Genomic DNA, 144,179 nt, shown 5'->3' with positions numbered 1-144,179 from the left:
CAGTCGGGAGGAGAGAGCGATGACCGTTTGAGTATGTGAATGTGTTCTACTACATGCGCGCATCACCTCCGCAAAGTGTGGTATGAAGTTTGAACATTGACTAATTATTAATACTCTTGCTATGTTCAGTGCCATGGGGTGTTACAATAGTGTTTTGGCGCTGACTTCAAGAGACAGGGGCGTAGTAACAGTTAAGTAATGTTTGACCAACATTTTCCTCTCATCTTTGTTGTTTTGTTTTGACGGTTGGCTGGTTGGGTTGTTGTTTAATGCCGCACTCAGCGAAATTCCAAGTGCTTAAACACTTAAAAATAATGTTTTGACTTGTTAAATGCATATTCCAAAGAGCTGCACGTATACAGATCTACACAGCTAATCCATCAACACCCTAATAGTCAATAATAGTGTTTGTTTGAGGTTAAACTCCGCACCCAGCAATATCTCAGCTATACGATGGCGGTCTGTAAATAATCGAGTCTGGACCAGACAATCAGTGATTGACAACATGAGCATCGATATGCATAATTGGGATATAATGACACACATCAACCAAGTCAACGAACCTGACTACCCGTTCCCGTTAGACGCCTCGCATGGGTTACTACAAATATGGGTTGCCGAAGGCCAATTTTAACCCCGAATCTTCATGGGACTTCCTTGATGTAAGGGTAATCATGTTTCAATAAGTGGCTTTTGAACTGCCCAGCGAATGTTCTTCGTCTAGTTTGCATTCCAATGCCCGTGGCAAACAATACTGACGAGAGGAGTAGGTGAGGAGTAAAATTACCTTCAATTTCCAAATTGCCTGTCAAGAATAAATTTGCAGGCACTCGAGACATAACTGTCCCTTGACTCAGACAATCAGTTTGCCATTTTTGTGTAACAGACTGAGTCATACGAAGGGCACTATTAATGAACGAGGTCATACTCATTTTGATACATTGTTCAAAATGCAATTGTTCCGTAAATGAACGAATAAGTATCAGCAGAGAATCATGAAAGAGTTACTGAAATGACGTCTTGTCCATTGTTCATTGACGTTGGGAATCAATGGTAAAGGCTGGACTCCCTTCAGTGAAATGCCAAGTTGGGTCTTGATTAAGAAATGTGATCAATTCCCTTGTGAAACTTATAAGGTGGAGTGGAGTGGACGACGTTGGCTGGGACAGTTGTGGGGATTAGCAGTTGTGGGTTAGTAGGGCTTGGCAGGGGTGGGGATTGGTAGTGGTAGGATAGTCGAGATTACTAGAGGTGGAGTGGTGGTGATTGTGGAGGTATGGTGGTGGGGATTGGCGATGGTGGATATTGTAGAGGTGAGGTGGTGGTGATTGTGGAGGTAGGATGGTTGTGATTGTGGAGGTATGGTGGTGGGGACTGGCGATGGTGGTGATTGTGGAGGTATGATGGGGGGGATTGGCGATGGTGGATATTGTAGAGGTGAGGTGGTGGTGATTGTGGAGGTAGGATGGTGGTGTTTGTGGAGGTATGGTGGTGGGGATTGGTGATGGTGGATATTGTAGAGGTGAGGTGGTGGTAATTGGCGATGGTGGTGATTATGTAGGTATGGTGGAGGGGATTGGCGATGGTGGATATTGTAGAGGTGAGGTAGTGGGGATTGGCGATGGTGGTGATTATGTAGGTATGGTGGAGGGGATTGGCGATGGTGGATATTGTAGAGGTGAGGTAGTGGGGATTGGCGATGGTGGTGATTATGTAGGTATGGTGGAGGGGATTGGCGATGGTGGATATTGTAGAGGTGAGGTAGTGGGGATTGGCGATGGTGGTGATTATGTAGGTATGGTGGAGGGGATTGGCGATGGTGGATATTGTAGAGGTGAGGTAGTGGGGATTGGCGATGGTGGTGATTATGTAGGTATGGTGGAGGGGATTGGCGATGGTGGATATTGTAGATGTGAGGTAGTGGGGATTGGCGATGGTGGTGATTATGTAGGTATGGTGGAGGGGATTGGCGATGGTGGATATTGTAGATGTGAGGTAGTGGGGATTGGCGATGGTGGTGATTATGTAGGTATGGTGGAGGGGATTGGCGATGGTGGATATTGTAGAGGTGAGGTGTTGGTGATTGTGGAGGTAGGGTGGTGGTGATTGTGGAGGTATGATGGTGGGGTTTGGCGATGGTGGTGATTGTGGAGGTATGGTGGGGGGGATTAGCAATGGTGGATATTGTAGAGGTGAGGTGGTGGTGATTGTGGAGGTGAGGTGTTGGTGATTGTGGAGGTAGGGTTGTGGTGATTGTGGAGGTATGATGGTGGGGATTGGCGATGGTGGTGATTGTGGAGGTATGGTTGAGGGGATTGGCGATTGTGGATATTGTAGAGGTGAGGTTGTGAGATTGTAGAGGTAGGGTGGTGGGGATTTTTAGAGGTGGACTGGTGGGGATTGGTATTGGTAGGGTAGTTGGGATGGGTATTATTTCACCTGTGGTCAGAAGTGACCAGGATATCTGAGAAGCGCTGAGTCCTATAGAGAGTTGTTTCCTATATAAATGATCGTTGGTTCCAATCCCATATTCGCACTGATCACGTTTCTTGATTTTGTAAGCACCAAACACGTGCTCGTGATTTTAACAAAAATGATAAACGTTTTAAGGGCTTCATTACTTAGAGTTTTCCTTCCACATCAAGCTGACACGCCGTGATAGAACTGAAATATTGTTCGAATATGTGATGATAAAAGCATTATTTTTTTCCAAATATCACAGTTGGCGTCTCATCCGTTTCCATTACGTCCAGGAGAGCTCATCATCCTTTTTTGTGGATTCAGCGATTAGAAAGAGAATGGCCCATTATCATCGGGAAATTAATGTAAAAGTTGATTTTTACAACTGATGATGAAAAATGATCTTCATTCTACCTTGAGCAAAATAGGCCAAGTTTCTTTTGAATGTGCTCTCACGAGGTATTACGATAAGACCAGAAGCAATCTCAGAGACCCCAGATAAATGCACGTTGTCATCGCCACACTTGAAACTCTGGCAAGCAGCGTCCACAAATCCGGAATACGGGAAATACTATTTTACGAATTCAGAGAAAATCGATACAAGGGGTTTCTTTATAAAGTTGAGTTCGGGACACGCTGTGTGTTATCGTTCTCTTTATGTTGACATTTTTTAAACGTGTGTACAATATATATTTTTCTACGTTAAAGGAGCATTATGTAGCGATCCATTTGAATGATCACCTCTGGAATGAGAACACGTGGAATACACTGCCTTGGTATTTGAATAACAACTTTGTACTGAACAAAGTCAAGGGTTCCTTGCACTCGCTCCACTGAAATATGTGATGTATTTTTTTACTTTCGCGATATGCAAATGTCGGGGATACTGTTCAGATACTTATTTCATCATACATAATTTTATGCTTTTAGATTATTAGTTTATTTGGTATAATGTAATGAAAAGTCTTGCGCTCTTGTTTATTTTATTTATTGTTATGTCATTCTTTCCTTGATATCAAAGGCAAAACGACTTTTATGATTCTCGACTCTCTTTAAGTTTTTGTTTTATTTGATGTAGATATTCCGGTACCATTACAATGATGTGATTGTTTTCTGCTCATAGCCGCAAAAAGTTGGTCCTAGTGCTAGATGCTCTGCAAGTCACCCCGTACAAGTCACTTACGTGTCATGTCACAATCTACCCTGATCGCACTTTAAGTCACCATACAGAGAGTCTGTTGGCGATCACCAGATAGATCCAATTGCTAAGCACAAACATTTACCAGAAAAACGAGTCACTGTTACTTAGGAACTCGTTTGATAAGTTACGATCTGGTAGTGTTCAAGATCATTCTGCTCTTAAAACCCCGTACACCATAGTGACACATGCACATCATTATACCACCACCCGACCAAACAAGTCATCACATGCATTTCCAGGAACAAAACCCTACAGGTGTAAAGTATAGCTCTGTGGTTAATTTTGTGTAAAAGTGAATTGGTTCAATGAAGACCGTAGTAAGAAATTTGCAACCGTGACCCCTACCATATTTGAAATGTTGTAAACTGGTGCCGAAAAAAGCAAACATGTCTATCATACCCATCAGCAGTTGTGCTTTATGCCCAGAAAAGTTTAAAAAATTTAATCAAATTAAAGTTTAAAATGAAGAAGTGTTCTTTGAGTGATGACTTAGCGTCGGTATAGTTCATTTCTTTATATATAATATCGCTAATATAAACATACGATAAAATCTACTATAGGAGGTATAGTTTCTTTTGCTCGTCAGCTTATGTAAAAAAGAAGGTAATTTGCAGTTAATAAAAAGGCGCTCAAAACATGAATCATCGTTCTTGAGCACAAATGTCATGTTTAATAACAAAAGCTATGTTTTGAACCCGGTAACCTTCATCGTTTCATTGGGTGTTAAAACAAGCTGTCAGCGGAGTAACACAGAGATAACTGATTCGACTTGACGGAAGCTAAATTGAATGTTTGAAAAGTTGTTTCTCAAGAGCAAGTTATTTGTCGTACATTTTTTAACGCTGAATAACTAACACCATTGCCAGTAACAAATAGCTTAGCCTTTTTTTAAATAAAATTCAGAACATGAACTGAATATATCTGTTTCCTCACGTATGGTAATGTATGTAAATTTCCTCTTGGGATCTTTTTATTACGGTACTAGAACACGTCACAATACCCTTGCAAAACGTGTTATAAACAAGATGTGTTTAAGACTCAGCCAAACGTTATTTTCAGTATGTGTTTACGCATTTTTACTTTGGATTAACTCGCCCCCGGGTTGTAACATTGAGAAATATATTCTACATTGCCCGGGAAGTCCGCCTGGAATGCACGATGTCCGGCTTAACGAGGAGTTCCTGTACCCTAATATATTATTCTGCTACAAATCCGCGGCTACATCAAATGCTCCCTTTTGTAGGACCATCATGGCCTTTCTATTAGTGATTCATACATAGTGACTGGGAAAAAACTCGCATTGGTTTATAGCGATACTCTGCTTGAGGTAATTGCTCGTCAACAGATTCATGATACACTTTGGGACTGCGAGAGACTAGTGTAACTTTCGATCATGTAAGAATTGTATGGATGAAACACGTAAGCTTATAGCAAAACAACCTCTGAAATTGTCTCCTCCGCTTAATATTGTTAACATCACGGCTATTATTTCATTGTACAGTTCGTGAATCGAGTGCATTGTATATGAGAAGATGTAGTAAAGCAGTCGGGACGTTGGAATCTTTCAACACACCGTCAGTACGTCATATCCGTCTGTGTTGACCATGTTCTTCTGAACAGTTACATGATGAAAGTGAGTTTCTACATAGTGGAAGATGCAGTGTTGCTGCTATAGGTTACCGATTGATTGTAGGCCCTATGACTGCCCTGAATTCATCAACTATGCAGGATTCAGAAATGTTTGTTCAGAAGGGTGTGAAGTTGAAATCAATCATGACAGACTGTTGAAACAAACACTACGAGATAACTGATAGATTTGGTAACATTGTTGTGCTGATAGATTAGTTGATACACTTTTAAAATGTATTATTTACCTCATCATTTATTATTATTATTATTATTATTTACAGATTAAAATAAAAAATGCAGCAAAGAGGGTTTGGGTGATCCTGGCACAGCCAGGCTGGTCAGGTTTATCACCAGCTCAGGGCCCTTGGCCCCTCTAGTCCAGACAGCGAATGGGACCCAAGAAGCGCTGCCTAGTCAAACCCACCCAGAACTTTTCGGAGAATGTGAAGACTCCTCAACACTGCAGCCTTCTGCATTACCCAGATTATCAGAAGGGCTGTATTCCTGGTAGAAAACCCGGGTACTATCCCAATGTCAGTCAACAGATTGGGAGGTACCAAACCTAAGGCACCGAGAACAATAGGGAGTCGGACAACTTGGCACTTGGGATGCAAGCGTATGTCGAAGACGGTAATAAAATGATCGAGCTACACAATACACTATACAAGTACTGTGTTTGTGCCAAAGCTAGGCATCCACTGACAATGTGTTGGACAGTCTCATTAAATTCATTACATAATCTACATTTCATATTTACATTTTGATGCAAAATCACACACTGACGCTTTCGAGTGGGTAGTGACTTGTCCTGAGCAGCGAATGTTATTATTATTATTATTATTATTATTATTATTATTATTATTATTATTATTATTAATATTATTTACAGATTAAAATATAAAATGCCGCAAAGAGGGTTTGGGTGATCCTGGCACAGTCAGGCTGGTTTGGCTAATCATCAGCTCAGGGTCCTTGCCCCCTCTACACGCAGCCCATACAGCGAATCCCAGCGAATATTGAGGCTATGAACTCCAGATTAATTCTTAATTTGTACTCTGGTGAAGTGATAGAGTGAGGGCCAAACTGTATGATCGTCGGAGCTTGCGACGACGTTAATACAATGTTTGGCCCTCACTCTATGAAAGTTCTTTCACTTATGAAGGTCCATTCATACTCCAATGAACTCACACAAAGTGAAAGTCAATTCTTCTAATATTTTATCACAATTTCAAACCTCAAGAATGCAGGCCTAGATCTATACACAATTTTATTTAGTACATGTGACTTCATGTTTACACTGACAGCCATACAGGAACCAGCTGTATCGCAGCATAAAATAGTGCCTCAAAGAGTGAAGTGACATAGGCGTATGTATACACAAGTTGCTCTTCAGAGACATCTGACACAACACATTTTGTAAATAATATCACCATTAGATGAGAAAGGTCCTTTAACCCTCTGGATGCCGAGTTTTTTTTCTGACGCACATTTTCCTAAGATCGGAAAAGTGAAGGTTGTGCGAGAATTGCGCTTACGCGGCACTGGATCTACCTCTGGCTATAAAATTACGCAGAGGTGGAGAATATTAAATTTCCTATTTGATGGTGTTAAGTTAACTGCAAATATTAAACCGGTTTTAAAGAAATACGCTTCTAAGTGTTGTCCGAGAATTTATTCTGCGTTGAAAAACAATAAATTTCTCCGCTTTTTATCGTACATCGATAAAAGTACTGTGCGACGATTTTTTTTATTTCGAAGCTTTACGGAAACTGTCAGCGAACAAAATACTGCCTCATATCTGAACGACATAACTATATATCAAATGGAGTTATATGCGTATGTGTAACGACATACATTCAATGCCAAAAACAGCATGCCGTAAATGACGAAAACTGATTTTTCTCTATGACGTCAAAAGGCGACCGAGAGGTTACACGCGTACAAAGAAAAGGGGGCATAACTCCGCTATGCTTAGCACTAGGTTATTGTAACTCAGGTCAATTGGTGAGAATTAGCTGTGGGTAAGGACAATGTATTTTCGTTGTGTTTCGTTCACGAGGAACCAAACTATTCCAACACAAATATCGATATTGAAACTGTATACGTTTCTTATAAATAAAACCCACAAGAAATGATGAAATCGTACTTCATAAAAAAGAGGTAATAGAGAAATGGATGGCCCTATCTTACCTATGACTTAGTCCTTATATTCCAACATTCTCCTGAGTGTGTAAGTGTAATTTGACTTATGTTGCACCATTATTAATGGAGCACTAGCTTTATCATCAAATGTAATGAAATACCCCAAAAATAACACCATTCCTTTTGACGTCATGGCTGGTTATATGTCTTTGATAACGTCTGAGAAAGACGAGACTGGTATTTATATTAATATACATCTCCCATAATTTTCGTTTATGATTTGGAAAATCTCGATGTGTAAAACGGAATTTGACGCTTTTTCGACACAACATAAAATTACTGCTTTCACCAAGTCAATAATGTCTTGAATCTGTAAACAATTAGATAGTTTATCGTGTATCTTAATTGGACAGGGCACGCACCTGTTTGGCATCAATTTACGTTATGAAATACACAAAAGAATATTTCAAAACAACCAAAATTATATTCAGTATTTGACATATATTTGTTCATTATTATGTTAGTATTTCTCTTCATCTCGTCTCAGAATTACACAATAAAAGATGCGAAGAAAGCACTATCATATTGGTATAGAATTATCAGGATAATCGTATAGTTGAACCAACGGCCCCGGGGTACCTGGCATTGATTTTATTTTATACATTTTAAAATTCCTGGAGAAATTAAGTAAACAGTTTAATATCCCGTGATCACAATATTGAAAAAAGAATGAACCCATTGATTATATAATGCAAAACGAGAGGAATAATTCGTAAAATGTGTGTGACTAACGTACGCGCACCTGGCGAATCGTTAGATATCACTGCTCTGTGTATCAAACGACATCAAAAACAGTTCCAAGACCAAGACAGTTCTTTCAGAAATGTGTGCATATATTTTACCGATTTTTTTGTGTAAAAGTAATATATTCAGTTTTAGTTACAAAAAAAAATGAAACGGCTATTCATGGACATTGCTAATATGAACTTATAATATTGACTATTGCACATCCCAAGAAATGCGTACATGCTGCAGTTACATTTACACTTCTTGTAACACTTGTCCAAAGGAAAGAAATATCGTATGCGACACTAAAAACCTATCAATTGTTATGTAAACAATGTTCAAACTAACGGAGATTATCAAGGTTCCTTCATACATGTTGTGGCCGATATTTACGTATGATATCATTTTGAACATTGACAAATGTCCAAAGTGAAATTAGAATCTAATTGTGTGAAAAAATGTATAAAAGATGTGCAAAATCTGCATCATAACTGAAACTGTAAACAGCATGGTACAGTGATCATGTGCACTCTCATTCAAAGACCTTCACCTCAAAGAAATTACCAAATATGTACAACAATGTTGACGTATGACATCACTACCTGTGACCGACTTTTACAAAATGGCGTTTTCACTGTCAACAGTACGCGGGATTTTACGAGGGGACTTTCGTTGATTCAGGGATCGTATTTACATAAATGTGACATGTAAGTAATCAGAAACATTCTGACAATCTATGTACTGTTATTTGTTGTTATAATTTTCATTGAAACAAACCGAAATAGTCAGAAATTCCGATAAATACCGTTGTCGTTGTGCGCGATTTTGCGTCAGTCATGGCGTCACACAGGACGGTAACTTTGCAATGATTTGATATTTTCAACAGAAGTTGTCAATGTATCTATTTTAAATTCCCTATTTCTTCCTACGATTCTCTTCCCATGACTATTCTGCAAATGTTGAGCCAATATTTTGAACGAATAGACGAATGGAAAGCTCAAAATAGGAGAAAATGCTACAGTGTGTAAAATCTGTATTTTGCTTTGTTTACACTTCAAAAAAGTGCAGTGTTTCGAGCACAGCGTTCGTTTTCACACCTGACTTATATTGCTTGATTTCATCCAGCCACTTCGTACTGGTGACAAAGACCATTGTTCATTCGATTCTAAAATGTATGAGGAATTCAAGGATGTGTGTATCGCATCAAAGTTTGGAATATACGGGATGTTACAGGCGCCTCATAACCGGTGTACCTGAAACGTGATTTTGTAAACACTATCCAATATGGCGGAAAGGTCACTTCGGCGTTCGTGTTTGCGTATTTTCCAAAACATTCTAAACGATTCTAGGGTTATCGGAGACGTTTTTGAATGATCATTGGTGATTTCATAAAGGACAGATACCCGTGATCACTAATATGCTATTTTTGAAATTCATTTCTCGACGTAAATATCCGAAATTTAGATTCCAGAACATGCAGTAAATAACGCGGCGAGTGGTGATTTAGTAATGTGTAAAACCTGGCGACATTTACGAAGTACCTAATTTTCAGAGGTCATTTTTTGTACTTTTGCTTGGCCTAAAAAGCCAATGAATAATATCACAGAACAGGGAATCTCCCACCTTATTCAAAACTGTGATGTGTATTAGTGTGCATGATGTATGTTTAATTTTATTCGACTTCAAAGTGAGGGTTGTAGAGGAAGGACATATATGTCCCTCTCGCATCCAGGGGGTTACCTCAGTAAGTCGTAATACATTTACGTCAAGTACAAGACGTCAAAATGGCCGACACGAAAAACGTGAAGGGAGAGATTTCGGAAGGTATTAATGAACCTGTGGCGCGTACATGTTTAAGTCTCTATTGATTAATTGGCCGATCATTGAAAGGTGATTGAAGATATGTCAAGTAGACACTAAGGTTAATTCATTGATTGCTGAAGACTGTCACTGTCATCCTAGACACGGATCGAATCGATAATACGATAGTTTGGAACTGAATTACTTCGTTTTGTTTACAAGGTTGGGTTGTAGTGAGGATATTCGTGAACGATCTGGCAGTCAAACTCTCTGACGTTTCTCAATGTATACAAAAACGCTGAGTTCAAGATTAAAGGGTCTAAATGATGAGAAAGAACGCTTCTGAATGCATTAGTGTAGCAGGGCGTGGAGTTTCATCCCACATCCTTACCTTGTCAGCTTGCTGACGGGGTTAACCTCTTTGGTCATGTTGACAAGTGCAGTAGTTCCACTTCCAGTAGGAATGTGGAGTAGTCTCATGAAAAACGTACGAACGTCAAATTGTGTCATGTTACCTGTCTCTCGTCCAAAGGAAAAGCCGCATATCGTGTAAATTTTAAATTATAAATATATATAACATTGCACACCAGTATTAAAACAACGCTTATTAGAATAAATTCAAACTTGCTGTCTTTTTTGGCATTCGTCACGAACAACATAATGTGAAGTTGACATCTTCTACAGATAACAAATTAACCTTCTAATCAATATCCAGGCCCAATACCTCAGCGCGATACAATAATATTGGAAATAATTTGCTATCAAAACATAACCTTGAAAGAACACCATACAGCATTGGTTTAAGTACTCATAAACTTCTTAAAATGTCAAATAATGCCCTTTTGGGTAGCAAAATACCACTATCAAAGTGCCAATCCTAGAAATATATTCTTGAGAAGGGTATACCTAAATATTTATGAGAATTAACACATTTTCCTGAAATACCACTTTTACATTTTTAAAGGACTCCTACATTTTTATAAACAACACTCTTACTTGTGTCTAATATATTAACATTAAGATTATGTTTTATACAATTTATAAATGCGTCTTTGTAGACATGTGACTTTATTATTAATTAGAACCACATCATCTGCAAATAAGAAAAGAAAATGATGAATGAAATTAGGATGCAACTGAATACCTGGATAACAAGAATATTCTATTTTGTCGGCCAACTCATTTATTAATACGGAAAACAGGAAGGGACTCAAAACACAGCCCTGACGAACGCCAACATTGCATTCAAACATATCGGACTATCAATCTTTACACATGATTTAACTGATTTATAAACAGACTTTAGACAACCTAACCGGTTTGGGGTAAACACCTTTGTGTTCTCAGACAAACCCTTAGTATTAACCATATCAGGGTTTTCTTCCATATTGTACCATAGGGCAACATTCCGGCAAAATATCAAACTTAAATATTAATATCAAGCCAATATCTGACAAATTGCAAACAACATTGTATCGAAAATGTTTCTTGATTTTTATAACAATAGGCAGCTCCAGTTTCAATATACTTAATAAGGAACTACATAACGTTAACTACACTTATGTCTGAATACTTGGCTATCATTTCAGGTGTAGTCGTGCTACTTGAGACCCACCTTCTAAAACACTTCTCAGTGATTAGGTCTTTTTTTTTAGGAAATTAAATAAGTGGAGTAAGATTGTACACAGTTTTAATTGGCTAGCGCTTTCAACTCGTACCACGTACGAGTCTCATCAGGCCATAACTGAATAACGGACATGAAGTAGCAACATATAGTTACGTGACGTCATAACATTTAGGAGAACTATGACGTCACAATACCAAGGTGACAATGGACAAATAACTTACGCCATTACATTTAACTTAGGCGCGTATTTATGAATGAAATGTTGCTCTTTTTTAAACAATGTAGGTTCATGATAAAAATTCAGGTTATATAGCGGGAAAACTAAAAGATTGCCGCTTCCACATGTATCTAAATGTTCACTGAGTGGAATCATGCGATTGTGTGGCTGCTTTATTTGTGAACGGTGTAGATTCATTCTTCTTTTTAATTAAGTTTTGTCTTTCCTACATGTATATACTTTTCATTGCATCCACTACAAACAATCAAGTAAATAACATTTCTAGTATCACAAGTCATATTTTGTTTTACAATAAATTTAGTGTCCTTTGTAATTTGGACTGAACAGTCTTCAATTATATTGCTGCAAGTAAGGCAACGTTTGTCACCGCACTTGGAAACCTGTGGAGTGATGACAACAGAATCAAATTTGGAACTTGTCAAAATCTTTCTAAGATATATATATACAATGCTAATACCCATAACATAGGAGGCAATAATATTTGAAGACATTATTTTTATACAACATGATTATATTCATACAGAAATAATCACCAGATGCATTCCTGTTATTATGTGTCATCTATATATTTTGTCGCATGAAGATTGTTAGTTATAACAGTTACTGTACACTCTCTAATATTACTTTCTGCTTCCGAGATAGCCTAAGCTCCTAATCCTTATTAGTTTCAAGATCCAATATCAAAAGTGGGCACAGTGGGAGCGAACCGTACACTTTCTGTGATCTATTTCGGCTACTAATCTTCAGCTTCTCACAGCAGGGGAAAAACAAAGTACTCGACTTGACAACAAAACTGCGCCGATCAAAATCCAACATGATTTGTCTACTTACTGTATGTGCAATGTGTCAGTATTCCTCATATCGCGTTAGACCCGTCAACATCCGCGTAGAGAATAGGTCTTCAGTAACCCATGCTTGCCGTTAAAAGGCGACTATGCTTGTCGTAAGAGCGACTATCGCTGACTTGGTATTCCAGTTGCGTTGATCGATGCTCATGAAGCCAATCACTGGATTGTCTGGTCCATATTGGATTATTTACAGACCGCCGTCATATAGCTGGAATATTGCGGCGTTAAACAACTAACATACGAAACAAACATATGGAGTAGTCCAGAGTTGCATCCCGGAGTGCTAAAGGTGTGAAACCCAATGTAGACCTGGTAGTGATCCTTGGTGCATGTATTTCAATAGAATCCCGACGCTAAGGACTTCCACCTAAGTTGGAAACTTCCACGTTACGTGTTGTGTCACTTTGGGCTTTGTTCTACCTTCCTTCTGGTCGCCGTTATATGAAATTCCCTTTATATCGACGTCAACCCAACAAATGTGTCTATCCCTCACTCATGGCTTATCAAATAGCTAGTGAGTGGATTTCATTTTACGCCGCCTTGAACATTATTTCAGATATATAACGGCGTGTCTGCTTAATGTGGAATAAAAGCCGACGTTATGAAAGTCGCAGGCGTAACCCCCTGGATGCCAGAGGGACATATATGTCCCTCCTCTACAACCCTCACTTTGAAGTCTAATAAAATTAAAAATACATCACCCACACAACTACACTTTACAGTTTTGAATAAGGTGGGAAATTCCCCGTTCTGTGGTATCATCCACTGGCATTTTAGGCCAAGCAAAAGTACTGAACATGACCTCTGAAAATTAGGCACATCGTAAATGTCGCCATTTTTTACACATTACTAAATCACCACTCACGGCGTTATTTACAGCATGTTTTGAAATCTAAATTTCGGATATTTACTCGGAGAAATGAATTTCAAAAATAGCATATTAGTGATCACGGGTATCTGTCTTTTATGAAATCATCAATGATCATTCCAAAACGTCTCCGATAACCCTAGAATCGTTTAGAATGTTTTGGAAAAAACGAAAACACGAACGCCGAAGTGAACTTTCCGCCATATTGGATAGTGTTTACAAAATCACGTTTCAGGTACACCGGTTATGAGACGCCTGTAACATCGCGTACATTTCAAACTTATCTACGATACCTTCATCCTTGAATTCCTCATACATTTTAGAATCAAATGACCAGAGGTCTTTGTCACCAATACAAAGTGGCTAGATGAAATTAAGCAAAATAAGTTTGGTGTGAAAACGAACGCTGTGCTCGAAAAACTGCACATGGTTGAAATGTAAACAAATCAAAATTCAGATTTTACACAGTGTAGCATATTCTCCTATTTTGAGCTATCCATTCTCCTATTCTTTCAATATATTGGCTCAACATTTTCAGAATATGCATGGGAAGAGAATCGTAGGAAGAAGTACGGAATTTCAAATAGATACATTGCAATGATTTGATATTTTCAACAGAAGTTGTCAAAGTTACCATTCTGGTTGACGCTATGACTGACGCAAAATCACGCACAACGACAACGGTATTTATCGGAATTTCTGACTATTTCCGTTTGTTTCCATGAAAATTATGACAACAAATAACAGTACATAGATTGTCAGAATGTTTCTGATTACTTACATGTCACATTTATGTTTATACGATCCCTGAATCAACGAAAGTCCCCTCGTACAATCCCGCGTACTGTTGAAAGTGTACACGCCATTTTGTAAAAGTGGGTCACAGGTAGTGATGTCATACGTCAACATTGTTGTACATATTTGGTAATTTCTTTGAGGTGAAGGTCCTTGAATGAGAGTGCACACGATCACTGTATCATGCTGTTAACAGTTTCAATTATGGTGTATATTCTGCATGTATTTTATACATTTTTTCACACAATTAATTTCACTTTGGATATTTGTCGATGTTCAACATGAAATCATACGTACATATAGGCCACAACATGTATGGACGAACCTTTGATAATCTCCTGTTTGTTTGAACATTGTTTACATAACAATATGTGATAGATTTATAGTGTCGACTACGATATTTCTTTCCTTCGGACCAGTGTTACAAGATGAAGTGTAAATGTAACTGCAGCATGTACGTATTTCTTGGGATGTGTAATAAGTCAATATTATAAGTTCATATAACCAATGTCCATGAATAGCCGTTTCATTTTATTTTATAACTAAAACTGAATATATTACTTTTACAAAATGGATAATTTTTTTCGGTAAAATATATGCACACATTTCTGAAATGTCTTGCTCTTGGATTTGTCTTTTATGTCGTTGGATACAGAGAACAGTGATATCTAACGATTTACCAGGTGCGCGTTAGTCACAAACAATTTACGAATTATTCCTCTCGTTTTGCATTATATAATCAATGGTTACATTATTGTTTCAATATTGTGATCACAGGATAGTAAACAGTTTACTTTATTTCTCCAGGAATTGTAAAATGTATAAAAATAAAACCCATGCCAGGTACCCCGTTGGTACAAACGTATACGATTATCCTGATAATTCTATACCAATAGAGCTTTCTTTGCATCTTTTATTGTGTAAGAAAAAATAGCATAATCATGAACAAATAAATGTCCAATATTGAATATAATTTTGGTTGTTTTGAAATATTCTTTTGGGTATTTCATTACGTAAATGATGCCAAACAGGTGCGTGTCTTGTCCAATTAAGATACATGATAAACTATCAAATTGTTTACATATTGAAGACATTATTTACTTGGTGAGAGCAGTCATTTTATGTTGTGTCGAAAAAGCGTCAAATTCCGTTCCATGAACGAAAATTAGGGGAGATATATATTAATCAAAATACCAGTGTCGTCTTTTTCCGACGTTATCAAAGATATAAAACCAGTCATGACGTCAAAAGGTATCGTGTTATTTTTAGGGTATTTCATTACATTTGATGATAAGGCTTGTGCTCCATTAATACTGATGCAACATTAGTCAAATTACACTTACACAATCAGGAGAATGTTGGAATCTAAGGACTAAGTTATAGGTTAGATAAGGCCATCCATTTCTCTATTACCTCCTTTTTAGGAAGTACGATTTCATCATTTCTGATGGGTATATTTTATAACTAAACGTGTACAGTTTCAATATCGATATTTGTGTTGGAATAGTTTGGTTCCTCCTGAACAAAACACCACGAAAATATATTGTCCTTACCCACAGCAAATTCTCACCAAGTGACCTGAGTTACAACAAACAAGAGCTAAGCATAGCGGAGTTATGCCCCCTTTTCTTTGTACGTGTGTAACCTCTCTGTCACCTTTTGACGTCATAGAGAAAAATCAGTTTCCGTCATTTACGGCATGCTATTTTTGGAATTGAATGTATGTCGTTATACATACGCAAATAACTCCATTTGGTATGTTGTTATGTCGTTCAGATATTAGGCAGTATTTTGTTCGCTCACAGTTTCCGTAAAGCTTCTTAATAAACAAAATTGTCGCACAGTACTTTTATGGGTGTACGATAAAAAGCGGAGAAATTTACTGTTTTTCAACGCAGAATAAATTATCGGACAACACTTAGGAGTGTCTTTTTTAAAAACCGGTTTGATATTGACAGTTAAATTTACACTTTTAAATAAAAAAATTCATATTCTCCAACTCTGTGTAATTTTATAGCCAGAGGTAGATCCAGTGCCGCGTGAGCGCAATTCTCGCACAACCTTCACTTTTCCGATCTTAGGAAAATGTGCGTCAGAAAAAAAACTCGGCATCCAGAGGGTTAACACTTTGGTGAAATCCACGAGCACGTGCATGAAACACAATCAGGGCGAACCTGGATTCGAACCCACGATCATACGTTTCTGGCACCACTGGGGCATGCTATAACATAATATCGGTAACAAAGGCAACTAATTTCTCTGATTCAATAAAGCACCGTAAAAAGCGACAAAACCCTTTCATTAATCATAGTCCATTATCATTTGATTTCTAAATAAATTATTTGTTTGTTTGAAGACTTGATTTGTTTGTTTGTGTGTTTGTTTGTTGTTTAACGCCGCACTTAGCAATATTCCAGCTATATGACGGCGGTCTGTAAATAACCGAGTCTGGACTAGACAATCCAGCGATTGACGTCACGCACATCGATCCACGCATCAACCAAGTCAGCGAGCCTGGCCACCCGATCCCGTTAGTCGCCTTTTAGGACAAGCATAGTCGCCTTTTACGGAAAGTATGGGTTGCTGAAGACCTATTCTACCCCGGATCTTCACGGGTCTTGAATACTTGAAATTGGTATGTTCTTACTACATGGAATGACCACATGATATGAACTTGAAATTGTAAATCTTTGTACGCTGTGTTGGGCCAGATTTGGAAAATAATAATTCATTTGGACGAAGATACGGTATCATATTGAAAGCACCATAAGCATTAATAAAGAAAATTGACAAAATCTTTTCATAATCATAACAATTATCTCCTGAAAGCAGAGTCGATTTACGATCCCAACTGTACGTATTGTGTTTATAAATCAATATCAAATAAGTAGTGATCGCGAAAAGGTGAGCGTGTCCACCGGAGGCACCTGGCACAAACACATGCAAAGGTAAGTCAATTGTTCACCTCAAGAAAACACGCGGATCAAGTGGCAAAATAAGGAATTGCATGGGACATCATTTTTGTTATTGATGGGTAAACTTTAGAAATCTTTAATAAGGCCTTGAATGTTTTAACCCCGAAATAGGCGTAAGAAACTTTTGACAAAATAATTTCCTTCGTAAGCAAATATGTCCTAGAAGAACAAAAGCATATTTATTCATGAATCACCAATACTTTCATACATCACCAGATCGTTTGTTTTCAGTGCCGTGACAATGACTGTAAACGACTTGAAGCGAATGTTCAGAGACAAAATAATGACTTTGAAGTTGCAAAATAAACAAGGAATTTCTATTCCATTCATGTTAAGCATTGCAACCAGCGATAAGGGCCGTTATCCGACTGAAACGTGCGGAATGTGTTTCAAACTATTCAGATTAATGATTCATAAAGTTTTAAAACGTCATTTTCAGAAGAAATTTAAAATACATTATTTTACGTTATGTAAATACACAAATGTGGTGCCAGGATGAATATTGTTCATATTTGTTGAATTTGAACATGTTTTCGATAAAATTCTTCAAAGGACTGACATTGAAATTGCATACGTTATTGCAAAATGCCCTTATCACGTCGCTCTTTGAAATCTTTGTGAAAAAGACCATGTAACGCTCTTTGGATTGTTTGTAGAAAGAGCATGCTCAACGTTACCTCAAAAGTTGTTAAATGTAGACACCAAAACGTTAGACTGAAGCTGCGTGGATAGTATTCGACTTAACGGGAAAGTTGACTTTTGGGAAGTCATCCATCGAATCAGTACAAGTCTAGACTAAAGTTAGCCTTCTTCTTTGACAAGTTGTCCTAATCCTTTGGAGATAGAAATGTATCTACATATTTGGTCATCACATTTAGTGACAAATGCCCCACAGATCAAGCAATGAACTTTCCCCTCAAGTTTGTTGTGTGAGATAATGGTATACAAAGTTAAAAAATCAAATGTATTGACAGAATTAAATTTTTGTCTGAGCTTGTAAATATTCAAGCAAATCATTAGAGTTTTAGCGAACCACACGGTTTTTATTTCTCTTACCTTTCTGTGAATGTATGCAAGTCATTATTTATTGTAGAAATGATTATGGTTAATCTTTAGATAAGGATGCTTTGGAACATTTTCTGGACCAATACTATCTATCTCTTTGTTACGGATTTGTATGGATCTTTGGAACCCAGTTCAAAGAGGAATTTGCATATCTTAAGATTTAAGACTCAATCCAAAATATATTTATTACTGATGCATCGTTCTGGCAGAATTTTACAGGATATTACAGGAGTGTTCATGTCATACTATGTTTACGGCACGAAATACCGGATTTCGGCACAAGTGTCGTAAACATAGTATTACATGAACACGAATATAATGTTCTATTTATTACCTGAGAAGATGTCTACATATATAGAGGCGAATTTTAGTGTTAACCTATAAGGACAGCAAGTCGCAACAGCAGGGGATCCACAATTTGTCGAATGAAGTCAACAATCTTCAGTTATGACGTCGTTTCTTGTGAGACGTCATTCCGACCTCACGTCATAATAAGATTCAAATGACGTCAACAGTGCCGCCCGGATAATGAAACAATACACTGTTGTCTCGTGACGAGATATGTCCCTGGGGCACATATGATTTTTATGAACCCCGATATGTTTTCCCTCGTGATACACAAGCCTATTTCGTGGCATTATTTGATATTTCTTTCATGCAGATCTCTTTGATCTATGAGTTAATGTAATGATGCTTACATATAATAGTTTTGCTATTTGAGGCCTTGTCAGACCAACTTTCATGAAACTTTTCATGCTGGGCAGGCAGACTTTGGTTGGTCGGTTTGGTTGGTTTGTTGTTTAACGCCGCACTCACCAATATTCCAGCTATATGACGGCGGTCTGTAAATAATCGAGTCTGGATCAGACAATCCAGTGATTAATATCATGAGCATCGATCCACGAAATTGGGATCGATGCCATGCATCAACCAAGTCAGCGAGCCTGACCACCCGATCCCGTTAGTCGCCTTTTACGACAAGCATAGTCACCTTTTCGGCAAGCATGGGTTGCTGAAGACCTATTTTACCCCGGAATCTTCACGGGTCAGGCAGACTTTGGATGACAGCTGGTTTGGGTCAGAATGGGTTTCCTCTTTTTCAGTTTGTTCGCTCTTCCAATGACAACAGCACGCACTGACTTCTGATTCATCTTCCTTACAACAGCTTCCACAATGATTTTGGAATTGTGATTCCAATTGTTATTTGGGGTTATACTTGAATAAATGACGAAGTTTGTTATTGTCAACAGTCGGGACGTCACCACCAGGTTGGTTGCAGTATCATGAGTCTTGGCAGGCACACGCGGTGGAGATGACCTCATAACCTGCAACACGTACGTATAACCTACAACAACTTGGGTGATACCGTGTATAGGAAACTGAGCCTGATGGTGGTTCCTGAAATATGAAATAGTGTGGGATATTTGAGGGAACCTTTTGGGGGGTGTTTTGAGTGAGTGAGTTTGATTTTACGCCGCTTTAAGAAATATTCCAGCAATATCACGGCGGGGGACACCAGAAATGGGCTTCACGCATTGTATCCATGTTGGGAATCGAACCCGGGTTTTCGGCGTGACGAGCGAACGCTTTAACCACTAAGCTACCCAATATCAAGAAATATACTCTCTAGTCGATACCGTGGGCCCTTACTGTCTGTGGACCCATCCATCAGCACAAAGTTGCTGGAGGCAGTTGATTATTTTTTTACCTTCAGTGACACAGGGCATAGTCTTGCTCTTATGTTGTGAAGTCCCGATGGTTCCTGAAGGAGGGGCAACACATCTTCCAAGTCGAGGGTATAATTTGGCCTTCATCCTGTTTTGTGACTATGGCTGCGGTAGCGTATCTAGATTCCTGGAGAGACATTGATGTTGCCAGTTCGTTGGAGAGAAGGTCTTCTATTTTGTCATTGCATCCAAATAGCATTGCCGTACACAACAGTAGACAATTTCTCTGGATATCATATAAGGTCGACTGCATTTAAGTCTATTAGATGGATGGTATGTTTCCTCAAATATCCTAAGTGATGATTTCAATGTGTGTAATGTAATACGTTTGATCTTGCAAACATGTCCATGTCATGCGAGTCTGTCTGTCTGTTCTTTCGGCAATTTGTACCGTGACTATGTATGAGAAGTGTAAACCTTCGAATATTATTGGCAACGATAAACACATTCATTGTGAGAGTATTGGTCACAAATTTAAAACATTACAATGTTGTGACTATTGTGCAGTCAAACTTTTCGTTTGAATCCCATACCATGCTTCAACGCCATCAAGCAGTTCTAAATCAAATGTTAAGAGCTAAACAGACAAATGAAATAGGAACTTATCACATTACTGACGAGCTCGCGGATTTGTCAAATTATGGACGTCTGTTGAAAAACTAAAAGGTCAATTAGAATCCATGCTCAACAGAAGACAGAAGAGGAAGACAGTGTCACTAGAATCCTATCTCATCGTACAAGACAATTGTGTTAGCGTCTAAATGTGATGTCATTACGGAAACAAGGGAGGCGACGGAATATCACTCTGGAAAAGATAAATGTGTTTTTGAAGTGTTTTTGAAGTTGGGTAACTCAGTTGAGACCCGGTTTTAATAGTTCTCCAGCATTCTACTGCTTGGCCTATGGGTTGAAAGGTCAGGCTCAATGGCTTGATAGCATTACTAGGTTGCTAGCGTATCATCATAACTCAACGGCATGAGTCGTTACTCATAATATCAACCACTGGATGTCTGGTCAAGGGTCAATCATTTTCAGATCACGTAATATATCTTGATTATGACTTTGGCGTGCAACATCAAACAACTGCAATACAAAGTACATGTAGTTAGCCATGTTTTTGCAGGTAATGAAGATAAATGTGTATGCGGTTAGAGAACAAGCAGAGTTCAGTACTAGTATATAAATGTTATTTTGTTAACTGCATTTTGACTTTTAGACTCCTTTGATATCAAGATCATATATACTTATATTTCACATATTTTTATTCTCATTTTTAAACACATTCAACTGTAGCTTTTCTCAATTCGTGTATTTTAAACAAATTTGTAATGCACACACATTCATCAAAGGGGCCGATCTTTCGATATTTGATATTCCCTGGGGTGGGGCTGGAATGTTTTATCGAGATTATATATTCTATCAGCTTCAGCTGCAAAACCAGGTACTTTTTTATTTAAAACTATAAGACTTGTTTTTCAAAGGTCTGAAGCATAATTCACCCTGTCATCTTCCCAATGCAAGAGAGTTAACTGACTATAAAATTTCAGTTTCCACCCTTGCCGAACGAGGCCTGGGTTATGGAGTCGCATTTTGGCTGAACTAACGAGTCTATGCATAGTCCAATCAAAATCGCGAACGAAATCAACATTCAGTTCATAAACAAAAAGATGACTGCCGTTCAGATTTGGGTCAAATGTATGATTTGCAGACCATGTTTACCGTCATATGGGCGTCGACAGATATTTTTGAGATCGTTCATGTTTTTAGTCAAGGTGCTTAAGACCCAGTTTAGACCCGTGAAGATCCGGGGTAGTATAGGTCTTCAGCAACCCATGCTTGCCGTAAAAGGCGACTATGCTTGTCGTAGGAGGTGACTAACGGGAACGGGTGGCCAGGCTCGCTGACTTGGTTGATGCATGACATCGATCTCAATTGCGTGGATCGATGCTTATAATGTCAATCACTGGATTGTCTGGTCCAGGGTCGATTATTTTCCTGACCGCCGTCATATAGCTGGAATATTGCTGAGTGCGGCGTTAAACAACAAACAAACAAACAAACAAACAAAAGACCCATTTGAACGTAATAAAGGCCTTGAGTATCGATCAGATCGTCTTGACTGAGTGCCGTCATTTTGTTTGAAGCACATGCAAGTGATATGAGAGATGGAATTTGATAAGTCAATTGGAAGGCCATAGAAGGGACATAACTCGTAATCGCCATTGGTGGCACGACGATCGAGGCAAGAAATTCCAGCCTAGTTCGGCAAGGGCGGAAACGACTTTTACAGTCAGTTAACTAATTCCCTAGCCTCGGGAAGACGGATCAATATGTCCTTTCCTTGTCTGTCTGTCGATCATGCAGACATTGCCTACGTTATTTTGTACTTCCTCTTCTTGATACATTGAGGGGCCGACCATTTGACTCCTACACACACGCACACGCACACGGATCAATAGGTCCTTTCCTTGTCTGTCTGTCTATCCCAGCAGACATTGCCTACGTTATTTTGTACTTCCTCTTCTTGATACACTAAGGGGCTGACCATTTGACTCCTACACACACGCGCACGCACACGGATCAATGTGTCCTTTCCTTGTCTGTCTGTCTATCCATGCAGACATTGCCTACGTTATTTTGTACTTCACTTCTTGATACACTAAGGGGCTGACCATTTGACTCCTACACACACACACACGCACACGCACACGGATAAATATGTCCTTTCCTTGTCTGTCGGGGCGATCGGGTAGCCTAGTGGTTAAAGCGTTCGCTCGTCACGCCGAAGACCCGGGTTCGATTCCCGACATGGGTACAATGTGTGAAGCCCATTTCGGGTGTCCCCCGCCGTGATATTGCTGGAATATTGCTAAAAGCGGCGTAAAACCATACTCACTCACTCACTCCTTGTCTGTCTATCCAAGCAGACATTGCCTACGTTATTTTTTACTTCCTCTTCTTGATACACTAAGGGGCTGACCATTTGATACGCACACGCACGCACTTACACACACACGCGTGCGCGCACACACACGCACACACCAATAAAAGTAAATACTTCGTTCTGAAACATTACATTGTTTGGCCCTCCTTTGTATTGTATTTATGAGGCTCCAACCCAGAAAATTAAATGGTCGGTCTCTTAAGATGATATAGTTTCTAAAAATGAATATTCACACTTCACTGATTGTCGATGCAGGATATAGTATTATCCTCTTGCTTTCTTTTTGTGTAGATGCCCTTGACTTCTCACTGATGACCTAGGATCACTAGGATTGAGGGCACATATTTGTTGTCATTACACGTTTTCGTATCATTAATTTAGTTTCCACAATTACTGCCACATTTAAAAATTCGGATGTATTATTCGTGTTTTAGACCAGAACAGTTAGTGTGTAAGTATATCCACGAAGCTGTTCTTTAATGATGAAAATAGTTAAAAGGACTATGTCCATGATGTAGGAAAATAAAGATATGCCAATTGTCAAAGGCTCAACTTCAAATATAGTGTGGATACGTTCATTTCATCATATTTAGGGTTATGTTGTAACACAATTATTTCACGCGTTTTTTTAATTTTCTGTTGATGTAGTCGAAGTTACACCAAATATATCTCTATAACGTCGACAGCAGCTGGGCTTTACGAGTAACGCCGTGTGTATATCGATTTACATTCTGTCATTTCAACTATCAATCAGAACACCTGTCGACCAACCAACATAAGGATTTGCATCTTTAAAGTATAGAAATTAATCGAAGCACACCAACAAAATCGTTGCAACTTGCATAAATGTTAAAATTCGACACCTCTATTAATAGACTATCACTCTGATGATGTAAGTTGCCGCCCCACTCACCGAGCCGCCGACACATTAGCTTGTTATCAATTATTATAGTCAACTTACAATGCTAGGCTGCATGCGGATCCTCAGATCAACAGCAGGTCGTTCCTACTGTAGAGTCCTGCCACACTCTCACTGCTTTCTATGGGCGCTGACGTACGCTTTATTATTGATTTTTCTCAATACGCTCAGTTGATAAACTCGACTGTTAGTTGGGCCGCAGTTGTATCCGTGGCCACGGACCATAGTAGACCATGTGGTGCGACGGAACGGACTTCATTTCAGGTGGGACAATGTTGAAATGATCAGTTCTAGGATAAGGTAAATATGTCCTCTACACATCACGTAACGGTGATCGAGGAATGGCTGGATTCCAATCCAGATGCCATGAACGAGTACTTTCTTCGCAAAGCGGACATCGTTCTTGTAAATAAATGGCTTGTACAGCACGGATTTAGCGCTCTTCAGGAGTACAGCTTACCTGCCAGACACAACTCTGCGTCCAATGAAGGAAGCAGTCCAAGTTCCCCTATAGATCTTAAGTGTGGAGATTCGGGATTCTTTGATTCTAGGCATCACAGATCCAACTCAAAGAAGCACCTGCGGCATGACTATGCCAGATCCAAGATGCGGAATATGTTCAGAACTTATGAACCGACGTCAAGCCCTGAATCGGCAACAGAAGCTAGAAGAAGTAGTTTGAAAGAAATGCGACAGTTTCGCTCCCTTCCCCCTAACTCTGTTAACATGCTCAGTTTATTAATTCAGTCCAAAGTGAGATTACCACGCTATCCAAGCAAAGACATAGATTTGAAAAGAGAATTAAGGCACTCAAATGAACGGGAATTCTTTCTGGAAATTGTCAAGGATATATCCAATGATCTCGATCTCCGAAGTCTTAGCTCCAAGATCGTTGCAAATGTTTGCTTACTTGTTGATGCGGAAAAATGTTCCCTTTTCTTTGTGGAGGGAAAGGCATCCGGTAGACACAACCTTGTGTCAAAAATATTCGACGTTCACTCTGGGACTAACATTATGCCATCCAGCACTGGAGATATACGTATACCATGGGGAAAGGGGATTATAGGTTACGTGGCTGAAACTGGGCACACCGTCAACCTTGAAAATGCAAGTGAGGTAGGGAGCATTTATTGACTTGACATATGCGCCGAAAACCTTGTTATAACTGCCATAGTTGTATCTTTGTTGTAGTTTTGCCGCTATTAAGAATGTGTATGTGTATGTGGTGATAAACCATATACTCTTTAAACGTAGAAATAATCTTCTGAAACATATGCATCACTATGTCACAAATTGTCTTTCAGTAATTCGTCAGTTGATAGGTAAAGAGAAAGAAGTCTAGTCCATTTAATATCATTTTCTGCTTTTGCAATTATATACTACCCTTGTGTGGAGAATGCTGATAGAGAATGGGCTTTTGGCCATATGTCACACGTCCCACACGCGTGTCGATGTAGAGTTCTTTATTTTGCTGACAAATTGTACTTGGGACATCGATTTGATATAAGCTGATTTTGACACAAAAGGAAAATATTTCACTTTGCGGGCTATTTAATGTCATTTTGAAATATATAGTTGAAATATATATATATATGTAGTGCAATGTATACATAATATCCGATGATTCTTGGTTTGGAGCACATCAATAATTGTTTTAATGTCATTAGATCTGTCAATGTCTGTATCAGTTTCATCGTCCTTGACTTCTATGTATGTTCCATATAATAACAGCCAAGTGTTTCATACCATTACGATTGCTTTAATTGCATGGATATGAAATAGCATAACATGACATCAACTGTCTCCATATGATTGCAAGGATGTGATTGCGTAGCGGATAAATAATGGGTGATTGATTGTTGTAAACGTTACAAGGTGTTATAAAACCATTGTGTAACATAGCAACCACAGCATTAGAAAGGCACCTGTGAGAATGACGCATTTCATGTATGTGTCTCACAACATGATGAAAAGTGCTTTAAGATTAATATAAATACTTTATAAAATTATCCTTAACTCTAGTTTATGGAAATGAGCCATATGTTTACAGCTTCGGGCCTTGGGTAAGATCAATCTCCCAATTAATCTGAAATGATCTGAAAAGGAATGCTTAATGAAGCATCCTTTTTCCTGGCGCGTTTCTATTTGATCCACTCATGCCGTAACTGATGCTCTAACGTACATAAATACCACAGAGCCACTGTGTATTGGCCGTGAATATGCCGACAACGTTTATCTCGGTGAGGCCAGAGCACACGAGACATCTATTATACTTGTAGTCCTTCAACCTGCTAGTGTACAGTCATGTATCATCAAAACGAGAAATACATTTTTCTTTAATATCTGAACTGTCTATTGTACTTGTTGTAGAAACCTTGTGTTATCTGCTCTTGAAAGGCCGTCACGATTCATTTATTGTTTGGGGACGTGGACATGCTTTGTGCGATTGCCGATAAATTTGATTAAATACCAAGCCTTTATCGATGTTCCCAATATGGACGGTTGTGAAAGGGAAGGAGAAACCCTTGCTCTGAATGAGCCTAACGTTACGGAAAGAGATGCCAGTAGGATCTGCCTTTCGAAGACCCATCACCATTACATGTTCTTGGATAAGCGTGGGTACGTCTAAGGCGTCGTAATTCGCTGTGCAGAATTGCGTCCCTTAGGCACGCCAGGAACCAGTGATTGTGGGGTCCATTCCCGGTTCGCCCCGATTATGTTTCTAGATTTGTCAGCACATGTTCTTGTTGGTTTCACCAAAATGGTAAAAGTCTGAGACCTGCAAAACTTCGGGCTTTCCTCCCACATATAGCTGACACGCCGTGATATAACTGAGACACTGTTAAAAGCGGCGTTTAACTCAACTCATACACCCAGTGCTTGGAATGACTCCATGTGCAAGTAATATAGCTGAAAATGATCTGTCTAACGTAGGACCACCACCATGAAATGTCCCTTGGAATGACAGGGGCACGGGTGGCTCAGTGTTCGAGGCGCCCGTCAGTGTATTGCTTGTTAAGTGCTTCTCGACTAAACAGCACAACGTTCGAGGAGGGCACGGTTTGTAATAGCAAGACAGCAGTTGCCTTCAAACAAACCATCACTCAATCCTGATATTAATTTCCCCTCTGGAAATCAAAGACGGTGTTTTCGTAAGACAGGGATTGACATTGATAGTATTATTACATGTTCTGTTCGCGGGCCCTCAATGTATTAAACATGTGGGTGTCAGACGTATTGTATACAGAAAAAGAACGATATTGATTGCTGAACCTATGGTGGACTTCACAGGCTATGCATGGACACACACACAGCTGTGTACATGGATCAGAATGACAGCTTAAGTTATGGGTAGACAAAGTGTGTGGGACCTTATTTGTACAAGAGATCAAATTAATTTCTGTTATATTTATATGTGTGTGAACAATATTGATGACAAATGTACAACTGTGTTATATTGAATCTTATCTCTTGTGATATAGAAACGATTCTGAATCTGTTTAGATGGACATTACCTTGTTGAACGCAAACGCTCATTCGTTTCATTTGTAAGACTTCGATGATAAAAGCTGTCACTATCAACAGATTGGGATCATGCGTTCTGTATGCGCACCTGATACACTTTGTGTTGTTGTCGTATGCACTTTGTGTGACCTTAGCGTCCTTTTATCTTTTTGCCTTAAGGGATAGAACGCTTTCACTTTGATCTCACATCCAACTAAGTGGTTTACTGGGGTCAACTACAACTCACCTTACATAGGTAGTTCATCCACCCTCTTGTCAGTACACATTTACCAGACAGATAACCGTACTTGTCGCGATAGCCACTGTGTGTATCTGAGCAAGCAAAGTTGTCTTTATATAACTGTATATTCGACGCAGAGAGTAAGGAATGGCTTTATCATAGCTGATATGCAATGTCTACCTTTACTTAACTTATGGTTACCAAATAATTAAGTGCAATGACTTAAAACGGTTTGTTATGTGCCATTCTGGTGGTTTCGTAAACATGCATCAATTCCCTCTGCCAGGTCCATGAAATTCTTGAAGCATAAGGTGAAACGAAAAACAATACGTTTGTGACAATATCACAACGTGTATGCCACAAGTCCAAACGTACGTTCGGCGTGTGTTGCATTACAACATTATGTTTTCTTCGACTGTTATGTATGTAGAGGCATATATTATTATGAAGGATAAAAATGAAATAAACGAAATCGCGTAAACAGGGCTTTGTATTAATGTTTCTCGTTACCAGGATGATGTAAACATTCCCTAACCCACGTAAAAATATATATAGTTTCCCTGCTGCCTTGGGCACGGGGCTGTGAGTCCAGACATAATTAACCTATCACGCAATCTGGACTTCATTATGCCTGGGGAGGCACGGTTTTACAGCCAGGGTCATCCTTCCAGGAACATGCTGGAAATATGGGGATGACTATATTTGTAGATGTACGTATAATCGGCAACATGTGTTTAGTCGAGTGAGTCTCTCTCTCTCTCTCTCTCTCTCTCTCTCTCTCTCTCTCTCTCTCTCTCTCTCTCCCTCTCTCTCTCTCTCTCTCTCTCTCTCTCATCTCTCTCTGTCTCTCCCCTCTCTCTCTTTCTGTCTCTCCCCTCTCTCTCTTTCTGTCTCTCCCCTCTCTCTCTCTTTCTGTCTCTCCCCTCTCTCTCTCGCTCTCTCTGTGTCTCTCCCCTCTCTCTTTCTGTCTCTGCCCTCTCTCTCTCTCTATGTCTCTCCCCTCTCTCTCTCTTTCTGTCTCTCCCCTCTCTCTCTCGCACTCTTTCTGTCTCTCCCCTCTCTCTCTCTCTCTTTCTGTTTCTCCCCTCTCTCTCTCTTTCTGTCTCTCCCCTCTCTCTCTTTCTGTCTCTCCCCTCTTTCTCTTGCTCTCTTTCTGTCTCTCCCCTCTCTCTCTCGCTCTCTTTCTGTCTCTCCCCTCTCTCTCTCTTTCTGTCTCTCTCCTCTCTCTCTGTCTCTCCCCTCTCTCTCTTTCTGTCTCTCCCCTCTCTCTCTCTTTCTGTCTCTCCCCTCTCTCTCTTTCTGTCTCTCCCCTCTCTCTCTCTTTCTGTCTCTCCCCTCTCTCTCTCGCTCTCTCTGTGTCTCTCCCCTCTCTCTTTCTGTCTCTGCCCTCTCTCTCTCTTTCTGTTTCTCCCCTCTCTCTCTCTTTCTGTCTCTCCCCTCTCTCTCTTTCTGTCTCTCCCCTCTTTCTCTTGCTCTCTTTCTGTCTCTCCCCTCTCTCTCTCGCTCTCTTTCTGTCTCTCCCCTCTCTCTCTCTTTCTGTCTCTCTCCTCTCTCTCTGTCTCTCCCCTCTCTCTCTTTCTGTCTCTCCCCTCTCTCTCTCTTTCTGTCTCTCCCCTCTCTCTCTTTCTGTCTCTCCCCTCTCTCTCTCTTTCTGTCTCTCCCCTCTCTCTCTCGCTCTCTCTGTGTCTCTCCCCTCTCTCTTTCTGTCTCTGCCCTCTCTCTCTCTTTCTGTTTCTCCCCTCTCTCTCTCTTTCTGTCTCTCCCCTCTCTCTCTTTCTGTCTCTCCCCTCTTTCTCTTGCTCTCTTTCTGTCTCTCCCCTCTCTCTCTCGCTCTCTTTCTGTCTCTCCCCTCTCTCTCTCTTTCTGTCTCTCTCCTCTCTCTCTGTCTCTCCCCTCTCTCTCTTTCTGTCTCTCCCCTCTCTCTCTCTTTCTGTCTCTCCCCTCTCTCTCTTTCTGTCTCTCCCCTCTCTCTCTCTTTCTGTCTCTCCCCTCTCTCTTTCTGTCTCTGCCCTCTCTCTCTCTCTATGTCTCTCCCCTCTCTCTCTCTTTCTGTCTCTCCCCCCCTCTCTCTCTTTCTGCCCCCCCCCCCCCCCCCCCCTTCTCTCTCTCTGTTGTGGAATCCTCTGTGTCAGTTCTTTGATGTGTTTTATTAGTAGATTATTCGGACGAATTTTCCTGGATATGTCTTTTATAATAAATTGTGGATGCAAGAGAAACCTGCTGGTTGACATTAATTCTCTCAATACTTGTTGACATTATGACATTAGCGCCGGGACATACGTCCATACTCTAATGTGATGTTCCGGTCATTCACGAGTACATTAAAATATAAGCTTAATTACCATTCTATGTTTGGGGTTTGTTCGACGCAGTAATACGATGACGCGGAGATACGGTGAAATGGAAACAGTAGAGGACCAATAGCCACAGGTCTTCCTGTCTAAAAATAATTGGATATCAAACCTAAGGCAATGAGAATTACCCCGATATGGTTCATAAGTATAAGTGGTAAGTTTGCCATCAACACTAGCATGTTAAAATTATATATATTTTATTATACGACGCATCCATCAAACGAACTGGACACATCTACACCCGCCAGTACAAGCGTTAATCTGTTCAGATAATATTGCACTAAAGTGCATGGCAACACATTGCATTTGTTTTGTTCTGTTATCAATATGGATATAAATATTACCACGGAATTAGCATAATTCCTGTTTTGTGATCCGATGCCAGTTATATCAGTATAGCAAAATAAATTATTCATACCTCCCCTGGGTTCACAAATTAACATCTCTGTACATCACTGATTCAAGCTTTGTCACCATCTTATGGTATATACTTCAACATTTTCCCGACAAGCACCGTCCCATGTTAACCTTTCCAAAAGGGAGAGAAGTGATGTCGAGTAAAGATTGTTCGTGGTTAATGTGTTGAGATAATATGACGGTTGATCGCGGACGTCTGGTGCAATGATAGTTCTGTGTATTAATAATTGATGTATGTAATTAAGTTTCAGCTGTCCATTCGATAATAACGTGTGTGTGTGTGTGTGTGTGTGTGTGTGTGTGTGTATGAGAGAGAGAGAGAGTGTGTGTGTGTGTGTCTGTGTGTCTGTCTGTGTGTGTGTGTGTGTGTGTGTGTGTGTGTGTGTGTGTGTGTGTGTGTGTGTGTGTGTGTGTGTGTGTGTGTGTGTGTGTGTGTGTGTGTGTGATATCTGTAGATATTCGAGTCTGTACCAGACAACCCTGTGACTGACATAATGAGCAAAGATCCACGGAGGCAAGGAGTACGTTGTCTAGCCATCAATCAAGTTACCAAGTTATTTTCCTCCCCGCCATGTATTAATTTGACACATAAACTCGGCAAAATAAATGAGCTATTTTCAAATTGTTCATAATATCAATAGGTCCCCAAAACCCAATGTTAATCGTACGATACAACTTGATAGATGGGTGGCTCGTCTTGATGCATTAGACGAAGGCGTGGAGCGTTGTTCATAATATCAATCCCTTTGTGTATCGTGAGAGCAACGGTATGTAGAATGTACAAACCCTTTATCGCGCACCATAACATTAAAATGTTAATTATAAAATGTATATCAGAAATAGTACATGCTCCGACGAAATTTGTTATCCCCAGATGCAACTGTACATCGGTGTGCTATTGTGACGACCGCGCTACAAGTGTTACATCGACACCAGTATGTGTTACGAATCGATTACTTTCATTGCATTGCGTATTCAACCAGTGTATTTGATTACAATCGACCTTTTGAAGTCAGCGACATGCACAGGGTTGTGAGAAATACTCATATTTTACGTCAATGTTCATGTATTAATGCATGGTCCACAAGTTTCGAAATCGTTTCTCATAGCATTTATCCTTCAAGGACCACTGGAATACAATATCTCTGATGTTTCTTTCTTTCTGGTGAGATAGGCACGTCACCTTCATGGGTTCCTTGTACAGGCCTAAACCATGACTGACCTCGTCTTGAGAACAATTGTGTCACCTGATGCTCAAAGGTACACCTGGCAATACAACCTTATTACTCTCCACGCATTGCAAATGTCATGTTTCTCACATTACTTGGATGGAACTACTTCCTTGACTTGCCGTAATATGTCTATGGGCAAACTCCTCCGTGAAAGAACACCTTGACCTTAGCTCAAGACATGTGCTATTAGTAGGGCAGACTAAATTAAATCATAGTACATGTTTTAACTCTGCCTGGCATTCGACATTTAGGGGGTAAAACAAGAACTTGTTGGCTCAGAGTCACCATGATGTGTGCATGTTATAATTAACTGTTAAACTGGAATTTCAGTGTCTAGCACTATAAAATCGGCATTAGTCCGGATTAATACATGTACAAGCAGCCACTCATATACATGACGTTGCTGTGTACGTGAAATCATCTCGTACGCGACTTTTAACCCCAAGTTACCTAATTAGGCCCACCTATAGAACATTGTCACGTTCGCATCTCGAAACAGAAATAGAAAGGCCCTTACCACCTTCGTTATCAGAAATATGTTATGCCATGACGGAAATAGACTGCTTGGATATTTCTGTCCAAGATGTCTCCCTTTAATATAGCACTGTTGTTGATAAATCGTATTCTGTTATTTATTTTACTAAAACCAAAATATATCAGCAGAATAACTATCTTGTAGCAAAACTCTAACTCTGTTCGTGTTTCTATAACCATTATTTTATATCGGGTTTTTTTGTTTGTTTGTTGTTTAACTTCGGACTCAGTAATATTCCAGCTATATGACGGCGGTCTGTAAATAATCGAGTCTGGACCAGACAGTCCAGTGTTTGACATCATGAGCATCGATCCAACACAATCAGGATACGATGACATGCATCAACCAAGTCAGCGAGCCTGACCACCCGATAGCGTTAGTCGCCTCATACGACAAGCATTGTCGATCTTTACTGCAAGCATGGGTTGCAGAAGACCTACTCTACCCCGGATCTTCACGGGGTTTTATTTCGTATTGGGGTGACATTAGGTTATCAAACAATTACTTAAAACTCGGTGCTATAATAAATTGTGTAAGCTATGACTGATAAATGTCGTTCTTTTCGCTATATCACCTAATCTAAATATGTATTTCGTAATTCTTGACTTACAACAGAACCCACTAAACTTACGAGGTGAGATCAAATGGGGTTTAACGTCGCGTCATAGATTACTGCACTTATTAAACGACGTGTGTGTGAGAGTGCGTGCGTGCGTGCGTGCGTGCGTGCGTGTGGCTGCTTGTACTAGTCAGGACTAATGCCGATATTAAAGGAATATAATAACTTCCTCACCACTGCTTACATTATATAGTACTACATTCCTGACAACTGATCATTGTAAATACACAATGCAATGAACTTCTCTTGAATCTCAACAGAAACAAAGTAACACAGTTACAATCATTTTTTAACAATAAATTACACTGCCATATAACGTATCTTATTATATATAAGTGATTTACACAGCATTCATGATGTGATACGCTTGCTTTCTGATGCCCCGAATAAGTTGAACTAGTTCGTTGGTCTCTATGAGTTCGAAACAACGGGTTCGACTGAATTTCCATAGGCATAACGCAGTGTACAGAAACCTCTACGTCTATTGTTATCGGGGAATGTTTCAAGACGCGATCTCAGCGCTACGACAGGCGTAAAGCTATGTTAACCTGCTTGAATAACAATGGTCTGGGCTGCTACGCTTGGACCCTTGATTCCATTCCGGAAAGCCATCTTAGTTCGTATCTACCTCCTATAATCGAATAGAGACTCGTGACGGTCATCGTGATAAGATGAACTTTGTGGAAGGGGGCCATAACAACGTGATCGGTCAGTGACCACTGCCTGACTTCATGACCATCCACGCCTCGCACTGTGCTAATTACAAGATACTATAGGACAGACAAGGACGTAATCTGTGGGCTTTCAATTGCCTAGTACAGTAACACCTACAAGAAATGCCTCCGACCGTACAACAGAATGGTTTCAATGATGCGACTGCTGATAACTCCATTGTTCATTGTCACTGCTCATCATCACACTATTGTCCCCATCCGGGAGGCTCCCTTTTGTCCACTTTGTGTTTCCTATTCTGAATGTGTCATCAATATCGTAACATTGATATCATGAAACATCTTGGTGATGGTATCTCCGTTAAAATCTTCGTAAAACCGGAGACACTTTTCGGGGCAGCTTCGCCGTTTTTCGTCCATGACAGTAACATGTCATTATTTGTTGTATAAAATAAACATATTATTTGCAGAAATAATTTCCTAAACAACCATAAATAGAGATAAACATTTAGGAAAATACTGTTTCCATAGGATGGAATTAAGTTTGAATTAATTTAGAAAAATGTGTTTGTGTTTGCATATGATCCCATTGGTGTTCTGTCTTTGTCTATGTTCACTAAAATCATTTGCACATTTAAAGCATATGATCAGTAGATACCTATGTTCAGATAAAGGACAATTATCGTCTGATACGGTCACGGAAGAAACCATGCCCTATTTGGAAAAAAAGAACACCCCTTAAAACAAAAATATCTAACACAGATGGAAAAAGACTATCTTCTACATTAATATTATGCTAACTTTAGTCATGACACTAAAACGAATTTTATATTGTTCATAAATATCCAAAGAAAACAACTCGGGAAACCTTTCACTTACGTTTTAGCAATGGATCAGTAGCACAGCGGGATTTCATCAAAAGTCTGAATGTTTCGAGGAAAAATATCCTTATCTTATGTAACAGGTTTTTGGTCGTGACTGATATGTCTCCTATGCACCGGGCTTCTCATAAAGGCATGTCTCGCATTGTATAGGTCTTTCAGCGGCCACCGATAACAAAACATTCAGATTAAAAGAGACATATATGGATAACCCTATCCTGGAAGCGCCACAATCTTGCCATAACATGTATTATTTACAATGCAAGAATGCACTAAACGTTCAGAGCATACATGAAATAACTGATTAAGGCTTCCCGTGGCTCCCATAAACTCATGTTGTTTTCACGTAAACGTGGTAATCTCACAAGTGGTGTAATTTCCTCTGATTTTAAGAGACGTGATACGGATGTCTTTCTTCCATTTATCTGCAAATGGGCGCTTTAACATATTGAAAATCGTTGCTTCACTGAAGATGCTCAAAAGGTTCGATTTATTTTTGCTGATTTCAGAAACAAGCAAGAAAACATTGTACAGTTATTTATAGCTTTATTTTTCGGAAGCTTCGCTAATTCGTTATTTATTAAAGACCAATCGGCATGGATTACCCAAACCACTAAATGTCAGTATATCGGGTCACTGTTAGACAGGTTAGTGTTTCTGTTTCCAGTGAAATCTTGGTTTTGTCAGCAACATACACGTAGACGTGAGTTCACCACAGTAGTAAACGTGTAACACCTGCATCACTTCGGGCTTATAGCCCACATCAATCTGACACGCCGTGATATTACTGAAATACACTTCAAAATGACGTCTTCATGTCGCGTTGGGATATGGTGGAAACGATTGCTCGTCATGCCGGGTTCGATTCCTATATGGGTTATGTTAAGCCCATTGAGCCAACTAGTCAATACAAATATTGTTCGTAACTGGGGGCACGGGTGGCCCAGTCGTCTAAGGCGCCGCGATTCGCTCTGCAGAGTTGCGTCCCTTGGGCATGCCAGGAACCTATGATTCAGGGTTCGAAACCCGGTTCGCCCCGATTATGTTTACAGGTTTGTCAGCACCATACCCGTGTTCGAGAGTTTCACCGATGTGGCAAACGCCTGAGACCTGCATCACTTCGGGCTTTCCTCCCACATTAAGCTGACACGCCGTGATATAACTGGAATACTGTTACAGGCGGCGTTAAACCCAACTCACTCACTCGTAACTTATCGCTGTATATTTATCATGCCATGTCATGCCATATGTGTGTACATCATCTTGGCATATAGATTGTCATACATGTATATGAGCCTGTGACGTTTCAGTATTGGGAATACAAAACATTACAAAATTTTAATTTAAACCCATGTGTTTCCCGCCAAGATATTGTTGCAATATTTCTATAAACGGGGTAAAACCAAACTGAGACTCGTGAGCTAGTACCTGTCAGATTATGTCCAAAGTGTTTTAATACAACGATTAATGTTCATCATAACATCGGATTTTGAAATGTAGTCACTCCAGCAACCACAGCTACAACTCATTGGACATATGTAACTCAATCAATGACACATATCGATCCAAGATACCAAAGGCTGATGTCAATATTATGTAGCGAAAGATGTATATTTGCATGCTCAGGCACCACAGACCATCGTTAGTGGTGTTTCCAGACCGAACATGTCACTCTAGTGAACCTGAAGAAAATAAGATGTTTCTCTAAGGTCAAATGACGCTGTTGATCGGACTATGGGTAGTGACATTTATTGCCCCCTTACAGTGTGGGTGTACGTTCTGTGTTACCAATGCTTCCAGACACCACATCAAACTCAAACAAATGTTCAATAAACATTGACGTTTATGTCAAGCAAATGGTATCTTTGCACGTATAACTATTTTTATGAGCTTCATTACAAATGTACGTTGTGTCTCAATTATCATACAACGTTATTGTGTTTTAAGTCGTAAAGGTCTTAGACCTGCATCACTTCGGGCTTACCTCCCACATTAAGCTGGCACGCCGTGATATAACTGGAATCATGTTAAAAGCTGCGTCAAACAAAACCTACTCACTCACAACGTTATTGTACGAACAGTTCAACGTTGTGAACGTCCGGGTTACTATTGGTCTTCAGCAACCCATGCTTGTGAAGAGGCGACCAACGGGATTGGGTGGTCAGGCGTGCTGCATGTCGTCGTATCCCAACTGCGTAGATCGATGCCCGTGTTGTCAATCAATGGATCATCTTGTCAAGCTCATTAAAACCAGATCTTAGTTCTCGCTACCGCTAAACAAAGATCTGAGGACATCCCATTAGGGGTCACGTCAGAACGACCTTTCATCCGACCAATCAGAGCGTCGCTTACCAGATCATGAAAGTGACAGTCGGAATGTGATTTCTAATCATGCAGCCTCGAAAACTTTAAAACGGGGTATTCCGCACGATAGTTACAGGCTTAACGACTGGATCCATACAATCTGGACACTACATTAGCCATTCGAGAATGTTCTTTTGTTCAGGTTTCAAATTTTTAAGCGATAATTTGTCTAAATATGTTTCGAAGCATAGTCGCCAATTTGCAATTAGTGCCGTAAAGCACGAGAAAGCTGCCTTCTGATTGGCTAATGTCGACTTCTTGTCAGTAATTCCATTGGTCGGTCGGATTTCGCGAAAGGTCGGTCGTGACCCGTAATGAGACGGCGTAATCTGATTTTAATGAGATTGTTATCTTGTCAGACGCCATCATTTACAGACCGCCGTTATCTATACTATTGTTAAACAATAACGAAGAAACAGACCAAAATGAATGGTTCAAGGAGTCAGTGACTGAAAGTTGAGCTCCACAGTCCGCGGTATATAGATATATAACTACCATCGCGTCACTTTGGCGCTACTTACGTGAACTTTCGCGCCATTTACGCGCGACTTTCGCGGTATTATCGCGCGAAATAGTTTCGCGATACAGGGGAAGTGACTTTTGAAATGTAGTGTATAGTATCGGCCTATAATTAATCGAATCAGGAACAGGACAACGAGTGAATGAAAGTATGAGCTACGATCCTCGTTGACGCGTCACAGACTTTGATCACCAGATCCACTATAATCGGCTCTTGCGACAAGCTTGGCACACCTGGGATCTTGTCTTCTCCAGAAATTGTTCAGAGGCCATACAGCGTTTGTATGCCTGCCACATATATTGTAGACAATGTATTAACGCCCTGTCGCCAACACCCACCATCTTCTGGAAAGTGTTTACGTTACTTGGGTAGGTTGGGAAAGAGAAATGTTCAAGACATTTATTCGTAATATGATCATGAGGTGGATATAGTTTAAATCAAAGGATTGTCATATTTGTAAGTCTATTTGTTAGGAAAATTTAATTTTAAGTGATATAAATAAAATCAACAAAACCCTTTCCATATTCACATGAAATCTCAGACAATAACGTGAGCATGTGTTTATGAATCACTATCAAATATTGATAGTACTAGGTGAAAGTATTATGCCCCACTCGTCACAAACACATACAAAGGCAAGTCAATTATCCACCTGAAAAACACGGCAACATATAAAAGAATAATTATGCATCGTACACAACTGTGGTCACTGATGCGTTAAATTTGGAAAAAGACCTCCATATGTCTACCATAAAACGTTTGGAAAGCTTTACTGAGGCCTGGTAGCCTGATCAAACAACTTTTGAGTGAGTCATACGACGCTCTATGATCTTTTTGTAGGAAGAGCATGCTCCAAAATACTTTAAAAATGTAGAAATGTAAATAATAATGGATTCCTAAGGATCGTATAAAGCAGTCCATGCTCTCCGCAATTTGAATGTTTTTTTGCCGCCCTTTCAGTAATGTGACGGTGGGGACATCGGGGATGGGCTTCTCACAGTTGGTCCAGATTAGGATAAGAATCCTGCCCTTTTGCGTGACGAGCGAACCCTTTATTCCCAAGCGTGAACTATTTATCAGGAGCGATTTGGCATTAAGTGAAATCAGGTGTTGATTGTACAACGTAATTTCGATTTCATCAGATTTCACGAAAGAGTAACAAAAATTCAGCTTTACATCTATGACCTTTCTATGGTCATTATTTAGCCCTCAATCATGTCCATGACGACTGTCAATCTGAAGGATGTTGGGCATTGATAGACGACAGGGTCGTATACACATTGACATCTATTGATAAGATATCCGAATCAAGGATCATTGGAGAAAGCTGAGATTTTCACATTTCGATTTTCCGTGACAGCAAGTGTTGAGTTAATTACCAACACGCGTCAATCAGTCGTCATTAAGGTCAGGTATTTAACATGGTCCTGAGCTGCGCGAGCAACAGACCACCCTGTTTCCTTGATCGATATCCCTCAAACGTGCCTTCCGCAAGAAAGTATGAAAGTAACAACGCTCTTGTAAGCAATAATGATGTGGAAATATTTACAAAAACCCGTGTTGAGTTGATAGCAAATGCGTTCAAGAGCCGATGGTTCGGTGTTTATTGATAGAAGTCAAGGAATTGATTGTTGGCGTGAGGATTTATTTGACTAGTTTCGTTTCATGCAATTGTAGTTTGGTATGCTGGTTATATTGTTATTACATAATCGTTAATCTATAAATTTATATTTGTTGAATATTACTTTTTATTTGCGTTCTATTTCAGTAGCAGTTTATGTTCAGTTCAGGAGTGGTTATATTGCAATATAGCCAATTTATCAAATTCAATAGAATTTCTTTTATCTTTGATTTATTGTTCTTTTCGTGTAAAGGGGTTGATGTTTGTTATGCTGTTTATCTGCCCCTTGTACGTCTGTTTCATGTTGCCAAACGAAGCATACACTTTTAGCACTAAAGTCGCGTTCATAGGATCGCGAGTAATGGCTTGTCGCATTTGTTGATTATATTAAGGTCGAATTGTGAAAATGTGTGGTGTGTTTTACCTCAGAATTCGCAGTAACATTTTCCTGTGTGCAACACTCCACGTCTCATATATACGACAGTGCAAAATAAATGTAAAATGCTACTATTCGACAAATGTCAAGCTTTCTTTCGATATCCTTGCTGTGAGGTTCACAGATACTACATTTGTCTTGAAGTTGCAAAATAGTTCGTAGCTTCAACTTTAATCTACTATGCAGAATCACCCGTGAAAGCCTGTCCATCAGATTTGGGAAGCACTGGTATAACTGGCGTGGAAGAGGACGGAAGTTAAACAGCTGTTTTTTTTATGTTTGAGATGTGTTTGAAATGGGCATATTGTAACACGTGGCAGTAGGGTCAGGACAACTTCTATCACGGCCGACTTTTAATTGTCGCCAAGCTTTATTTGTCTGAAATTATCCATGCTCGCGCCTCCGACCATTTGCTTCTTTACTTCTGAACACATGATTGGTTGTTGTTTGTTTGTTTGTTTGTTGTTTTACGCCGCACTCAGTAATATTCCAGCTATATGACGACGGTCCGTAAATTGTCGAGTCTGGACCGGACAATCCAGGGATTAATATCATGAGCATCGATCCACGCAATTGGGATCGATGATATGCATCAACCAAGACAGCGAGCCTGACCACCCGATCCCGTTAGTCGCCTCTTACGACAAGTATAGTCGTCTTTTACGGCAAGCATGGGTTGCTGAAGACCTATTTTCCCCCGGATCTTCACGGGTTTTTATTTCGTAGCCCCAGCTCTTTGTATTGCCATGTCCTGCTCTGGTAGTACCATACAGCAACCACATATGCACATTATAGGATCAACTGCAGTGTACCATAACTTAAAGTTAAGGGTGCGAGTAGGTGAGTTGACGTCGCTTTGAACAGTGTGACCGACGTGATACAGGTTCACCACGCTATTCGTGCTTTTTTTTTCAAACGTATAATTTTTTTCTAGTTAATACTGGAAACATATTTGTTTACACACAACACAAATGTTCACTGGACACGATGGATGTCCTAAAGTATATGTGTTTTACATGTGGGTCTCCGAAAATGTTCGTCTCTTTACAGTGAAAGAAATCGTATGGGTTAAGGGAACGACCCTTTGACATCGGGGGGACCTGGGATTTCATCGGAAAAAACATTGTCCCAGATGCTTTTTAAATAATTACTCTCAGAGCTTTGCAGCTGTAGGTAAAACAAATATCTAGTCTCCATACAAATCCCAAGCCCAACCCCCGTCGCTTAGTTTATGTCTTTTGGGGCTATGACGAATGCAACATTCGTAGGTGATAATTCCAACATATAATGTTCGCAGCTTGCTCCAAGGTCGATTATTAGATGCAGTTTCTAAAAACATGTTCATAAGAACATAAACACAAACATCGCCAAGTTAGTAACATCTGTTTCAACGGGAAAATCTCGCTTCATATCAAACTCGGTTAAGTGTCATTTAGTGGAGTCCGAAGGATGATTGACTCGAGCTCATCAAGTAACATTGGCTTCGTGCGAGTCGGCAGCTGGTTTGTCTGTTAGGAATTTTTTGAAACGACTGTTACGCAACACCATTTGGGTAATTACGAAGCACAAGAGATTCGCAACAGGGAATTGCATCGGTTGACATGAGGATGACATATACAGCGAGGCTTGAAGTGCATGCACATTGTGTCAAAGCATTTCTGCTAACGCAACACTCAGCAATAGTTCAACTATATTGCGGCGGCTTGCAATTAATCGAGTCTGGTCCAGACAATCCAGTGAGTGATATTTTGAGCAACGATAACACGCCATCATCCGAGCATGACCACCCGATCCATTGAGTCGCTTCAGACATCAAGCATAGGTTGCTAGTGACCAATTATTAACCGGAATCCCCACGGGTCGTCAATACGTATACGTTATGTTATTACACAATGCTTCCTATGGCTGTATACTTATTGAACAGTTATATCTCATGGGTAATAAGAGGCGACTCACTCCATGCGATATGTAGAGAGTATATGTATTCGGAAAGATATTTACAGCAATATTTAACTGTAGATTGAAAACATGGGCCGAAAATATTGACAAAATATGTGTGGAACAAGCAAGTTTTAGGCCGGATATGCAACGACGGATAATTTGTTCACACTTACTGTTTGTATTCAAAACTTTTTAAGTAAACATGTTGGTAGATTTGATGTTGCATTTGTAGACTTTAAAAAAGCATTTGATGCTGTAGATAGAAAGAACCAACTTATGTATGTTCTCCACAAATGTTGCCTGCCTGTTGAAATGTTGCATATGATTCAGTCTATGTACTCGTCTGTTACAGCATGTGTATGGTGTAACGCTGGCTTCACGGAGTGTTTCGACTGTTCTGTTGGACTAACACAGGGCCGTGTGTTAAGCCCAATTTTTTTTTCACTTTTTGGTAATGAGTTAGCCGCTGAAATTCTTGATACTTGTCGGTAAGGAGTACAATTATTCCCCGACTTACCTGAATTATTTCTGTTTGCTGATGATTTTATTTTTATTTCTGATCGAGTAAGTGAGCTACAAGAGAACCTGTATATGCTCCATAATTATTGTTTAGTTTGGAAGTTAAATGTTAACCTGTCGAAAACTAAAATAATTATTTTCGTAAATGTGGAACTGTTAAACACTGTGTGAAATGGTGTTAGCGTAATGAACTTGAAGAAGTTGTGTCAGATTATAAATACATGTACCTTGGACTAATGGTGACTCGATCTTTAAATTAAAAAATGATCACATTGGGCGTCAAATGGGAAAATGTCACTTATAAATGTTTTACAATTGTTTTGGACAGATGGTAATATCCCACTTAAAACATTTTTAAAAACATTTGATTAAAAATTTAAACCCCTCCAGCTTTATGATGCGAAATATGGGGACATAAAAAAATTAGACGTATTAGGAAGGTTCCAGTATCAAGCATGTAAATATTATCTTGGCCCCGGGGCTAACACTCCCAATGTAATAGCTCCAGGGGAAGGTGGACGGTTTCAATTGTTTATAAACAGTTCGATGAAATACATTAAATACTGGATAAAAACTGCTTCTTATGCCATCTAATAAGCATACGAAATGTTATTTAATCTTGATTCAATAGGTTGACAGAACAGGGCAAGTACTATTAGACTTATTCTGTTTAGTTCAGGTCTTGTCAAAGCTTGGGTTTACCAAGATATTGTATGTGTAGTTAGTTTTCTTCACCCTTTTCTAGCCAGATTGAAAGATATGTACGGCAAAGCATGGATCAATATATTATCATCTAGTACTAGATATGAATATTATACACTTTTGAAGATAAGCCTAGAAGCAGAGAGATATTAAATAGATTCGACCTTGTGTACATTTGCTGACGATTTTGCTCGAACTCGAGTTGGATGTACAAGGCAAAATATTGATACCGGGAGACACCACAAAATTCAAAAATCTGAAAGAGTAAGGACATATTGTAATCTAAACAACATGTGTATCAATTCACCTTTACATGTCAATAATCCGAAGATATTCGAAAGCAATATATACCAAATAAATATGTAATTCGAGCGTCAGTCCAACAATTTATTCACCTCATGGCAACCCCAGAACATCAAGATTTATAATTTGTTTTATTTCAAATGTGGCTTCAAGACCAGACATATACAGAATTGAAAAATGTGATTCTACTTGTACAATTATCCTGTTCTGTATTGTATACACTTCATGTATTAATCTATGGCCTATCATACAATAAACATTTGAAACATATTTAATAGCATATGCATCCATGCTAAACATGGTTATGAGATATGATCCCATGATCTGTGTTTTCCTAGAACATAATATTATTACCATAGACTAATCATATTGCGAATTTATTCAGTGATATGAGCATATCAATTTTAACGATGCTCCAAATGAACTTCAGACGTTTGTCATGTCAACTGACGGAGCTTATAACTGTTTGTCCTACGACATCGTACTGTACGCAACGAGTTTTGGCGAAATAGTGCACTCAAATCTAAATTTCCTCCTCCATCTTCTCTATCCAATATGTCTCGTGGCAGTTGCATTTAATACGATACTGTTTTTTTATTCTTGCTGGGCGAATAAAAAGGATGGAAAGGTCAACCATCGACGTTTTTACTCTCAATCGAATTTGTCGTTCTCAAGCAGGAAGAGAGATGCTCGTTAGTATCAATTTCCTTGAGCACTTTCTGAAGTGGTTTTCTGGGCATATAAAGTCCTTACTTGAAACTACCACGATGCCCTTATGTAATCAATGCCTACATAACGGGCGAATAAGAGCTGGTATAATACGCCCAGACAACCAGGTTAATGAACACACAACACACTGTCACGTCTGCCATGTTAGTCCTGGGTTGCATAATCGACTGCCGAGCTAAGATGAAGTGATCCAAAATACACGCCATGCCTCAAAATACATCACGGTTAAAGCACAGGTTGCGAAATGGGAACAACACGTGCTTCGTCGAATATACAGTCGTTCACACCAAACAATCTCTGTTCTTGTCTGTGGCTAATGAAACAAGTATCTATACTCATCTGCATACATCTCAGTACGCAAAGTATACACTCACCAGCATCAGAATCGAAAATGCCTACAGTAAAGTCTCGCCATCAGGAACATTAACAGAAGAGAATTTAAGGTTGTGAATGTGGCCTGGTACAGTTCTTAGATAAATATGTTCATAACTTCTGTTTGAAAAGCGGAAATACAAGTACACTGGGCGGTCGCCATCTTGTCTGAATGTGGGATTTCTGCGATTGTCTCTCCTATTATTGAAGCGTTGCGATGATTTCTCATGGAAGTCTTCAGATATCATGGCATCACCTTTCTACAAGCAAATAATTCTGTCACCAATTTTAAAGATGTAAAACAACAACTGTTTGTCGTAATGACTTTGGACCAAACCTTCCTTCCTCCACGGTAACTTCAACCCACATCATCATATAATTATGTTCGTCCTTTTAGTGTTTACGCAAAGCCATTGCTCTTGTCAACTAAGGTTTGTACGGAATTCTGAATCAGTTCATCCCATTTTGAACCATAAACATTCATCCCTCAGTTCCTTTACTTATTAATGGCATTTGAAAGGCTGACGTTTTCGCACAGACAGCTTTCCTTTAAACTTTTCACAATCAGTTCTTGGCAACGGCACTCGACAAATGGGGAGATATGAAGTGTGTTGACGTTGCTATTTTGCACTCACAAGTGGCCTTCCCTGTCGCGAAAGGCAGTTTTTGGATGAACTTAAGAGCCGTGTAGTGTATTCACTGGGTTGGTGTACTGAGCTTGACCTTTACAACGTTTTCTTTTATTTCCTGTCTCTGGGATATTTAAAAAGTTATGTTTGGTTTATTGTGCTGTAGGTACACAAATAGGAATTGATATTGCCGCAAGTGATAATTGTGAAAGGCAGTTTATTGTATTATAAACTTATAATGTCACTTTATCTTTCACAAACTCCAGAGGAAATCCATAACATAATCCAAAGACAATTTGAGGTTTTTAAACCCTCGAAGGTATGAACATTGCTTTGAGGTCATTAGAATTGGTTCAATTTGTTTACACTAAAATCTACACTTTTAACCTTTTTGTGTGCAAAACGCTCGTGGCGCAGCTACGGCTTTGTGCAAGAGGGCGAAGGTTGGTGTTTGGCTCAGGCAAAGAAATTATCCCACTCATTTACCCTATGGACGTCAAAAACTATCGTAATTGTAGGGATTACGAAAGTCTTAGCATACGCTCGCTTTAAGGGGTCTGAACAATGCGCTGTCAAAATAGTGGATTAAGAACAAACTAGTTCAGTCGCTCATCGAAAGATGGATTTTGAATTCCACATCAAACAGTTGTGAAATAGTTCATCATGTAATATGACTTTACATGTGTATCGTCAAAAGTCAAGGCCTTGTATAAGTCAGGGGTTCAAAATTTCAGGTTTATACATGTCATTGATTCCAATTGCGTGGATCGGTGCTCATGATATTAATCACTGGATTGTCTGGTCCAGTCTCGATTATTTACAGACCGCCGTCATATTGCTGGAATATTGCTGAGTGCGGCATTAAACAACAAACCAACCAAATCAAAATTTCAGAATGTTTTATGGAAGACATGTGAAGGACATTTCCATGATATGACGCATCAGTGACCAACATGATGTCCAATAGAATTCCCTTTTTGACGTGTGTACTATTATATACTAAGTCAAATTAAACACTTCACATTTTAAAAAGAAATCCCATATATGATATACAATGGACAAATGTATCAGAGAAGGTAATTTTTAATCATTAATGTCCAAAGAAGGGTTTTAATTAACGGCGGTAACCATAATTTGTTCCAAGCACCTACGGTATTCGGTAATAACATCAAGTTTAAATCATAAGTCCCAAGCACGAGAATCTGATGGCACACAAGTTCAGTAGCGTGTATGGCCACCATGTGCGTTGACAACTGCCACACAACGCCTCCGCGTGGACCTTGTGATGCTTGTGAACACATGATTAGGAAGACGACGCCATTGTTGCTGCAAAATGGTGCCAAGATCTTGCCAATTCTGTGGTTGGCTTCTGCAGACTTCTGCCAAGAGCATCCCAGACGTGTTCGATGGGATTGAGGTCGGGAGACCTTGACGGCCAGTCCATGACGTTGACTCCCGCATTCTGAAGGAAATTCCTTGTCAAAATTGTTGTGTGGGGTCTGGCATTGTCGTGTTGGAAGATCAAACCGGGTCCATGTTCTGCCATAAAAGGCAGAAGTTCTGGTGCCAGTACCTGGTCGCGGTAAGCAGCAGTGTTGAGGTTGCCACGGATGACAAGAAGCCTGGAACGTGCATTGCCACAGAAAGCACCCCACACCATGACACTTCCGCCTCGAAATCTGTCAACTTCCTGTACACAACACTGGGCGTAACATTCATGACGGCGCCTCCACACCCTCGCCCTACCATCAGCAAATCGAAGATTAAATCGGGATTCATCACTGAAGACGACTTGATTCCAATTCCTCTGAGTCCATCGTAAGTGTCGCTGTGCCCACAATTGACGTTGACGTCTGTGTAATTGAGTCAGAATCGGCCCGCAGTATGGCCGTCGTGCTTGAAGGTGAGCAGTTCTCAGACGGTTTCGAACAGTTTGCGCACTCAGTCTACTCCTAAACAGTTCATTTCTGGTTGATGTAGCCGTCAAAAATCGGTTACGGAGGTGACGTAAGACAATCTGACGAACCTCTGCATGTGACGTCACACGTGGTCGACCTGGCCGAGGGCGATCAGCGGTGGTACCCGTTTGCTGTAGACGCGTCTGTAAATCATAAACAGTCCGTCGACTACAACCCATCGTCCTTGCGACTTCAGCTACGGACGTTCCTGTCTGCAACATGCCGATGGCACGTTCACGTTGCACATTTGAAAGGCGTGGCAAAGACTTTTGTTTTCTTGTGTTTTTCATTTTTTGTTAATGACTGCTAACAAGTATGGCTGAAAACGGTGCGGTATTATTGCCACGTGACCAGTTGCACGTGAAAAACCACTTTTGCCACGATAGTGCTGTGCACATGATTTTGATCGATTCACCTTCACAAAAACGGGTGTTATCTGAAGACAATACGTGGCCATTACTGTTTAAATACACAATAAGGGCCCACAATGATAACTGGTCAAAATGTTAAAATTTTAGGATTGTCAAGTTTTTAATTTGGTTCAGTATATGTTCCCGTGTGTGTTCAGGCAAACTTTTGCAAGTGTTTATGCCACCTACCGGTGAAGAAGTATACGCTCTCCTCCTCGCGAAGACATGTTATCCTCATGAACCACAGCACATGCTTATGAATTAGTCGGAATCGTACAATGGTCTCTGCCCTGATATTTAGTGTGGCTTACAAAAAGATGTGAACAGATATAAAAGAAAGCGACAAAACTCTTTACATATAACATATTCATAATACATAGAGGGGTCATCTATCGTCTCTGGGGGCCCAGTAAGTCATCTAAATTAAACCGACTAAACCATTCCCATAGCCACAAGAAATATCTGCTGAAAGCAGAGCCCATTGTACGTTTCCGACTTCATCATGAGCAAGTGTTTATGAATAACTTTTAAAACGTGATGATGCCAAAGTTGGGTATCCTGCCCCACCAGTGGCACCAGCCGCAAACATTTGCAAAGGCAAATCAATTGTTCACCTGACAAAAAAACGGGAACATATGGTACAAGTCAAAATAGGGAATTGCATAAAGCTTTTAACACAGGTACCATTAATGTTGTCAACATAGACATATAGGAACATATGGTACAGGTTAAAATAGGGAATTGCATGCAGCTTTTCACACAGGTATCGATGTTGTCAACATAGACATAGGAACATGTGGTACAAGTCAAAATAGGGAATTGCATGAAGCTTTTCACACAGGTATCAATGTTGTCAACATAGACATAGGAACATATGGTACAAGTCAAAATAGGGAATTGCATGAAGCTACTCACACAGGTACCAATGTTGTCAACATAGACATAGGAACATATGGTACAAGTCAAAATAGGGAATTGCATGAAGCTACTCACACAGGTACCAATGTTGTCAACATAGACATAGGGACATATGGTACAAGTTAAAAGTAGGGAATTGCATGAAGCTACTCACACGGGTACCAATGTTGTCAACATAGACATAGGGACATATGATACAAGTCAAAATAGGGAATTGCATAACGCTTTTAACAAAGGTACCAATATTGTCAACATAGACATAGGAACATATGATACAAGTCAAAATAGGGAATTGCATAAAGCTACTCACACACTTCCCAATGATGTCAACATAGACAGTAGTGAAATCGGGTCGCTATGGCGTAAACCAGAGGCTATTTTTAAAGAGCACGGAAAGTATCATTAAACGAGGTGTTAATGGAAGAGCCGACTCCTGAACGTTAACGGCTATGTCCATTATTGACGCTGACATCCTGGTTATGCTTAATACACTCCAACACCAGCAAAGAACCAGAGCATGATCTGTTAATAGCTCTCTATTGATTTCCTTTTCCTTAAGTCATATCTCATCGTACCTACAAGAATTATTGCTTAAGAGAAAAGCTAATTAAAACATAGTGTGCGTTCCCTGGCACTGTACATGGGATTAAGGTCAATCCATTACCATAATGGATTAAATAGACAGTCTGACGTATGACCAATACTGTCGCTATATATAACAATGCGGAACAACCCAGGCATTTATTCTGAGCTACTTTTGATTTTATTATTATGCATAACTAACGTAATGAACATTGTTATGTGAGTAAGTAGTTTGTAAATGCCTCCGATCACCATGCCTGATTTAATTACACATATCAATAAAACTATTATTATTATTATTATTATTATATAAAAATGCATCAAAAAGGGTTTGGGTGATCCTGGCACAGTCAGGCTGGTAAGGCTCATCATCAGCTCAGGGCCCTTGCCCCTCTACACGCAGCCCAGACAGCGAATGGGACTTCTCCCAGGAAGCGCTGCCTTGTCAAACCTACCCCAGAACTTTTCAGAGAATGTGAAGACTCCCCAACACTGCAGCCTTCTGCAGAAGGGATGTATTCCTGGTAGCAAACCCGGGTACTATCCCAATGTCAGTCAACAGATTGGGAGGTACCAAACCTAAGGCACCGAGAACAATAGGGAGTCGGACAACTTGGCACTTGGGATGCAAGCGTGACATTTGGAAAGCGAGGTCTGCATATTTGCCATGTTTTTCCTCAATCTTGTTAATCGCATTGCTGTCAAAGGGGACAGAAAAATCAATGATATATATGATTTCATTGGATTTATCAAAAAGGACAAGATCAGGTTTGTTGGCCTGGATATGTCTGAGGGTGTATACGGGCCTATTCCAAAGGATTTTGTATTTACAATTTTCCCTCTACCTATTCCGGGTCGTACCATGGATGGACCTCTGTGTCAAAACCACAAGCATGGCGAAGACGGTAATAAAATGATCGAGCCACCCCATCATGTCGTTTAAGATACTGTGTTTGTGCCAGAGTTGGGCATCCGCTGACAATGTGTTGGACAGTCTCATTAAATTCATTACATAATCTACATTTCATATTCACATTTTGATGCAAAATCACACATTGACGGTTTCGAGTTCGATGTGACTGATCCTTAGCAGCAAACAGAAAGCCTTCTGTTTCACTTTTCAGACCAGACGACTTCAATCCAAGGATTGCTGATCTTCTCAACACACTGCACATAAACTCGATGCAGTAGTCGTTCAGAAAGCCTCTCCTTGAAAAACTGAGTCTGGGCCGATTGGAAATTTCGGTTGGTTGACACTCATTACTGTACCGTACAGCAGTACAGAACCATCAACAAAATCAACACCAACATTTAGATTATGTCCCACATCCTTGGCTCGTTTTAGAAAACTGTGGAATGCCTTGTTTTCATCATGAATCTTGACATCCTTCACAAGAGGATCATCAGATAAATAAATGTGTGCAAAAGTGCACAAAACAATTCTATCATGAAGAGCCTCCACATTAATGAAACCACGCCCTCCCATCATAATTGGTAAATATAAGCGACTGAGGGAAGAGCGAGGGTGGTGGGATCTATTGTCTGACATGATTCTTCGTGTGAGGGTGTCAATACCCTGAATTTCTTGTTTCGTCCAATCAACAAAACCAAACGAATACGAAAGGACGGGCACAGCATACGTATTTGTGGCGTTGACTTTATTGCGAGCGTTCAGCTCTGAACTCCAGATTTTCTTTAGTCTACATTTGTACTCTGCCCGAAGTTTGCCCTTGATATGGGGATTCTGGAGTGTGTCCCTTATCTGCATCCCTAACTACGTATAGGCCTGACCTTCCACAAGATGGTCAATAACTCCTCCTCCAAGTAAACTGACTGATCCTCCCTCTTCTACCTTGCCACGTTTCAAATGAAGAATGTTGCATTTGTCGAGTCCAAAGGACATATCTTTCGAAAAGGACTCGACAAGGAGAATCTGTTTTTTGAGTGTGGATCCTCCATTGGCAATAAGTTCAAGGCCATCCATGTAAAGGAGATGTGTAAGGGGTGTTGGGGATCTGTGCTGAGGAGGTCAGGATGATAACCTACCTCCTTGCTAAGCACAAAGCTTAAAAGAGTTAATGACAAACAGAATAGCAAAGAACTGAAAGAATCGTCCTGAAATATTCCTCTTCTAATAGAAATGGGTTCCGAAGTCACCTACTGCCCCTGCGAATACATCTCAAGTTGAGTTGACCAGCAATTCATTAAAGACTTGAGTAAAACAAGTAGTCGCTCAGGGAGGTCAATACATTCCAGTGACTTCAAAAACAATTCGTGAGATACAGAATCATAAGCTTTTCTGTAGTCTATCCAAAACACATTGAGAGGTTACGGTAGTAAGTTTTAGCCTCTTCAATGATCATTTTCTGAACCAGCAATTGATCCTTACAACCCCAACATCCCTCTCTGGCTCCTTTCTGCTCCATGTAGATAATGTCATTCGAAGAGCAGTACGATGACACGAGATCTGTAAGACACCCTGTAAATAGTTTGTACTGTGTGTTCAAACATGTAATTGGGCAGAAGTTTTTATGGTCAGTCAGATTATTATTATTGTTGTTGTTGTTGTAAAAAAAAAGTAGTCAAAACGCCATTTTTAGGGGGTGGGGATTGAAGGATACAATTGAATCAAAGGCGCTTCTTATTTAAACATATTTAAATTATTACACTATGATATTACAGTTAAAGAAGAAACTGAAACTAGTCTGTTTTCATAATTATAAGTGAAATGTATTTGAAAAAAAATTCCATGCGCGTTGTATAAAGGCAATCGCTTTTAACATTAAACAATGTATGCAAAATGAAAACAGAGCATATAACTAAATGGATAATTCTTGTATGACGTGAGTCAAGCTGCTCTTATTCCTGGTTGACATCGTTGTGACCCCAAAACCTGCCTGTGAATATTAATATGATATAAAACACCGGCATCCAGCTTAGCGGATCTCGTAATTATCTGTTTGAGAGGACTGTCAGGCTGTTTCCTTGGAAAATGTCTGGAGGATTGACAATACTGAATTACCCGACTTCATTAAGCGTGGCAGTGCAAATCAATGAGCTTCGCGGCCTTCTCCAACATCTCTTCATGTCTTGCAGCCACGTATGAATGTTCACTTTGATGCTGTTTCGGCTTGAATTTAACGGACAGGTGTTTTTTTTAAATATCCATGGAATTTGTGAATATCGCGAAAAAATTGCGTATTGATTTTCTGAAGGGCACGCAGGTCATTGCGCATAACGACATCACAGAACAATACATGAGTTTTTTTGTGGTACCGGAATAGAAATATACCTATTTATCCTGATGATGACCTTGTGGGATTCATGACATAATCAATTACAATACTTTGTAACAATGATAAACGCGTATATCTATTTACAGTTCACCTGTTCTATGTACTCAAGTCGTTCGGACCTGTTTGTGTAGAAAATTGTAAATGGTTCAAATCCGCTGATCCGGTCGAATTCGAACCATTTTTCTCGCCATAATCTTGCTGGAATATTGCCTGATTTGGACAAATCAGTACAAACTGACTTCCAGCGACCTACAAAACTACATGAAACACCTATAAACCAGTGGTTCATAGCATGAGCAATGGTTTTCTTCCACATATACATACTTGTTGCCGCCCGTCAAGATCCGGGGTAGAAAAGGTCTTCAGCAACCCATGCTTGCTGTAAGAGGCGACTAACGGGATCGGGTGGTCAGGCTCGCTGACTTGGTTGATGCATGTCATTGATCCCAGTTGCGTGGATCGATGCTCATGATATTAACCACTGGATTGTCTGGTCCAGACTCGATTATTTACAGACCGCCGTCATATAGCTGGAATATTGCTGAGTGCGGCGTTAAACAATAAACCAACCAACCAACATACTTGTTGCGAAAAGCAGTATGGCGTTAGACCCGGATGGCGCACATTATAGGAATTGACCGGTTACGTGCTGTTTGGTGTTGAGTTGAGGTCATAGATAATCCTTTTGTTTACATGTAGTGAAAGTCAGATTGTAATCTACGACCCTGACATCCTGCTCATACAAAGCTACATTTTAAAGTTAATCTTTGTCCTAAACTTTACTAAGGAGCAGTCGTTTAAGGTTTCTCAATTAGTTGTGCAGAGTTCTCAGAGTTGTTTAGATGTGTCAGGATCAGATTGGTTCGAAGCCAACATTCACCCTGATTGTGATCCCTGGTTTGCCAGCACTACGCTATGCTTATGTGTCAGTAACCGTCTAAGGCCTGCATCACTTCGGAGTTCCATCTTACATTAAAACGATGTAACTGAAACAACGATTCATGATATCGATCCTTTGTGAAAAGATTGCAATGTTCCCGAGGACGAGTTACTGTGCCAGTGACAACTGTTATTTGTCCAAAGTAAAGTTCCACCTTATCATTATGTATTTTTAGATAAAGAGAAACCATTCTCCCTATATCTTTTTGTGATGTTCGTGGATCGATGAAACCTCCTATATGCCTATATTTATTTGAATTATGTTTTACTATAGATTATGGGTTTTACCTATAAAACGTTTCTCTTCGCATCTTTTGTTTGTTTGTTTTTTATGTGTCTAGCCGAATTAAGCAATATGCCTGCTATGACGGTGGCCTGCAAATAACAGAGGACAGATTTATTGACATTGAAAACAACGTTCCACGCCGTCGAGGTACGATGACATGCCATCAGCCATGTCACCGAGCCTTACCACTCGATCAGTTTGGTCGCTTCTTTCGACCAGCATAGGTTGCTGGTGGCCAATTCTAACATGGTAACCCGAGAGGAACTCTACGCATCTTTTTTGTTTGTTTGTTGTTTAACGCCGGACTCAGCAATATTCCTGCTACATGACGGCGGTCTGTAAATAATCTGGTCTGGACCAGACTATCCAGTGAAGGACATCATAAGCATCAATCCAAGTAACTCGGATACACTGGCATGCATCAACCAAGTCAATCTGACCACCTGATCCCGCTATTCGCCTTCTACGACAAACATGGGTTGCTAAAGACCTTTTCTTCCCGGATCTTCACGGGTCTCTTTGAATCTTAAGTAGTGTAGTCCAGCATACTTTGAAGTGAGAAACATCAAATAGTGTTTGATATACAATGTTGTTCAGGAGATCAGTATTATGAACTTGATTATGAATGTATTTAAAGGCCTTATGGAGGGAGTAAATGTTGTTCAAAGTCAAATTATGATAAGTATTTCTTGAAGGACTTATTCGATGACAGCCACCTGGGTGATATCAAATGCTAAAAAATGTAATTTCATCATCATGTCATGTCATTTGATTTTAATTGTACAAAAACAAAAAGTGTCATTAGTTATGTGGGTAAAGGTACCTCAAATATTGTTATGTGCATAAAGGTTCAGAGAGACACAAATCTCTCCACAAGACTGGATGACAAGAGGGATGACTTCAACTTCCCAACAGTCAACTTTCCCTTCATGTCGAGCAATATGCAAGCAGCTTCAGCCTTTTATGTCTATATTTAACAACTTGTGAGATAACATCGAGCATGCTCTTTCTACGCAAATGTCAAAGAGCGTCATACGACTCTTGCTCAAAAGTTGTTTGATCAAAGTTTCAACAGCCAAGGCGTCAATAAAGCTTTCAAAAGGTTTTATGGTAGATATGTGGAGGACATTTCCAGATTTGACGAATCAGTGACAAAAATTATGTCCCATGCAATTTCCTATTTTGACGTGTGTACCATTAAACAGATCTTACCGTTTTTATCAGGTGAACAATTGACTTGCCCTTGCATGTGTTTGTGACGGGTGGGGCGGGTGATACGAACTGGTATCATCAATATGTATTAGATATTCATACACACATGCTCATGATACAGTCGGAATCATCAAATCGACTATGGGAATGGTTTTAAATTAGATGACGTACTGGTCCCCAGTGACGCTAGATGACCTCTCTATATATTAATACATGTACAACTGGACACCCGATGGTTCTCAGTAATGGTCGGTGATTAGTGCTTTTTTCTCCTGTCGGGATACGAGTGTGAGGAAGTCTTTATGTACCACCTGTTTCTCGGTAAATGAGTAAACATACAGCCATTACCGTCTTTTTAATAACACAATGCAGGTTTTTGTTAATGTGTGTGCCAATGTGCTTAGTAACACAAGGCTACTACCTCAGTATGTTGGTAAATGGGGAAATAACCTCTGTATTCTGAAGCCAAGCTGGCATATCGCAGTGGTGTTGACGCAAGTCTTCATTTTGTTCGCTTATGAAATGAGGCCCTGTATATCTAAGGGAAACTATCCCTTCTCCAGTGATGATTGTTTGGCGAACCCTACCACTGGCTGACATTGAAGCCATGGTTACCGTGCTTATGTTCCTGTTGCATACGTTATCAGAGAAAAATGCTTTTATCGATGTTATCTGATCGTTCGTTGGTCAAAGGACCCCACTCGATTGAAGCTGTCGTGATTTCATTCATAAACCTTTCACTATACCGCTAGTGGATGTATGTAATCACGTAGTAGAGTCAGCATCGCGTAGTAACACAAAATGAGTACCCGTCTGCCGATGTTTAAAACCGACTTATTCAGGGTATCAAGATAAGTACCAGACTTATCAAGGGTATCAATATATGTACCAGGCTTATTCAGAATATCAAGATAAGTACCAGGCTTATCCAGGGCATAAATATATGTATCAGGCTTATCCAGGGTATCAAGATTGGTATCCGGCTTATCCAGGGTTCCCAAATAATTACTAGTATCCGGCTTATCCAGGGTGTAAATATATTTGGCTCCAGGGGAGTGATGTTTTAGAATTTTGATTGTTGAAGAGAACTGGATATTCATGGTTAGCTTTCAGGCGTCGTTTCACATGTGCCATTGATACTTTATAAACAATACAGATGTCATGAAATGAATAGGAATTACTTCTCAAATGCGATGCTCCTTAGATATCTGTATTTACTATTGCCAGTTATCTGACTTCCACAACATGTGAAATTCATTCATTCCCAATAGACCCGTAAACAAAGACAAAACTGTGGACCTGATTCATAAAGACTGAATCAATTGTTTTATCTGACATATCAATTGACACAGACTGCCACTCCAGGGAGACTTGTGTAGCAATGTTAGAAATCAGAATATGTCCTTGAATAAAGACAGAATATTTCCATCATTGATATAAAATTGTGATACTAAAATCATTGCTTTGATACCGTCGAATAATATCGTTTTATAATTGAGCGTGTTTGAACTTTTCAAGCTGTCTCGATAACCCAAATGATAAATACTTCATCGCTTCTGAGGATGCTCGGCCCTTCAATAAAACAACATTAAAGGATCATGGTATAGTTTCTGATTAGGTACGTATCTACAGCTACCTACTTTGATATATAATTGAGATTGTCGTAGCCCAAAGAGACAAGGAATGTTTGTGCTTTTATGGCATTCGGTGGAAGTATTTTCCACAATAGTTGCATACTCTCCTCAACGTTGTTGAGCATGAGTTCTCACGGATCCAACTGTCGAGCATTTGTCCAGTAGGTGGTTGTGTGTAAGATTGGCGATGGATGAACCAAGCTGCTTCCAGAAAAAAACTTCCAGATTTATGGAACCAGGGCGGCTTCAGGGTGCTAGGTACAATGTAAATAATCGTGCCCGGATTCCCCACCTAGGTTGCAACATTGATTCACCCTAACCCACTCATTTATTTGAACAGCGTATCGTTGTGGCGTCGAATATCGGACGAGTCGAACATCTGTTTCCATAAAGTTGTACACTGAAGTGTTAGACATAAAATGAAATGACGTTATATCTGAGGTACAAAGATCGCATGAACAAGGGTTCAATGTATAAATTCCAATCAAGGATTATTAAATACGTGTGAACTTATTTGGTTGCATATGAATCACGTTGGCCTCATATATATTTATCATCAATTTGCTACCAAACGTCCTGTAATTGTCATATCCGTAATAGACACAAGATATTTTAAATTCCATATTTATCGAGTGTCGCGTACGGCCATCAGTACGCATTGTCGGAAGATATGACAGAAATCGATACCTCGGTGATTTCATGACGTAGATGCAACTGTCCTGGACTGCAAATGACACTGGCGTTCCATCTGTCTCGCCTCCCATTTAATTACCTACAATTAGTCATACAATTATGGTGACATCTGTGGAGGTTCTTCCTACGGGTTCCATGAGTACATGTAGAGAGCCGTTTACTAGACACGAACATTGTTTGATCCGGCATATGGTGCAAACTGTAACACCAAACCGTGATGTTATTTGTTGTTATTTGCTTTTCAAATTCCCTTCACCAAGGTTACAACTCCCTGCTCCTTCTTCGAAATCAGGTATTATGGATATTGACGCTCATACATCTAGCCCTAAGTAAATGGGATTTGATGAACTCTGGTTTATAATGAATCAGATTCAGAATCGGAAGTTCCCCAGTATGTGACCAAATCCGAAATAATCGACAGTTTATTATTTTCTGAGTAATAAGATTCAGCATAAATGTTTCAAAACAGTTTTCAAGTCACAAAAGTTTATCTAACAAACGTGAAATAACAACAACAAAATTAATATTGGAAATTGATTCATCGTGTCTGTTCTTTGTGCAAAGTGCTGTCAGTGGCACAGAGCAAATTAACCTTACAACCCTCTTTACTGCCCCAGTAGACTTCAACACTTGGCGTACATGGATATCGATTCAATAGGCCAGCGTTTAGAATCGTGTGTCTACGAGACACAAAAGTTGGAGGGTCTAAGCCTTTAAGTAAAAGTCACAGACAGCAGTGGGACTCCAGATGAACAATAGTACGCCCAGTGTGGTTTTGATCTGTGTGCAATCATTAACGTTGAACACAAGAAGTCGATTTACACAATGAATAGAGTGCTGTAGGTGAGTTGAGTCGCCAGCCCAAACGTGTTGTGAGAAGATTGTAGCGCCGTTGCTTGATAAACAATATTCGTCGTGAGGAGGATGAAAATATAAATAATCAATTATTCTTCTCTTCACTTTGAGTAAAAATGTAGAATATTATTTCAACAACACATTGACTTTCAACTTTACTCACATTGAGAGGGACGGTGACGTTGGTGCGTATGCTTGAAAGTGGACTGTGTGAGTGCGCCATGTCAAGTTAATAAATCAGATGATCTCCTGGAGACGGTTATACTGCAAGTAAAACATCAGTGTTATTCTTGTCATTGGCCTCGAGCAAATAAATTGATATTATTGCAATCAATCAACATAACCGTAGAAAGTTCAATTCTGAGCGATTTACTGTCTATCTAATCGTCGAAATCAAGACGGAAATATTACCCAATTTGCAGATTAGAGCGATTATGCAAAAAAGGTCATCTAGCTGGAACTACTTTCAGGCTCCATACATCGGTGCAATGTCTGCTTGCTCGATAAACTATTGACTTACGTTCCCAATAAATTTAGATAGGGTTTGCCATAGTTGTGGCTGCAAATCACTGGGCAATACATATGCATGGGGCGGTCCACTAAAACTAAGGTGGAAATTCATCTTAAAGATCGATTACGTGGGGTGGCTGAAACGTACTGAGCTTAACTGTGATGGACTACGTTGATTGAGTTGATTGCTAATTATTTATTTGCTAAACATAATCCCCTCCGAGGTCCACACACGGCTGCCATCGATGCTGGCCATGGTGTGCTGGATCCCTCTGGTGCACAAGGCTGCCTTCTGGTGGTGCAAACGTCCCCTCGCTGGCGAAATGACATCATCATTTGCATAATGCTTGCCAGACAACTCTGGGATTTTGGGATGAAATGTAAATCCCACAGTGCCAAATCTGGTGAATACGGTAGATGTTCAATAAGTTCACAGGGATGCATTGCAACACACCTTTAGTGAGTTTTAAACAACGTTTAACCTTGATATTCTCACGCAGTTGTCTGAGCAGATAACGATAATATTGGCCATTGATGGTCTGACCTTTTAGGAGGTAGTGTCCACCAGTAGGAAGGCTTTGGAATCCCTTTCAGCTGAAGGAACAGATTTTGCCTTCTAGAAGGAGTCAGGTGTTTTCACTGCTTTGACAATAGTAGTGTACCCAAAAAACATCTATAGTTGAGATAAACCTTGGGCGTGTCTGATTAGAAGCCTACGAACCAAGCGTACTGAAACCTTTTTGCATGCTTATGCCAGTTCATTCCTCATAATGTTCTCAACTCCTTCATGGCGGATGCCTACTGTATCACTTCATTTATTTTATCCACATGTTCCTTAGTGGTGACAGTTCAATCAATCAATCTTTATTGTATGAAAGGCCATTGGCCCATATACACATACAGATAAACAATATCGTTTACAGCTGTACAGCTTATTATATAATTATTGGATAACTAATATGATGCTTGACATGTATTAGAGGTATTGTAATAACAGTGGAAATAACCACAGTGGCAGTAGTAGTATAAAATACAAAAGGAATGGAATAGCATAGCACGACGTTCAATACAAAATAATCTATCAGTAATATACTCATCATGTCATGAAAATTTGACAATTTAAATGTATATGCATTTCTAGTAGAAACAAACAGACAAAAATGAAATGTAGATACTCCTGATCTAGATGCGAAAGTTTCAAAGCAACTATTTTTTTCTGGACATATCGGATTCACTAAGTAATTTACTACGCACTCGTAGACTTTGATAGATGTATTGTAATATCTTAGTTAATTTTTGACTAAGATGAAGGTTAATGATGGATCATCTCTTTGAGACTATCGAGAATTCGAGAATTCCGCTGCTCATCACTTAAACAATGGCAAAGGAAGGCGCATATCATACTCTGAAATTGACACCATGTCCGCAGGGATGACTGGAGAAATACCTAATCACCTTGATGCCTGCAGATATATGCTGCCTTGTTGTGCAATTGGTTCAATTACTGCGTGTGTTTCTGTAAAACTTTAATAACCTACAGTTTGCTGAAACTAAATAAACCGCGTTACAACATCTTGAATCGTAAAGGTGTTCAGATTTATGTAAACGTACAGCATCCTTGGAAAAGTTTTGTTAAAAGATTTATAAGGTTGTAATTCAAGGCAACTGTGATATTTTATACGGATAAGATGCCAGCTTTATACTCAGATGGAGCGCGTTTAAGAGTTCCAATATGTATAATTGATTGAAATGTGTAAATTACACTGGCATCATTGTCATCTTCTAGTTGTTTTTCACCCTGAAAAAAATGTCCGATAACGTTGCTACTGACTTAGCGTGTTGAGTAACGCATTCAACAGAATATACATTTATACAGTACAATATACAGTTTTCCAATCTATAAACTAGGATGTGATTGCAGTTGGTTTGACTTCATATGTGAAAGGTTTGCTAATATTACGTTGGACCCTCACGCTATTCGTGCCTGAAGCCATCATCAGATGTTGCTGGTGTGGAATGTTTATATCATTAATAATTAATATGACCTGACAATACAGACACTGGCGTAGAATATGCTATGGGACATACATTTATCTGTGGGATGTAGGTGTTTTGCGTGCGTTTAAGTTCGATTGTGCCGCTTAGTGTACATCTTCTTTGGTCTCTGTGCAGATCTGGTAGGGAGTGATTAATTATTCATAACTAGTCGTTGGGGAAATGTTTCACATCGCTTCTAAACAGATTTGGTAGAAGCTGAAATGACCAGCTTTTGTTACAGGGACAAAATTAATGCTTTAAAATACCACTTTAAGTTATACATTACCAGAATAAGAAGAGATCACAATCTCCGATGTTGGTACGGATATCAACGTCCACCCGTAGAAGGCGATTACGCCAAATGGTGCCTTTTCAACTTTGAACCCTATTTATTTACAAACAATCTTGTTTATGTAGAGAACATGACGAACGTTTAAATATAGTATATTGTATTTGAATAAATACAGTTGGATAAGACACGAAACTGCCATTCGATACCCTGTTGACATATCCTCGTACCAATACTAAGTGGTACAACACATACAAAACTTTAAATAAAAGTTAACTTTGTCATTTCAATACATTTGAGACCAGTGTTGATTTTGACGAGCTCATCAATATCATCTTATCATTTTTTTTTATAAATGACGCTACCGGGTACCCTCTCCCCTCATCTGTTTTGATGACATGACTAGCCATGGGTAATGTACCAATTAAGACGTCCATCTTTTTATATCATCGTTGACACTCTCTTCACCTTGACCTTTTATTCTAACGTAATCTCATAATTGACTCTGCCTTTCTCTCTATTTGACTGTCGTGTTGAAGGGGGTTAGCAGTAACGACTGTCACGTTTAGGTGATCGCTGACATGTCCCTTCATCTTGTCAGTGCCACAGTGTTTCATATGTCTTACTTTAGCTTGGGCAACCATAGATAGAAGTAGTCTCGCTTTTATTCCAATAAATGGCTAACATTAACTCACACAATCAAACAGACAACATTGAATAACGAGATCTTGTATGAAACATTGCACCCAAAACATAAGGTAGAGACTGTATTCAGAACACCAGTGACCATGAATAAAATATGCCTCGGTATTTAATCTTTTGCAATTTTATTTAGTATCCAAAGATAGTTCCATTGAAGGACAACTGCATGTGTCATTTGTCCGAAGTTATCAGCATGGTGTGTGAGTTTGAAAGACGAGTGCTGCAACCGAAACATACAAGTACATTCTACGTGTGAAATTGTGAATGTCGATAACCCATTATTTACAAAAACAAAATGTATGTATTTCAAACATGAAACGACATATCAGCATTGACACATGAAAGTTGTTAATGTACATCTATTTCAGATGCAACGAAACTTGGCCACAGATGCAATAGGAATTCGTTTGAAAGGCTTTAGTATCCTTGCTATTGCTGAAGTATGACCATATCCTTTGAACACGCATTGAATAGACCTATGTTGAAGACATTAAAACAGATATTCGCCAAGCATTGCGACATGCATACGTGATGTGTCTTTTGTGTGTGTATCAGGTGTAATGAAGTGTCTGTCGATAGTGCATATAAAAGACACTTCTTCACAGTTTCATACAGCATGTACATCAAGCAAGAAATCTACACATGCAGTGCGTAACAAACGTCCCAAGACGGTTCCCAACATGTTGATTACTAAGTCACTGGCTTATAAAACATCTTCTCTACATTACTGTAACCTTAACAACCATTACACCCAGATCGATGACAATGGCACTGTTCCACAATCACGTTACCGATGTTTACTTACCAATTTACTGAGTTTAATTGTACTTACTCGTATTTCTACATCAATTATCCAATCCTACTCCCCGGCAGAACATGATAAATAACCCCATGATTCCTGACAAAGTGCAAAGGTAATCAGCAAAGCATTTCATGAGCCGTGATCTTCTTAAGCTAAGTATTGGGAATGACAATCCACTACTGACCAGCCTGGGGACTTGAACACAGAGACGGCCAAGTTCCCATGAGTTGATGGTACTTTTGTATCTACATATACTTTTGTCTATCCGGTCTGAACTATTTCAGTTGGGGGAGAGGTTATGAGGCCGCTGGGATCAATCCGAGAGACACATTTAATAGCGCAGCTCCAATAATTATTTTCTTGGGGCTACTTGCACGGAATGAAGCGATGGAAATAGGTGATTAGAGACTTATAGGGATGACGAATCTGAGTCCATTAGAGTGATTTATTGCTCTTATTGCCACGCACTAGATAAATACATAGTAGATCTGATGACGTGGTTGCCACACATGGCTATGACGATAGATCAAGACCCTGAACATATATCAATAATATAGTTCAAATGTGAAAGACTTTTCCAACAAACACGTTCATGCTTATGATGAAGTAGGAATCGAACTATGGATTCTGCTTTTAGAAGACATTTCCTATGATTATAGAAAGAGTTGTATCGCTTATATTCATAACTGTTCATGCATGTTCCTAGTTTAGTCATGTTCATGCTTGATTCCCCATGGGGACTGAGGAGCAAAATTGGTTCCCAGTGCCCATGTCTGTCGTGAGAGCCGACTTGAATTAAGTTAAACGGTGGTTCCGTAACCTAGCAGATTGAATGTGGAGCTTCCCCATCAGGTATGCTCTTTCCGCATGCGATTGACAAGCATTTTGTATGGTGAGCCATACTAGCTGTGTGGTTTTCCTTGCTCATATTCAAACAGTAAATGTTTAATCCGAATAGATAAGACTTCCTTCTCAAACGTGAGATCATTACAGAAGACGAAAACTGCAGCACCATATATTTTATTGAAATTACACTTGACGAGCTGTGCACTGATAGCTTTAGTACAATTTAAACCTCGAAGATGCGTGAATAGGTTGGGCAATAATCAGTTAATATCATTCAGATATCCACCACTGCCATACCTGGAATGACACGAGGCACAATGGGTTACCAAGGCTGGACGTGGAAAGGCCATTGCCTTTCACAGAAGGCTTTGAAAGTCCACAGAAGCCAATGTCAAGGAATTAGTTCTGTTCAAACAGATGACTATATTCTGGTCACATGGCAAGTCTCCAAGTGACTGTCAGCTGTACGTTTCTGCGATGCTTCAGTTATTCCTTGTTAATCCTTGTTGATGTGTTAAAAGAAAACTCTCGAAGGGGCATTACGCACGAGGAAATAAAAGCGACAAAAACCTTTCTATAATCATAAGAAATCTCTGCTGAAGGCAGAGTCCATTGAAACATATTAAAGCTTTACTGAAGCCTTGTATTTTGTAACCTCGATCAAACAACTTTTAAGCAAGAGTCTTATGACTCTCTTTGGAATCTTGGTAGAAAGAGCACGCTTGATTGTACCTCACAAGTTGTGAAATGTACACACCAAAGGCTGGAGCTGATGGAATATTGCTCGAAATAAAGTGAAAGTTGAAGTCAACCCTCTTGCCATACAGTCTTTTGGGTAGTTTTTTGTCACGCTGAAACTTTGTGCATAGAATCTTTGATCTAAATATGAAACAGATTAAGGCTGTTTCACTGGTCCCTTATATGTCTAGTTCTAGTCAAGTTATCCGTGGAAAGCAATTGGCTTTTTGGTGGTTATTGGACGATATCAGATCATCGATATAACTGAAGCTTAAAATGTCTTTGCCAAATTACCTTGTTTTCATTTTGCCGGGCAGAAATACCAATTCATATGCATAAAGGAACAGATCAAAATGAAGGGGAGCAAAATTAGTGCTCATTGGGATGCCTACTTCTTGCCTAAATTTCTTACCCATACATTGAACAATCTTTGTCTCTCTCGATACGGTGGATTCGTAGATCGATTACTTTGAGACATACACAGCTCTGTGTGAACTCATTCCATTACATTCCATACTCATTACATTCCAGGGGTTTTCCAGTTTTGTTGTATGACAGAAATCTATCTACTCGATAGGCTCCATACCCAATGTTGTTCTTGCAGCAACTCCGCTCTGCGTGTGATGTTTCTTGTGTAAGGTTAATGGTAGAATGTGTTGCCATTGAAATGTATTCATGTCATTGCTATTGAAAATCTCATTGAAAGTAATGGTACAGACGAACGTGTATCGTTTGCATGATAATTTGAAAGTGCTACTTTATGTTATTTCACATCTGTGTATGACTTTTATTTGTTATTCACAATAACACACATATTATATAATTCTATCCATAGTATATATCTAGTATGTATGGCACAAAGAGTATCCATGTTGTACATTACCATACTCAAACGTCAAAAAGTCTCGCTGTGTTTAGCAAAGACAATCCCAGCCCTGGCACATGACTGGAACTTGACGTTATCTCCCAGAAACACGATAACACATGACATATTCATTGGCTATTCGTGACGGAGTCTATTAAAGCCTAAAGCTTCACATGGAATATATTGTCCTTTCCTTAACAATTTGAAGCACTTGGGACAGTGTAAATCATAGACGGTCAGACAGAAATCCTGTTTTAGACACATGTTACGTCTTGTTCATGTCGATGCCATCTAGACAAGGCTCCTATCCAGTATTAAGAGATCAACAACGCGGGAGTCATATAGTATTTTAACATGGTCCTGATTCATGACATTGGTGCATTTATATTTCTTTAATTTTATGAATTATATGTAAGTGTTTATTTAAGTAGCTTTTCTTTTTGTGTCAGTTGCTTTATTTATTCTCTCACATATTTGTCATGTGATGCCTATACGACCCATCTATTATATACCATAGCGTCGCTACAGTGAGAGAGTGAATACTTATTTATCGCCATGTTTAGTAATATTCCAGCAATAATACACCTTATTATGAATGCAACAACCGATCATAGGTAATAGTGTGTCACTGAGTTTATATAGTGATTCATAAGCATTCTCGTGATACATTCAGAATCGTAAATTCGACTTTGTTTTTAGCAGAGATTTCGCATGATTATTGAAAGGGTTGGTTTTGTCGCTTTTATTATTAACATTTTCATTGCATGGGGACTATTTCAGCTATATAGCGGTGAGAAATATATTAATCACCCTAAAATATCCGTCGGCAAAGAAAGCATAGGTATAATATATATTAATGATCGGATTGAATTTTGGATTCGACCTAGGATAGCACCACATGGCCTTCGGTGTCCGCCTTGTCTGTTATAGTGAATTTGCTTTCTTAATACTCCTGTCAGTTTGTTTGGTTAGTTGTTTGGTTGTTTGGTTTGTGGGTTGGTTTGATGGTTGATTTGATGTTCAACTCCGCACTCACTTATAAGATGGTGATCGTGTCTGGACCAGGAAATCACGTAATTCGCAAACGTATTCACCGAGCCTGACCACCCGACCTATTTAGTCGCCTCTTACGACAAGTATAGGCTTGAGGGGGATATATTTTACCCGGTATCTCCACGAGTTCCAAACGTTAAGTACACATATATCTTGAAATGGAAGCACACATCTCAAATGGACGGACCTATCGTCCCGACATAGTTTGCCAGACAGAAATCTACCTTAGGGAAAATGAACCACTGACTGTGCTTCCAGTCGATTAATTCCATGTTGCTAACGGCCTATGAATAATAACGCTTGTTCGCGGGACATCCTGGACATTGCCCTAGTGCATGTGTTATGAGACACAGAGGAACACTATAATGCCCATAAGTCTGGTATCAGGTGACTATCTGAAAACTGAATATTAAAGACCACAGCTCGTAGCTTCCAATTACTGTAATGGCTCGTAGAGGAGGATGGATTGAGGCGCTTTCTTGTCGCATACTTCATATCACGTTTCCCTATACACATTATGGGAAAAGCTGGACATTCCGTGCCATGGTTTGTATTCAGCAGATCATCCCAGACCACTGCTAATGGTCAATAGAAATGTATACTGTAGTTTGAACTGACATCCCGAAATATTTCGATAACGGCAGCTTATTTTTAGTAACAGGACTAAACAGGAATTCTTTCTTATGAGTTTTTGTTGTTTATAAGAGGTAAAAACTGGAAATATTATAAAAGTTGATCTGGTAGGTACACTTACAATATAAGTGATTTAACAGTTTATATTTTGCATGTCTATTCGGAATAGCTTCAGGTATGGATAGGGTACAGGGGTTCAAAGGCATACTTGGTGTCCCCAGCCTATATACTGATGTATTTTCTTTTTAATTTTCTAACCCAACTAAACCCGCACACTAACATAGTTAGTCACAAATCATCTATACTTGTGCATGTATATGTATGAGAAGCTTTAAGTGATCCATATTCTTTACGCCCTGAAACATTCCTGTGGATGACATTCAAATGTAGAACTGACATTGAAAGCTGATGATCACACATCGCATAGATGAAATAATATTGATAATAATTAACTAAGTCTTCCTTTTACACACTTTGCTACCAGCATGTACAGTACGTATACAGAATCAGATTTACCTTGAAAGTATTCAAAAAATATTTACGACAAAGACATTGTGGCTTTTTTTGTGGCTTTTTCATATACGTAGTAAGCTTGAATTTTGGAGCCGCTAACTAACAATTGATTCAAGTTAAAGAATCTGTGGCACACATACACGGATGTGTTTCTATCATGTATATAATAATTACATTGAACTAAATGATCTTGATTGTAATCGATTTACGTGCCACAGTAGATAACTCGTGTCAATCGCCTCTGATGTGTTTCGTGATCCCTAATCGCCTTACCATCACAAATCCCAACCATCGAAAGCGGAAGAACTGAAATTAACAAAAACCTCCATCGGTTAGTAACCTTTCAACGGGTACATGCAGGCAGGTCTACAATTATTTAAATTTATGGTACGCCATTACAAATATTGAATTGGATCATGTTTCATCTTAAACTCCTTTCTTCATTGCACTCGAGAACGGCTTAGATGACTTATGGAACATGTTAGTATCAGTTCACGGTGGGTAACTTCTTTGTCCAGTACAATACCTGGTCATGATAGATTGACCCTAACTCAAACACTAATCTTATTCCTTAAGGAATACGGGACAGGGATCATATTCTTTGCACCAAGTTTGTACTATCTTTCAATGGTGTAAAATTAATATGGCACAATATAATTTGCATTAAGAAGTTAAGTATGCAAATATTTCGCATTACAAATGTTTAAATCAAGTATTAAAATAGAATCAACAGGAAATGGCATGTTAAACAGACGTAATGTTATATATGAATAATGATCATGATATAATACATATTCAAGTTTAAAGGTAAATTATACTAAATGTACATTCCTACGTTACCACAATATTTGCTGTGAAAGTTCATGGCAACTTGAGTTCAAAATTACTTCAAGACAACCTTGTTCTTGGCAGTCCTCATAACGTATTCTTGTTACCATGTATACCTATTCTGTGTAATGGACTGACTATGGTATAATTTAGTCATAATTATAAACAATGCAGATATTTGTACATGTTCATGGGATTTTTTGTGTAACCCGAGACAAGCCTCTCGTCAGTATATCAGGTGTGGTAATGGACATTCGTCGTAATGACGTAAAGTTACTGTGTGTTTATGTTCGGAATGCCAAATAGATCATCTAACCCAGTATAAACGTTTCAGACTTTCATTGGGTTTAATACGTGATAAAGCGAGGATTCCACGAGGACAAAGAATTAGCATCCACTCGTGCGTCGTGCATATACGTGCGTGCTTGTATGTGTATGCCACACGAAGCCATGTATATGACGGAGCTTGAGAATAATCGAGTCTCGACCAGCCCATCCAGTGACTGATATTATGCGTAACGATCCCCGCAGTCGGGGTACGTTAACACGCCATCAACTGAGGCACCCTATGTATAAAGTCGCTTCTTATGACCAACATAGGTTGCTAGGGATAACCCGGAATCCCCTGGGGTAAAATTGCATGTGACTGAGTGACAAATATCCCGGAATATGAGGTGGCATCAGGAGAATGCATGTGTGTTGCTGTGTATCAGGTTACCTTGATTTAATCTATTATTGACCCCAGGCATTGAACACACGAACAAAGCACATGGCGTATTATGTTGTAGAAAGCAAAACGTTGTAACAACACATATAATTTATATGGTAGACATTTGTAAGTGAAACGCTGAATGTCAATGACTTATACATTCATATATAAGTGTCACATTTATAGCCCGCGTTGACCATCAGGGACATTGACCATCTGACGTCCGTAATATACTTGACATTCAAATGACTGAAAAATAGTCCTTATCAAGGACTTGTGAAAGAAACGACGGGAAATGCATATTAAAGGTCATTTTCGATATTCCGATAAAGCCCCAACTACACAATGCCTTTCGTACGACTAAATTGTGGATTTTAGATTATGGCATTGTGACCTTGACGAATGTGTGTCATCCCACTCTGATCGTCAACACATGGAATGTTCACATGCTGTCACCGAGCAGAGGAAGATCAAACAATAGGCAATACTTGAACACGAACCAATCAACAACAAATTAGCGATTCTGTCGACATGTTCATACTATCACGCATCATAATTGAATATATTCACGTACAATCAATTGCTGTAATCGTGAGGGAAATTGAATCCTGGCATAGGTGGCATATGGAAAATATGTATTGTTAACACGCATGCCAAGATAAACATCCCCAGTCAATAACCTCGCCCAGCTGGTCCCTCTGCCCCAGGCAGTACTTGTTCCTCGTCCTCTCAGCCTCCATACTTTGCACGTGTACATGTAGTACATCTGGATATACAAAGATTATCGAGATCGACTACGTCAACATACTCTACTAGCTTTAGCGCCTTTCCAGTTTGCCATGCAGCCACAATTCTACGTTTCACTATTGTAATGTACTCATTAGGCATTCATGTATCTAGCATGCAAGAAATGAAATATTTTGTTCTTGGTAAGAATAATATTTCTGTTCAAAACACTCGTAACTTGAAAATTACAAAAGCCTGCTCAGAAGAGCCTACATGTGGATCTCAGGCTCATTATAGTAATAATTTAATAAGTGGAGTAAGATTGAACTTCTTATTAAATCGTACTTATATATATATACAAAAATGAGGCAAATGTTCACTCGGTGTACATATAATATATAATAAAGATATAAAGAAGATGTCGGACTAACGTGGACTTTAATATTGCTATAAAGAAGATATTGGACTTACATGGACTGTATTATTGATATAAAGAAAATGTTGGACTAACGTGGACTTTATTATTTTATTATTATTAATATATAAATACGGGATCTCCATGTGTACATTGAGTTTTTTAAACGATAATAAAGACATATACATGTAGATCCCGAATTACCATCTTTTACCGATATCAACAATAGAAACATATGTGTATCCCTCACGACAATATTTCAATTGCATATATCATATGGGCTTTGTATCTCAAAACTGTATTAGTGTTTGTGACGGGTGCCATCGGTGGGACAGGATACTCTCACCATCTCGCGAACACCTGGTATTGTCACCATTTGATAGTGATTTATGAACACATGATGCAGTCGGATCGAATAATTGATCTGGCTTTGTTCTGATCATAAAAATGTTGGTTTTTTTGCTTTTATTTTGATTTTGTTCTTCACGTTCTGGCGTCAGCAGGCGTCGCATCGAAATATCAGCTGCAATTCAGAAGCAGTTGTTCCACAGATTCCATACATATGTTCTGACGTCTCTATATTTCTGCCGTAGATGTTCATATGGTGTACACACACGTACCTTTTCCGGCTGATCATCATTTACTATAGTCGGTTAGCCTATAACGTTTCACTGTTTATAGCGTCTGTGATCATATATTGGTTTATCAATTGTCAGATCATTATCCCTGTGTACCATCAGACATATATATTCAGTGTATATATTCAGGACTATGAATATGATATAAGTAATGACATTTTCCAAATAACATGATGACTACATATGTCAACAATTATGGAGTGTATACCAAGAAGTATATACATCCACATGAGCACATAGTAGGGTACAAAACGAAGGTAAATTTGTAATGTACATTGTCAGCTGATAGACAATTATGTTATAAGGCCCATACAGTTTATACTTATTATATTGAAAAGCACCAGTCCGATAAAAGATCAGCATTTGACCTCGTGAAGTATATTTTAATTCCGACAACATACAAAGAAGGACACTTCATGGGAACGTAGGCTTCTTGTGTGTATCAATCCAAATGCGGTATGTTATAGTGCAAGCACAGATTCTGTGACAGTACATAACTGGGTCGGACTTAAAGAGGTTCTGCCGTGTGAAATATATGCCCGACGTCACCTCGCACTGCTCCATGGCAGTAAATATCCTTGTTATGTACTGTAATTCACTTTTTATATGATGGTTGAAGCAAGATATCGAGACCAACGACCAACACACTTGAATATACTACTCAAATGAAGTTAAAGAACACCCATTTTTTTATTCATGTGACTATAATTGATCTGATTAATTAGATTCATATGAAAACATCGAGTGCTCTTAAACTTCTTTTGAGTAGCAAATTATAATATCCCTTTTCTATACCAGAAAATGATTAATTAAATGTCACCATCTTTTAAAATTTTAGACTTCTCTTTTATTATTACCTGATATAATTCTCAATTCCTGCGCTGACATAATCGGTGATTACATTATACGGGCACCTGCCTTCTGACGACACCTAGTTATTGAACTCTACATCTATGTGATGCAATTATATTGGTAACAAGTCACACGTACAGCTACCTCTTTGTAATATAAGTCAATGCCGAGGGAATTCACGGTTTTAAAGAATGCATATTATCTATCAGTAATTTGAAACATTGCTTACACATTATACCTACAACACGTCCCATTTTAATTCTGGAAACCCAAAAGTCCAGAAACTCTACGCTCTTTGCCCAGTCTCGGTTAAAGGTATTTACAAAATTAAACATGCCGTTTTCATGGGAACATACCAAGGAAGAAAAAATGAAAAAAAAATTGTTTAAAAACTCAATATTTAGACTATGTCGCCCATGGGCCTGCCCATGGGCGAAGTCTGGCCCATGGGTAGGCCCATGGGCAGGCCCATGGGCGAGAATATTTTCCTCTACTTAAAACTCGACCGCCTCCGTGGTCTTGTGGTAGAGCGTCCGCCCGGAGAGCGGAAGGTCCGGGGTTCGATCCCGGGCCGCGTCATACAAAAAGACGTTAAAAGATTGTACTTGTTGTTACCCTGTCTGGCGCTCGGCATTAAGGGGCTAAAACAAGGACTGGTCGGCTCGGAGTCAGTATACTGTGTCTGAGTGGGGTATTCATGTTAAACTGCGGCATGGTATCTCAGTGAGCTAGCACTATAAATCGGCATCAGTCCGGACTAGTACAAGCAGCCACACACACACATACACGTGCATGCACGTCGCTATATAAGTGCAATAATCTTGGACGCGACGTTAAACCCAATTTCACCTCACCTCACATCTACTTAAAACTCATGTTTTTGTTTCGCAAATAAATTTAATGTATTCATTCAAGTATCATGACACAAAATTTAACTCATTTTAACTTAATTCAACGATTTTATAGCGATATTGAAATATTTCGCCCATGGGCGAGAAAAAGGTTTGGCCCATGGTCGAGAATATGTTCCTTTACTTAAAACTCATGTTTTTGTTTCGCAAATACATTAAATGTATTTATTGAAGTATCATGACACAAAATTAAACTCATTTTAACTTAATTCAACGATTTTATAGCATTATTGAAATATTTCGCCCATGGGCGAGAAAAAGGTTTGGCCCATGGGTAGGCCCATGGGCAGGCCCATGGGCGAGAATATGTTCCTTTACTTAAAACTCATGTTTTGTTTCGCAAATACATTTAATGTATTCATTCAAGTATCATGACACAAAATTAAACTCATTTTAACTTAATTCAACGATTTTATAGCGATGTTGAAATATTTCGCCCATGGGCGAGAAAAAGGTTTGGCCCATGGGCAGGCCCATGGGCGAGAACATGTTTCTTTACTCAAAACTCATGTTTTTCTTTCGCAAATACATTAAATGTATTTATTCAAGTATCATGACACAAAATTTAACTAATTTTTACTTAATTCAACTATTTTACGGCGTTATTAAAATATTTCGCCCATGTTTTCGTCAGTCCCTTTCAAGCATCAACTAACTGTTTGCAAAGTATATTGTATCATGTGAAATATACTTTATATTATATCATTACATTACTATTTAAAAAGGGCTTTTGGTTGGATGTTTCCTTTAGTTCTACAAATTGCACCTGTTTTACATATTGTAGCGATCTTTAATGAACCCGGCCTTACCTCTCAAAACGTTTTGACAGTTTATCATACGAATTCATGTGCGTGTACTCAAATTCATTGGAGTTATTTTCCACAACATTAAATTTTAGTTAGTTTCTATTTCATTTCCCATTTTATGTCCCGTTGATACATCACACTGGGCAATTACGTGACACTAGGTATGCAATATACAGGTACGCGTGCGCGTATTTTAATGAAAAAAACTATTCGTCTTTTATTGCATAACGTTTGGCTGAATATCTTACAATCTAACGAAATCTCGAAATAATTATTTAATTACATGCGGTTTCGAACTGACCAGTAGGAATTATGTTTCAATGCGATGAGGAAAACGTGAGTGAATATTGTGACACTAAAGCAACTTTTAACTGCATTGTCACTTTTGGTATGAAAATGGTAACAGTTCAGAAAAAAACAACAGCCTTCTTATGATAATTCTCATTAGTACGTTGTATCTAATTACAGTGTCGGCCTTATTTACAGGTGATTCTACAGTACTTGTTGTCGGTCAATTACAATCTGCCACACCACGCGTGAATAAACAGTTATGCAGGTGTTGCTGTGGGCAAATACCTAGCCTGTACATGTATATTTTTGTGGATACATGTATTACATATTTTCGTTGATATGTGGATATATTAAGCACCAAGACACAAAATGTTTATGAAAGATGAATTTGTGCCTTGATATATATATTCAACGCGAACGAAGCTTGTATTTTCTCCGCGATCCTGATGTGTATCATCGTTTAATTGGTCATTCATTAAAAGTATGTTGTGAGGCGATATCAAAGGAGCCGCTCAATATACACAGTGTCGTCCGTTTCGCGTGAACTACCACCCTACCCTGTCAGTAAGAGTTATGTAATCGGTACACAAATATATTTGGTGCAATGTCAGTGTGGAAGGAGTTTGAATTACGTCCGCCAGTGGCCACAGAAAGTATAGTACCAATCAACAAGGCCAATGCCGTACTAATAACCTAGTGACTCGCGTAACAACGGCTGTCAATATGTCTGCTACATCTACCATACCATCATCCCTGTCACAACTGGCGTATTAACGGCTTATTCAAAATATTAATTGTAGAAATGTCGTTACCAGACTAACGTACGTCGTATTCAGTCTTCAACTGGATGTTACATTCCTTATATCAGTTAACAGCCCTGTTTGGGAAAATATTTACTAGACATAAGATTTAATGACTAATAAAATCAATTGTAAGACCGCATAGACCATAAAACCGAATAAAATATGTCTTGGTATCATCTCTTGTGTATTAGATGATGGCAATGACCGGAAATGTTATAACGTTAGATTAAGAAGGAGAAACATTAAAGTGTTTTACAATACTTGGAAACATGAGCAATAAGATGTAGCAACATAAACATGCATGGAATAGGGAAAAAGGATGAAAACAAATTGAAAAGGATTTTAATACAAAATTATCGAACTAAATAACTTGCCTGAACAGAAGGGGTACCCAAACTTGTTTGACAGTTATTCGTGTGTTGTAGACTGTCGAATGGGACTCATGTGTGTACGTAGGGTACGCATATCTATTGCAAGTTTTAGTACTCATACACTTTCTCTTTTTGTGTTTTGTTTGTTTGTTAGTTGTATAACGCCACACTTAGCAATATTTCAGCTGTATGACGGCGGTCTGTAAATAATCGAGTCTGGACCAGACAATCCAGTGATTGACATCATGTGCATCGATCCACGCAATTGGGATACGATGACATGCATCAACCAAGTCAGCGAGCCTGACCACCCGATCCCGGTAGTCGCTTCTTACGACAAGCGCTGTCGCCCTTTTACGCGAAGAATGGTTTGTTGAAGATCTTCACGGGTCTATTGAATGCAGGGATTTGGGTAAAGTCATTCAGACAGCATACAATGCCAACTAAAAAATTATACTCAGTGCCTCCGCAAAGTAATATAGTACGGTACTTAGAGTACATGAGAGATTATACTCAGATTAGGGAGATGTTTAATCCATATAACGTGTTATTATTCTACCTAACAATGTATTTCATGAAATGAATGCAAAACAAACTCAAAAGGTTTCATTGAAAAAACTACCCCTAGTCTTGACTTATAAAACAACTGCAACCCGACACAGATTAAACGCAACTTACAAACACAATCATAATCTGGTTGGTCTGTATCACTCAACGAGGCCGCTTACTCTACCCACAGTATGACAGTATTGGGCAGTTCAGTAATTAGGAGCCAAATCCAGGCAGGTACGCTGGTCACACTTGACTGGTCTGACTGATGATTAGGTCGTCTGACAATTGGGAGTGAACCATAGCAAGAAGTATCTGCGAAACTATTTGCTCCTTTTATGGGACCGATTAGTTTTATTACCATGGGCCTCGGCACAAGCGTGGTGTTGGAAGACAAGTTATACATGTACATCCGATATGGTGACTGTTTTTCGCTATTCATATTCTAAATACATTCATAATACCACAACATTTTAGTACTCCTTGAAACTTTACAATCACTTCAACATGTACAATAGATTGAACGAGAACACTTGATATATTGCAGATTATTAAAACATTGTCTCTATTATCAGCCGCTACGTTTGTATCGTTTGCATTGTACAAAGAAATATTTTATCTGTCCTTTTGCAGATTTAGCCTCCGAATGTGCTCATTCAAATTAGGAACGAAAATAATTGCTTATCATGAGTATATATGATACAGTTAAAAGTTACTTGTACACTGTAGACGTATTCACTTTAAAGTCGCATACGACCTTCGCGAGCGAGTTGAATGATCCAGGTTAATTGGAACGAAGTCTAGAAAGGGTTATAAAGTTTTGTATTTGGTAATGTGTAGGTTTGTTAAATATAATTTTTTAAATTCCTTTTATTTCAATATGTAAAAACATAACTATGCGCTTAAAAACAGAGCTGACTTGATGGGAGATAGCCACCTCAGATTGTCTGTTGGACACGGTTTAACCTTACTGTGTCCTCACCCTGGTTGTTGTTACCGTTGTTATAAGGGATTAAGAGCTACGGCTCATTGCATTTTTGGTTACAGTCTGTATCACTAAAGTGGACATGTGCAGGTGAACTCTGTTCAATTAGTATATGAAATGCCCCAAAATGTGAACTCCAGACAATAATAACCTGAGGGTAAATCCACGTGCGTCTGCCTTTCCCCTCGTTCACCTTCGAAATCCTTGATTATTATATCATGCCAGAGTTCTGAAATTCAGTGACAATGTTGCTGAACAGTAGAATCTGATGGACGTTTTGTGCAGAACCTGTTTGACACTATGGGTTCCAGGACCACTAACACTCTGAGCTGAAAAAGTTTGGTCCTAACCGCACCCAACATCTACAAGTTTGTAAGCTTGTAGACATCATTAAGAAGTAATTAACAGTCCCATGCTGAGACCTTTCTCAAAATTCAGACCGGTGGCAGGCTGCCAACAAAGAGAAGAAAATATCGCAACACCGACACGAGCGTGCTCAGTCAAACAATGAACTTACGACCGGCAGAAAAAAACTCGAGTTGAGTATGCCGATGCTGTATCTCAGCCGTGTTGGCCTGAAAATTTAAACATGCTAATTAAATCCAAAATCGTATAAATATTTTTAATAGAAACCGTATCTTAATTTGTTCTTGCACTGCATCATATCGTGTATTTCATCTGTATATGTGTAATGTGTATATGTATCCATGACTACACTTATACCGCATATTCTGCAACAGACTATAATTAATCACCTTATTATTGTCTCTCCATTTACCATGGCTGACTGCACTAATACCCTTTTAACAGTGGACACCGATATCAGTATACATGTAGGCTTTTTGTTCAAAAAGGAATATGCAGGAAATTATATGTAACAATTAACTGTGTACTAATTACATGTTTGAATGTTATCAGTTTTACGTTCTGAGATACAGTGATGTAAGCATCTTCTAAAATCTTCTAAAAATATAATAAAATACAAAACTCTCTGCCCTAATTTTTTGTGGAAATCATTCGATCAAGTAAAAATGACTGCGTGACAAGACGAATCAACTATATATTTATACCCGACAAAAGAAACTGCCGTATTTTAGGAACAGTGCTATAACAAGACATTTGAAATTTCTAACAAGCAGATACATTAGATACAGTGACTAGACTACAGGTACGTAATCCGTATCAATCAAAGGTGTAAAAAAACTGAAAATCATATCTGTCGGAGACCTACCAAATTACCAAGTTTTATCATTACTATATTTATTTCAATGCAAATACTTTAGTGATACATTTTTTAGAGGAGAGGGCATACACACAAGTATATTGCTTCCGTGTGTGAATGCAGGTTGTACTTGGCATCTAAGTTCTCAGTTTCATACCGGTTGTATAACTGAATTTGTATATGGAACCATGCGTACAGCATGACAATTACTTGCTATTCGTCAGTTTACAACACACATAACACGGTCAAACAATTTTAGGCACCGCTTTTGCGAGTTATTTAGTACAATAATGTTTTATTAAAATCTATTTCAATTTGTTTTCACCATTTTCCCTATTGACAGTCGTTGTTGCGTGCGTCACTAGGTAATTAGTACGGATTGACCTTGTTTATTGTTTCTATACTTTGAGGATTTCTGTGGCAAGTGGCGGACGTAATTCAAACTCCTTCCGCACTGACACCGCATCAAATATATTTGTGTACCGATTACATAACTCTAATGGACAGGGTGGGGTGGTAGTTCACCGGACGACACTGTGTATATTGGGCGGCTCCTTTGATATCTCCTCCAAACATACGTTTATTGAATGACCCCATTAAACGATGATACACATCTCGATGAATATATCAAGGCACTAATTCTTCTTTCATAAACATTTTTTTGTCTTTGTGCTTAATATATCCACATATCAACGAACATTTGTAAAACATGTATCCTAAAAAAAATAAACATTTTCAGGCTAGGAATTTGCCCACAGCAACACCTGCATAACTGTTTATTCACGCGTGTTGTGGTAGATCGTAATTGACCGAGAGCAGGTATTGTAGAATCACCTGTAAATAAGGCCGACACTGTAATTAGATACAACGTACTAATGAGAATTATCATAAGAAGGCTGTTGTTTTTTCTGAACTGTTACCATTTTCATACCAAAAGTGACAATGCAGTTAAAAGTTGCTTTAGTGTCACAATATTCACTCACGTTTTCCTCATCGCATTGAAACATAATTCCTACTGGTCAGTTCGAAACCGCATGTAATTAAATAATTATTTCGAGATTTCGTTAGATTGTAAGATATTCAGCCAAACGTTATGCAATAAAAGACGAATAGTTTTTTTCATTAAAATACGCGCACGCGTACCTGTATATTGCATACCTAGTGTCACGTAATTGCCCAGTGTGATGTATCAACGGGACATAAAATGGGAAATGAAATAGAAACTAACTAAAATTTAATGTTGTGGAAAATAACTCCAATGAATTTGAGTACACGCACATGAATTCGTATGATAAACTGTCAAAACGTTTTGAGAGGTAAGGCCGGGTTCATTAAAGATCGCTACAATATGTAAAACAGGTGCAATTTGTAGAACTAAAGGAAACATCCAACCAAAAGCCCTTTTTAAATAGTAATGTAATGATATAATATAAAGTATATTTCACATGATACAATATACTTTGCAAACAGTTAGTTGATGCTTGAAAGGGACTGACGAAAACATGGGCGAAATATTTTAATAACGCCGTAAAATAGTTGAATTAAGTAAAAATTAGTTAAATTTTGTGTCATGATACTTGAATGAATACATTAAATGTATTTGCGAAACAAAAACATGAGTTTTAAGTAAAGGAACATATTCTCGCCCATGGGCCTGCCCATGGGCCTACCGATGGGCCTGCCCATGGGCCAAACCTTTTTCTCGCCCATGGGCGAAATATTTCAATATCGCTATAAAATCGTTGAATTAAGTTAAAATGAGTTTAATTTTGTGTCATGATACTTGAATGAATACATTAAATGTATTTGCGAAACAAAAACATGAGTTTTAAGTAAAGGAACATATTCTCGCCCATGGGCCTGCCCATGGGCCTACCGATGGGCCTGCCCATGGGCCAAACCTTTTTCTCGCCCATGGGCGAAATATTTCAATATCGCTATAAAATCGTTGAATTAAGTTAAAATGAGTTTAATTTTGTGTCATGATACTTGAATGAATACATTAAATGTATTTGCGAAACAAAAACATGAGTTTTAAGTAAAGGAACATATTCTCGCCCATGGGCCAAACCTTTTTCTCGCCCATGGGCGAAATATTTCAATATCGCTATAAAATCGTTGAATTAAGTTAAAATGAGTTAAATTTTGTGTCATGATACTTGAATGAATACATTAAATGTATTTGCGAAACAAAAACATGAGTTTTAAGTAGAGGAAAATATTCTCGCCAATGGGTCTGCCCATGGGCCAGACTTCGCCCATGGGCAGGCCCATGGGCCACACTTCGCCCATGGGCAGGCCCATGGGCGACATAGTCTAAATATTGAGTTTTTAAACATTTTTTTTTTCATTTTTTCTTCCTTGGTATGTTCCCATGAAAACGGCATGTTTAATTTTGTAAATACCTTTAACCGAGACTGGGCAAAGAGCGTAGAGTTTCTGGACTTTTGGGTTTCCAGAATTAAAATGGGACGTGTTCTACTCATTCCCGTATAAGACAAAGTGTACTCATAAACACTAACAAAGGTATATATTACACTTGAACGGCGATTTCATAAAAATAACGCACATATTATGTGAAGGCATTTTTTTTTAAAAACCGGTTTGAATTGCATCAAGGGAAAGATATCACAACAATCTTGATAACGTGCTGGATAAATAGAACAGTGTCTCAAGTCTCCACTTATGTGTATGCTATTTCTTATACATTTAAGTTCCACCAGACTGCGTGAATAAAAGGACGATGTATTTATACATAGAGAGATGGGTTTAAATTATGTATAACTGTCTTAGAGTGGGTTAGGTAAGTGCGTGTTCTGTGTCTTTGGTAGAATGCCCAAACTGAAAAGGAGGAACTACAACGAATAAAACTGTTCTGGCCGAACGAGTTGTCATCCAAAATTTGGTTGCCCTACCTGAACCGTTTGTGGTTGTGCTCACTGACAGAGCCTCAAATAGCATAACCATTCTATGTAAGCATAATTACATTGTTTGATCGATAATCATGACATAACAGACGATAATCATGACATAACAGACACATCAAATAATGTCACATATAAGGCCAGTATTTAACTGAGGATTACCACGCAAACTTCACGTGTTGTGCAAACATCACGAATCGGTTATATCAACTTTTTCGATACGAAACCACGTTTGTACTTGATTCTAATGTTCCATAAAACTCCGCACAAAGCAATACATTACAGGGTCCAGCAAATATACCACCAAATCCCTGCCACAAAGAATGGCCATAATCCTGAATACAATCAAGGAAGGAAAATCTTTGAGACAAGTGAAATAAATACCATGTGGATTACCAATCTCAGAAAAGACATCCGATTGGACACCACTATACCACAAACCAAAATCCATTCCCTGATCCATGAGGCATTTGTTAATATATAGAGATATTGGTTGTTGGTTGGTTGGTTTGTTGTTTAACGCCGCACTCAGCAATATTCCAGCTACATGACGGTAGTCTGTAAATAATCGAGTCTGGACCAAAAAATCCAGTGATTAATATCATGAGCATCGATCTATGCAAATTGGGATCGATGACATGCATCAACCAAGTCAGCGAGCCTGACCAGCCGATCCCGTTAGTCGCCTCTTATGCAAAGAATAGTGACCTTTTACGGCAAGCATGGGATGCTGGAGACCTATTCTACCCCGGACAAAGTTGCATCTCTATCGTCAAAGGTACAGGATAAGTTGTCAAAAATGTATGCAAATTTGTACTGAGAAACCAATACGTGATATGTTGGTCTTACTTATAGATAACAAACATTTATATGAAATCTGGATGTATAATATACAAGACATTTAGGCAAGAAGTAATCATCCGTATATGGATATCAAATGTGTTCCCCTCCTTGCCGATCTGTTCCTTTACGCAAATGAATTTCTGCTTGGATTGGCAAAATCAAGAGAATAGAATTGGTCCAAAAAGTTTATCTTAAACTTCAGGTATATCAATGATATGATATCGTGGTGAAATAACCAATAACCAACCGTCCACTGAGTTACCCACCTGCCCTAGACAATTGAAAGCGACTCATCTAAAACCCCAAAAGAGACTGCAAGATCGACATTTTGTTTTGCATGAACCTCTTATCAAGTTTAGATGGATATATATCGATTAAAACATAAATAGAAAAAAAACATCTTGTCTGTGCGTCTTCGTATTCACAAAATATACTGACATCACGACCTTCAGTATTACACAAACTCGTTCTAAAGAAATACCAAAGATGGTGTAACTGCCATTATAAACATGGGACGCTTAGCCATTGCTATATATTGCAATCTCCCCAACGGCAACAAAGGTTACGTTGAATCTACGTAATCTCCAAGTCCCCTAAGTCTTTAAGACACACTAATTGTAAATGTCGACCACCAACGATTTAACACAGATGTGTCGGAGAGCGGGTGATCCAGTCCCCTAAGGAATACCAAATCTCGCTGTACAACAGCTGTGTTCTTCGGACAAATCATGATCCGATAACTGCTGATTCAAATTCCAAATGTTCCCTAATTGTCGGTTTGTCAGCACGAAATCCGTACTCTTGGATTTCACTACGGTCGGAAGTTCTAAGACCTGCAACCCTTCGGGCTTTCCTGACACGTTTAGTTGACAAACTATTACCTACCTGAATTTGTGTTCAGAAATCCAACAGTTAAATTCAACTCACCCACTCACTCATAAGACACATGTTGTCCAGAGTTTGGAAGGCGATAATGACTTAAATTTATGCACTTGATACATGAACATATTGCAAATGATTCTGCGGAAACTACCAATTAGAACATATTAGTCGGATGACAATCACGTATCCTTTTTAGTCTGTAATTTGCTAACTCGATCTAGTTCTGGTCGATTTTAGCGGTGATGTGCACGAAAGTATGTATATTTTCTGTGACACTGTAAGGATATATGCCTTTTCAGAATGCGTTGTGGTTGAGGTGGGGTGAAATGGTGTTCAACGTCGCTTTCAAGATACTTGCACTTACAGTGCGATGAACATGCATCTGTTTCTCTGTGTGTGTGTGTGTGTGTGTGTGTGTGTGTCTGTCTGTCTGTCTGTCTGTCTCTGTGTGTGTGTGTGTGTGTGTGTGTGTGTGTGTGTGTCTGTGTGTGTGTGTGTGTGTGTGTGTGTGTGTGTGTGTGTGTGTGTGTGTGTGTGTGTGTGTGTGTGTGTGTGTGTGTGTGACTGTGTGTCTGTGTGCTGGTACTAGTCAGGACTAATGCCGTTTTAATAGTGCCAGCCGACTAAGATACCTTGTCACCGTTTATCATGGGTACCCTACTCAGACAAACAGGAATTACCATTTATAACGTCCATTGGTATGACGCGGCTATGAATCGAACCACAGGCCTTCCGCTCTCGGCACAAAGACACTACCCACTTGACCATATATATTAGATTATGACACAATGAATAATAACATACATGTATGTATGACAATTTAGTATCTTATCGTGGAAGTGTTTCCTTAAGAAGCGGATTGAGAATCATTTTTATACATTAATATATTGCAAACGATGCCATAGTAACTATCAATAAAAACACATGATTAGTCGATTAAAAATCCAATATCCTTGTCAGTCTGTAATTTATTATTTCGATCACATACTGGTCGATTAGAGCTACATGTACAGTTTAGGACGATGTGATTTGATCATGGGTATATTTTCAATAACCTTTTATGACTAAATGCCTTTTTCAGCTTACGTTGGGTGATTATGTACATGTATATATATTGAAAATTAATACATTACACAATGAATTATACTCCACGTTTTGGAAAGTTGTTGTGGAACGATATTATCTGGATGTATATGGAAAATGCATGAAATCAATGTATGAATAAAAGCGACAAAACCCGTTCCATATTCACCCGAAATCTGTGCTATAAGCAGGGTCGATAGTACGATTATGACTATATCATGATCATTTGATTATTATGATGATGATGATGATGATGATGATGATGATGATGATGATGATGAATGACTATCATATACCAGGTGTTCACGAAAAGGTGACCACCGGTGGCACCCGTCACGAACACATGCAAAGGCAAGGCAATTATTCACCTGAAGAAATACGAGAACATGTGATACAAGTCAAAACAGGGAATTGCACACAATATACGCTGGTCACAGACATAAGACACAGGACATAAGATTTAAGTATAAGTAACTGTTTTGGAAAACATGATTCTAAGCATAGAGGATTTCGCGTGTTAAGTCCCAGTAAGCATGATGGCAGTAATGTATATGCCACAAGTACAGGCCTTGAAGGGAATACTTATTACATGTTTTATGGTGAAGCAAATTGATCGCTCATCTCCTAATGTAAAGATCACGAATGCGGAAGGCAATGCAGTTTTGAAAAGCCAATATCTATTTGGCATGAGCCACATTTTCATTATCGGGAGCATAAAAAAGTTTCTTTAGTCTACTCCCATGACTACAATTGCCTCATGATATTTGAGATCCAATGTTTGTCGAGCCAATGTTTGTCAGAAATAGGTAACATCGTAATATGGACACATTAAGATCTGTGTCATCCAACTCTGATGAAATACAACTCTTTGCCGTGAAAATTGTTTTACAAAATGAGTGCAATTGCAACCAAACTCATTCAACTCCCAATCAAAGTAATAAACGGAGCGGTACTCTTTAATCTATTTGTTCAATACAACACAGTTTGGTCGAGGATGTTCTTCGGCATAACAATCTCATTCTTGACATTAATACAGCCTTATGTTGATTTGAAATTATAAGAGAAGACATAGAGAATCTCACCCTCGTGTCTTTTGATATCAAACATATCAACACGAGTTGATAAAAGTTGGAAAACTCCGAGGCTTGCCGAGGATTATTTCCACTTTTATCAACGAGTGTTGATATATTTGATTCCAAAAGACACGAGGGTGAGGTTTTATTTATCATCCAACGTCATTCTTCCAATTTTTTCAGTTTGTAGACAGTAATAAGCAGTGTCTTAAGTGTAAAAAGTACTGCTAACAGCTTCAGTAGCAGAGCCATTAGTGATGTCATTTGATTGTCACGTCATGGTAACCAATGACGTCACAATGGTCTGCAAAGCATTGTGATGCAGTTTCATTGCAGTGATATCTACAATGTAGATATCGCTGGATCTCACCCAAGCGATATCTCCTGTGGGAGCCAGTTTTGCATGATAAATCTACATCTCGGGAAACGAGGAACTTGAACCAAAGAGGGAAGCTGCTCTCAGCCTTTGGTGACACAAACAAACAAACGCTAAGTTTATTTGTTCAGTTCAATTTAGTTTCAGTGTTCAAGTTAGTGAATTGGGTTGAAAGCCGCTTTTAACAGTATTCCAGTTATACCACGACGTGTAAGCTTAATGTGGAATTAAAACCCGAAGTGATGCAGGCCACAGACGTTTGCTACTTTCGTGAAACCCACGAGCACGGGTATGGAGCTCACAAACCTGGAACATAATCGGGGCGAACAAGGATTCGAACTCACAATCACAGATTCCTGGCGTGCCCAAGGGACGTAACTCTTCTCAGCGAATTGCGGCGCTTTAAGTAACTTTAAGAGGACAACGTATGATATGAACACTGAAGGCCAATGACAAATAAGTTAATAACAACTCAAATGGAAATTAGGCAAAATACTTTTAAGATGAAATTGATGAAAAACATACAAGGTTTCAAAATACACATTCATATACACACATACAAACGATACAGAATAAGCCAGAGTGGAATTGGAGTTAGAATAGGTCTTAAGAGGCAGGGGGCACGGGTGGCCCAGTCGTCTAAGGCGCCGCGATTCGCTGTGCAGAGTTGCGTCCCTTGGGCACGCCAGAAACCTATGATTGTGGGTTCGAATCCCGGTTCGCCCCGATTATGTTTCTAGGTTTGTCAGCACCATACCCGTGCTCGTGGATTTCACCGAAGTGGTAAACGTCTGAGACCTGCATCACTTCGGGCTTTCCTCCCACATTAAGCTGACACGCCGTGATATAACTGGAATACTGTTAAAAGCGGCGTTAAACCCAACTCACTCACTCACTCACTTAAGAGGTAAATAAATGGATAAGATGATAAGGCTTTGTGACTTGGTTGTTTTATCATACCCCAACGGTGTGGATCGTTCCGCATAATGTCAATCACAGGGTTGACTGCTCGACAACCGATTATTTACAGGCCGACGTGATATCAGTGGAATATTGCTGAGCGCGGCGTTAATCAACAAGTAAAATATACAAACAAGAACAGAAACTGATTAAAAAAAGAAAAAGACCTATGTCTTCATTATGTGAACAAGAACATGCAGAAATTATGGAGAAAATGCCTTTTAACGTGTTTGATTTACGCATTAGCTAGTTATATCATAAAAACACATTGACAATCAAATTAAATTTTTGATACTGCTTGGCGTCATAAGGTTCCCGATTTAACTGACAACTTACAAGGAGCTTTTACATTGGTGACTGTGTCGTACTCAACAGGTATCAGACGTTGTTTTTTGTATATGTATGTAATTTTCATATTTGGTTCTAATTTGTGATGAACATATTGTTTCAGGACCCTCGGTACAACGATGAAATTGGAAGAATAACTGGGTACAGGGCGGAAGCCTTGCTGTGTCAGCCAATCAAAAATGCAGATGACGAGATTGTGGGTGTGGCCCAGGTCCTCAACAAAACAGGAAGCGAGAAGGTCTTTACTAAAGATGACGAGAATGTAAGTTAATTATCTTTCCAAAAAAATAATGATGATAATATTTGTATTACCGTCTTCGTCATGCTTGTGGTTTTCACACAGAGATCCATCCAAGGTACGACCCAGAATATGTAGAGGGCGTAATGGAAATGTAGATTATGCAATGAGCTTAATAAGACTGTCCAACACATTGTCAGTTGATGCCCAGCTTTGGCACAAACGCAGTATCTAAAGCGACATGATGGAGTGGCTTGAATTTTTTATCATCGTCTCTGCTATGTTTGTGTCTTTGAAACAGGGGTCCATCCATGGTACGACCCAGAAATGTAGAGGGCGTCATGGAAAATGATCAATACAAAATTCTTTGAAAATAGGCCGAAAACAGCCTCAGACCTATCCAGGCTACAGACCTGATCTTGTCCTCTTTGATAAATCCAATGAAATCATTTTTATGATTGAACTACAACCCATAAAATAACGTTATTCGCGACTCCGATATGTTGTTCATGAACGAACTCATCGCCATAAAAAAAACAGAGCTTACTACCGACATGGAGGTGATACAGAAATGTATTAAAGCAAAGGCTTATTGGAAATGAGGTGATGGAAATATAAGACAATGCACCACGGAGTCATAATCACACCACCTAGTTTATCCTTGAAAAAGGATAATGATAATTATGAACTCTAGACCATGCTCTGAGTCTCCAAACCTGATTTCGCCTCCTGGCATAAACACCGCTCAAGACGCCATGAATGCGGTATCCAGAGAATTCCCTTTTATCACCGCGTCTCATAAATAAAAGCTATCCATGTGTCCAAATTCCCTTGCGAGATTGTCGCGAGACTTGGCGAAATGAAAATGAGACTGTCAACTGCTTGAAGTCCTCGGGTGCTTAAATCTTCAATAATCAGCCTCGGGACAATTTCCTCAACGATATGTTGAGCTTACTCCGTGAAAGAATCATTCTGGTCACTTATGAAAAAGTTATCTACTATACGCTTCGGTACAAACGGCCTTTGGGGGATATCGCATATTGAATAATGTCGTACCAGTTAGTTTAGTAGACCACTAAACATGTTCGTGCCTAGCTGTCATGATATATTTATAAGTGCCTCCGTTTCTTAATGTTTCCAGTTTCCATTAAGTATTTATACAGAGAAGTGTGTATTTTGGAAGCCTGGCAGCAATACGATTTTCCAGTTTCCATATATCATTGCAATACAAACATGATACATTAAACATACACAAGTATAATTAATTGTATGTTTTTAATTTTTCAGTTGCTGGCAACGTACCTGACATTTTGTGGTATAGGTATTCACAACGCTCAAATATTTGAGGCATACTCAAAGGAATATGAGCGAAATAAGGTACGAGGAGGTTTTTCCGTTTGTTTTAGCATCCTGATTGATCGAATCTGAGACGTCAAATTACAATGCTGAGTAAATAGATAAAGAAGCATATGATTCGATCATAAGTCATCCTAGTGGTGAATATCTTCCTGGTTCGTGATTGTAGGAACAGTGTAGAATGGTTGTAAACGTGTAACCGAGTACTCATGTTATCAACCACTGTTATTGCTGGCACAGACTCCTCTATTTACAGTCGTGATATATTTCTTTAATCACTGCACTGTAACGCAATATTCGGTTGCTGAAATATGACTGCGTCGTAATGCAACATTCGGTTGCTGAAATGACTGCGGCGTATTGAAACATTCGGTTGTTGTAATGTCTATAGTGTCATGCAACATTCATTCGGCTGATGTAATGCCTGCGACGTAATGCAAAATTCGGCTGATGTAATGTCTGCGACGTTATGCAACATTCGGCCGATGTAATGCCTGCGACGTAATGCAACATTCGGCTGATGTAATGACTGTGGCGTAATGCAACATTCGGCTGATGTAATGCCTGCGACGTTATGCAACATTCGGCTGATGCAATGTCTGTGACGTTATGCAACATTCGGCTGATGTAATGCCTGCGACGTAATGCAAAATTCGGCTGATGTAATGTCTGCGACGTTATGCAACATTCGGCTGATGTAATGTCTGCGACGTTATGCAACATTCGGCTGATGTAATGCCTGCGACGTAATGCAACATTCGGCTGATGTAATGTCTGCGACGTTATGCAACATTCGGCTGATGTAATGCCTGCGACGTAATGCAAAATTCGGCTGATGTAATGTCATCGACGTTATGCAACATTCGGCTGATGTAATGTCTGCGACGTTATGCAACATTCGGCTGATGTAATGACTGTGGCGTAATGCAGCATTCGGCTGATGTAATGTCTGCGACGTTATGCAACATTCGGCTGATGTAATGCCTGCGACGTAACACAGCATTCGGCTGATGTAATGCCTGCGACGTAATGCAGCATTCGGCTGATGTAATGCCTGCGACGTTATGCAACATTCGGCTGATGTAATGTCTGCGACGTTATGCAGCATTCGGCTGATGTAATGACTGTGGCGTAATGCAACATTCGGTTGTTGTAATGATTGCGGCGTAATGCAACATTCGGCTGATGTAATGACTGTGGCGTAATGCAACATTCGGTTGTTGTAATGATTGCGGCGTAATGCAACATTCGGCTGATGTAATGCCTGCGACGTAATGCAGCATTCGGCTGATGTAATGACTGTGGCGTAATGCAACATTCGGTTGTTGTAATGATTGCGGCGTAATGCAACATTCGGCTGATGTAATGACTGTGGCGTAATGTAACATTCGGTTGTTGTAATGATTGCGGCGTAATGCAACATTCGGCTGATGTAATGACTGCGACGTAATGCAACATTCGGATGATGTTATGACTGTGGCGTAATGCAACATTCGGTTGTTGTAATGATTGCGGCGTAATGCAACATTCGGCTAATGTAATACCTGCGACGTAATGCAGCATTCGGCTGATGTAATGATTGCGGCGTAATGCAACATTTGGCTGCTCTAATAACTGTGGTATAATGCAACATTCGTCAATCATGTCAAGAGACGCCAATTATGTATAATATTATTGCAATGCTATGTCAGAGAAAAGAACTCGCCTCCATTGTTGTTGACGCCAATTGACGTGGTTCAAAGTCCGGTGACTTTGAGTCAACACTGTACCTCTTGTTGGTTGCCTGTATCGCTTGACCCTTTCCGTCGAACGACGCCTCGCGGATGTAGGCCTGCCATGAATTCTAATGGTGTTTCGGGCAGTTTTACAGGCCGAAAGGAGGCATTCTTGCAGTGACTACGATGCATTTCCCGGTCTTGACGTGTCGCGGTCGGCCACAGGCTTACGGTCGTTGGTGACGTTAGTTGCATTGCACCAATGGATGGTTTACACATGCATGTTGCACGTGTTTACAACCCTTTGGGCGCTGTGTTCTCCTTCGGTTAATCCAATAGCCCTCTTTCTCTCTAAAACTAATGTAAACAGAGCACGATCGCTGCTGACGTTTGCAGAGTGATGAATGATAAATGCGCCAACATTTTAGCCACAGTAACACCATGTACATTCAGTGCTTGATGCGCGCATGCATCCCATTGAACATTCTACCAATGACTGCATGTGCTGAAATTCATTTCACGATTGTTCACTGTATGCTGACCGTATTGGCGACAAAGAATAATTATTTGTTCTCAGTCATCCAGTGCGGTTCTATGTTCACGTATGAAAACAATACAGGATATTTCACGTTTCTTTTGGTGTTCAATATAGATGTCTCAATATCACATCTGCTACCGGACCGTCTTGTGATATGTACGTACAACGTTACAGGTTATATATGATAATCGAATACAAGTACAGTAAACTACGGTTATAATGAACACGCTTATAACGAGCTGACCGATATAACGAACTTATTTTAGTCCCGACCATTTGTTGTATAAATGCTGTTTATATGCTTATAACGAACTGCGGTTATTACGAACTAAAATTAGTGGTCCCTTCGAGTTCGTTATAACCGTAGTTTACTGTACTATTGTTTATAACATTCATACACTCAAATTCAAATTTCCCATTGTTAAACTATATAAGAACTTATTTATCAGAATTCATCGTATGTGAGACGCTATACTTGGGCTATTGATTACCTCTGTGTCGTATAATTCCTAGGCATTGTTGGAAGTGGTTCACGCTCTCTGTGAAGACCAAACCTCCCTCGAGAACGTCATTCTGAAGATCATGCAGAGGGCACAGACACTGCTAAAATGTGAGAGATGTTCCGTGCTGCTCAGGGATGGAACTACCGAGGTCGGTTCTTCCGTATGTCCGACTTTCTGCATTCTCTTTTTCTGGCATGCCTCATAACTGAAACCTGGTAACCGATGGCCGCAGCGTCCTCTTCACCAATCATGATCACAACAAGTCGTATCAAACAAACAGTTTTCAGAATGCTACAGAGATTTACATTGGCTTGATGGTGCGATTGGGGAGGCACTTTCGAGCAGCTGTATCATGTATAATCACATTTCACAAAACAACAAACGCGATTTGGGGGAGATATAATGCGAACGCATCAACCGAAACAACGATAACATTTGGTCAAAATGTTCATCAATAAATTACGTCATATTCTTCATGCCGTAAACACAGGATTACTTATGCTGTTGTAAGCATTCGCAAGTCAAAGGATGATTATTGCATGGAAAATGTGTTTGGAAATTCATATGTCGCCACATTCCGGATTAAATACAATAAATAATAGTATGATAACACAGCGAAGTAATAGTATGATATACAACTATAGAGTGACTATCATTGAAGTATATGTTTTAACTCTAACTAACTCTATGATATAATTCAAACATTCTGGTTTTTCCAACCAGATTTTATAGATTACATTTCGCGCATAGATAAAGGCGACATGTGGATTAAACATTTCCTTGCCTGGCTGCATGTGTGATTTACAAATATTCCCTGATGGATCGTTTACCAAAATGTAACCTTTGAATGAATGCAGGTGAAAGTAGTTTACAGAAAGCTAACAAATGAATTATCGATAATGGTATTTTCCAAACGAAAATGTTGCAAAAGAGAATCTTCAAAATAAGTTTTGTGAAAGGCAGATCAAGAGATCCATCAAAGTAGTCTTACGTAATATAACATTAATATGAAACATTATAAATTCCAGGGGAAAAAAAAAATAGGTCATGTCAGTTTATCGTTGTTATACTGACAAAACAACAACTAGTACCCAACATAACAGGACAAGTTATAGGGCCCTTTTTGCCCACTGGATCTGTATAAGTTAAGAAATGAGCAGAACGTTTAGAAATTGTTGTCATCAGATATGTTCACATGTGAACTAGACTTTGTTCATTTAAAAACAAACATGTTTTGGACTTGTAATAACACAAAAAGTATTACCTAAGGATAAAACGTTTCGAAAACGCTGACTTAAGAGCTTTTTCAGGAAGCAATTCTTTTAATTGAAAATGAGCTAGACTTTGACCCAAGGTGATTTTCTAAGGCGATGTAGATAAAACCATTAAAAAAATATGGTAATAAATCATGTAAGAACACTGACTTGCTCATCGTTCAATTTTTTCTTGAAGCTGGAAATATCGTCTTTTTTCGCTCATTTTGGCCATTGTCGTTTATCTATACATGTCAGAAGTAAACGACTCCCACGTGTAGGAATGAAAAGGCTAGTTGTCAACCATTTGAACATGTCTGATAATTATCATGCCGTTATCACACATTTTCCGTAAATTTAACATTTGACATTTCCAGTGGTCCTAAACGGTCCATATCTTACATGTGCCTCCTTCATTACAATAATTATTATATTGATTTTATAAAACCACACTTTTAATAAGCATTGTGGCGTATTAATTTCATTGACGCAATCAATTATGAATTATGACAAATGTGATCGCGGATGAAAGAACGAAGTGCATAGGGTGTTTCATCTACGAAGGCGTCAGCCGGTCACTGGAGAATATCATGTATTCTTTCAAATCAAGTATCCAATCTGATGCTTTGCAATTACTAAATCGTGTTTATACATCAAAACGATGCTAGCACTAAACATCCGAAGGACCTGTTTATTATGGCCACTGTTTTATTCTCTTCTCTTTTTATCAGAATCTGTTTATTCGTGCATATCGGTTAACGTCGGTTTGGCTTGAGGCAAACACCTAATAACATGTTGGGGAGCAATTCAATTAATAAAGGAAATAGAATTGTAGTATTTTCTAGTCTATCTGTTCAGTGATATAATCATTCTTGGCAAATCAGTTTTACCTTTCCCTCTGGGTCTTATCGTTCCAGACATCTTTCAACAAGGTCTTCGACTTGGCCTACCCATTCCGAAACGGACACTCAGCAATAAGGTAAAGCTGGCAATTGGCGATGGTTCAATACACACTGCCTTTGGGAAATTTAATTTCGTGGACAAGATCACCTCTGGGCATATAATTCAAACTCTGTCGCTTTCGTTCTTGTAAAGCTCGGCTTTGACTGATCGCCACATGACCTCCTTCGTGAGGTCATGGTGTACATGAGGTTGATAAGTGGGATCATTTGAACGGCTGGCGATGGCTGAGACAACAGCCGGAGCGAAATAAAAGCAATGGAGGGTATTTGGCATTTCAGTGAGTTCAGTCTTTCTCTCAATGATGAACAGGATGAAGCTGTACTTATGGGTGGTTTTAGTTGATCTACCATTTGACGTTATGATATAGTTTAAATTGCCTTTTAAACTCTCAATAATACAGTGCAGTGTAAGTGGTAAAATGTGATGTTCACCTTATGTTCATCTTAGCAACTGTTGACTTCTGTGACACCAAACAGGAAGGCACTTACTGGTGGACTGATATCTATTTTATCATTATATCCTTATCAAATGAATTTAGGAATATGTTATGAATCTTCGAGGTTGAATGAATGGGTGGTATGTTTTTCAAGACGCTTTGGAACAGTATTTCAGTTCTTTCCCAGCGTGTCAGCTTAATATTGGAGGATGGCCACAACCCATGACAACGCACACAGTGATGATAAACTTAGGATCATAATCAGGGCGAGTATAGGATTACAACAAGTATCTACATTATCCTGGTGGGGCGGTCGGGTAGCCTAGTGGTTAAAGCGTTCGCTCGTCACGCCGAAGATCCGGGTTCGATTCCCGACATGGGTACAATGTGTGAAGCCCATTTCCGGTGTCCCCCGCCGTGATATTGCTGGGATATTGCTAAAAGCGGCGTAAAACCAACTCACTCACTCACTTACATTATCCTGGTACGGATCAATATAAGTGAATGAGTGAGTTGGGTTTAACGCCGCTTTTAACAGTATTCCAGTTATATCACGGCGTGTCAGCTTAATGTGGGAGGAAAGCCCGAAGTGATGCAGGTCTCAGACGTCTACCACTTCGGTGAAACCCACGAGCACGGGTATTATGCTGACAAACCTAGAAATATAATCGGGGCGAACCGGGACTAGAACCCGCAATCATAGGTTTCTGGCGTGCCCAAGGGACGCAATTCTGGACAGCGAATCGTGGCGCCTTAGACGACTGGGCCACCAGTGCCCCCTGGATCAATATAAGGGACGCAACAGTACGAGACACCAATTGTGGCGCTTATGGGGCGTAGCCACCCGCTTCCTCAGAATGCCCCAGAGGCATATTGAATTTTGATGGTTCTATCGTATCGCTCTCACAGACTGCAGAAAACTAAATTACAGACCGGGACCTTCAACATTAGGTGACTGATATTAACACTGATGAAAGCATTCATGGGTATTGCTGGGTGTGGCGTTAGGCAACAAAGACACACGTAGTTTTTATGCAAATTGTGTGGCAGGTCCTACCGGTAGAGACCGTCTCCGTGGTCTAGTGGTAGAGCGTCCGCCCGGAGAGCGGAAGGTCCGAGGTTTCCATCCCCGGCCGCATGATACCAAAAGACGTTAAGAGATGGTACTTGTTGTTACCCTGTCTGGCGCTCGGCATTAAGGAGCTAAAACGAGGACTGGTCGGCTCGGAGTCAGTATACTGTGTCTGCGTGGGATATTCATGTTAAACTGCGGCATGGTATCTCAATGAGCTAGCACCAAAAATCGGCATCAGTCCGGAGTAGTACAAGCAGCCACACAAACACACACGTACATGCGCGTCACTATATAAGTGCAATAATCTTGGACGCGACGTTAAACCCCATTTCACCTCACCTAGCGGTAGAGCGGGACATACTTACTCATTTCGCGAACACCTGATGTTATCACTGATTTTCAATTATCCATTTGTATAATTTTATTCACACATTTGCCCTTTACTCCAATGGATTCTGTTCGGCAGATAATCGAGACTGGTTATTCTCTGGCGTCGACGTTTTGAATGTACATGCGTATTATATACCAAGGCAAATACCACATATCAAGTTTCCCATTAATTATGTTATATCAGGATTATGCATTCCGTTTCAATATGTTCATATGTGTCCTAGTATTTTAAAGGTCAATGTGCCTTTGAGTTTGATTTCATAATTACACGCAGTCTCAAATCTTTCTCAAAGTATCATATTCAACCCTGGCTTTCCACTTTCCCACTGAACGCTTGCCTGTTTCCCTGTTGAGTGTTGTGCGATGTATGTGCGTGTTAAATCTGTATGCCAAAGTAAGATATGTATGTGAATGATAACTGTAACTGTTAAACTACTTATCGTGGTTGACGTCATGTATGCACTAAATGGCTTCATTCTATCTGCACATCTTCCTGTGGTTGCACCCTCAGACGCAAGATGTTCCTAAAGTCCAACAATGGAGACAGTCAAGCAAATCCCTTCTCCAGGTAAACAGATTCAATGCTGTATTTCACCCAAGGCCTTCATGGCCCTGTTCCGCAAAGCTAGGGGCGATCGATGGACTAGCCCAATGGACAATGCGCTCGCTCGCAATAGATGACACAGGATTTTGTTTCACAAATCATTCGTTGAGCTACTGCAGTAGTAACCCACAGTATGGTTAAGTCTTTTTGTGAATATGAGTTAAATTCGATTGCCCACAGAAGTCAATGATATGGTGTCCAATTGGTGCCATCGGTTTTGGATATTGATAAATTGGCTTCAAAGCAACTACCAGTCGCAGAGCTATCTCAGAGCTGTAGTCTCTGTTGACGTAACAGTCGCTTTGTGGAACGGGGCTGTGATGTATATAGTATTATTAGTCAGTATTTGTGATATTCCCGAATCTGTAATTATCTATAAAATCTGCCAAGTTTAAAAATTAGCACTAGCATTATTAATGTCTGGTTGCACAAACCAAATATAATAGTCTAGTCAAACCGATTCACGGAAACATCTTCTCTCTTATAAAGTGGCACTTTCCTCATTTAATTACAACTGCTGTAAGCATAGTTATAGCGCATGAGTAGATGAGGCGACAGTCACAGCGCGAAGATCGGCGCGGGATCCTTTGGACGTAATAATCTTAACCTGAAAACTATAGTAAACCTAACACGTTGGACCATTTTGCCGATAAGATTGCATTAAAGGCTACTTATGGTACGGCTACGTCCATCGCTAGTCAATGTTAAAGCGTGGGCGTTATAGCAGTCATGGAATTTTGACCACCTTGTGAAACGGAACCCATTTGAAAATCTCTATTAAGACTCTTACGTCAGCATTACCACGACGGTTACTTTGTCAACGAGAGCTATCTCTGTGTCGCGGCAGTTAAGACAGCCATGACACTACGATCGCTTTAACAAAGGTAGCCAAGGTCCGCCTTATATACACTTAACTACCTAAAAGATCTGTCTATGATTTTACGTGTATGTCTTGTCCAACACCTTCAGCTTGCTTCGCTGTATCACAAACTTTCCTTTTCGGGATCTTTGAGGTGTAACTGCATGTGGTGTTTTGTAACTGTCATTATCTCAATTTACCACATGCTTTTCAATATGAACCTGTCAGATGTATGTGTAGCATAAACCACTGACCCTGTCTGCAATGATTGGTTGGCCATATACTACCTTGAAATTCCCCGTGGTGGTCCCCCACCTATGGCGGTCGTAAAAGGCGACTAAATGGATCGGGTGTTCAGGCCTTGTGACTTGGTGTGTAACCCTACCCCGATTGCATGGATCGTTGCTCACAATATTAATCACTGGATTGTCTGGACTCGATTATTAAACGTCAAACAGCTGGAATATTGCGTACGGCGTAAAACAACACGCACACAATCACACACACACACACACACACATAAATACCGGTCTTAGTGTGAAATATGAAACCCTTGTAATTGAGCTTGAAGAAGAAAGTGTCATGAGACAGGTGCCTATTGTAGTATGACAAGGAAATACTTCAATGAGGACTTGCTCTCGCTCCTCAGGTTTTTATCGCCAATCTTTCCAAGACATGCACAGCTTATACCGCTGCTATAAATAACTACATCTAGTCCGGAATTAACCCGTCATTACAATTTAATAATCAATCGTGCCATCCTTCAGGACATCAAATAAGCCAGTAGCTTCCCCTATATTTCAGTGCTGAAAGCTGCTCTGATCTCAAACTCGGAAACAAGATTGCTGAACTGGTTCTCATTACTGGAGACACAATCAACATTGCTGACGCCTACCAAGACGCACGATTTGACCCAGAGGTATGATGAAGTGTTATATACTGAACCGAAAAAGAAAAGTGACTTCAAGTTTCCCCAATGACATATCAATGGGTTTTTCTTTTTTTCTTTTTCTTTTTTTTTTTTTTTTTTTTTTTTTGGGGTGGGGGGGTATCTAGTTTTTGACCTGGTATCGTTGCTGTAATCTATAGATGGTTCTCACGTAGCATTGGAAAACATCCGTGATGGCCACCATGCAGTCGTCCTAAAGCCTGGTTTCTCTGATTCTTCGTTGTCCTTACATGGCGCTTGTATCGATACCAGAATGTTGGATCCACGTATTGGGGTGCCGTCTATCAGAAAAGGCACAAGGAAACGCAAGTGAATTTTGATTTTCATGGAAAGCATTCGGGAGTTTGTTCCGTGAACGCTTCTTGAGCTGTGAGTTGGCGACCAATTACATCCATAAATCGTGTCACATTTTGGCCGTTAACATTCAATTTTAATACAGACTAAACGAGATACCTCCCAAAATGCATTGATATTTCAATGGGAAGCTTTCAGGAATTATTTTCATAAAGTGACGTTTCTTTGGCGGGTAAGTAAATCTAAAACGACGGATAGAAACGTCCTGCATAATATTGTTATTATGTTTGTTGCTGCGTTAATTAAGCTATTGTCATAGCAAAGTTGACATCCTAGTCTTAAAAAAGAACGTCGTCCCCATACTACACTATTTCATTTTATACGAAATCTCATTCATGAGGTGAAAAATATATAATTAATTTTTTTGTACAATGTTATATTGCTTTGTTAATTTCTTTCTTGGTTTGCTTGTTTCTTGATTAACGCCGCACCCAGCAATACTCAATCTATATGACGCTGGTCTGTCAATAATCGAGTCTGGACCAGACAATCCAGTGATTTATATCATGTTTATTTGTTTGTTTGTTTGTTGTTTAACGCCGCACTCAGCAATATCCCAGTTATATGAGGGCGGTCTGTAAATAATCGAGTCTAGACCAGACAATCCAGTGATTGACATCATGAGCATCGATCAACGCAATTGAGATCGATGACATGCATCAACCAAGTCAGCGAACCTGACCACCCGATCCCGTTAGTCGCCTTTTACGACAAGCATAGTCCCCTTTTACAGCAAGCATGTGTTGCTGAAGACCTATTCTACCCCGGAATCTTCACGGGTCGATTTATATCATGAGCATCGGAACACGATGACATGCATCAACCAAGTCAGCCAGCACTGCCACCCGATTCCGTTTGTCGCCTCTTACAACAAGAAAATAACAATTCTAACCCTGGTCTTCTCGGGGCGTTATCGTGTTATCGCATGGACGGATACAGAGGGGGTTGCGGGGTTGCGCACCCCCCCCCCCCCCCCCCCCGCCTTTTTATTTCGAAAAAAATCTTTATTTCTGTATAAATTACCACCAAAGACAATAAATAGATCTTAGTTGTGCACCCCCCCCCCCTTTAAAAAAAGCTGTATCCGCCTCTGTATCGTATTGTACAACATTAGCGTGAGTGTGACCTCATATATGTATGCACAATTTGTGTGCACATGTGTTCTACAACCAAACATGTTCAACCCTCTAACCCTTTGTTAATACTTGCTAACAATTGGAGCAAAGAACCCCCCATGTTTCAACATGTAAACTCTCCTAACGGCAGTTTTTACAGCCGATAAGGATAAAAAACAATAACACGGACCATCTTACCTCTGTTCACATCCGATCACACTATAGTGATGGACTAATGCTCACTGCGGATATCATGTTCATCGCACCTACATTAACGGTAATTACATGGCAAATGTCAGACGCCCACACTCAGTTCATAATGTCAATGGCCGTGTGGTTAGTAAAACAAACAGTAAAATGTCAGTCACCACTCTTCCGACTGACATCAATTACATCAGCTTAATGTACACAAAGAAAGACAATGGGAATCAAAAGGACTTGTTGATGGGATAAAACATGCAGTCTCTCAGAGTGAGGACAGACCCGTGAAGATCCGGGGTAGAATAGGTGTTCAGCAACCCATGCTTGCTGTAAAAGTCGACTATGCTTTTCGTAAGAGGCGACGAACAGGATCGGGTGGTCAGGTTCGCTGACTTGTTTGATGCATGTCATCGATCCCAATTGCGTTGATAGATGCTCATGATGTCAATCACTGGATTGTCTGGTCCAGACTCGATTATTTACAGACCGCCCTCATATAACTGGGATATTGCTGAGTGTGGCGTTAAACAACAAACAAACAAACAAACAAACATGATATAAATCACTGGTTGTTGCATGTCGTATCCCAATTGCATGGATCGATGCTCACGATGTTAACCACTGGATCGTCTGGTCCAGACGCGATTACTTACAACGGCGACGTCTTAACTGAGGTGTGACAAGTACATTTATTTCATTTTTTTGTGTGGGATTCAGCATGTATTGTTAGATTCTGGTGCGATTCCTTCATCGGTGAAACTACCCTAGCAATAAGTGTATCCGCTTAATGATATCTGCCTTTAAATGATACAATCGATAGAGAGTGTTATGTATGTAATCAAAGGCGTCAGAAAACTAGGAAACACTTCATCACTTAAGATGATTTGTCTCCCTGACATCAATGGCGTTAAGATATTTTAAATAATTTTAAAGAAGGGATAATACTAAATCCCGGCCCTGATGTCCGCTTTCTTGCATTCCAAAGTGTGTGGAAGAACTTCTGATAGTCAACGGAACCCAACACAAATGATTACGGCAGCGTAATCTCGATAAGTGCCAATGTACTTGAACATGCCAGATTATAAAATATATCTGAGTGGCCGTGGGCTCATATCGAAAGACTTTTGCTCGTAATGAAGCTGAAAGCTTTTATCTCTGCAAAATACTTTGCCATACTTTCCAAGGCTCCATTTTCCGATATATGCCATGATGATTAATAGCTATTTAAAGCATCTATCAAACCTCAAAGGGTTTTTTATTATCACGATCCGCCGATGTGTCTGTCTCAGCATGTAGTCAAGGGGCAGCCGTTACAAACATTTCAGCATCGGTTCTGATAAACAAAATGTTTTTGTGCTTTATGTCAGTGCTTTACGAATTGTATATTTCATTAAACCGTTACTCGAAAAATATATTTCTATTTTTTTCAGATTGACAAAGTGAGCGGTTTCCATACAAGAAGTATTTTGTGTAAGCCGATCAGAGACAAAAACTACCAAATCATAGGTAAACTTTTATTTACCTCATGGAAAATTATACATGATCAGAATGTTATAAGGTGGGGAGGTGAAATGGGGTTTAACGTCGTGCTAAGATTATTACACTTATATCCGAGCCGACAAGTCTCTGTTTTATCCCCTTAATGCAGCAATACAGGGTAACAACAAGTACGAGAATTTAACGACCTTCCGTTCTCCACTAGACCACCGAGGCGGAGGATTAAAACCTCTTGCATATAACAAGGACGCTATTTATTCTATTTACAAAGCTTTTAGTTACAACTTTTGTCATTAGTTTTTACATGTTGAGAGACAAACACAATACGAATGGGGCGTCGCGCGCGGTGCTTCGGGACATCCAGTTCATATGTCCTTCCAATCATATTTTGAAAGGTTTTGTTTGTTTGTTAAACGCTCAATATTCAAACTATATAACTACGACCTGAAATTAATTGAGTCAGGACCAGATAACCAGTGATTAATATTAACAGCAAAGTGCCGTGCTTTTTTGGGTGCGGTGATACGCATTCATGATACGCTTGATCACCCGATATATTCAGTCGCCTTTTACGGCAAGCATGGATTGCTGATGATCTATTCTAACCCGGGATACCACGGGGTTCTGAAAAGAAAACACGTTAAAAATCGTTTACTTTCAAGTTACAGATCTGGTGAACTGTTATAAACAAAAACGTTAGAAGCATTTGATAAACCACATGGGAAAACCACCCGTGAAGATCCAGGGTCAGAATAGATCATCAGCCACCCATGCTTGCCGTAAAAAGCGACTACGGTTGTCGTAAGAGGCGACTAACGGGATCGGGTGGTCAAGCGCCGTGACTTGGTTGATGCATGTCATCGTATCCAAATTGCGTGGATCGATGCTCAAGATGTCAATCACTGGATTGACTGGTCCTGACTCGATTATTTACAGACCGCCGTCATATAGCTGGACTATTTAACAGTGCAGCGTTAAACAACAAACAAACAAGGTTAAAACACATCCGTAAACCATGATTACCTACATACTTGAGGGGCGGCCGGGTAGCCTAGTGGTTAAAGCGTTCGCTCGTCACGCCGAAGACCCGGGTTCGATTCCTTACATGGGTACAATGTGTGAAGCCCATTTTTGGTGTCCCCCGCCGTGATATTGCTGGAATATTGCTAAAAGCGGCGTAAAACCATACTCACTCACTCAGTCACTTCATATCTGATATCTTACACAATCATTGGTCCCACATATTCACTTCTCTTGGTATGGGATTAAAGGAAAAGAAGTGCAGATGACACATCTTCTGGTGTGTACCTTCAAAGAATCCAGGCCAGAATAGATCACCAGATTTCTCGTAAAGGTTTAGGTGATAACAGTAAGTAGTTAATGGGAATAGTATACGATCTTTTTCTTTGTGATAATAATTCGGAATTTGGCCAAATCAAAACAAGGGACTTTGGCAAAGAAATAATTGCTTCTGGTATATTGATGATCTTATATAGTTCAATAATGGTCAAATAGCAATTCCCTTCCACTGATGTACCCACTTGAATTATAAATAAAGGAGACCGATGGAAGAGCCTCATCTGTTTCATACTTAGATCTATGCATATAGCTTCAGAGTGACAAAAACTATCCACAAGACTGTATGACAAGAGGGAAGACTTCAACCTTCCAACACTCAACTGTCCCTTTATCTCGAGCAATATGCAAGCAGCTTCAGCCTTTTTTGTCTATATTTAACAACTTTTGAGGTAAAATCGAGCATGATCTGTCTACGAAAATGTCAATGAGCGTCATTCGAGTCTTGCTCAGAAGTTGTTGGATCACGATTGCAACATTCAAGACCTCAGCAAAGCTTTCAAAATATTTATAGTAAACATATGGAAGACATTCCAAATTTGACGCTTGAGGAATGATGTCCGATGCATTTCTCTATTTTGACTGGTACCATATATTCCTGTGTTGCAGGTGAACAATTGACTTGCCTTTCATGTGTTTGTGACGGGTGCCCCCGGTTAGCAGGATGCACCTGGTATCGTCACTATTTAGTTGTGATATAAACATATAGCTTATTATATACACAAAGAAAAAAGTTTAGCCCACCCTAATATATTTCATTATTGTTTGGTCCCAATATTTGTAACTGTCATGAAAGGTATAATGAGGGGAAGAATGATGTTTTCTCGAGCTGATGTAATCAGTCATGCCTGACGAAAGCTCACGTGTCATGCATGATATGCCCGTGCAGCATGCTTCGCTCGAATATCTCTAAAAGCAGTATACCCAAACGTGCTTTCTTAAGCTCGGTTTTAAACAGTTATTCCATGACATTGTGTGACCATGGCACGAAGGCGATTATCAAACGGCCCAAGATGGCAAATAATCGGCATACATAACGCAGGAATGTCTTGTAATGCCATTGGTCGGAATTTGGGGTATCATCACACTGTCGTAAGCCGTTTTGTCGAGAAACGTGCTCAGACCGGTGATGTACAGGACCGTCCCAGATCAGGAAGACCTCCTGTAACGACACATCGCGAAGACAGGGACCTTCTTAGTCTCATACGCCGGGAACCCTTTTTAACAAGAACTCGTCTGAAACAGCTGTGGTTGGGCAATCGTCGTTTCAGCACCAGAACCGTCAGGAACCGGCTAGACGAGTCATAAAGCGTCCCTTGTTGAGAGATCACCACAAAGCTGTTCGTTTAGCATGGTGTATTGCGCGACAGCACTGGAATCTGAGAACCTGGAGACGGATCCATTGGTCAGACGAAAGTCGCTTTCTGTTCCACGTCACTGATGGAAGAACGAGAGTTTGGAGGCACCCAGGAACATTAAACCGACTGTTGCATACGGCGTGGTCTCGGTAATGGTTTGGGGGTGTATCATGATTGCAGGTTGGATTTGGTCACCACAAGGGGCAACTTAACAGGAGCTCAGTACATCCGGGACGTTTGAGCCCAGTCGTCGTTCCTCAGTTTGACAACCACCCTCTTGCTACTCGACCTCAGTACATGGATGACAATGCCAGACCTCATCGTTCGCATGAAGTCGTGGATTTCGTGAGGGCCAATGTAATAACGACTATACCCTGGCCAGCAATCAGCCCAGATTTGAACCCCCTTGAACATGTTTGGGATATTCTGGGGCGGCCCATACAGGCACGAGATCCTCCTAAACAAGATGATTTACGCCAGTTGGAAGCAGCATTGCATCAGGAGTGGTTGTTGTTAACCCATCAACAGATCCAACGTCTGACTGGAGACATGAGACGTAGTGTGGAATGCGTCATCCGAGCACGTAGCGGCTATACCCGCTACTGATCTGTTTCACGTGTCATGTCAGGTAGAGACTTTTAGGAACATTTTCACATGAAACATCAAACGTAACTCGTTCTACTTAATCCTGCAGCTGCATACTTTTTTAGGTATTGTCTAAGGTCAAAAACAGAATCTGTGTTACAATGATGTTTTTGTCAGTAAATTTCAATCATAACTCACCAATATCTTCTTTATTTGTTGTCAAATGTTTGTTCTATCTGATGACATTGGTATCGTCCAGCTCCTATGGTCAGTCATCCTATGCCATGATTTTTGCCATATGTCATGGTTCAGAAATAGGGGTGTACTGAACCTTTTCTATGGATGATGGAAATGATTTAGTCGCCATTTTCTATTTGGGTAAATGTTCATGGAGAATGGAAAGGGCATAGCTCTAATCGTCTGTGTCATGCCTGATTACATGGAGCATTGCCCTGACCATTATCGCTTCCATTCACTTGCTGACCACGACGAATAATCCTCTTGCGCTTACTCTGTTATGACCATTTGATTTATACACAGGCGTAGCTCAAGTGGTCAACAGAACAGATGGACTGCCGTTTGACGAACACGACGATCAACTGTTTGAGGTTTGTATACGCATGAGGAGCTTTAGGTTTAGTTCTAGATTAAAGTAGTTTAACAGATGAGGTTTGGACTTCATACATGCATAAACATCATTAACACTCTGACTGTAACCAATCCCAAACTGTAGCCAATCCCAAACTGTAACCAATCCTAGAGAACAGTGAGACATTCTGAATTGTTTTTCAAAAACAATTATACGCAGAATATCTGTCCGGAGGTTGAAATATTTTTTTTACAAGCGGCTGCATGTATTTAGCTATACCCCATATTCAATGTATCCGGATTTGACGAATTTCGAATCTCAGAAAAAAGAATTATTTGGCGTTTATTTGACGTATTGCTGCACAAATATCTTCACCGTGAGAACATGTTTGCAATTGTTGTCATCAATCATCAGTATTATGTTGTTATATCAAAAATGTACATTTCTACATGTTTTGTACACGCATTGCTTAAAAATGTCATTAGTAAACTAGTTTCATGCTTGAGAAGGACAAAACACAACATCTTTTTCACCAGGCTTTCTCCATTTTCTGTGGTTTGGGTATCAACAACTCCTTACTGTACGAGGAGGTGTCGCTGTCAGCTGCCAGACAGGCGGTAGCGCTGGAGGTATGATTTTTGTGCATTGCTTGAAGTTTATGTTTAAATAAGGGCCATATAACTACTTAACTTTGTATCATAACAAATTTTGTACATGTCCAAACTACTTAAAGCTTCATGATTCATTCTCAGTTCTTCAAATGTATGAATTTAAGTTGTATATTTAACCATTCCCCCTCGTTTGGTTTTATGTTTCCATATAAAGGAACATGTCCATCTCGGTGATGCTTATTCCAACAATAAAACAACATTGTCATGTCATACCTACAACTGTTCCCTTAAACCATCATAGTGGGTGACTTGTCAGTTGCGACGTACATGTAACATCGCATTATTAATCTTCCAGCTATGTAGCGACTGAAGCCAAAAAAGATTGCATTGTGTGTGTTAACTCCTTGCGCTTTAAGAGCGGCTTGAGTATCAGCCTTATTAACATGTTGCTGATTAGGAGTATTAATCTGAATGTACTGCGTTGACGTGTAAACGTTCACCACACATATATTACTTCCAGACATTGTCCTACCATGCCGGCGTGTCCTCCGATGAAGTCATAGATATCAAAGTAAGTTATAGTTGCATGTTAATGTTCGAGATGAGTGAATGCGTATAACGCTACTTTGAACTGTGACGATGAAGTGGGGGATGTCGTACACTTGGCCGCCCGTGTTCTCTGATTTTAATGACAATGTAAAATGCTTCAGTTAAAATACTTGACATGTACTGATTAGGCACAGAAAATACCAGAGGAACATGAGTGGCGGCTTGGGGACCTCAGCTTCAATGACTTCTCCCTCAACCGAGATGAAATGGTACTAGCTGCTGTCCGCATCTTCCATGACCTTGGTCTGATTCGGAAGTTCAGGATAGAATACGACGTAAGTTTCACTGCGCATGTTGACATTGGTAGGCGTATACTTGACATGGTTTCTATTCACTACCGAGTTTGCCACACCGTGGGTTATTGCACGATATTAAATACTGTATGTATGTCCAGATGTCCCCCGCACTACATATACATGCAACAAACGTTCGTGACTGTCAAACGTGTCTCTGCCTACATGAAATTGCATGTACAGTGTATAGCATAATATACAAAACATTTGGCCCTCCACGGTTTTATCGATCTAAAAGTATTTTTATATTCCATATTATGAAACACGTGTATAATGATTTTCTTTTCTGACATTTCAATGGAATGAGATCTTTGACACGAAAGGAAAATCTATGCCTGCCTACTCAGCAATTACAATTAAAAACATAACTTTTTTGAGCTAACACACATAAACATTGCATGTCAGCATTTTCCACAAAGCATAAGTATGTCGCAATTCTAGAATCATTAATGTGTCAAAGTAGATGTAACAGAATACAATTTCGCGTTATTAAAACGTTTTATGAGCGGTATTTTAAAATGTGACATGGACCATATAAAAAAAGATTTTGTCCCTTTGATTTTCTTAACATTCAAAGTTTGGTTTTGCCTTTTCCTTATTTCTGAAGAAATGATGACATTTAAAACTTTACAGTACAAACGCATCCCTATTATTCTAAAGTCATATCATTGCAGACAATGTGCAGACATTCAGTGACCAAACTGCATCTATGCCATTGCCCATTTGAGGCAAAAGTCTTTTCCAGTCACGTTGACCATTTGTACACTGTCCAACCTCTGCACTCAGCTAAAGATGTGTCTTAGTGTTTTTAGTCTCCGTTTGAAAATGGCGAAATTTCTAATATGAATCTAAACTGAGCGTCTCGACATTAATCACATGACCACTAAAACACTAGATAAAGACGCACAATTTAGTGCCATATTCTGGGAACAAACTTCGAAATATATAGCAATACTTGAACTGTACTCCGGTAACACCAGTTAGAACGAAAAGAAAACATTCCACATATTGATATCCGGTGCATTATAGTTGTCAGCATAGTTGATGACATCAAGATCGTAACCGTCCACCATACTTCGGAATAAATTGTATACACTAAGTGGGTATTATCTGAACGTTGAAATAAGTCGTATAAATGTGATTCCCGTCTAAACAAACCTTTCTGTCAAATGAATTCCGATACCATATGCAGGGTATGAAATGTACAGCAGCTTTTTCAGAAGATGAAAGCACAATTTTAGGACCGTGGAGGGTCAAGGTCGACGTTTCCTTTGAGGAGTAATTGTCATGTTTTCCATGCGTTTTGCAGACGCTGTATTGCTGGCTGCTGACAGTGAAGAAGAACTACAGAGTGGTGGCCTACCACAACTGGAGGCATGCATTTAATGTGTGTCAGGTCATGTTTGCGTCAATGAGCGTAAGTAGTACTGAGGACAATTGAGTGAGTGAGTCAATGGGTTTTACGTTGCTTCCAGCAAAATATTGAATCGGTCAACCCGTTGACTGGATTAAGAAATGGAATGAGCGAGTGAATATCAGCAATCTTAGCTTGCAGCTATTCGCAGCGCGATTATGAATTTGAATAAGAGGCATTACTAGTATTCTGATTCACCTGTTTCAGCAATATAACAGCCACATCATATATTAAGTGTTATTAAAACTCGTACACAAACACACCCTTACGGAAAAAAAGTAACTGTGCTTCGTATAAAGTTCAATAAAAAATATATTTATTCTGAAATTAAATATCGTAATTTTTTAATGCATATTCATGAAGACATGTACTCGACTTTAAGATCGACGTGCTTCACAATTTGCACGGTGAACAATTTGGATGTTTGCGTGTTTGTTTAGAGCATGATGCAAATACACGTGTATTTTTAATGTGAACAGCATACAATGGTTATTCAGCTATCAGGTGCTCATTAAAACACTTTTGTGTAACCGTTGATAACGCTTACGCAATGCCACGGCTTGCTGAAAACCAACGTCTACCCGTCGTGGGTATGCGGCAAACAAGAATGGCGCATACTGAAGTTGCCAGACATTTTTAGGTTGTCGAAACACAATAGTATGTCTTTGGAGACGTTATCTACTGCAGGGCAACGCGGACTTGCCACCGACCTGGTCGGCCATGTGTGACGTCATGCCAACGAGACAGCTATATATTCGAGTGGTGCATCTACATGGAGCCGATACGAAACTGCCACATTAACAGTTCGGACCATTCTGGGGCTGGGACCAATAAGTGGCAGAACCGTACTCAACCGGTTGAGAGAGCATAATATCAGGCCCCGACGTCGAGCGATACGCCCAATTCTTCTTCCACGTCACCATCAGGGTCGCACAGCTTGGTGCAGATAGTACCTCAGGTTCCAAGACATAGTAAACTGTCCACAGATGAGTCATCTCTGATGGTCTTGCGGGCGGTCGGGTAGCCTAGTGGTTAAAGCGTTCGCTCGTCTCGCCGAAGACCCGGGTTCGATTCCCGACATGGGTACAATGTGTGAAGCCCATTTCTGGTGTCCACCGCCGTGATATTGCTGGAATATTGCTAAAAGCGGCGTAAAAACAAACTCACTCACTCACTCACTCACTGATGGTCTTGCAAGGGTATACATACGCCCAGGATAGCGTTTCAGTGACGCTTGCGTTACGTAACGTCGTCCGCGTAGGGGTTGAAGTTTAATAGTATGGGGTGGCATGACAACTCATGGGAGAACACAACTCATCATTGTTTATGTCTACATCCTTCGAGATCATGTTGCACCCTTTGAACAAGTACAGAGACGCTACGTTACTTTGCAGCAGAATACCTGCCGCCCACATGTTGCATGTGTTGTAAAAGATTTCTTCAGGCATCATAACATTGCTGTATTGCCATTGCCGGCTGTTTCTCCAGACCTCTCCTGAATAGAACATATCTGGGATGAGATGGAACGACGACTACGACAAGACCAGAAGCAGCCGGCTGCGCTAGCTGAGTGGGGTCAATCTTTGGTTTACGGGTACATTTGGAACAACATCCCAGGGGTGTTTTCAATCATCTGGTGTCTTGAATGTACCGACGCTGCCTCGCCTGTATCAATGCGAAACACCACCCCTCTTTTAGAGCATGTCGCATGTTACCAGCTATGGGTTTTGACAATGAATTTGTGCTTTGACAGCATTGGTCAGACGAACGACGAAATATGATGTGGTCATATGATACCATAACATTTACACCACCATAAATGAAGCACACTTACTTTTGTCCGCTCGTATACATGGTTCCATCTTGTGCCGACATAGTAATAAATTTCATAATCCCCAGAGGTATAGCCATTGCATCGTTCATTGGCTTTGCCATTATATATTAAATGACATCAACGGCTTTGACTTACATGTACATATATCATCAATTTGACATGGAACAGTGCATGCATTTTGCATCATGTCAATGGCATATGAGACGCAGGTTATATTAATTGGAACATTCTTAGTTTGTGTTGAGCTAAAAAGCACCAGCTGCAGTCATTCGTGATCTGATATGGAATAACGACCAATTTAGAACTGATGACACGATAATAAACATTTCCCACTTATTTTCTGTACATGAAATATTGACGTCACTTTTATTATTGATCGTTACATTTTTAATTTATCCCTATTGTATTGATATGTTTGATATGTCCATGCATCTACATTTTGTTCACCGATAGCATATGTGTGGGCACCTGTTCCAGACTGATTATTCTCTTTCGATGACGTTTCATTTTATAAAAAAACATGACACATTCTGTGAAGTTTTCAAGTATACTTCAAACCCAAAGATCGATTCTAAAAGTCCCGAGCAATCGTATTTTAAACGTTTGATAACGTAGCATCCTATGGGCTGCCATTATATAGATTATTCAAGCAATTTCTCAATTATTAGGAATAAAAGTAAGAGTCAGTTTAAGCATGAACTATTATGTTATTCCATCCATACACATGACGGAGGACGCAAGATAATTAGGTATAAAATAGTGCCACAATTTGTAATCCCTTCGTCAATAGTATTAACTGCGAGGGAAAAAGGCGATTGGGATATTGACGAAATGTGTCAACGAGTGCGGATTAAAGTGTTGCAACGATTATCTTGACATTTCCGAGAGTGACAATAAACACGCCATCTTGAACGTAGTTGAGGATTCAATTAAACAAGTTCCAAGTAACGATTTAGAGATTGGCCGTGTGTCTTTGCAACTGCTTTTTTTATGTTCTGATTTCGTTTCTCCCCCATGAAATATGTTTTCAAAAGCTCCTTTGACTATACCGAATATTTTTCGTGATAACAAAAAACGCCAAAATCTGGTTATTTGGTAATGGTTTGAATTTGCGCCAATGGAACGTTTTCTCAGAAGATATTAATTGTTTCGGATAAAATGAACTGCTCTTATTGGTTCTCTGTAAACTGTTTACGATTGTGTCGTTACTCGTTATCAGTTACCTCACATGTCACCTGAATAGTTACATTTAAACTTCGTATTCACAACATGTGACATTTTCTCTCAGAAATGCAACACTCGTAAGTTCCTGAGTGACAAGGAATGCCTTGCTCTGATTGTCGCCTGTCTCTGTCACGATCTGGACCACAGAGGGACGAATAATGCTTTCCAACAGAAGTAAGTATTCAACTTTTGTATTAACACATCGGACATCGAGCAGCATTCTTGAACTCGTTTTTCAATGAAGTGACAGTCTTCACGCTAAAAGTATACATGTTGGGACTCGACCCCAAAAGTACGAGAATCTGTACTTTAAAAAGAAAGTATTATAATATAAATATAATATTAGTTACATGTTGCTCCTCGACAGTAGATTTCAAGTATGTTCATGTTCAATGACAGAACAAATTGGACAGTATTATTTATTTGCTAATATTGTGAGCAAGTTATTGTCGGACCTCGTTGTGTCAAACTTGGATGTGTCGAATTCCCGGCTGTCTCAAACTTATTTGAGAAACCACTGTGTCCAAATAAGCATAAAATTCCCTTGATGTCTCGAACCCTTGATAACCTTTTTCAAAGTCCTTACGAGGTCGACACAACGAGGTTCAAATGTATGTATGATACATAGAGAAAGTTATTAATATCTTTCTCAGCAACATTGTAACAATTAAGTTTACAATAATTTCTGGATATCAGACACATCGAAAGTTGACCTTCAATTATGCTATTTTCTTTACATCAAAATATGATATGTATCTAATCCCCGGTTTGGTGATCATTACGAAATAACATATATCTCTGTTGTTGTTTGAATGTGTTTCGAATTACAAAATACTTAACGAGTTGCATAATGACATGCATATTTGCTTCTAAAGAACCTGATAGAATGTAGGATAAACAAATTAACCATTATGATAACATGTATGATGTACAATTTAAGATGTTTGGGTGCATGATTGCAATTGTTGTATATTTAACTAGATCCAGTTCCGCCTTAGCACAGCTGTATGGAACGAAGGCTACGTTAGAGCACCACCATTTCAACCACGCAATCATGATCCTCAACAGCGAGGTCAGTTCTTTCTTCCCCATCCACAAAGGGTTATCAAATCATATTCGAATATATATATGAATTTGTACATACGGTGTTGACTCTTTCGGATATTACCAAGAAGTGTGATTCACTGGGTAATTTGTAATTCTTACAAATTAAATGTGAAATGACCATTTGTAATTTTATCAAGAATTGTGTGAACCTTAAACGGAAAACTAACTTCCGCTGTCTGGCATCCAGTCTCAGTGAGCGAAAGAGTATTGTTTTACGCCGCTATTAGCAACATCACAGCAATGGACATCAGAAGATTGTCTCATCTATTGTCCTAATTGTACCCAAACGGGCCTTCTGCATGACGAGTGAATGCTTTACCCGATCGCACCTCCATGTTCTGCCTAGGTATAGATGAGATAAATATACTCCGTACGATTAAAGTAAGCAGACAAGCAAACAGTCTTTTGAATCAAAATTCCACCCTTAAAACACGGACATCCATTGCTTCACTGATGTCATACATTCTCAAAATACAAACAACTCAATCACAAATGCAATGCATAATTAAAGTATTGTCTTGTGTCCTGACTTTTTCTCCTTCGTTTCAGGGTCACAACATTTTTGCCAACTTTAGTTCAGACGAATACAGTGAAGTCGTAAATATTCTCAAGCATGCTATTCTAGCCACAGATCTGTCCCTTCACATACAGTGAGTATATTGCCCGTCGAGAGTGGAACACTGACAGCCCGTCCGTTGCAGACTAAATAAACACTGTCTCGGGAAATACAAGTATACTGTCTCAATAAGGTGGCGTTTTGGCAATAATACGAGGGCACCAAAATGCAATGACATTAATACACGTCGATGTAATGAGCCAATGCTTTAAAAGCGACGAAAACATTTCCACAATCATAGGAAGTACTCTCACTCTTTTTGCATAGGTTTAACCGCCTCCGTGGTCTAGGGTTAGGGCGTCCGCCCGGAGAGCGGAAGGCCCGGGGTTCGATCCCCGGCCGCGTCATACCAAAAGACCTTAAAAGATGGTTCTTGTTGCTACCCTGTCTGGCGCTCGACATTAAGGCGCTAAAACAAGAACTGGTCGGCTCGGAGTCAGTTAACTGTGTCTGAGTGGGGTATTCATGTTAAACTGCGGCTTGGTATCTCAGTTAGCTAGCACTATAAATCGGCATCAGTCCGGACTAGTACAAGCACACACACACACACACACACACGTGTGTGTGTGTGTGTGTGTGTGTGTTTATGATCATGTATGTTCCTTGATATCACTAATGTGAACGTGTCTTATAAATGACCAGGTGCATAGCTCATTAACTATAACAAGGTAGACACTAATTCAACGCACTGTACGGCAATAAACTGAAACCTGAACCTCAAAGTCCATCACCCTGGATACAATGATGTTGATCACAGTGGCTGACGACCATTGGTGGAAAAGGACATGTGGGAAGGGACATCATGTCCCTGTTACCGTCATATCTAAATTAATGACATACTCTATCCATCATCAAATCCTCATAACATTCACTAAACGCACTGGTCATTATGGTAACTGCCAGACACACGTAACCTTCAGTAAGGTTTGCTTACAGAAGAAGAGTTCTGACAGGAAGACTTCACGTTCAGTGATTCCTGCTCAAATTTCTTCGCCCTGCCCTAATGAGTCTGCATTCAACTGCTCTGCGGCGGATCAGTTTCTGCGTACAAAGGAGACGCCGTCGCAGTATATGATAACCTCCAATCCTTATTTCGAGCCAGGCAATTTATAATAGAAAACGCAAACAGGTGGTCTGCTCTGAGGCATATGTCTAGTCGACGCCTAATGGACCTCCGCCTGCTGGTGTATATTGCTCATGATGTGCCCATTTGACTATGCTCTGAAACATATTAAGAAAGCATTAACGGCGCAAGGGAAATAATTTAAAAAATCACAATACCGATCATCGCAATAATGATTAAAGCTCAAGATAGCTTTCAATCTGAATCGACATTTCTAAAAGTTGCAAACCTGTACGTTACCCACATTTTCATATGTGTTGCCGTCAAGACTAAAACGGGAAACGGGAATGACATATTTTCTTTTAGTTTGTACGTATAATCGGAATGCTAAAATAACGAACAAGGGTGAATCTTCATATCCCCGCCAAACCTTATTCAGTGAATTATAACATTATATAATTACTCAAAATGTATGAGCAGCGTCTTTGGTGATTCTGTTTTGCACTGATTGGAACATTGGAAAAAGATGATGTCAGCATCTAAGAAAAACACCACCACTAGGAACATAACTCATTCAAACATATAGGAAAGGCTCATGTCCATTTTCGAATTTTTCACCATTAAGAACCTTTGCAAGCTTTCATTGTAATATATCTCGTTATCTACTGTCAGTATAACCCGTAAACGGACAGAAATAATGAACACAAATGGAAAATTCCTCTTCATGTATCATCAAATTAACATTCTGGTGTAATCTTCTACGTTGTAACAGATTTAAGATCACAATTCAAAATCATGACTGACTCCGATTGTAAAACCAAAATGGTCTTGAGGACTCTTCAGAATGAGGGTACAACGAAGCCTTCTATTGTATGTTGTAAACACTGTCAGCTCTCAGTGTCTTAGTAATAAAGTGATGTCATCTGATATCCAAGCCACGTGCATACGGCTGCTTTCATCTTACAACCATGGCAGTACTATTATTATAACATGTACATATCGCAGTCTCAAAGTATTATCATAGATGAACTGTGTGTCCGATTTATAGGAGGGTGCGAGACAAATTCTTCACTATGGTGAACCAAGGAGACCAAAGCTGGGACGACAGAGAATCCAAGGAAATACTACGAAGCATACTGATGACATGCTGTGACATCGCCGCTATCTCCAAGCCCTGGGATGTTCAGAGGAGGGTACGTAGCACATTATTAAAACCGACATTGTATGATAAACCTGAGTGAAAATACACCACACAGTAATATGTGCTCGTTGTTTTGAACCACCGTCAGTAGTATTCCAGCTATTTTAGTATATTAAATAATCAAGTATGGGCAAGTTAAAGGAGTGGTTGACGGCACGATCAACTTCGCATGGCGTTGGGTTACGGTGACACGCAATCAGGCAGGTACATGTGTTTTACCAGTAGACTCTCAGTCGAATGAGGTACGGGGGACAAAGGGATGAGAATGGCTATACGTCACTGCCAGTCACGGTTAGACAGTAGGAAATCGATACGTTTATTGAGATGAAAAATGTCTTCCTCAGGTATGGATTGCCCAGGCGACTAAGGCACCGTATTTCGTTTTTGCGCCCCTATCTTCGTGGGTACGAATCCCAGATTTGCCCTGAATATGTTTTTGGTCGAAGATCAGTCAGCACCACACGCGTGTGTGTAATTTCACCAAAGTGCTAGCTAACCTTCTGCATCACTTCTGGCTTTCATCTCACATCAAGCCGTGATATGTTTTTGGCTCACGTGTCTGAAAGTGAAATGAAATAATGTCGTGGCCTGTTTGTACGGCGTCTATCTTCCGTCGTTCGGCGTGTGTCGTACACATTTTCTGGACGAATGACGCTAAAACGCGTTTCCCTCCAATTATGACACACCGATTTTTTAAAGAGGTTTAAATCCGATTTTCAATATGGCCTCCCTTCGAGCCACAGTAAAAAACTTTAATTTAGTTTTGACATTGACGTATACGTCTTCCAGTGACGTCCCAGACGTGTTAAATGGGGGAAAGGTCAGGACAGAGTGATGCAATGACGTTGTCCTATAGTATTGGCCTATGACTCAATACGGAGCGCAGTACGGTCAGTCAATGTAATACCACCCCAAATCATTAAGAACCCCATAACGTCCATAAAACGCTCATTTGGTCGTCTCTTATTTGATTTGAAAATATGAAACGTCGATTATTGTAGTGCTGACGTTTCCTACATCACTGACGCCTATGATTCAAATGACGTGCATTAAGGTGTGGGACGACACGTGGACGTCGTGCACGCGAGTGCGATCTGTGCAGATGCATGTCTGGACATGCACCTTGTCATCTATTGCAGCCGGTTCCTCATCTGATCTATGAGTGGCAGTTTGCAACCGATTTCTTAATGCCATCGTTCTGCCTGATCTGTCCTGGGCTGGAGTAGTTGCCCTTCGGCGTTTAGAGCGGCGTCGATCATCAACGTTATGTGTTTGTTGGCATCTGGCCCATAATCCGCTGATGATATGAGAAACATGCATGTTAGGGCAACATTATTCTGGCGTGTGCCCACCTTCACACCTGCCCACTTACCTATAGCCCGTAGTTGCAAACGTCTCGCGAACAATCTCGCTGCTCCCTAATAATAAAATGTGTTTAATAAAGTGTCTTTGAGCGTTGGGATCCAAGAAAACAATATCTGTCTGCTCTTAACTGTGTCTGAGAGACAATGGCAACATGGCATACCACCCCCTTGTCTGAGGTCATGAGTCAATGTTATGTTGTGCGGGTTGATTCTTCGGAAATGTTCTTGCCACATAAATCACTTACTTTCATCACCAAACATTGGCGTATTTTCCTGTAGTTTCACCAAACAAAATACCCCCTCTATTTCTGCATAGTAGATATTGTCCTTGTTTTGATGATGCTCTTAAAATATCTAAAAGGCATATTGCTTCTGGAAGCTACTCTGAGACTGAGGAAGCTAAACTTTGGCACGCATGTTTATCATTATTATCACATCATATATTTTAAAATCATTACATTTCACTGTTAGTTTTAGTCTGCATTATTTATGCACAAATTATTTAAATACAAATGCTGTCAGCAACTTCGTTTAAGTGTCTGTCTTTGGTAACATTGTAAACTGTTTACTGCATATCCATGGCAGTACTTTTATATTTCATTTGGTTTTATAGCTCGCGATGCCATATTATCATTACATTAAACAGGTAAAGTATTACTTCCAAAGAAAACATTAATTATAATGTCTAGACAAAAAAAAAGGATCACGAGACCATCTGTCAGTCTGTATGCGTTCTATTATCATTTATAGGTGTCTCGACCTAGTCAAATATGTATGAATTGTTAATCGATGCTTTAAAATGTCAGATGTAAGTGGATAACATTTATATCATAGGAGCCGTTAACACAATCAATTCTATACAGTTGTCAATAACGTCTATTAATTATCGCCGTCAAAGGATCATAATATATATTGGTCACATTAAAGGATACACGGGCAGTGCTTCATTCTAAAATGTCAATGCCTTTGGTTATTTGTGACCACATCGCTTTCATAAGAATCCCCGGACACTCAAGAACCTACAAACGAATAACGTCATGACACGTGGTGTTGAGCATGTCGTTCTGACAGCCCTACTCTTGAGCGGAGATCATGACATTACTCCAGAAACCACTCCACGACGGTCAAGGCCAAGAAGATAGTTCTTTCTAAAGTAATTTGACATTTACAAAGCGTTACAGTTCATTGGGTTGATATGACAGATGTATCCTTGGGCATTAAATGAATGAAAATAGTTCCTAAGTGGTCGGATCTGCCACTGGCACACTGTAGAATCTCATGATGGAAGAATAGATTTATACCATCACTGCTCTCCACATAAAATGCACAAATCTTCCATTGGTGTTCAGATATCTGTCCACCAGTATGGCCTTCCCTTGAAAGAAAATTTCACCGGAAAATATTTGTTGTAAGTGCCACGGCTAACATACGTCGAACGTCTAAGATTCACCACAACACAAGAAATGAGTTCTTGAGGTCAGACAAGAGTTTGGAGTCGTTTATAAAACATTTCAATAATCTTTCATTTCTATCCACTGATGAAATTAAGATATTTCTGGTATTTCTTATACAAGTGGATATATCACTGAAATGTTATTCGCTGTTATCTATGATTCGTACAAATGTGCATTTTTACACTGACAAAGATGAGCTAGAATATCTTATCCATTCTCATAGAGGCATTATACCACCTGGCTGTGGAGGGGCAATTGTTTTCCAGGAGAGTATTGGGGACAGTAATTTTGACATGTTTTTACCAACCAGGTAAATTTGCAAAGTTTTGGTATATAGAAATGGCTTTATGTTTTATCATTAATAACAGTGCGATGCAATAGTTAAAAATACGTTAGCTCTATGACAAATCTGAGTCACTAAACCTATCCGTCAAACAAAAGCACTAGAGCTTAGAGGAAAAACATCAACTGACTGGCACCATGCCAATCCTGCTGCAGCTGTTTTCAATAACTTGATATAAATTGCTATTGACAAGCGCTTAGTGACCACGTTCTTCTCGAAAACAAAACTCCGATGACCGATTATCGTTAAATCGAATAACAAGTTTGCTTTACCGCTATTTTAAACTGACGAAAGCATCAATGGCTATGGGTTCAGAAAGAAATTTTGTCTTTACAACGTACATGTTTGACTTGATAAATTCTTTCATACCATGATAATAAAAATACATTTATATTTGTAATGAGTTATAGTTCATCCGTTGAAGCATTCTCAAAACGCGAAGACCATTATAACCCCGGTCTGCGCTCGATTTCTTTCTCAGCTCCCTGGCGAATACTTGTGAGGCGCTAGAAGGTTTAACTTAAGAGTCACATTATTATCTTACCTTACTGGGTATCCATTCACTACTGGGCGAACAGAGGCATATTTCGAACAAAGCCATGACCCTTCAGTGAAGGGCAGGAACGAATCCCCAGAAACTCTAGATCTCGGGAGTCAATTTGCCGAACACGATCACCAAACTACTCTTTGCGACCAAAGTTGCTTAACTTCGCCTGGTTCGTGACCTGTATTCAGTATATTCATATATGTGCAGTCAGTGACTTTTAAGCAATTTTAAAACTTTAGTCTGTGTGCTTGATCTGCTCTTGTTGTGGAATGAGTACTCACTGAAAAATATAGTGTCTTCACTTGCGCTTTAAAATTATGAATTGATCCATGAACCAGAATGGCTAATAATATCTACATGAATTACTTTGATCGTGTTTAAATTCAGTTCATGTGTTGGGCACATATAGGCCATTTATATGATCCTTATCGCCCTAAAAATCTAACGCAAAGACCAACCTTGGACATATGTAGTGTACAAGTGCATTGATTGTGTCTCATACATATTTCATCGTTACCAATGACTGTTCCGAACTCATTTGGTTCCGTTGGACACTTTATTCCCTTTCCGTTGTAAGGCTGGAAAATAAGCATCGGCGGACATTTTCCTAAATAATTTAGTAGAATGGAATGTTAACCGGATATAAGAAAACAGTATTGAACATACGTGTGACCCAGTCGTCTAAAGGCGCCGCAATTCGGTCTTCAGAGTTGCGTGCCTTGGCCACACCAGAACCATTATTGTCGTTGGTTTCAATCACGGTTTGCCCCGATTATGTTTCAAGGCTTTAGCACAATAACCTTGCTCGTGGGTTTCACTGAAGTGGTAAACGTCTTGGACCTGCATCACTTCGGGCTTTCCTCAAAAACTAAACTGACACGCCGTGATAAAATTGGAATACTGTTCAAATCGGCTTTAAACTTTCTTACTTACTCATTAAAAAAAAACACTGAATCTGAAGCATGAATCATACTTATTCATTTAATGAACTTTGCTGTCAACTCACTAGATACTGGTACAACATATTTTCTTGATGTTCAGCTTAGTACTCAAGATGTCAAACTATTTAAGGTCAATGTGTCATTCTGTCCAATGTGTCATTCAGTCCAATGTATTATTTTAGTTTAGGTGAAATGACGCGTAAAAGATACGAGGATGTGTTGGCTCATAATAAGGTTAGACCCTTGAAGATCTAGTTTAGAATAGATCTTTAGCAACCCAAACTAGCCGTAAAAGGAGACTATGCTTGTCGTAAGAGTGGTAGTGATCAGGTGGTCAGGTCCGCGGACTTGGTTGATGCATGTCATCGTATCCCAACTACGTGGATCGAGGCTCATGATGTCAATCACTGGTCCAGGTTCTGGCCTTGGTCCAGGCTCGATTATTTACAGACCGCCGTCATGTGGCTAGATGATTTCTGAGTACGGCGTTAAACAACCAACCAACCAACCAACCATTATCAGGTTATCCTGTTTTGGTTACTTTGACATGCCACATACACATACAGACTGCAGGCTGTAATTCAATTTTAAACACCCTGTCAGTAATAATGGACGATGTAATTCCTTCGTTGATGTTCTCGGAAACTTTCAGCTAATGGTTTATGTCACTGGCGGAACAGGAATCATTTTCCTCACTGGAGCACTGTGTCATCACAGTCAGGATACACGACTAGTTTATTCAATTACATGCACAGTGTGCGTGTCTTTTGATTTTTAATTTTGAGACAGATGTTAAAGGTAAATATTTGTTGGTATTGTATTCAAGCTATCACATGCTCTACAAGTGACTTTCAAATATTTGCAATGACGGTATTATAATGTTTCAATGTTATATCGTTTGTTTTAGATTTCCGACATCGACTACTGAAGTGCTGAAGTAACCATGTTATCATATGTTGACACACATTGAAAAACATGTTCGATTTATTTTGTAATATTTGGCAAAATGGCCACAAAATTAAAAAAAGGTTGTTCTGTGTATTTAAACATGAGATAACAAACAATGTCGTCGTTTCAATATGATTTGATGTGTTTCGAGTTGTACTTGAGCATAAAACATGCCTTTTCTTTGTGTGTCAGTATAACTCATATTATTTTTTTCAAATAGAATGCAGAACTGGTGATGACAGAATTCTTTGACCAAGGAGACAAGGAACGGAATGAACTGAAAATACAACCACAGGTAGAATGAATATTCTATGTAACCGGTAGAGCATTGGATGACTAGATTATTTAATTTACAGTTTTATTCACTGATAGATCCCTTAATCTTTGCTTGGTGTTGTTGTTTAAGTCCAGGCGATGATATAAAGACACACCATATGCAATGACGCCAGATCGGAATAGAGTGACGACATCGTACAAAATAACTGATACAATTATTCTACAAAAACGTCACACAGGAATAACCGCCTCTGTGGAAAGAACGTCTACCCGGAAAGCGGAAAGTCGGCGGATCGATCCTACGTCACGTCATAAAAATGTTACTTGTTGTTTCCCTGCCTTGCACTCGGCATTATTGTCTGAGTGGGGTATCCATGTTCAGGTCCGGCGTGGTATCTCTGTCGGTTAGCAATTCAAAACCGACATAAGTCCGGACTAGTACGAACAGACACACACGAACACGTGCATGTTAGTCATATATGAGTGAAAAATGTCATATATATTTACTCTGCATATACATTGACGACACATGGCATGGGCGTTAGAACAAAAACGTTTTGATGGATATTAATCAAATTCGGCGGAACATAGCGAGAATATTCATTAATCGTATATTTCTAATACCATTTATTCCATTTCGTGAATGAGAAAAATACTTTCTCTCAGGATACATGTCCTTTCCATTAACTAGATGATATAGAGATGTTTTTAAGACTGTATGGATGATTTCTGAGTACTCATTCAGTTAGTTTTTGTTGACGTTCCTTGTTAACTATGAATCAATAACTCAAGGAACCGCACGGTTAAGGTAAAGCACTTCCTTACCATGAGAGCCATGTTCAACTTATTCTATATTTAAGGCATGTATGGACAGAGAAAAACAAGATGAGATTGCCAAGCTTCAGCTGGGATGGATTGATGGAATATGCCTTCCCCTTTATAAGGTATTGGTCATGCAAATTGGGTTTGATAAATTTCAACAAATGTCTTTAAACGTCTACAAAACCAATTATTTAAACTTTATTATCGAAAATGAGTAATTAAAAACTTTTGTTTTGAACGCCATCCAATTATGAGTGAGTGAGTATGGTTTAATGCCGCTTTAAGCAATATTCCAGCAATATCACGGCGGGCCATCCAATTATGAATTTATTTAAACGAGTGTCATAAAACTTCTTAACAATTTAATCAAACTGCAAGTAGCATAACCTCTCGTTATTATCAATTATTTAAAGTTCATTTTCAAAAATTCATGATCAAAACCTAACTTCTATTGTAACGCCATCCAATTATGAATGTATTATCGGATGTATGAACACTAATTATTTACAGAGGAGATGAAGATGAAGCCATTATGTTCGTGCATGGTATATTTATGTAGGGAAGTTGGGTTTGTTAAAACGTAAAATATGTAGTCAATATTTGATGGATTTAATTGCTTGTTGTTACTGCAACACCTGGTATCATGACTCTTATGATAGTGATTCATAAATACATGCTCATGATATAGTCGGAATCGTACAACAGACTCTGCTTTTCACAGAGATTTTCTCATGATTATGGAAATGTTTTGTCGCTTTTAAAGCATTCACTCATTAATTTCACAACACTTTTGGTGTCGTATGATTGCAAAAACGTTACTAAAACCGACGTCACACTTATATTTAGTTATTCTTTCTTGTAAACTGTGTAGGATGTCGGTTTTTCATGTAGACATTTCATGCGATATTTCTGTCATCAATCAATTCCAGCACCTGGCTAAGATGGACCCGGTGTTTCAAGAGATGGTGGACGGGGTCCTTGCGAATAGAGCACGCTGGGAAATCCTTGATGCTGAGCGTTTGTCAAAGACGGCAATATTGGAAACTGGAGTGTAATCGCTTAAGCAGTATGTCAGTGCCACCATTGTTCCACATGATGCGAAATTGGATGTTACACTATATTCCAAGGACCAGTGTTCTGACTCACAAAGTGTGCGGAACAACTTGTGACTTTCATCATTGGAATTGTAAGGTTAAAATGGAAACGTTATAGTCATTTCTTTACACTGTACGAGCTGTCAAGGGCCTACACGTAAATCAGCTAAAACTGAAGACGTCTGTTTGTTCGTTGTTTCATCCAGCTACATGATGGCAGTTTGGAAATAATCGGATCCGGACTAAACAATCAAGTGTTTGACATCATGACCGTGGATCTAGGCAACTTGGATACGATGACATGCATCAACAAAGTCAGCGAGCCTGACCACCTTATCCAGTTTGTCGACTCTTACAAGAAGCATAGTGTACACCGATTCTAACTTGCAACGGGGCAAAATGGAGACGATTGCTGGATACAGGTCTGTGTTGACTTATGGTGTGCCCGGGACATTGACAAAAAGTATTTCCTATATTATTATTTCGTATTTATTACATACCCTAGACCGGCAGATGTTGCTAATACGTCATAACATTGTTTTATGAGTAGAAGTTCATACATAAAGGATCTGTGATTGATGAAAATTTCAGCCTCGGATATATCAAAGTGACATCAACCGAGTTAGATTTATCCGACTGCTTGTACTTCACTATCCATATGACCATACAAGGATATGTGCATGTATGATTTGAAACAAAGAGAATATTTATCATTTCACATATTAATATGGAACATATTTGTCTTTTCTCTGAAAATATCAATTTTGTCAGGTCACGAGATGAGATACATCTGTCCTTTAAAGCAAAAGACAAATGTTCTCCGTAGTTTGTTTTTTCTTATGTATCGTCGCGATGCGACAGGGCACGTGGTGGGAAGCCTAATGGTTAAAGAGTTCCCTCGTCACGCCGAAGACCGGGTTAAAGCCCCACCTGGGTACAATGTGCGAAGCAGGAACAGTGCTAAAAGCGGCGTAAAACCATACTCACTCACTCACTCACTCACTGACCCTGAACCAGGTTGAAAGTAGGTCCGGCATAAAGTATTTTTCGATTGGAATGTCAATTTTATATTTTCAAGTAAATGTTGTATTTTCACAGAATACTTAATAAATGCACATACCAGTTATGCTCATATGAACAGTAAATGTCGGTTGTCAACAAATGAGTATATATAATTGCTTCTCCAAGGCCGTCAAATATAGAACTGCCTGCGTAACTGATAAAAAGTTGTTTAGTTCCATAGTAAAGTATTTGTTCACTGTATGACTTTATAGGCTGTTAGGTAATACACCATCTCATCTCTCATTGTCACTCTTGGTGCACGATTTCATTTTCAGACAGTAAGACGCCGGTCTGGATGGGCATTTTTATTTTGTAATTTCTCTACAAAGATGGAATGGGGACACTAAGGGACTGTAAAGCTATTGTGCGTATCTTTCAACCATTCTTGCTGTTTTTGATGTGTTAATTTTTAGAAAAACGCTGCAACAGTTACAACAAAATGTTGTAAAACATTGCATCCCAGTAGGGGCCATTGAGATATATGGGACCTGACAAAATTAGCATGTAAAACGAGTGCAAGCCGAAGGGACGTCCTTGTGTTTATCGTCTTGTGTTTATATTGCACTGCTAGTATCACATCTAACCAATTCTTTTTTCATTCAAATGTTTTTATCTTTGGGATTCAGATCTAACCAATTCTTATTTCATTCAAATGTTTTTATCATGGGGATTCACATCTAAACAATTCATATTTCACTGAAATGGTTTTTTTATCAAGGAGATTCCAGTACTGAGATTGCAGATTGCAGTTTACAAGCACATATATTGTATACATGCATCTATAATAAGAGGTATGCATATGGCAATTCAAAAGGAACTTGTTCGAGGAGCTATTGTTTAAAGTGCTGACGTTTTGTATGTTCAGATATGTAATACGTATGAATGATTGCAGTCGGCATTTGTTTTACTTCTTCATGAATAAAATATATTGAGAATGAGTTTAATGTCTTACTGGCGTCAGTTATGTGCAGCAAATACATGTTGGGGGTAACGCAAAACTCATCTGTTGTGTGGACATTAAACATCAATAAATGGTTGTTGTTTTTTGTGACTTGTGATTTTGAGAGTGATTTCTTTTTGATGCCGTTTTGAACATTATTTCAGTTATATCACGGCGTATCAGCTAAAGCCAGAATTGATACAGTTCTTATACGTTTACCACATCTGTGAAACACACGAGCAAGGGTATGGTGCTGAAAAACCTAGATGCAAAATCAGGGCAAATCTGGGATTCGAACCCACAATCATTATTTCTGGCATGCCTAAAAATCGCAATTCTGCAAAATTGCACACCTGTGTTACCTAATTATAATTAAGTCATAAGTTACTGGCAACTTGCTTTTTGACAAAGCATGTAAGATACACTGACTGGATAAAGAAATGACATAGTCGAAATCGTACAATCGATCCTGCTTTAAGAGATTCCTTATGCATATGGAAATGATCTTGTCGCTTTTATTTACATCATGTCGGAAGCGATATGTCGTGCTATTCTTGTATCATTGGAGCAATATTGTTCTACAAAATGTGCTCGAATCACGAGCTGTACTTACCAATTTGACAGTTATTAACCGTCCATATACTCAGATATGAATATTTAATTCCAAATAGGATACAAAGCGGTGAGTCACAAACATGGACTCATGAATAGAGAGCATGATTGAATGGCATCTTTGATGTTTCTGTGTAGTTCAATCAATGTTCACTATCGATTCATATTGATCCATTTTATAACCCCGCCCCCCCTCCCCCCAAAGAAAAACATCATGAAAGCCCACATTTAAAGTTCTTAATATGACTCCATTTTTAAAGTTTCCTAACCTTTCATGCCCGAACCGTGACATTTAAATATTCTGTTTTGAATCACACTTAACTTAAAGCGACAAACTCTGTTTGCATCATCATACGAACCATGTCTTTAAAGTTGAAAGCTATAGAATTGTGATTCGAGGATGTATCGACGTTTAGTTCTTGCACAGTGTGCATATCGTTCCTCTTTGAGTGAGCGACATGTAGCGTGTTGTCACAATCAGTATTTATATGAAATTTCAAAAGATTATGATAAACGAAACTATTTTATAACATTAAAGCATATTTCCAACGTGCTATTCATCTGATCCCTAATGGCGCCTAGCGGGTTACAGGAACCGTTTCAAAGATGTTCCTGAGAAATATATCATGTTGGGTTTTTGAAGGCCATGCAACTTTTTTTCTGCCTTGTGGCGGATTATGTCCGGTCTATTCCAGCAAAGCGTCACTAATCATTTGATCCATGTTGTTGGGTTACTTAAATCGTATGAAGTGTTTTATCTATGGAACCGTACATATCTTCTGTGGCGACATGGGGGTATCCAGGGAAGTGAACGTCTGGCTGTGCTGAGCAGTATCAGTGAATACTTGAAATTGGTAGGCCTAGTGTAGTAAGCAGAGACTCAAAACGTTAGAGGAAAGGAAATTGGACATGACGTAAGGAGAAGATTAAAGAGTTCATGTTTTTAAGGATCGATGGCAGAAACCAAATCCTCATATGTATTGTGGACGTCAGAACTGGTGGCATTTTGTTACGGGCTGTTGAAGGTCATAAGTTGAAACGGAAATATAACGGATGACGACACAGTTATCAAGTTGAGGCAAATTATTCAGGGTATAATATAGCTACAATGTGAATTTTGGTAATTCGCCAAATCCATCTATTGCAGCAAGCTCACATATTTTAAATTGATCAGTGTGCACTCGGAATTTATCTAATCTCCCTGGGGAGTATACAATCCAATCTAACCTATTAGGCGTTATAGTATGCTTTGATTATCCAAACACTCTCGTTTGACACGAAATTTAATTAACTACATGTATGTATTCCCCGGGTGGGTTCAAGGAGAAAAAGTTTGCGTTTTCAGTTCCTACAGGTGACATTTTGATTACAAAATGTTGTTCTGCAAATCACTGTATCTTCCTACAAAGTCAGTGAAACTCAATGAACGTTCATAACTTAATGTGTCCAGTTAAACAAAATGAACCCAAATATACTTAATATACATGATAAACACAGTAGGTCTGAAATGTCTGAAACTTATGCCCGACATAGGTTCGGGTTAAAGGGCTTAGTCACACATTCAGGATTTTTACTAGCGTCCTTGATATGACCATTCCCCATTAAGATTTGTCAAAAGTCTGATCAAGATCTTGTGATTCGTGGCGGGAAATTCACAAACAATCAGATATTGTTCAGGAAGCGTCTCGATTCAGGAGTTTCCAGCCGAATTCGTCCCGATTCTCCCGTTCTCAAACCGAATCTGATCCTATTTGTATCTTCCGCATGGTAAAAAACGACCGAATCTGTCCCGACCGCGTCCCGATTCTCCCGAATGCGATCCGACAGAGATCAAACAGTGACCGGACATTGAACCGACAAAGACGGTTCGCATTCGGCAAGATCTGAACGCAACCTGGACTCAATCGACAAGAAACGGCAATGAACAGTTCATGCCCGTTCACCACGACAGCGTCCCGATCCACAGGGTAGCGTCCAGACATTGTTACGATTTAGAAACGATACTGCAGAATCTGTCACGACATAGTCACGATTGTAATCCGACTAGACAAAATCAGCTTAGTTTCCCGAATGTTATGGGACGCACCATACTGTCGGGAGTGCTTGGCCGACCTCTCTGGACCTTTCCCGATCCGTAGGACGTATATGACTGCGTTCAGACAATGATAGGACATTCCAGATCATTGAGGATAGTAATCTGACTTTTTCACATTTCGTGTCGTAGCGCTGTCTGATCTCAAACTGGAGGCATAATCGGCACTGTGAACCTGGCCTAACGCTGATTTGAGCAGTCTAATATTTAGATTATGGAGTGTCAGCTTCAGAAAGACAATAAACCCAAATATACTAAATGTTCATGACATAGACAGTTTTCTTGGTCTGATATGTTGCTCTTAAGACGACTTGTCTGCTTGTATTGAACAAGTGAGAAGGTTCGGATTTAACGCTGATTTGAGCATTATTTCAGTTACATTATGGAGTGTCAGTTTCAGCTTTACTATGGAAGGCAAGCCTGAAGTGTTGTATGCCTTGCATGTTTACCGCAAACATCTGTATTCTGCTTAAAGACAAAGGATCATACCTGGCCTAATCAATGACCCATGGAACTCGTAAGATGACTGCCGTGCTCTATAAGTCAAAATCCTTATGACGACCACTTGAGGGCTTCTATACCTTGTTATCGAACACCATGATTGTATCATACCTGATCGTAATCAATATATATCCTATTTATGGATTTTAACATGTAGGCACTCAAAGTGATGACATCGGCGTGTATACGCACGTGGTAAATACACAGTTGGAAATGTTAGACGTCACGAATGCCTAAGCTACCTTTGACGCACATTGATCATGTAGTGATCACGTGTAAAGCTCTGTCAATAACAGTACCAAATTACCCACAAGCATTTCCAAGGCGCCGGAACTAGGCGCAATGCGACTGGAAGCGCGGACAACAGCAAAGGATTCTAGAATCATTATCAGCGTTTTTGGAAAATGTTACATATCTTAGCAAGAAATGAGCTCGGAAATTGCTGTCAAGAAAATCCTATAACATAGGCTTACGAAGAAGAGCCTGCCACGCGTGTGTTGTGAAAAGACGAGAATAAGTGTGATTATCTTGAAAATGTCAGCGTTATCCACTAGGGTTGGACTCGGAATACTGGCGATCCGAACGTAAATCGTTTTGACAGTGGCGTGCTTGTCGATACGTGCAAGATATATGGATTGTACTCTTATCCGACCAACACAACCACGTCTTTCTTTTTCGTTTCAAAAAGAATAGAGCAAGGACACAGAGTTGGTTTCTGCAGGGTCACTCCGAATTTATCTTCATGTATTTTGACATTATCATTGGATGTTTGGTATGTTAACAAGAACATACAAGTTATTGTCGCTTAGTGAAAAGGAATCGGCGGCGCGAACCGTCAGAACCTTTCGAGTATGTTGTCCAACGTAACACACATCTCTACTTTTTTAACTTAAATTACATGCCCACTGTCAGACTTATTATATTTTGTGATTATATTTGAAAAATAAACCAGGCCTCTTTGTAGTCTGTGAAAAATGTGTGAGTCGCCAGTGCGTGCTCTGCGAGAAATGTGTCAATGATCTCATTGTCAAATGATTTCATTTACGATTATCTTTACAATGTTATTTCATGGCGTCCTACATTATTTACTGACCTTTTTAGGATTATACAAATATTTGAAAATACCCTTCCACTGATTTACCCACCTGATTATGAACTGGAAACAAAGGCGACAAGTTAAACAACTCATCTGTTTCATATTTAGATCTATGCATAAATAGATGACTACAAACTGTGAACACCACTTGTTGTTTCTACTTTCTAAAAGCTAACTATCCCTTTATGTCCAGCAATTTTTCAGCAGCTCAAGTCTCGTGTGTCTACATTTTGTTATGTGTAATGAATGTTAGTGGTCGGAAGAAACTGGTTGAATTTCTAGTAAAACAGGGTCAAGTGCTGTCGTGGCCAGATTTAAACAGCAGTCAACACCAGCGAATGGAGCTTTCCAGAATGGTTTTGTTCTCTGTCCTTGCTGGGTACATGAGTAGGGCAAGCTTGATCGTTATATATCTAGACTGAAGTATTTATTGGGACAATTTCTAAAATGTGGGCTGTACCTGTGTAACAGCCACAAGAGTACGATTGTTTCGAGATGTGTTTCTGATCTACCAACCGCGGTTTGGATACTTACTTGGAAACACCGAATTCTGACAGTTTCCATCACTATTCTGGACTCCAAACGGAGACAAGCCTGTTCATTCAACAGTGTTTCAAGTGTTTCAGTGTTCAAGACACTCAACAGTGTTTGTTTGATTGATCACCTACGGGTCATTTAAATGTGAACATTTTCTTAACATTCGTGAGTGCACTGATATCAATTGTAGGTCAAGGGCCTCTTATTTATTGCTGTTGACACGTATTTGACCCACTGTCTTGACTTATTGATTGTAAACCTACTCCTGTGTCTTTAAATTTATTGATGACTCATTGTTCATGCTCAGATGTTATTTGTTTAGACTTACAGCATCCAAGGCCTCCGTAAAGCTTCAAAAAGGTTTTATGGACATATGAATAGTACATGTCCAAATTTTGACGCATCAGAGACCAAAACGATGGCCGATGCAATTCCCTAATTTGATTTGAACCGTATGTTCCCGTGAACACATGACTTGCCTTAGCATGTGTTTGTGACGTATGGAATCGGTGGGTCAGGATACGCTCATCTTTTTGCGAACACCTGGAATCACCACTAATTAATAGTGATTCATAAACACAAGCTAACGATATACTCGGCATCGAACAGTGAACTCAGCTTTTGGGTACATATTTCTTGTGATGAAAAGGGTTTTGTTTATTGTTTTTATTAATGGTTATATTGCATACAATATATATGGAGCATATGTCATTACGGAGTGTGGTTTTCCTTTCCAAGCACTTTGCGAGATGTTAATTTGTTGTCGTACATACAAAACGTCATCGTCAGAGCTGTCTCGAATATCTGCGTTCGCTAAAGGGATAAACATGTCCATAACCGGTATCACCCGCCGCGCACACAACGTTCATTGAACAGGTAAAGTGGGAGTTAGGAGTTGGGAGTTTAACCCCGGCTCACAGCATGGGGCGACCGTCAAATTAGTAAATTCCTCTGAATGTCTCCCATGTACAGACAAGTTATTCTTGTATGTGGATAGAATTAAGATACACAATGTACCTGAAACGTTGCAGTCGATATGCTTGCTATAGAGAATGAGTATAGTTTTACGCCGCTTTTAGCGCTATTCCAGCAACATTACGGCGAGGAACACACGACATGATCTTCACATTGTACTCATGTGAGAATCGAACCCGGACCTTCGGCGTGATGAGGGAACGTATTACCCACACCTCGTATAATGTGAGTGAGTGAGTATGGTTTTACGCCGCTTTTAGCAATACTCCAGCAATATCACGGCGGGGGACACAAGAACTGGGCTTCACACATTGTACCCATGTCGGGAATCGAACCCGTGTCTTCGGCGTGACGAGCGAATGTTATAACCACTAGGCTACCCGACCGCCCCTCGTATAATGTATCAGAAACAAACAAAAGAAGAAACCATAATGTCAAACGGTTGGTTTCTTCCATCGAGTAACCTGGCATAATGAAGATCGTTTGTCTGATCAAAACTTTACGAAGATAGTATTACCCTGACGTGAAATGAACATGAACGTGAAAGCGGTCAACGCAAAACACGCTTTCAAACTCATTACCGACGTTGTTTACAGTGCGCAATAGCCTATTGGACTTGATGGAAACACTCGGATAATACCATATGTGTTTTGTCCAGCAATCGGATGCAACAACATGTTTATCATTAACCGAAATTGCACATTCCCTTTTAACGGGTTGACAGTGATATCTTGATCGATGTTGTCGAGCCTGAAACATAACATAATCCTTCTTGGTACCTGCAAAGTAATATACAATTAAACACAACATATAGATAATCATAAGAAATCTCCATCTCCAAAGAGTCTATTGTACGATTCATACTATATCAAGCGCATGTGTTTATGAATTACTAAGAAATACTGATGACACCCGCGTTCACGAAAACGAAAAAAGTGACCGTACCCTGCCCCTTACATTAAAACGGAACTGGCAATATCAAGCCATATACCCCTACCCCCTGTAGATCATGGCAGGGTTAGAGTTAGTCTTCAGAAACCTATGATTGTGGTAACTGGCGATTGTGCTTGTCGTATGAGGCGACTAACGGGATCGGGTGGTCAGGCTTTCTGATTTGGTTGACGCATGTCACCGTAACCGTATTGCGTTGATCGAGGCTCGAGATGTCAATCACTGGGTTGTCTGGTCCAGATCGATTATTCGTATAGTTTGAATATTGCTGAGTGCGGCATTAAACAACAATCAAACAAACCATGCACGGTTTTGGACGCTGATCGAGCTTCATGTATCGTCCACTTGGCAGTCTGGCCAAGGTACTTACAGGTCGCTGTGATAAAACTTGAATACTGCTACCCACCACATAAACACATACAACTCAAAATCTATATGATTATAAATTGTCTTTTCTTGTTATTCTCTTACTATTCATGAAGCATAGTATGTTCTGATCTAAACACATCAGATAAGTAACATGCACTGTCAATTTTCAAAACATCGTATCACCAACAACTAAACAACACAATATCTCCATTAACAGCAAGCGAGACTGTAAGGCAAATCAATAATATAAACAGGATATTTGTGCATGGGCCTTTTGAATATTGCAACATTAAATTGAATTGAATTTCGCCGCATATGAAAAGGAAACTATCCATTTTTTAAAATATCAAACTTGATTAGCATGTTAGCATTTTATGGTTACATTTAATGGTGCCTGGGTAAAGTAGTGCCAAAATAGACGTTACATGTTACACTTCGAATCCTGTCATTTAAGATGACATTTTCAGCCTCCCTACCGTCTGTTTGTTCATTTCCTCAAGAACAACTTAAACGCCAGAAATTAAAGTGCATTGCATTTCTTGTGCCACTGAAGGAGGGAAAATGAACAAGGACGACCTGAGCTGGAGATTGACAAGAATGTGCGCACTGATTGCGATTTGAATGACGCCAGGGCTACTGAAACAGAACTCGGCATATGATGAGAAAAAAATACGACATGGTGCAGATCGATATTTTAGATATTATGTTTGGATGAAACCAAAACAAACCCGTTTTTTTCAGATCGGTAATGACACATTCAATTTACACAAAGCCCATAACACGCGATTTCGGGGATTTTCGTCAATACGTTTTCAAGCAATGCTTCTGGATGTTGCTAAATAGCCCTGTCTATTAACGTCATCATGACAAGCAAGTTCGGTTTCTAGCGATATTTCTTCTGGCATGATGAGCCTTGGATTTCTTTGCATACATTTGGGTCTTCGTTAGGATCATTACAAATCCTTGAAAAGGTCAAGTGTTCCTTGCAAGTGTGTGTTTATATATCGGGGGTACCTAACATACAATACTTGCCAACATGTTCTTTGTGTACCCTTCACCGTTATGTGTAGTTATATAATGTTATGCTTCAGAAGTTTACCCATATAGCACGGTTAATACGAGACCATTTTGACAAAACATAAGGTTGGTTGGTTGTTTAACACCGCACTCAGCAATATTCCAGCTATATGACGGCGGTCTGTAAATAATCGAGTCTGGACCAGACAATCCAGTGATTAATATCATGAGCATCGATCTGCGCAATTTGGATCGATGACATGCATCAACCAAGTCAGCGAGCCTGACCACCCGATCCCGTTAGTCTCCTCTTACGACAAGCATAGTCGCCTTTTACGGCAAGCATGGGTTGCTGAAGACCTATTCTACCCCGACAAAACATAAGGGATACGTACAGTTACATTTGTACATGGACTTTGGCTGCAGTGTCTGATTTTTTTTTTATCAATTTCGACTAAACAAAACAGTTGCAACACTTCCATGTGCCTGAAACACCCATATGGCAGAATGCCTGAAATATGAGAAATTGCGAAAATACTTTGTTTCTTAAATTCAATAATGTCTGGTAGACAGTGGAATTTTCTTTTCCTCACATGTCTTTCCGCACTCTGCACAAAATACACAGCTTCTTAAATCATTAGAACCTAATCGTTTTAACGCACCGCGATTCGCTGTTCAGAGTTGCATCACTTGGGCACGTCGTTAGCACCATACCTGTGATCGTGGGTTTCACCAAAGTGGTAATCGTCTAAGACCTGCATCACTTCGGGCTTTCCTCCCACATAAAGCTGACACGCCGTGATATAACTTGAACACTTCTCAAAGTGGCGTTAAATCCTACTCACCCACTCACCCACTCTAAAGTATTACCTTTTGCAGTCGAGTATTTAATCCGTGAATGCAGCTGAGCTCTTGTGTTCCGACACAATACATCGTCAGTGGGAATTTGATGAAGAGTTCGTGTTCACCTGTATCCTTCACTGCATCATCATGCTGACATAGGTCAAGCCTGGTCAGCTACTTTAGTTTGCCATTATATTAGCATTAAATGTCATGTAATTGCCTAAATAACAATATAAAGAAAACGGATGACATGCGAACATATATATTATTGTAATGTTTGAGGAACGTTGAGCAATATTTCAAAATATGAAAAGGCATTTCATCTTAATTCATAATGTGGAATGAAAACCCACAACGAAGTGTTGTGCTTGAAAGATCAAGGATCATAGTTTTAAACCTTTTTCAAACCTTGAAGCCTTACCCTGTAGAGCAAGTAAACCACTGGACCTTTACCTTTATAAGCTTGAAATATTTTCCTATCGTCAATTAGCAGAACCTGAGATCCAAGAAATGTTCTTTCTCAAAACGCAGTGAACAAGCCTGTACCCGGACATAATTTGTCAGATGAGGGACCCACCCCCGCCGGTATCCCATAGATAGGGGGAAACATCCACGGCAACACTAGCTGTAAATCCATCCACCGTCAATTAGCAGTAAGCAAGACTGTAACAGGTTAGGTGTCTCCAACTAGTAAAAGGTAAAAGCATATATACTGAGTCTTGTATTCGTTTCTATCCCAATGGTGTACGTTTGTTTGTTTGTTTGTTGTTTAACGCCGCACTCGGTAATATTCCAGCTATATGACATCGGTCTGTACATAATCGAGTCTTGACCAGACAATCCAGTGATTGACACCATGAATATCTATCCATACTATTGGGATTCGATAACATGCATCAACCAAGTCAGCGAGCCTTGACCACCCGATCCCGTTAGTCGCCTTTTACGACAAGCATAGTCGCCTTTTACGGCAAGAATGGGTTGGTGAAGACTTATTCTACCCCGGATCTTCACGGCTCACGTACCATTCTAAGCAATGCTATTCGGAAAACATAATGAATAATGAATTATCATGAAGGACGGTATCAATTATGACAACGTCGTAATTTCCATATGAGATTTCCAAAATGTAACATGGTGAGGATGTGTCCAATCACGCTTTAAAACAAGGTATTAGGATTTGGCAACGATCAACACAAATTGTATATGCCAAAGCAGTATACACATATGCCTTATTTAATACAGTTCTGAACTTTATGTAACTTCATTAAAGCTATCAGTATTTTTTTCTTAAATATACATATTTACAGATATCATGAAAACTGTAAATATGTTCTGGTCAACCAATGTCCGGCAATAACTCTCAATGTATTTTGTTCCGCAAATGTCGAGGTTCTCAGCCTGGGAGAAATACAGTTATTGTTCTTTGTTGCTCAATACCTTCTTGTTAACATTGTTCATTGAAAGAATGGGTCAGAAGTTAAACGACTTAATGGCGACATATTACCCTGATGCTGGTCTGTAATTGATATGTTTATCATGTTCAGTACCAAGCGTATTAAACAATGTGCAACAAGTTAACATTTAGTTTCCAGTTCATCGTTTCCAAACTATACATGAAAATAGCGAGCCTCTCTGTCGGCTTGTATTGGGGTTTTTTTTACGATGCCCTCGAAAAGCATTGCATACAAGAATGTAATCAGGAAAAGGGAATAACGTCAAGTTCTCATCCATAATGGTCTGAAAAAAGTTCTGAATCGAAAATATTTAATTCCATTTGCCAAAGGATAACAATAATATATTGCGCACATAATCTCTACTTTCTTATAAGTTTGGGATTTCTCATTTCTATTTGAGGGAGTGGATGGATTTCTTTTTTAATTTTATTCATTCCAGCTATATTTTAAATAAACATATTATGCATGACACATGTAGTATTCTTATAAGACTGTTCATATTAGTGGGTATTTCTTTACGAATACTAACACTTGGTACTAGTATAACAAGTAAAGTGTACTTATTTGTCCCCCTCATCTTTCAATCCACAAAAGCACTCACTTATTGCGTCTACCCTTGACTGCACGTACCTACTTCGCCATTATGTTATACCATTGCTAAACACTGTTCATACTAATTCTCACTACGGGCTTTCCTCCCACATTAAGCTGACACGCCGTGATATAATTGGAATATTGTTAAAAGCGGTGTTAAACCCAACTCACTCACTCACTCATACTCATTTCAGTTTTTACCACCATCGATTACCATCTCAAGGTTCATCCGATTCATTCTGGCACGATAACTATTTAGACACCATGCACTGAGTTCATACAGCTTGCAGGTGACGTTTCCAACCAAATGCTTGTCTTGCCTTGGGCTATAATTGTCAATTTAGCTCAAGAGTCTTGTCGCAATTTCAGATTGAAATCGTCCAAAAATACTTGGTTAAGAACTGAGAAATTATTTATGGTCCACCCCAACATTCACCCTGGCAGGACAGGATTTGTCCTGAGCCACACGTTTTGTGGTCATCTTTACACAAATTTGTGAATGTCGACTTCTTTCTTTCTTTTTTTTGTTACAGAAATAGAAATTCAACAAATATATTGTCCCTTTTATTACTTTTATCTTTCTGATTTTTTTCTCGTCAAAAGAATAAGTATATATTAAAAATATTACAAATGGCAAAAAAAAGGTCCAAAACTCGTTCGCTCGTCACGCGGAAAAAACTCCGGTTTCTGATGCCCACAGGTAGAGAAGTTTTCTTAAATTATCATAAGGATACACAGAACATGTTTCGAGGAAGTGGGCACAGTGAAACAAAACTAGTCATGATGTTTATTTGTTTGTTTGTTTGTTGTTTAACGCCGAACTCAGCAATATTCCAGTCATATGACTGAAGTCTGTAATTAATCGAGTCTGGACCAGGCAATCCAGTGATTGACATCGCAAGCATCGATCCACGCAATTTGGATTGATGACATGCATCAAACAAGTCAGTGAGCCTGACCACTAAATCCCGTTTGTCGCCTCTTACGAAAAGCAAAGTCACCTCTTACGGCAAGCATGGGTTGATGGGGACCTATAACTACATGCGCCATTGATGTGAAAGTTTACATTGTACGATTACTTTCAGTATGGTAAAATTACTCGCATACTCAAAACATCTGTTCTGTATAAATAAGTTGAAAGTGATTCCATGGAATTTCATTGGCTAACCAAGCAACTTTAATTCGTTTTTCATACGTTTCAACTTTTATATCTCCAGAAACGCAAAAACCATACTGAAGTCTGCCTAGTTCCTGCAACACCTGTACAGTGAGAGTGATTTGAGTTAATTTCATTTTATGCAAATGTGTGCAAATGTATATTTTGCTCTGGTTACACTTTTGTGTTGAATGTCAACGTGAATGCTTAAATCACTGTTGAAACAACATACTAGCCATACTATGCGCAGCTCCCAATACAGTCATAAGCATAACAATATATATAACAACCCATCTCCAATATATATGTAATAGTTGTATGGATCCTGCAATAATCTTTTCAATCACTACGTAACAATTAATAAATTACCACATGACAATTAATAAATCACTACATAACAATTAATAAATCACTACATAACACTTGATAAATCACTACATTACAATTAATAAATCATTATCAAAGGTGTTCACAGGTATGAATATAATGTTTGCAACTATCCATATTTTCTCCACCAACAGTGTTCTCCATCAACAATCTTAATCAGCTTCAGTTTTCATAATCACCAATCTTCATCATCAACGGATTGTCACACTCTTCGTTATATTTAAGCATCGTTAATTATTTTCACAATCAACAGTTCTCACCGTCAATGATGTTAGAATCAATTTTGTTCACTACTAATTTTGTCAACAGGATCAGCGTGGAGCTACTGTCGTTGTACCAGCTATGCCTAGTTATCACATGTAGATTGGTTTTATGATCCTGTCAGGTTAACGTATATGCTTACTGAAGCTGAAGGGTCATTGTCGGCAGAGGTACAACAGAAATGTACCCCAGGTACGTGTCTGTATACAGAAACGTCCCCTATCCAAAGTCAGAATACAGAAGGGTAACCTAGGATGAATCCATTCCGCTGGAGGCCGTATTGCGCATGCGCTTAACCGGTACCTTGAACGCTTACGTATACTACATATCCAGTGTGCTATATGTAAAAACAAACAAACATACGTAACGTATGAATTACTCTAATATTTCACTGTACACAGCATTATCAAGTATGCACTCGTCATCAGGCGACCCAGAACCATGACATGAACCGGCTTCGCTTTCGGGTTGAGAAATATGAACTCGTCCGCCGTTTAGGGTAACGGGTACCTTTCTGTATTCTGATTTTGGCTGGGGAACATATCTGTAGTACCCGTGTCCACAACGACCCCTTCAGCGTGTCAAACTTATTTTTTAAACTATACCTGATAATTACTGTCATAATTCCATTTGGCCCACACCGAGAATCAGCATATGAAAGGGCTCTAAAAGAATACTGTTTTCACTCTGGCTGTCTGGTTGTTGGTTAACGCCGAACTTAGCAATATTCCCGCCATATGAAGACGGTCTGTAAATAATTGAGTCTGGACCAGACAATCCAGTGATTGACATTATGACCCTCGTTCTGAGCAGTTAATATATCACATGCATCAACCAAGTCAGGTAGCCTGACAACCCGTTCCTGTTAGTCGACCCTCACGACAAGCATGGGCTGTTGAAGACCGATTCTAATTCGGATCTGCACAGGGTTGTTACCGGGACACACCCATATTGGACAAGTATCCTCTTTGTTGACTTGATGCATTTGTCCCGCGTCCAAGTGGTGTCACTGCCTCAGTCGTTGTTTGGACTGACATTATCACGCTGTTAAGTGTGTTTGCTGTGAACTGTACAACGCTCCTGGGCCCCTCCTGCTCAATGTACATTTGTACATGTAGGTAGCATGGACCTGGCGCTTTAACTCTTTAACAAGTGTAGATTATGTTCAACACAAATGATGTAGAACTCAACGGCAGAAAGAAACCATACCCCTTATAAAATAATGAAACATACAGCATCCAGTGTTCATTTGTGATCACCACAGCTTGAACTATGGACAGTACAAAAATTAGTCGAATCAGTTGCAGTTTCTTCTGTGTATAGCACTCAGTCTGTCAGCAGCTGATTATTTTTTCTATGACTGGTAACTTTCCACAGAAGAAGGAAACTCCCTGTAATTATGAAACTACTTTCAAAAAGGTACCCCACTGTCCGTTCAGTTGTTCGAGATTTCGGATTTGGTAACACAAGGAAAAAAGCACAGTCCAAATAAAGAAGTCGTAAAGATAGGCACAATCCCAAACAAAATACCAATGATCCAAGGTGATATTATACTGACGACAACCCTTTTCCACGTCAAGAGTGTCTTGTAGGAATTAGCTTTGCACACAGCCTGATACAAATTGACGTAAATGATAAACAGGAGACACATGCCTTCACACCTGGCAGTTTGCCTGATGACCTGAGCAGCTCCTTGAAAGAAGCTCCCTCGCGCGCTCCTCCTGGCATAGATTAAAATCATACTGGACACTTCTTCTATCAAGCATGCTACCTGTTCATTCAGTAGTGGAACCCCTGAGAACCCCTTGAGAGAGGGCGTCAGTCTGGTGACCACCAGGAGGAACACTGTGTTGACCACACCAACTATTTCAATCATATATGGAATTATGTCTTCTGTTCTTGAAGTTGTATTACACTTCTCCATCGCTCTGTTACTAAAATAGGTTGAATCCCAGGGCCAAGTAATAGTGTCATCCTCTTTTTGAAGTATTCAGCACGCTTACCGTGTAGTGTTATTCGGAACATGTAGCAGCAACCGACAATGAGTAAAAGGCTCAAGACAGTTACGGGCACCTGAACCATGGTTCCGGTTTCCATGGTGAAACCAATCTCATTAAACTCAGATCTTAGTTCTCGCTACCGCTTAACAAAGATCTGAGGACATACCATTAGGGGTCACGTCAGAACGACCTTTCATCCGACCAATCAGAGTGACGCTTACAAGATCATGAAAGTGAGAGTCGGAATGTGATTTCTAATCATGCAGCCTCGAAAACTTTAAAACGGGGTATTCCGAACGATAGTTACGGGCTTAACGACTGAATCTATACAATCTAGACCATATATTAGCCATTCGAGAATGTTCTTTTGTTCAGGTTTCAAATTTTTTAAGCGAGAATTTGTCAAAATATATTTCGAAGCGTAGTCGCCGATTTGAAATTAGTGCCGTAAAGCACGATAAAGCTGCCTTCTGATTGGCTAATGTCGACTTCTTGTCAGTAATTCAATTGGTCGGTCAGAGTTCGCGAAAGGTCAGTCTGACGTGACCCGTAATGGGATGTCCTCAGATCTTTGTATAGCGGAAGCGAGAACTAAGATCTGATTTGAATGAGATTGATGGTGAAACGTTTCCTTTGACGTTGTTGGCGACAACCCCAGCTTTAATTGCAACTGGTACACCTCACCTGTCTCAATTAGAACATCGCTACAATATACAATTAGTCCAGTTCATGTTGGTAAGAAATTAGAGATATGGTTTGTTTCAAATTGTTTACTGTCAAAGGAACCACGTGTGACTCGGTTGGCTCCTGACAACAGTAATCAAATGAATATATTATACTTATATGCTCATCAATATAATAACTTATTAACAAAGTAATAAACATATTTGACTTCCCCTAAGCACTACATCCACCACTGACTGGTCAGTATAACTTCTTGATCTGCGAAATCCGCCTATTGGATGTTTTTACTGAACTTTTTTCTTTCTTTTTTTTTGTTTAACGCCACACTCAGCAATATTCCAGCTTTATGACGGCGGTCTGTAAATAATCGAGTCTGGACCAGACAATCCAGTGATTAATATCATGAGCATCGATCCACGCAATTGGGATCGATGACATGCATCAACCAAGTCAGCGAGCCTGACCACCCGATCCCGTTAGTCGCCTTTTACTTTTACTGAAGTATACAACAGAGTGCGAGACGTGATAACCCAAATTGCGAAACTTGACGATACGGCAAGCTTTTCAGACAGTTTACTTGTGTCACTTATGGTGTTTAACGAGGTGAATGTCAGACTAAATTAAATTAATCACCTGAATCCTTTATCATCAGCAATAATTGTGAATCTAGCCCACAAACCAATCATCTTACATGATGGTCACTGGGGATTTTCACCCATACGTCTTTGTCTTCTGTCAGCCGGGATGTCACCAGGAGTTAAATGACGAATTTCCTTAATATGTTCAAGCGCAAGTGTGTCGGATGAGTTTTGGATCTCCTGTGACCTTTGGCCTTATAGTGTAAACACTCAACAGACGAAGCAGAAAATGTCCCAAATTCTCGCAAGTCTTGATGAGCCGCCATTGGTTGCCAATCCCGGTGTATTGAAGGAACAGCTCCATCATGGTTATCCATTTTGGGGGAAGAGATTAATTTCGAAATCTCTCAGATCAGTCAGCAGCTGAAAGCTCGTTGAACCAGCAACACGTATAAAATCTTCAAGCCATAGACGTTTCATGGGTACAATGTGTGAAGCCCATTTCTGGTGTCCCCGCAGTGATATTGCTGGAATATTGCTAAAAGCGGTGTAAATCCATACTCACTCACTCACTCCTTCATAACATCTTTTATTTGGAACAATGTACCCGTCACCTTCAAGAAATTTTCGTCAATAAGCAGCTTTCATTCGAGATTAAAAACGTATCTGTTCCAAAAATACCACTGTGCCGATGTCTGACCTTTGAGTGCGTGTAGTGCCATGGGCAATCACTTCATGGCAAATATTTGTACAACTATCACTTGTTCCCAACTTGATTCAAATAAAACTGTTTTCTATATAAAAAAAATCTAGGGGGGGCAACTGCCCTCCCTGCCCCCCGGCTGGCTACGGCACTGAACAGTGAACACATAATACTTCTGAAGAAAGTACAGAAGTTTTGGAACCCAGCGTTTGTTGAACCTTTGTCATGCCCTCTTATGAGATATGCCTACTGTATTAGGTATGTGAAGTGTGGTGAGTAGCCGGTCATCCATAATCATATCATGCATTTAAGTATTGTATTTATACATTTAAACATCTTTATAATGAGGAACACGACGTTTCGGAGTATATACTTACTCCTTCATCAGGTGAATGAATGATATGAGGGAAGCCAACAGATACAACCTTCGAAGAATCATTCCATTCCAAACCCTCTGCCGGAAAGCAGACGACACAATCACCACCATAGCCCACCAGAACGAGTGAGTGAGTGAGTATGGTTTTAGCAATATTCCAGCAATATCACGGCGGTTGACCACCCGATCCCGTTAGTCGCCTCTTACGACAAGTATAGTCGCCTTTTACGGCAAGTCCTAGTCTACCCCGGATCTTCACGGGTCCATGACGACATCTGGGAACACATATTTCATTTTGATTTAAAGAGATACGTAGGTTTCATTATGTCAGATGTGTACTAAATGTTTTCTCTCAACGGGCCCCGGATAAGAAAAAACAGCCCTTTGCATTCCCTGAAAAGATCTGGAGGGGCGATAATGGTGAACACTCCGATCGAGACTGTTGGCTTGGTCATAAAAAAACTGATTATACGTTCTCCTGACACAATTGCATCAACATTTACTTTTTTAATTATAAAATTGGGTGGCATTTTCTGTTCAGAAACGTGTATAATTTCCCCTTTTACCGCCAGGTGACCACCATGCAACGGAAACGTCAAAATATGTTAGTATAAAACTATAGCTATCTATGGCTTCTACAAAATTATGTTTTGACCACATTAGTACAACTGTCAACTTTAAAGAGTGAGAGTAACGAATGTTTTTGCCGTGTGCCCGCCTTGTGAATTACAAACTTTTCTCTTAAGAAAGGCCTTTAAGGTCGATTTTCCTTTTTCTAGGAGTCTACGGGAACTTGTTATATCCATATCAGCTATGCAACATGTCATATATTTGTATTTGTTATATGGTATCGCATGACTTGAGTATTTCTATAGCAACTCTGTAACGTGTGTATTTGTAGTCGTAATATGATACCATTAAATAAGAAAAATAAATCAGTAGTTTGGCGTTCGGATTCTATAAAAATCATTTATTGTGCATTCCAAAAATGTTACATGAAATAAAATATACATTGTCAAATTAACTGCGTATAATACATATCCGCAGAAACACATGCACCTGACATCATTTGATAGATAGAAATGAACCCCCCTTATCCGAAAAGCCCGCCTCCGGTCAACAACTGTTTGGGGAAGTCTTACAAAGGAATGCATTTCTAAACCTGTCCTTGTTCCTCGGACAGGTTTAGAATGAACGGAACCATTCCGATTAAATGGATTTAGCTGTAATTCAGAATCATACACTACAGTTTTGTTATTAAGTGATATGTATTCGGCAAGCAGTTAGGGAATTGAGAGAGTGAGATGTTACGCAGGTTTTACCAATGTTCCAGCAAAATCACTGCGGGCGACACTAGAAATGGGCTTCACACATTGTATCCAGATCGAACCTCAGCATTCGGCGTGAGGAGCGAACGCTTGAACCACATGCCACCCCCGCGCGCCGTAAGCGAATTGAAGTAGACGTCAGCGTGTCGCTCACAATGTGTAGCAAACAGCCTTAAAGCTAGTGGAAGTGATGTGGCAAGAACGGCAAAGTTCAACTGGTCATTAAAAGCGCCATGTGGGTTTCTGTTAATTCCCTGAAGACTGTTTGTTGAGACGTTTTAGTACTAAATTAGTAAATCTCCCATTGGAGGAGACAAATGTGTCTGCAAATGTGTGCACCTTCCACCCTGCTGTTATTAACATCATGCCAGTAGATTGAGAGCTTTGACATTCGCGGTCTCTGCATATAATTATCCAGCAGCACCGGATCGGATATAATAGTAGGTATTCGGGAACATACTTGAAGGAATTGCAACAAAATTATAAAAGTTTATAACCGATACATTCAAGGTCCCTTTGATAGCTTGGAAAGATAAATTGCGGTATATGCGGTAGTTACCTGTTCATGCGGTACACTTCGATTCTAAATACACCTTACCTTACCTAATAATTGGATTGATTTTCAATGAATGACGAAAAGTAATTTCTCCTTTTTTGAAATAAAATAATTTTCATAGGAGAATTTATGGATGTCAACTTCCTTATTATGAGAAACACAAGCTGTTTTAGGAGCTCTGTGGTGTCGTTCTGGCGGGGGGAGGAAGGGGGGTGCGGTCGGGTAGCTTAGTGGTTAAAGCGTTCGATCGTCACGCCGAAGACCCGGGTTCGATTCCCGACATGGGTACAATGTGTCAAGCCCATTTCTGGTGTCACCCGCCGTGATATTGCTGCAATATTGCTCAAACAATACTCACTCACTCGTTCTGGTGGGCTATGGTGGTGACTGTGTCGTCTACTTTCCGGTACCAGCAGAGGGTTTGGAATGGATTGATTCTTCATAGGTTCTTCGAAGGTTGTATCTGTTGGCTTCCCTCATAGCATTCATTCACCTGATGAAGCAGTTAGTATATACTCCGAAACGTCGTGTTCCTCATAATAAAGATGTTTGCATGTATAAATACAATTCTTAAATGTTGATCACATACATGATAATTATAATTATGGATGACCGGCCATTCACCACACTTCATGATCACATACCCAATACAGTAGGCATATCTCATAAGAGAGTTGAGAAGATTCTAAGGAATGAACTGGGCATGACAATGGTTCCACAAACGCTGGGTTCCAAAACTTCTGTACGTTCTACGTAGAAGTATTATTAGTTAATGTGCAAGTTAACGTGCCAGTATATATTTCATTCCATGCACCAATGTGGTTCAGTGTCCGAACGTCAAAATATTGCAGAAATTTTGTCTTTAAATGATATCATATAACGACTACAAATACACACGTTGTACGTCTGATATAGATATACCGAGGTGAAATTATGCCACATAACAAATACATTACATGTTATATAGCTGAAATGGATATACAAATTTCATGTAGACTCATAAGAAGGTGCATCAAATTTTCAGGGGGTCAATTTACCTTAGAAAAAACGTTCCACGTGCATTATCTCTGGGGACCCGTGATGATCCAGGATAGAATAGGTCTTCACCAACCCATACTTGCCGTCAAATGCTACTGTGCTTGTCGTAAAAGGCGACTAACGGGATCGGATGGTCAGGCTTGCTGACTTGCTTGATGCATGTTATCGATTCCAATTTCGTAGGTCGATGCTTATGATGTCACTCACTGGATTGTCTGGTCGAGACTCGATTCTTACAGACCGCCGTCATATAGGTGGGAAATTGCTGAGTGCAATTTAATTTGGGTTACAAATGTTAATGGAAGACAACCATTATTTAAATGCGTTGATGTATGAAATTAACAAAATGTAAATTCTAATTCTCATTCTATATACTCTTTCAAGCAAAGGTTGATGAATCTGAAATTGTAAAACTGGTTTTCAGTCTTCATCTTCATCTTCGTGGAAAAAAATGTCTGTATTTTAAAATGGTATCTGAAATAAATAAAAGCAGTATCTTTTTTAATATTAATGTTTCAAAAATCAAAATTGAGATGTTCCACCTACATGTATGAGCTTTTATTTGAAGTCGAACAAAAAGCGTGTAAGTCCTTTCTATTCACAGTTTAGAATAAGTATATACCGTCGAAATACATTTACATCCAAATATTCCACATTTGAGCTTTTATTTGAAGTCGAACAAAAAGCGTGCATGTCCTCTATTTACAATTTAGAATAAGTACATACCGTCTAAATACATTCACATCCAAATATACATACATTTCATTCTTTGTTAAAAAGTTTTAAAAGACCAAGTATCCAAGCATCAATTCATGTATTTGTATCATGCAGAACTGTACAGACACAATGTTTTAACATGAGTCTCTTACTCAACATTTAACAACCATTGTATTGTAGGCATGTGGCCTTCTACGTACGGAAATAAAACAATAATTGAATATCCGATCTTCACACAGGAACGTCAGACCAGGACGCTTAGAAGGTCATCCGTTGGACCTCCGGCGATGAAACATCGTGCATGTGGTAGCCGTGGAAAAATTGTTCCCCTCAGATGAGTTCATATCAGCAGCTTGTGATCTAGTGCATCCATTCTTCTTAGCTATCAACACAGTCCACATTTTGGGAACACCATGGTACAACCCAAACCGGACCAATGCCATGAACAAATTTATCACAAGCCGGATCAATACCATGCACAAGATTAACACAAGCCGGATCAATAGCATGTACAGGATTATAACAAACCGGACCAATGCCATGTATAAGATTATCACAAACCGGATCAATGCCATGTATAAAATTATCACAAACCGGATCAATGCCATGTACAGGATTATCACAAACCGGATCAATGCAATGTACAAGATTAACACAAGCCGGATCAATGTCAT

The 144,179-nt window shown here is 39.5% G+C and overlaps 1 protein-coding gene across 4 annotated transcripts; it reads left to right on the top strand.

The window, feature by feature from the left end:
* The first annotated feature begins 24,216 nt into the window (after positions 1 to 24,216).
* On the top strand, positions 24,217 to 122,675 carry LOC124134703 (dual 3',5'-cyclic-AMP and -GMP phosphodiesterase 11A-like). Of its 4 annotated transcripts, none has more exons than XM_046499726.2 (20): positions 24,217 to 25,140; positions 85,084 to 85,242; positions 86,506 to 86,595; positions 89,341 to 89,478; positions 91,501 to 91,562; positions 93,959 to 94,015; positions 95,715 to 95,829; positions 98,960 to 99,035; positions 102,866 to 102,933; positions 103,451 to 103,543; positions 104,046 to 104,096; positions 104,263 to 104,409; positions 105,737 to 105,844; positions 108,964 to 109,073; positions 109,881 to 109,971; positions 110,556 to 110,656; positions 112,734 to 112,878; positions 118,704 to 118,778; positions 119,620 to 119,703; positions 120,511 to 122,675. In XM_046499726.2, exons 1-20 carry the CDS (start codon positions 24,331 to 24,333, stop codon positions 120,634 to 120,636), a joined length of 2,706 nt encoding a protein of 901 aa, XP_046355682.1. In that variant the 5' UTR covers positions 24,217 to 24,330; the 3' UTR covers positions 120,637 to 122,675. The 4 variants fall into 4 exon arrangements, with proteins under 4 accessions (XP_046355682.1, XP_046355681.1, XP_046355684.1 ...); XM_046499725.2 differs by having other exon boundaries at positions 89,341 to 89,490; XM_046499728.2 differs by lacking the exon at positions 93,959 to 94,015.
* The last annotated feature ends 21,504 nt before the right edge of the window (positions 122,676 to 144,179 follow it).

This window comes from Haliotis rufescens, unplaced genomic scaffold (genome assembly GCF_023055435.1).
Source record: "Haliotis rufescens isolate VD_foot unplaced genomic scaffold, xgHalRufe1.0.p SCAF_4, whole genome shotgun sequence".
In the NCBI taxonomy this organism is placed as follows: Eukaryota; Metazoa; Mollusca; class Gastropoda; order Lepetellida; family Haliotidae; genus Haliotis; species Haliotis rufescens.
The sequence above is the reverse complement of the archived record's forward strand: the minus strand, read 5'-3'. Positions and strand labels throughout refer to the sequence as shown.

Bases quoted from the DNA above. Each gene is read 5' to 3' on its own strand.
- LOC124134703 (XM_046499725.2), top strand. From the start codon at position 24,331: ATGTCCTCTACACATCACGTAACGGTGATCGAGGAATGGCTGGATTCC. The intron at 86,596-89,340 runs GTACGAGGAGGT...TATAATTCCTAG, and splicing joins AGGAATATGAGCGAAATAAG to GCATTGTTGGAAGTGGTTCA. The intron at 95,830-98,959 runs GTATGATGAAGT...TATTTTTTTCAG, and splicing joins ACGCACGATTTGACCCAGAG to ATTGACAAAGTGAGCGGTTT.